This window comes from Nuphar pumila, chromosome 2, assembly GCF_984573655.1.
Source record: "Nuphar pumila chromosome 2, dmNupPumi1.hap1.1, whole genome shotgun sequence".
NCBI lineage: Eukaryota > Viridiplantae > Streptophyta > Magnoliopsida > Nymphaeales > Nymphaeaceae > Nuphar > Nuphar pumila.
In genome coordinates, this window is record NC_143250.1 from 73342878 (window position 1) to 73487056 (window position 144179).

At 36.0% G+C, this 144179-nt stretch overlaps 3 protein-coding genes across 4 annotated transcripts; all 3 read right to left on the bottom strand.

The window, feature by feature from the left end:
* Nucleotides 1-6035: 6035 nt before the first annotated feature.
* On the bottom strand, nucleotides 6036-7666 carry LOC149845760 (phosphoserine aminotransferase 1, chloroplastic-like). The gene has a single exon (XM_089997724.1). It carries the CDS (start codon nucleotides 7580-7582, stop codon nucleotides 6473-6475), a length of 1110 nt encoding a protein of 369 aa, XP_089853850.1. The 5' UTR covers nucleotides 7583-7666; the 3' UTR covers nucleotides 6036-6472.
* A 1651-nt stretch (nucleotides 7667-9317) lies between these two features.
* Nucleotides 9318-44979, bottom strand: LOC149845761 (putative sugar phosphate/phosphate translocator At3g11320). Of its 2 annotated transcripts, none has more exons than XM_089997727.1 (4): nucleotides 43800-44979; nucleotides 43132-43235; nucleotides 42508-42736; nucleotides 9318-9551 (listed from the first exon to the last, which is right to left on the bottom strand). In XM_089997727.1, the coding sequence occupies exons 1-4, from the start codon at nucleotides 44280-44282 to the stop codon at nucleotides 9534-9536; spliced, it is 834 nt and encodes a 277-aa protein (XP_089853853.1). In that variant the 5' UTR covers nucleotides 44283-44979; the 3' UTR covers nucleotides 9318-9533. The 2 variants fall into 2 exon arrangements, with proteins under 2 accessions (XP_089853853.1, XP_089853852.1); XM_089997726.1 differs by lacking the exon at nucleotides 9318-9551 and adding an exon at nucleotides 19650-20155.
* A 21639-nt stretch (nucleotides 44980-66618) lies between these two features.
* Nucleotides 66619-67879, bottom strand: LOC149845762 (trihelix transcription factor GT-3b-like). Its single transcript, XM_089997725.1, has 2 exons — nucleotides 67583-67879; nucleotides 66619-67343 (listed from the first exon to the last, which is right to left on the bottom strand). Exons 1-2 carry the CDS (start codon nucleotides 67844-67846, stop codon nucleotides 66810-66812), a joined length of 798 nt encoding a protein of 265 aa, XP_089853851.1. The 5' UTR covers nucleotides 67847-67879; the 3' UTR covers nucleotides 66619-66809.
* Between the last annotated feature and the right edge of the window lie 76300 nt (nucleotides 67880-144179).

The window sequence follows — 144179 nt, forward strand, 5'->3', positions numbered from 1 at the left end:
TATATGAATTGTATGAGAAATTTTTCTTGAGTTTTAAAATATTATAAAAAAATTAAAATTTTTATTAAAAATTAACGACGAACTAGTGACGGATATTATCTGTCGCTACTTTGTCGCCAATTTGAAGCAGTTGTCAATTTGCGATGGAATTTAAGTCGTCGATAATGTCCATCGCCAATTTGGCGACAAACATTAGCGACGAATTAAATTTTGTTGCATATTTGAATCAGTCTCTATTTAGCGATGCATTCACGACATACAAGATTCGTCGCTAAGTTGTCGCCACTTAGCGACGGTTTGGCGACAGATAAATATTGTCGCACTTTAGCGACTAGGGTTATGCGTCGAATGCAATCCGTCACTATTCCATCGCTAAATACGTCACTAACTTATTTAGCAATGGAATAGCGATGGATAACATTTGTCGCCAATACGCATTTTCCTTGTAGTGAATCGCTCCAATGACAGACACTTTTGGTGGTGGGCACCCTATGCGCTGGTCATTGATAACTGGGTACATGTTCATACCTTAAATTTGTTTTTGTGCAAACAAGAATGTTTTTCATTGTTTGTCAACAATGAAATAAATATCAACTGACTACACATGCATAATAAAAAATGTTCAGGAAGAACTGGTTTGCACTCTGATACCACCGCAAGATTTGAGGTGTGCGAAAGGTGCAGACCCAAGTTGAAGAGCTTGCATTGTTGTGAAAAAAATCACCACAGACAAATAATGTCTCATAGTGCATACTTTTTTATTTCTTTGATTTCAGTATTCCATGAATCTTGTAAATCCTTGCACTTGCATGTGTTGTAGAACCCATTATTGTAATCTTGAAAGGGGAAGTGCCCTTTCAACCCTAAGGGTTACAACCGTTGAACAAGATTATGTAACTATGTTTTACTATATATTAATATCTTGATTTATGTTTTAGATAATTTAATGTACATGTTAATTGTTACATATCTCTTGGCCAATCATTAAAGGGATGCAACTATTGGGGTGACCTTCCCAACAATTTTGTTATGGCCACCAATTCCCTATAATAATGACTACAAAAAATGAACATCATCATCGAGTCCCCGACTTGAATAAATTGTAAGGGAGGTAAGATTAATCCTTTCATAGAACTCCCATCAACTATCTCAACCCATAACGCTAAACTTCCCTGGTTTCTACCAGTTTTTATAGATTGGTCACAGTGTGACCAGGTGGTAAACCCTGGTCATGACAAACAATGATCTTTAATATGGCTGCAGTGTAAATTTGGGAACTTAAAATAACAGTATATACAAATTTGGGAACTTAAATAACACTAACACACAGGCAAACACATTTTTACGTGGTTCAGTATAGCATGACCTATGTCAACGACCAAATCTTCCTCCTCTCTACTTGATGCAGAGAGGAAGGGGTGTTCTTTATTTAAATAGGCAAGAGAGATGTTTGACCTTTCAAAAGTACAATCAAGACCAGGAAGGACTCTACAACCGCTGGCCTTCTTGGAGTCCTTACTGGGTTGCTCTCCATGATGAAAAGGAGTCTTGCTGGGCATCTCACATAGGAGAAGAGTCATCGTCTCACTGGGATTCTTCACTTGGGACTCTGAAACAACAATTGAATCTGGATCAACTAGACGCAGGGCCATGGTTCACTATCTTAACACACCCCCTCAAGCCAATCTCCTTGAGATTGAGCTTGTCTATGAATTGGTTGAACTTAGGACCTCACAACGGTTTGGTGAGGATGTTAGCCACCCGATCTTAAGAAGAAATAAATTTCACAATAATGTCACCTCTAGAGACCTTATTACAGACAAAGTGATAGTCAATCTTAATATGCTTGCTTTAAGTATGGAACAATGGATTAACGACAATGTATGTGACACCCAGATTATCACATCATAGGTTAGGGGCTTCTTTCAAAATTACGTTCAACTCTACCACCATTGTTTGAACCAAACAAGATTAGAGACGATACCTGCTATGGACTTGTACTTGGCTTCTGTACTGGACCTAGCAACAATATGTTGTTTAGTAGAACTCGAAGACAATAAATTTGGTTCCATAAACGTTAAATAGCCACTAGTGGATTTACGATCATCTAGCAACTTGCCCAGTCAACATCAAAGTATGGAGACATGCGAAGAGACTCAGACTTCTTGATCTGTAGACCCAAATTTAAGGTTCCCTTGAGATATCTTAAAATTTGCTTTACATGGGACCAATGGTCTTCAATAGGTTCGTGCGTAAACTGACAAGCCTTATTAACAGAGTAGGTTATATCTGGCTTGGTAAAGGTGACATATTATAAGTCCCTAACAATACTTTTGTGCTGAGTGACATCTTTCAACAATGTTCTTTATGCTTAGAGAGAACTACATTAAGCATGACTAGAGTAACCACGGGTTTACACTATGTCATGCTTGTTTTGAGCAAGAGATCTAAAACATATTTTCTTTGACACAATACTATTCTTGAGGACTCGTGAACCACTTACAAGACCAAAGTCCTTGATAGAGAATTCATTGCCACTATTGTAAATGACATGTCTAACATTATCATAAGATTTTTATGTAATAATGATATCATTAACATATTTGAGAATAAAAATATAAAAATTATTGTTATGACAAATAAATAGGGATAGATCAATCGTTGACTCAATAAACCCTATCTATTTAAAGTACACATGAAGTCTCTCGATCTGCGTTCTAGGAACCTGTTTCAACTATAGATGACATGATTCAACTTGCATACAAAATTAGGGTGACTCTTGCTTTCAAAACCAGTAGGTTGACTCATATAAATTTTTACTTTTAAAATGCTACAAAAAAAGACATTGTTAACATCTAACTGATGGATAGGCTAACCAAAACTAGCAACAATGGACAAGATCATCATGACAGAAGTAGGTTTGGTAATAGGGCAGAAGGTTTCAAAGTAGTCAATCCTCTTTTGCTGATTGTACCCCTTGGCCACTAAACATGCCTTATACCGAGCTATGGTCTCATCCAAATGCCTCTTAATCTTGTAGATTCACTTTCACCCAACAAGGTTAAAAGCTTTATCAGGAGGGACAAGGGTCCATGTCATATTTTGGTAAAGAGCTTTAATTTCTTCTTTCATAGCGTTACACCACTTGACAAAAGGAGGACAATTTTTGTTCTCTTGACTTATTTTACTTAAGATTGCAATGAGATATTTTGAGCCAAAGAATAGTCTAGGTTTTAACATACCATCTTGAGATCAAGTTACCATGTGATGGGTCCTGGGAGGCGTTAGGCTTGGGGATCAACACCAATTTTACATCCACTTGAATGACTAGGTTGGGAAGGTGATGGGATTTCAATATTATCTTTATACTCAAGACAAGGTTCATTTGATGTTTTAGGGAAGGACGCATAGGGCGATTTAATAGGTAACACGGTTTCAACAGGACTAGGTAAGAGTATTGGGGTCATGAAGTGTCTCTCTTGAGGAGTTGAGTTGAGGTAGGACTCCTAACAGGACTAGGTTTCTGACTTTGGATCCACTTGAACACTTTTTGCAATATAACAAGCTCTTTCTTTCCTGCATAAGGAAAATTTCCTCATCAAAGACGTCTTGAAATAAATATTTTATTGACAACATAATCATAACATATGTATCCTTTGTAATTAAAACCATATCCTATAAAAACGTAGGGGTTGGACTTTAGATCACGTTTGGACTTGGCATAAGGAATCAAATTAATATAGCAAGTGCATCCAAATATTTTTAGATGACTATACCCACACACGTTTTAAGAGAATTTTATATAATGATTTTTTACTTAGATTTGGTGTAAGAAGCTGATTAATGAGATATATAGCAATTCTGAAGACATCTACCCAAAACTTATCATCTAAGGAGGCATGATATAATAAAGTCAACCCTACTTCAATGCATCTCTTTTTATTCTCTACCACATCATTCTATTTAGGAGTGTGAGGACAAGACAATCAACGTTTGATGCCACAGTTATTTAAAAAACACGTAAAGCTCTCACTAACAAATTCTCTCCAACAACACTGTAGAATATCTTAACTTGACCATCAATTTGTTTTTTTATAATATTTTTAAAATTTATATAGTGGTAAAGAGAATCAAACTTCTTAACTAATGAAAATAACTATGAAAAATTAGAGAAGTCATCAACAAGCAACAAATAAAATTGATAACTTTTATATGATGACGTCGATGGGGCCACCAAGAGGTCTGTATGAACCAGATCCAAAGGAGCCTGAGCAGAAAAATTTGCACTAGCAAAAGGTAGCTTATGAATTTTACTAATCATGCAAGAGGAATACAACTCAAGGTCATTCTTGTTAAGAAAAAATAGATTTATTGTTCACTAAAGTGTCCAACACTTTAGACCCAGGGTCACTCAACTTGCACTACCACATTTCATCAAAATATCTAAATTTATTTAGGCCAACTTAGCAAAACTAACTTTAGGAGATTGATTTTCTTGTTCATGTTGTTCTCATGGTCATGGGTAAAGTCTGTCCTTACTCTATCATCTTAAGAGAGTAGTCTCGTTCCATATATCCTTAATAAAAAAATCATTAGCATCAAACTGAAATAAATAATGATTATCTCGAGAAAACTTAGCTACATACAATAGATTTTGCATGATAGAAGGCTCATGTTTGTCAAAAATGACTTTTTGTGAAAGAAATGTTATTTTTAGAGAGATATTGAAAATGGTTTTAACGGTTAAGTCTGGTTTTTGAAAACAAAAAGAAAAGACATGTTTGACTTATTTTTTTAAGAGACAGATCTCTTTCTCACGACGTCTTTTTGCTGGAACCTTTTATATATAGCCATTATTTTCTAAAAAATAGACAACTACTATTGCAAAAAAAGAAAGAAAAATCATGTGATTCAAAGAAAGGAAAATCATGTTTTTGAGAAGCACTATAGGTCATCTCATTCACGGTTTTGTTCAAAGAGGCTTATAGGATTCTTGTACAAGCATTTGCTATTTTTTCTAAACTGTTGTTTGGCAGAGGTTGTTCTGTCAAGGTTGCTATAAGAAGTGCTTTTCATACATTTTGATCTTGAGTTTTAAGATCAAGTATAGCAAAATATCAAGTCGGGTTGCTCTTGGGGATTGAATATAGGTCTAGATGACCAAACCAGGATAAATTCTTACTCTTATGGTCTGTTTACTATGTGTTTTTTAATTTTATATTTTTATTCTAAAACACTATTTACCTCTCTTTAGTGTTGCCATAGATCTATGTATTTATAGTTTTTGTGCTCATAAAACTCGCAAATTACCTGTCCATCTTTCTGGTCACGTTGGGATGCTCTTGGGGGGGCGTGATTATGTCTTTTTCTAATGTTTTAAAAATTTTGAAAGAAGGAATTAAAACGTTCAACCCCTCTTTCTCTGCCACCATGGTTTTGACCGAACTCCTTTTGAGAAAAGAAGGGGATCATTGATTATTCGGATGGCTAGGGAGACTTTAGATTCAACATTTAAAGTTCGGATGGCTGGGGAGACTTTAGATTCAACATCTAAAGTCTCTTTTTTTTATTTAACAAAAGGTAAAAAAATCTCAGAGAACTTAAGAAGTGGTAGTAACGGTTGTTATAAAACTTTCATAATATCGGGAGAGCCCATTCAAAGTGAATTGAACCAAGTCCCAATTAAAAATAGGTTGGTTAACTGTGTGAAGTGAATCCACAAGAAACTTAATATAATTTAAATATGTTTTAACTAAAGAATATGAATACTCTAATGAGAAGCATAGAATTGTTTTAACACAATCCAAGCTTTTCTTTTCTAACAGATGAGACACATATAATTTATCCCAACATGACATCTGTTGTCATAGTGACTTTGATCCAACTCAACACTAGTTGATCAACTCATTTTCATTAAATAAATTTTTGGATTAAGTTTTAACTTCTCACCTTCTCTGAAGAACAAAGAAGCAGGAAGGGAGTCATCGACGTAATCGATAAGGTTCCTACTATACATCACGTACTCAATTTGAGAGTACCACAACAAGTAATTGTTTTTGTCCAGATTATGGATACCAGAGAAAAATACATTTCATCGTATTGATAATTAGGGGGGACAAGCTTGACGGCATACCAACCGGCTAATTAAAGAACACACAACGAACATAAAAAAAACTCGCAAAACTTAACAAGGCTACGACCTATGTCAACTACCTCCTCTCTACTTGACTATGAGAGGGGGAAGGGTGCTCTTTATTTAAATAGACAAGAGAGAGGTTCTGACCTTTCAAGAGTTACGTTAAGACCAGAACTATGCAATGGTTGATTTTCTTGGAATCTTTATTGGTTGGTCTCTACGATGGAGAGGGGTCCTGCTTTGAGTCTCCCCTGAGAGAAGAGTCCTCGTCTCACTGGCTGGGATGGGATTCGTCACATGGGGACTCTGGAACAGCAGTAGGCCAGGTTCACTATCTTAACAAGAATGCTTGGCCTGAAAATCCTTCATAAACACGACTAATTTCTTGGCTCCTTCTAATGGCATTGCGTTATAGATCGAAGCACGCATACCACCAACTGATCTGTGCCCCTTCAGCTGCACCATGCATTGTGCAGCTGCCTCCTTGATGAATTCCGCCTCGAGCTCCGACTTCTCGAGCGTAAACGGAACATTCATCAGAGATCGCACCGATTTCTCGACCGGGCACCTATAGAACCCGCCGCTCTCATCGATCGCCTGGTAGAGGATCCTCGCCTTCTCCGAATTCTTCCTCTCGATCTCCTCCAAACCTCCCTGGTTCAACAGATCTTCGAAAACCAGCCCGCAAATGTAGATCGCGAAACAGGGAGGGGTGTTATACAGAGACTTGTTCTCTGCGTGGATCTTGTAATCGAGCATCACGGGGGTCACCGGCTGAGCGTTGCCGATGAGATCCTTCCGAACAATGACGATGGTCACCCCCGAAGGGCCTACATTCTTCTGCGCCCCGGCGTAGATCAAGCCGAATTTCGACACATCCACCGGCTTCGAGCAGAAATTCGACGACATATCGGCCACCAATACGCAATCTTTCCCGACGGGCGTCGGGTAATCCTTGAATTCGACTCCATGGATGGTCTCATTGGCGCAGATATGCAGGTATTTCGCATTTGGGTGCTGCTTGATCTCACCGAAATCGGGAATTCTCGTGAATTTCTCCGATTTCCCGGACCAGGCGAGGTTGGGTTTGCAGAACTTTTGAGCTTCCTTGAGGGCCTTGTCCCCCCACGAACCGGTGACCACGTAATCGACGGGATCGTCGGGCGTGCAGAGGTTGAGGGGGAGGGCGGCGAACTGGGTGGTGGCGCCGCCCTGGAGGAAGAGGACCTCGTAGTCGGTGGGGACTCCGAGGAGCTGCCGGAGGTCGGCCTCGGCCTTCTGGATGACGGAGAGGAACTCCTTGCTCCGGTGGCTCATCTCCATGATGCTCATGCCGGAGCCGCCCCAGTTGGCGAGCTCCGCCTGCGCCTTCTTGAGGACGCTGAGGGGGAGAGTGGCCGGACCGGCGGCGAAGTTGAAGACTCGGTCGTCTGATGAGGTTGCCATTGTTTTGTGAGGGGATGGGGCAGAAGGAGTTGGGGGTGCAGAGCAACAGGGAAAGCAAACCAAAGCAAAGTTTTCAGTACACCTTATGGTGTGAAGAGGGGGTTGCCTTTGCCTTTAAAAAGAGTGGGGAAGGTGGTTGTGTCATTGTGTTATGCACAGCAGCACATGACCAACTTGGAGGGGGGGTCAGTGGTCTGTTGTTTTCTTTTTCTGTCAGCACTCACCAAAAACTCTTTCTTTTCAGCAGGCAGTTGGCCACCAATTTGATTATTTTAAACGGGATAATGAGAGCAAATGTATCCCTGAGATGAAAGCGAGTGATAACAAAAGCTGCTGCGTGCGCCAAGGATCCCATCTGATTTTTTATTTAAATTAGTTGAGACCAATGTCAGATCAGGTGCAGTCACATTGCACACTTTACTGTGCCGCTGCACCGGCTGCCCTCCATTTACCGTTGAGCTCCACAGCTGACAGGCTTTTAACAACATTGGTAGGGACTCTTGTTTGTTCTGCCTGGTATCAAGAAATTATCTGGTGAAAGAATCCTTTTTCAGCAGGAGAATGTTTGGAAGTGAGAAAAATTTCATATGAAAATGGATATTTTCATACCAAAAATTTTATATATGAAAGAGAGAGATGCTTGCTATACGAAAACTTTTTTCTGCCTTGGTGGAAAATCTTCATAACGAAGAACTCAAGTTTTATTACAAAATTTTTCAAGTGAAAATTTTATTCACTTAAAACAATTGAAAAAAACTGCACCTTTTTTTCTTTTCTACTCATTGTTTCCATCTTTTTTACCACTTCCCAAACGTAAAAGATCCTAATCAGTGGGCTGTGTTGGAACAGCTTGAGAAAGAAGAGAAATACAAATTCGTTTGTCTTCCTTTTCGGAATTGTTTGAAGACGTAGTACTATCAGACAAAATAATTCATGTGAAAGACCTCGAGGGACCCCCCAGCTTGCCTATTTAAAATACAGAAAGAACCCTCTAAATGAGAAGCTGAAGATATTAAAAGGATCCCCAATTGGAGTATGGTGCTAGTTTTTGGAGGGGTATCTTACAGTGGGCCAATTTTAAACTCTTGAAACACAAAAAACAAAAAGAGAAATTAAATTTTTATCCCCTTTCTTAATGTTTGATGCTGAAGACAAATTATTTGATCACTCTCAAATAGAATCTCTTCCCTTTCGCCAGTGTATTGCACACACTTCTGCCATAGCCCCCTGCATTCTTCACCAGTCGGGTCCTTTGGAGACCCTGCTAGATCATTTACCTTATTGCCATAGGAGCCCGTTGGGTTCTTTCCGTGAAAGGAGTGGATTCAAGTAGGCAAGCGGTAAGCTCACAGAGTTTTACGCTGTCAAGACAGTGATTACAAATACGACAGGCAAAGCCAACCCAGCTAGGTCTTTGATCTTGGGGGCAGTGTAAATATATATATATATATATAAAAAATTAACATCATATGAGCTAATGTTGATGATTGAGTGAGTTGAGATGCCCAGGCTCAAGATGATACCCACGGCAAGATGTTACAAGTTCGAAACCCCCAGTGTTTGTCCTTTACAGCAAAGCCAAAGTTGTATAGTCCTGGTGGGTCACCATGTGTTCGGACGTTGCAAGTTCAAAACCCAGTTGTATGTTGTATAACTGGTGGCGGTCTGCCTAACCCCAGTTTGCCTTTCAATATATATAATCTAATTCAGATTGGAATTCATATTCAAATTTAGATCTATATTACACATTTAAGATTCATATTTGAATCCAACAAGATCCCATGTGTATCGATCCGTATGAATTCAGCCCATACAATATGAATTTACGAGAAATTTTCATCTGTTGAGTTGCTTCACCATAATCGATCTTGGTTTTCATTAGGGCGCACATTTGACAACCTGACTATCAATTTGCTCTCCACTCGACCAGCACATCATCTCATGAGTTTTGCTAGGGCTGGTAAATGAGCTGAATGAACCAAAAAAAAGGTGTCAAGTTTGACTCATTCTCATGGCGAGTCGGGCTTATTGCTAGCCTGAGTTAAACAAGCCAAGCTCAAGCACAAGCTGACTCATTAACAAAAATATACATTTTTATAAAAAATGAAAATAACAAAAAAATTCTACTCCAAACTTACTGAGTCATGATCAAACTGGCTAACTAGCTCACTTGCAAAATAAATACATTGTTTTAAAGTTGTAACAATAGGATTTGAACTCTAAACTTATCGCTAGAAAGACCAACACTTCAACTATCTACACTATAATATAAGTCAAGTTCACTTATTGTTCGTGTTCAGCTTGTCAAGCCTCTTCATGAGTTTAAACGAGCTTCTTAGAAGCTGTTCCCAGAACTACCCACAGATAACACAAATTTCATGTCTTCAAGAGTGATTAAATCGGCTATATATATATATATATATATATATATATATATATATATATATATATATATATATATATATATATATATATATATATATATATATATATATATATATATATATATATATATATAGATATATATATGTGTGTTGATTTTGAATATATCATAGAAAACATGCCTGATACATTTAAAACATCGTTACAGGTCACGATTTTATCATGATGCTTTAAGAAACACGATTATATCTCCATTCATAAAAAGAGTAATATTATCAAATAATTTGCATCATACTTTGTAAAATAATATTTATAACAATTTACAAAAATACACCTAACTTATCAGCTATTTAAAAATAAGCACGTCGTTCCATTTATTAAATTTAACTGCCTGCTGTTAAGAGATATTTAAAAAATATGCCTGCTTTAAAAATCAGCCAAAAAAAAAATCAAAATATCCTCATTTTTAAAATCATCTATGAGAGAGAGAGAGAGAGTTCTCTGGTTGACCCATCACCAGTACCATTGCCTTCATTTTTGAGAGAGAGAGAGAGAGGGAGAGGTTGCACCATCACTACTACCATTGCCCCTATTTTGAGAGAGAATTATTGGTTGCCCCATCACCACTATTGTTGCCCTCATTTTTTAGAAAGATTGTTTGGTTGCCCAATCATCACTACCAATGCCCTCATATGAGAGAGAAGGGGGTGTAACACCCTCGATTTTTGAGCCTTAATTTCTTGCATTTAATCAATTTATTTTGATTGTCAAAGCTGTGCTTGCCGTTTTGGGTTTTTTTAGATCTAGACCCGATCCAAAACTTACTCGTATTGGCCTTGTATAGGAGTTTGGGTCGTATTTAGTTTGTATTTGAATTGAGCATATTGGTGAGTAGGGGGGCTGCATGAGAGCATTTTAGGTATGGTTTAGGTACATAAGATATTAGTTTGAGCTGGAGAGGCATAGGGGTCTTACTGCATGGGTATGGTACTTGGAGGCTTGCCATGTGGCAACCCTCCCTCCCTCTCTCCTCATGCCACTTCTTTAACCCCCCATCATGACCCTTCTTTCTTCCTCTTTTCTTCCCTTATTTTCCTCTCGCACGACCCATCTCTCTCCCTCTAATCTCTATCTCACCCCCTTACCTCCACTCTCTCTATGTAACACCCAAAATTTTATGAAGATTTTTTTTTATAATTTTTTTAAATGATATTTTAAATAATATTAAAAAAGCAGAAGAAAACTAGTTTACGAAAACTGATTCAAGAAAAAGCATTATCAATATTGAACTGAACTTAAGATTCAAAACCAACTAATATTTTTCATTTTATTCAAAAAAAAAAATCATTTATATATAATTCAGTTACAAAACAACAAAATTCATAACACGTGAAAGTCTCAAAATACACAACAATCCCAAGGCTACAATGGATCCACCATTCAGCTCAAAAGATACTCGATCCACGCATCCATCGCTACCACAACACACCTACATGTGAGTACCTGAAAAAGAAAAAGTAAAGCAGGGATGAGACCAACTACTATCTCAGTAAGAAACTCAATCTCTCGTCTCTCGATAGCAAACACGACAAGGTCTACAAGTAAACCAAACCTACCAAAGGTCTAAAGTATAATTACAAGTTGTACACATGTCCCTCTATGGGACAAGACTCAACACATCCTCTAACTCTAGAGAAAACAACAATAGGTCACATAGACTATGACATGCATAATCCTAGTTGCATGCACATATTTTAATTACTTTCTCCATTTAGGTTTTTCTTTTGCTCTACATTATGCAAATACAATTATTGTTTTGATATTAATAATTGTTTCTATGAGGGCATCGCCGCCTTGGACCACTATAAGAAAATCGGTTTACATGAGGATGTATTTTTAAACACTTGTATTTTACATATTTTATTAACCTCAAGCGTACATGGTTACACCAGTACCAAGATCTAGAACCCTTTGTTAAGGCGTTCATTTTTTTGAACAAAGTCATAGTGCACTATCACTAGCGTACGTAGCATGGACCTCTTGCTTTCAGAAGTTTTTTTTTTCCAAGCCACTATGGTTGGGGACTGGTCCACCTTCAATGACCAAAAGACGGGACTTCACCTGCAATATGTCAACCATCAGTCCATGAGGTTGGTGCAAATTTACTAGACGCGAAAAAAGTCACTCAAGATAACAGGTTACCCTATCTTTCAGGGCATAACTACACATCTTGGTGTAACATGTTTCACTTTATTTTTAGTTCATATGCATTAATGCAATTCATCTAGGTACCTACACTAGTACCTTGAGCCTTTGCCAAACAAGCTATACATAAATTTATTTATGCAATATGCATTTCTTTGTGCAAATACCTTTATTGCACACATTTGGTCACTCTTGTACCCCAATTTGCATTATGTCATGCATACAACATGTAGTGACTACATCAGCACCACAACTTTGTATTGTCACATTTGCAAATATGAGTCAAACAAGACCATGCATGCTTAAACCACATAATGTCATGTTGTCATATATGTAACAATAACTCTTATCAACTATACTGAAAGAAAAAAAGCATGAACTTACACATGTGCGTCATTCTCATGCATGCATGCTAACATACTTATGCATTTCAACACAAATTGGGTCTCTCTTTGAACCATATATCAGTGCAAAAAGCTAAAAAATAAAACAAACACATGTACCAGCCTATTCTCGAGTGATTCACTAGAATCCTTGACTTAATAGCCTTTATCCAAGCTTAAAATAACATAATATCGCATTCAGGTGCATATAAGTTGACTCTCCTGAACACAAGAATTGACTTACATGCCAAACAGAATATAAAACATACATATGAGTCGACTCTCCTAGTTTTAGGAGTTAGCTCATAGGTTACAGGGGTCGACTCTCCATAGAGTGAGTTGACTCTCCCACTACAGAGGGTCGACTCTACAGTGTGTAAGGGCCGACTCTGCAGTGCAGGAGTTGACTCTTTTGAAAAGAGACCGCTCAAACCGAGAACAGGGTGAACTCTCCTTTTGAAAGGAGTCAAGTCTCCGAGAGCGAGTCGACTCTTCCAAAACAAATAGTCAACTTCTCTAAACAAGGGTCGACTCGTTTGAAATAAGTAGACTCTTCATAAATAAGAGTCGACCCTTTGTTTTAAAAACATGAGTTGATTATGTCCAAAGAGAAAAGAGTTGATACCCAGAAGCAAGGGTCGACCCTCGAGTCTACCCAACCTTCTGCAAATCAGCATGAGTTGACTCATTTTCAGTAGGGGTTGGCTCCTACCATTTGCAGAATCGGGTAGCCCCACCAAAACATGATTTTGAGCTACAAAAATTTCACCAAACAATGGTTTACCTTATCCAACTCCAATCCAAAATACTTGAAGTTAAAATAAACAAGCATAACATATATGATTTATAAAAATCCTAAGCTTAAAACAAATTTAAGCTATCATAATATGTATGTGAACTTGGGCTACTCAAGCTAGCACATATGCATATTTCAATCTAAGATTTATCTCTAACAAGTTTTCAACTATAATTTTTCTTTTCAAAATAGATACATATCATTTTTAGCATAGCTTTTACCCAAAAGACAAAACATCAACACATGTAGAAGCATGTAAAACCAAGAAACATGCTCAATCATCCACGAGTTTCTGAAAACAGTATCTTTAAAACAAGATCTTTCTTTAAAACTAACATTCCATATTTCAAAGAAATACACTTAAAAATAGCTAACATGTTAAAATAATATTTCAGTTCATGTACATAGTATAAAGATCAGTTTTTAAACCCTTTTGTAATAAAGGATAGCTACAAAAATTTAATTTTGTTTGACAAGTATAAAGGATCAGATTTGTAACACCTTTGAAATAGAAGATATTAAAAGGATTTTCAATTTGCTTAACAATTATAAAATTCAGAAGTATAAGCATTATTGCATCTGAAAACAATATAGATTTGCATATACATACTTTTCAATAGATACCAAAACATATTTGTGTCCTTAAAACATAATCTTGAGCAAAGATTTGAGAAAAACACATAGTTAAATTGAAAATCCATGAAAAACATGAGTGCAGATAAAAAAGTACAGCAGCACTAGTCCAACCCACCAATGCATAGTTGTTTCGGGTTGATTCTACCAAAACCTAAGCCAAACAGTCCAAACATCACACACATTCTGCCATATTTATCATAATATTCACTCAGGAGTCGATTCTCCCAAGCACAGAAGTCTACTCTGAGCTAAACAAAGCATAAAAAATGCCCAAGAGTCTACTCTTCTGACTCATGAGTCGACCCTTAGGCTAAACTATACTTAAAAAGTATGTTTGAGTCTACTCAACTAGTTTCATGAGTGGACTCATACACTAAAGAAGTCAACTCACAACCAAATGAGTTGACTATTCAAGGTGCATGAGTTGACTCATCCAAACCAATGGGTCAACTCTCCCACAACAACGAGTCAATTCACCCAAACCAATGAGTTGACTTACAACCTCTCTACAATATTGTACAAAGCACAAGCCAGATGAGTCAACCCTTGAACAACAAAAGTTGACCCCTAAGGCCTTTTAGTTTGGTTATACCCTTTTCAAACTTTGAAATCTCGAGGTTTGAAGCACCAAATTTGAATAAAACTCAACCCCAACACATCTAAGAGTGTTTCAAATTGATAAATCACAACAATGAACAAAAACATCACTAAACAACTCGATTCTACCAATACATCAATGATTCCAAGCATGTTTTTCACAAAATCACAACAAAAACTACTTAAAGTGCCAGCATGCTTACTACCTATGAAACAAGGAATCAAACATTTACCTCGAATCACTTATTCGACAAGCATAGGGCCACAACAAATGCAACATGAACACTCCCAACGCATCTATACATGACTCCCACACACACGAGCTCAAACTTCTAGCTACAACACACACTAGGGAGTCGACTACACCAAAGCAATGCCCAAGCATGGACTTGGCACCCCCACATGATTGCTGCAAATGCAACAAAGCTCTATAAAGGTGCATTTCAACTACGATAGGGGGTGAAGCAACAAGTGGGTCGTCCACCAAGGAAAAGAGAATGTGAGAATGTATAGGGAGAGAGAGAGAGAGAGAGCAAAAGAGAAAAAAAAGTTGGTTGAGCTGGGCAGTAGTTGCGGCTGCTACCCCAATCGCAAAGACCATAATGTCTTCAAAAAGAAAAAAGTATCCAAACGAGTTCAACCAACCCATTTTAACCATTTTTCTAAAATAAAACCACAAGAATGACATTCAATCAATTCAAATAATTTTGGATATGTTTCCCACACAGTTGACTGACCTGATCAACTCTAGGTTGGAGGACTATGTCTTTTAGGATGAAAATACCCTCAAAACAACCTAGAATTGACCAAAATGCTCTTAAAACTTATCAGGCATGCCCCCAACTCATTTTAACTCCATTTTTTTATGAAACAAAGACCGTTCTCAAAAAATCCATAAGAACGTAACTAGACATGTCAATTTCCCAAAAAAACCATCTATATTGCCATTTTTTAGAAATTACAAAATCAAGAAAATGTCAAATATTACATTTTTACCCTGCTAAAAGAATTTATCCTCGAAATTCAAGTAAACGACGAAGGGTAATGACTATGCATATTCACTTCTAGCTCCCAAGTGCATTATTCAATGTCATGGTGTTGTCATCTCACTTTGACCAATAGAATCATCTTATTCCTTAAGATCTTATCTTGATGATCCACAATCTCAACAGGGCTCTCTTCCACTGTCAAATCCTCTCGCACCTCAATATCCTTATATCGGACTACATAAGAGGGATCGTTGACATACTTTTGCAACATCAGAACGTGAAATATATCGTGAACTGACATGAAATATGGTGGTAAGCCACTCGATAAGCTGACACACCAATCCTCTCCAACACCTCGAGCAAAATTACCCGACCCATGACTTGGAGCTAGTTGTAGTGGTTTTTGGACTGAAGTTATGGATGCATTATTTGTATGGTGAGACTTGAGGTTTTCTTTGAACATAAAAGTCTCAAGTACATCTTTTCATAAAAAGAGCTGAATTTAATACAAAGACGGTTAGAGTTTATGAAAGATTATGATTTCTCTATATCATACCATACAAGAAAGGTCAATATTGTCGCAAATGCATTTAGCATAAAGGCTTTGATTTCTTGTTTGATCAGCCAAGATTGGGATCTTCTTTAAAGCTTTATAGATTGATAGTTGTTTGTAGAGAGTTTTGGCCACTTGGTGTGTGCGAATATGGTCGTCAGAGCAGAGATTTTGTATAGGATCGCTCTTGCTCAGAAAGCGAGTCATGATTATGAGAAATTCATGGCAGAGTCCAGTAAGGCAAAGTCTCGTTATTCATGCATCAATGAGGGTGTTGTTCGCTTTATCTAGAGATTATAGGTTCTTGATGATCTCACCTTGAGAGAAGAGATTTTGGCAGAGGTTCACAGATTAAGATACTCTATTCATCCTAAGAGTACCAACATGTTTAAGGATCTTCAAAGAAATTTTTGGTGGAATTATATGAGAAAAGAGTAGTCAATTTCATTGTGAGATGTCTCACCTATCAACAAGTGAAGATAGAACATCAGAGACCTGGAGGTCTTTCATAGTCGTTGGAGATTCCAGAGTGAAAGTGGAACGACATCACTATGAATTTTATCATTCGTCTACCGAGAACTCGCAAGAGTAATGATGCGATATGGGTGATTGTGGATAGGTTGACGAAGTCAGCTCATTTTTTGTCAATCAATAGAAATAAATCTTTGGAGAGTTTGGCAAATTTGTATATTAATGAGATCATTCATCTTCATAGTGTTTTGCGATCTATAGTATCGTATCAGGATCCTCGCTTCACTTTGTGATTTTGAAAGTAGTTGCAAAGTGTACTTGGTACGAAGCTAAAGTTCAATACAATGTTTCATCCTCAAACAAATGGCCAATCAGAGAGGATTATTCAAACCTTGGAGGATATGCTTCATGCTTATGTTTTGGAGTGATCAAGAGAGTGGGACAAGCATGTTACACTGGCAGAATTTACATATAATAACAGCTACCATGTGAGTATTCAAATGACTCCATATGAGGCTTTGTACGAGAGGCCTTGTCGATCTTCGAATTGCTAGAGTGAAGTTGGTGAATGAGCCCTGGAGTCGCTAGAGATTTTTCAGCATTACTCAAATCAGATGCAGATAATTCATCAAAAATTGCTGACAGTGTAGAATAGGCAGAAGAGTTATGCTGACAAGAGGCATAAGGATCTGATTTTCGAGGTAGGAGATCACGTCTTCGTGAGATTTCACCCACTCAAAGTATTTTTTTGCTTTAAAAAGAAAGGCAAGTTAAGCTCTAGGTATGTTGGACCTTTTGACATGTTTTAGGAGATTGGTGCTTTAGCTTATTGAGTGATATTACCGCCATAATTTTTGTCAGTTTACAACATATTTCACGTCTCTATACTAAGAAAATACGTTAGTGACCCATCCCACGTGATTTAGTTTGAGGATATTGAGGCATGAGAAGACTTGATAGTGAAAGAAAGCATGATTGAGATTGTTGATTTTCATCATAAGATCTCAAAGAACAAGTTTATTTCATTCATCAATGTGCAATGGCAGTACCATGAGATTGAAGAGTGCACTTGAGAGCCTGAAGCCGACATGCGTTCTTGTTATCCGTCGTTATTTGTGTAAATTTCAAGGATGATTTTTTTTAGTGAGGTAGATTGTAAAATCTGGCATTTTTGCCCATTTTGTATTATCTAGATAATAAAAAATTTTGATGCATTTTTTCATGAATTTTCTGTGTATGATGGCATTTTCATGCATTTTTTGGAGAACTAAAAGGACCTTAAAAATTGAACCAATTTTCTTTTTTAACATGAGTTACCAATAGTATATATCACGTTTCATTCAAGTAGCATTTTCACTTTTTTTTTTGAATAATTTTCTTTATTCTCAAGTGGGCATATAGAATCTCATATTAGCTTTGAATCTGAATTCTATATGTGCATGTACAAAGCCTACCTAAATAAATTCAAGGATTTAATTACAAACATTAAACATGGTTTCTTTAAAAAAAAAATCGGGTATATGATCTCCAAAACGGAATTACCCCAATTCGGTTTTTGGAGCCCATGCCCCCTCAAGACATAACCGATTGATATAAGGGACTGAGTGGGCTGACATTACACGTAGGATCCATAGGTCGGCTCACACGATACGGACCTATTAACAGCCTAAAAAAGCGCTTGTCTAATAGGGCTCGATATCCTTCGCTGGAGAGGTGAGGAAACTTCCATGATAACTAGAAAAAACATTGTGGGAAGCATTGAGTCAAACACGCTCATAATAGCTAGCGCAAGGTTATCTGGTCCAAATGGATCCAGACCTTGTTGGACACCCTACATTACGTGTGAGCAGAAACTTCTCACCTTGGATCACATTCAGAGACTCTAAATTCCACTAGCCAATAGCTGCCCTCTATGCCTCAAGGCTGCATAATCTAATGCTCACCTTCTGCTCTAATGCTATGTGGCTAAAGACATTTGGGAGTTCATCGTTCGGAAGTTTGGGCATTTCAACATCCCTACATGTAGTATCAGTGGCGCTCTCCAATGGTGGCATGGACTGAGAAGCTCATGCCTAAGTGGCTTCACACATGCTGATTTATAGGCTTCCCAACTGTGATCAATAAGATATGGGCGCTAAGGAATCGAATTGTGCATGAGTCGGGTGCAACCTCCATCCGGTATAGCAAGAGAGCCATCTGGTACGCCTGCCAAGGGCACTTCCACAAGCTGGAGTAGAACTCAACTGAAAGGATTTGTCTTAGGGCGTGGATGAAATTTTGTATAACTGAGAATTGGAGGGTGACTCATCAATCTGGGCTGGATATCCATATTCTAAAAGTGCAGGTGAAGTGTGGTCATAGAGTTGTTTTAACCATCCACAGGTCCACAGGTTTTGTGTGCTATGCAGGTGTCAGCCATCGCCAATATGAGCAACTGATGCCTGAAACAGCTATTTTGGAGGAAGCATTGGGCCATGTTGCACAGGTAGATGTGTCACATCTCCTCGCTCAACAAGTGATGGATTAACAGAATGAAAGTAATATCGAAAGGCAGGTCACCCTTGCTCATGAACTATCCCAACCTTGCTAACAGTGTGTACAGATGTATATTTTTGTGCAGGAAACCTGATATATTGTTAACCAAGTTATTATTTTGTACACCCCAGACTGGGAGGTGGACAGATACATCATGTAATGGAAAGGCAAGGAGGCGGGCCTCAATCCCCCAGTTAATAAAAAAAAAAGAAGGTACTCAGCCCCAGTGACTGGATGCGGCACTTCCCCACCTTAGGAGGGGGTGGGTTGGGACATGGCATCCAGTCATTGGACCGAGTACTGAATTCTGCATTCCCTTGAATTTGTTTGAAAGCACTAGTAATTCTTTTATGTATTCAGGCCAGAGATTCTACGTTCTCAAAAACAAAGATTTTGAAATTTGATATTTTGATAAACAGAGAGAGAAACGTAAAACAGAATTTAAGGAAAACTATATAACTTTAAAATTCAAGGTCTTTCAATACAGAAAATTTGCAAGGTTCATGCATGAGTAAAGAAATTAAAAGGAATCCCTCTCAAGAAGAATAAAATTCCATAGGAAGCATCTTCCATTAATTAATCAAAAGTTTAATGGATAAATAGGGCCATTGAAGGGCCAATTCTCAAAAGAATTGATGACACTCTTTGCAACCAAGCATAAATCAAGAATGACAAACATGAAAAAACAAAAAGGAAAAAAAAACTCAGTTGGATCTTTCTATGCAGCAACTACTCTACTGTTACAGATGGAAACCCTTTTTTCCAGTTTCCACTAAAAGAATATCGTAGTGCATTTTTGCAAGCTGAAGCGTGGAAGTCACTCACACAACAAGCTGCTGCAAAGCATGTTCCAATTTGATGCTTCTCATTGGGATTTTTTCACTTGCACCGCTTTTTAGCTTCACTATAAAGAAGAACACCAATAACTGTAAGAGTATAACCAAGCATGCCCATCACAGAGACAGGGTTCCGGAAGAGCATGATAGAAACCACTACAGCCACTGCACCTTTTGCATTGCCTAGCACCTGTGAAACAGACAAGCCCATTAAGGTCCCGTCTCAAACCAAAGCTTTAAAAATATAATGCCAGAGAGAGGAGAGTTTTTTAACCAAAATAAGAGAAAGAATTCTGTTTTTATTTTGTCCAATAATAGATAATATTGGCCCACAAGGGCTCTGCACATCTGGTAGGGGCAACTTGTAAATGTCACCACATTGACGGGATGTCACAAGTTAGAAACCCACAGGTGGCATCCATTGCCTCAAGGTCGAAGCTGGGTGTACTCCTTGATGGGCAGGAGGAACCTCAAAGGGTTTTACCAAACAAAGGCCAGCCAATGTGTGGTCGGTGATGGGAGGGGTTTACACTTGAATTATCCAAAAAAAAAACAGATAATATTATTTTGTGGTTAAATAGTTCAAGGGCAAATTTCTTTTACATGTCTACAACCTCTCGGTAGATTCAATGCAGTCTGGTATTGCACTAAAATCTTCACCTCATTCCTGACATCATTTAAGACAATTAGGGGGGAGAAATCAAGCAGGATTGTTTCAGGCCCATTATAGCCACGCAGGTTGGGGGAGGATTTGGCCCAGACCTTATCAGGCTTTGGCTGGGCATCGTCTTATTAGGCTAAGGGCTAAAATCTGGGCCCATGGGTATGTTTGACCAGGTCATGACAGTGTTGGTTCAGGCTGGGCCAAGTTCCATTAAAAAGGTATACTTAACATCTGACAAATAACATAAAAACAAGAAAAACAGATCAGATTTTACTGATCATGCACTATTCATCTATGGGCATCGACCACCTGTTCTTAAGACAAATATATGGTTCTATTGGTACTCATAGTCCAACCGTTTCAACATCTTACTGTCACAATGGAGAATGTATGTCAAAGAAGTACATGACACATCTTGCAAAATGGATAAACAAGTTTCCAAGTTGATAAGCAACATAAAATTACAAGAACAAAAACCTGCATAGGGTATTTCAAGATGCAAAACATGAACAACAAAATGAACTGAGTCACAATATTTCTGGAAGAGTAACCTGACAGAACAGAAATCTGTTTCTTGAACTACTGGATTTTGCAACATGGCAATGTTTTAATGCTATGCATTCTCATATACAAGTATCAAGCATCATTTTCCTCTTTTATCACAAATAATTAGTGCAACTCAGTGTCACCGATATCGCCGATATATTGAAAATATCGCGATATTTTCAATGAGGGAAGGAAAGGAAAGGAAAAGATGAAAGGGAAGGAAGGAAGGGAAGGAAAAGAAGAAAGGGAAGAAAGGAAGGAAGGAAAGGAAAGAAGAGAAGAAAGGGAGGGGAATAAGGAGAGGAAAGGAAAGGAAAAGAAAAGAAGAGAAGAAAGGAAGAAAGAAAGGAAGGAAAGGAAAGAAGAGAAGAAAGGAAGGGAGAAGAAGGAAATGAAGGAAGGAAAGGAAAAAAAGAAAGGGAAGAAGGGACTGTTTCTTTTATTTTTCTAATTTCTGTATTTTTAATTATTTTTTAGAATTTTTATTTTACTTTTTATATATTGCTGAGATATTCCAGAAATATTTTTGAGATTTATCAACTTTTGAAAATCTCTCCGAGAAATACCCTCACCGAGAAATTACCCTTAACAATACAGGTGACAATAAAAGACGCATGTGCACACTACTAGCATGAAGGAGGCATGCTTCAACCACAAACATCCTTGAGAAACTGATTTCACAAAAATCTCTGTTTGCTAGAAATTAATGGATTTTATTGTTCAGTTGAAGGAAATAAACGGTTTGTGTTTGGTGCACAAAACATATCATGGTTGAACACAGAGGGAGGGAACCAAAGCCACTCTCTTTAATGCCAGGTTCAGGAAATATCCAGAGGAACAATTAAGTTTTTTTTATTATAATGATAAGGGTATCTAAAGACATGAGAGTTGCCAACTGATGGATCAGATCTTCATTATGCACACAAAGGATTGACCTGTTGCACGAGTCTTTCCGAAATTTGGGCCTGTAATCTATCTTTGATTTAATACATGCCATAGATGTATGGGAGGAGACAGATGCTGGTGAAATGACGTGCATTTGAGTGTTAGGAATGTTAAGTTATGTATAATATATATATATATATATATATATATATATATATATATATATATATATATATATATATATATATATATATATATATATATATCAGTTATATGATAGATGTGTATATATGTAAAGATATATATTTTATTTTTCTGTTTCTGGTTGTAGACTGAAATACCCATCAAGGGTATTTCAGTCATTTCGCATATGTAATAGGTGTCAAGGGGCTGACTGGTCTTTTATATTTTTATGTTTCTGGTTGTAGACTGAAATACTCATCAGAGGTATTTCAATCATTTTGCATATGTAATAGGTGTCAGTCCTCTAGGGGCTGACTGATCTTTTATATTTTTTGTTTTTTTCCTTTTTGTATTTTCTTTTTATCCTTACGTAACACAGCTGTTGAACTGGTCCCAACTGCTATAATTCTAGCCGTTGGGCTGATCCAAGAGCAAGTTGACCAGCCCATGTTAGTCTATTTAAAGGGGTCTCCCCCCTCTTTGTTATACATGCTTTTCTAAGCATATTGCTGAAATATATTGAGATTATGTTATAACTATTAATTATTTCCTAGAAGATAAATATATAATTGATAGGGACCAAAATCTAGATAGAAAATATTTTGAATTAAGAATCATCAATTTTGATGTGCATTCCCTCTTTTTTTGGACAGAATAGACAAAACACCTTTATTTTCTTTTGATATCTCGAGAATGACGAACCTAATTTTTAGGAATTGGATGGAGGAGAAATACCGCCAAAGCCTAGGACGGGGGAGGAAATTAAGTAAAGTACTCCATATACAAAGTATGGAAAGGTGTCTACAACTTCCCCTGAGATACCACTCTGAAAGAGCTAAAATTCTAACCTTGTGCCAAGACCTACGGGCTAAGGGACAGTCTCATGCAGTTAGTTTCTATGGGTCGTAGGCCTCCCAAAAGGTAACGGAGGCATCTAAAGGTTTCCTCGTGATAGGGAACTATACTAACGCCCTACCTAACTTATTGCAGAAGTTTCTCGGATCAACGATGCCTCCGCGCAATATATCCACGTCTAACTCTTGTCATAGTTTAAATTATAGCTGTTGGGCTGATCCAACGGCTAGTTGGACCAGCCCATGTTAGTCTATTTAAAGGGGTCTCCCCCTCTTTGTTATACATGCTTTTCTAAGCATATTGCTAAAATATATTGAGATTATTTTTTAAGTGTTTTTGCTCTCTTGTAACAGTGAATGTATGTTTGGCTATTGAACCATAATTGGTCTTTTGTATATACACTCTTTGAGTGTTTGTAACAGCCCATAAGTGGCTTCTATCGTAAAAGATTTTGTATTTTGTGACATGGTATCAAAGCTGAAGGAGTTTTAGAAGATAAAGAGGCTTCCGTTCGTGTGTTTGTGAAAGAGAATAAGTGTTCATAAGTTCCACCAAAGCATGCACCGACCTCTTCTCATCTATGGGTACTCTTCACAGGCAAAAAGCGAAGTTCAAGGCAATCTCAATGTATGTTTTATTCTCACACACAATTTTTGTGAGAAATCACACCAGAATATGTGTGTTGAGGAAGAAGACGACACATTGTAAAGGGGCGTCAATTGGTGATGGTATTCAACACACCCCATTGTGCCCTATTAGCATTAATATATATGGAGAATACAATATGGGATGGGTCTGAAATGTAACGTCAGACCCATATACAAAATCAGACCCAAATACAATAGACGACCCATATAGAAAACATCTATAAGTATGGATCGGGTCTCAGACCCGTATCCGAATAATACATCAGTCTCAATACCCTCCCTCAAGTTGTGCATGGTGCTGCACCATGGACAACTTGTTCTTTAAGAACCAAAATTTTATACTTGTGATACCCTTAGTGAATAAATCAGCGACTTGATCTGCAGTTGGGATATAAGCTGGTTCAACCTCTTTGTCTTCAATTTTCTAATGAATGAAGTGTTAATCGATCTCAATATGCTTTGTGCGACTATGATAGATAGGATTGAAAGCTATTTGTATAGCACTCTGGTTGTCGCATAAAAGAGTAGTGGGCAAAATATTCTTGCCTAATTCAGTTAGAAGATATGCCTTAACCGCGTGGCCTCTAGAGTGGTTGCTGCCATAGACCGATATTCAGCCTCAGGGATGGATCGTGCAACGGCTCATAGTTTCTTGTTGCTCCAGGCTATTAGATTTTCATCAATAAAAACGCAATACCCTAATATTGAATGCCTGTCATCTGGGTCTCCAGCCCAATCTGCATCTGTATACACCTCTAGTCGGTGTCGTGCACTTTTAGCTTTAGTTTGATGATAAACTAGACCATCCCCAAGGGTTCCTTTCAAGTATCGAAGAATCCTCTTGACTGCATTCATATGCTCTATGCGTGGGGCATGCATAAACTGCGAGACTTGATTAACTGCATATACAATGTCTGGCCTGGTAAATGTGAGATATTAAAGCATACCTACAAGACTACGGTATTGTGTGGGATCTTTATATGTTTCTCCATCCTGAGAGCCAAGCTTATGATTAAGCACACTGAGAGTAGAAAGAGGTTTACAATCTTGCATTTTTGCCTTGTCCAACAGATCCAAAGTATACTTATGTTGCGTTAATGAGAGACGTTCACTTTATCGACTTCAATGCCCAAGAAATACCGCAAATTGCACAAATCTTTCATCTTAAACTTCTGACTCAGTAAGACTTTTGTAATTTCTATGTGATCAGTCGAGTTCCCAGTAATGATAATGTCCTCCACGTATATAAGAAGAAGAGTGGTTACCTAAGGATCTCAGAAGATAAATAAAGAATGGTCTAAGTGAGATCGAATGAATTCATGCCCTTGAATTTCAAGGGAGAAACTATCAAACCATGAGCGGGAGGCCTGCTTTAACCCATAAAGTGATCTTTGTAGTTTGCAAAAATGCGTGCTGGGACCGTTTGCTGCATAACCGGGGGGGGGGGGGGGGGGGCTGCTCCATATACACCTCTTCTTTCAGGTTCCTACGAAGAAAGGCATTTTTGACATCTAGTTGACTGAGGGGCCATCCATAATTGACTGACAAAGATAAAATTAATCAAATGGTGCCTATTTTGATCACAGGGCTAAAGGTTTCTTCGTAGTCTTGCCCGTATTCTTGTGTAAATCCCTTGGTTACTAGTCTCGCCTTGTGACGTTCGATGGATCCATCAGGTTTGTACTTTATCTTATAGACCCATTTAGACCCTACAACCTTCTTGTTTAAAGGTCTGGAAACAACCATCCAAGTCTCACACTCATGTAAAACTGCTATTTCCTCATTCATAGCTTTCACCCATTTGGCTGATTGAGATGCTTGCAAAAAGGTGACAGGTTCATCCTGTTTTTCAATTTGAGAAATAAACAATTGCAATTTTGTGGAGAAGTTATCATAGCTGACCCACCTTTCGATGGGATGACGAATTCTTGCAGACTGCCTGGGTAGCACATCAAGTCTCTGATCATGGTTCCTATTGCATCGTGTATAGATAGCCCCTTTAAACTTGGCAACATCCGGAACAGTCCCTGTAATGATCTGTCTATCGGGCGGCGCGTCCCGTTGTGCTTGTACATGTGGCTCATGATGTTCAACAGGTTGCATACGATCTGGCAAGATACTTTGTGCTCCTATATGATCAAATAGCTCAGCTGCAAGCCATGGCTGGTATCCTTCAACTTCTTTATTGCGGTCACCTGCACTCATTAGATCTCCAGTATTAGTCTCATTGAACATGTCTCGCGAGACCCGGATGCGGTGAGTGATGGGGTCATAGCAGCGATATCCTTTGTATCAAGAGTGCTATAAGCACTTGTAATGTCCTACAATGGACAACTAAAAGAGACAATAACCAAGTCCACTAAGGGACAACACATACACAAGCCTTGAGAAAGGCAAAAATATAAAAGCCTCTTTATTGAAAAAGAGAGAGAGAACTCTCAAGCATGCATCAATACAAAGGGGTTCACCCCTATTTATACAAGAAGAAAAGAGAGGAAGGGAGGCCACAAGGGACTCAAAAGGTGCGCCAAAAGGGGGCTCCTATAGAGTCGTTGGGAGCCCCCAACGGTCACAATTATGACCGTTGGGGGCCCCACGATTCTATGGTGGGGCCCCTTTATGTGGCTTGAAAAATAAAATAAAGAAAAACAAAAAATAAAATAAATAAATAAATAAATGAAAAAAACAAGTACCCCTATCGAGTACTATGTGAAATGACCATAATGGGGTATTTTGGTATAATACACACACACACACACATATTTTAACACCCCCCTCAATCTTTACGAAGAGATGACAGAAAGTTTGCCAAGGAGAAACAAGAAGCGAGGAGCAGGAAGTGCTTTAGTAAAAAAATCTATGAGCTGATATTCGGAGGTGACGTATGGCAGTGTAACTGTCCCACGAAGATACTCATCACGAACATAGTGGCAGTCCATTTCTATATGTTTGGTCCGCTCATGGAAGGTGTGATTGCTGGCAATATAGATAACACTTTTGTTATCACAGCAAAGCTTCGAGGCACCGAAAATTTCAACTCTCATATCTTTAAGAAGTCTTCGAAGTCACACAAGTTCCATCATAGTAGTTGTCATAGCCCGGTATTCAGCCTCGATAGATTATAAGGAGACTTTCTGTTGTTTCTTGCATCTCCAAGCAATTAGCGAATCTCCTAAAAAGACACAGAAACCAGTAGTTGAGATTCTATCATTTGGGTTTCCTCCCCAGTCAGCGTCAGTATAGGCAAGCAAATTTAATGAACAGAGTGAGTATAGAAATAGCCCTTTAGTTAGAGTGTTTTTGATATAGCGAATAATTCAAAGCACGACACTCATATACACAGTTGTAGGAGCATGCTGGAATTGGCTGGCAGAGTGAACAGCGTGAGCGATGTCTGGCCCGGTGATGGTCAGATAGGTGAGAGATCCAATGAATTGTTTGTAGGGTGTAGGATCATCCAGTAGAACCCCATCCTCCAACCGTAGTTTAGCGTTGATGACCTCTGGAGTCTCCACCTTTTTGTCATCTGAAATTCCAGATTTGGAACATAAATCTGCAACAAGCTTCATCTATGATAATATATACCCTCGGGAAGAGTATGCAACTTCAATTCCCAAAAAATATCTGAGAAAACCTAAATCAAACATATCAAAGTTATCTTTTAACATATTTTTAACATTAAGAATAACACTTTCATCATTGCCTGTGATAATCATATCATCAACATAAAGTAAAAGAATAATCATACTATTACTTGCACTTTTAACAAAGAGAGCAGTGTCAGTATAACAAGAACGAAATCTCATCTTAATCATGATAGCACTAAATCTATTATACCAAGCCTTAGGAGCTTGTTTAAGACCATATAAAGCTTTTAATAATTTAAGAGTTTGACCTTGTTCAAGAGTAATTCCCGGCGAAGGGTCCATATATACTTCTTCATTAAGTTGACCATTAAGAAAGACATTTTTAACATCTAGTTGAAATATAGGTCATTTCTTAGATGCCACAACAATTAGGGTTCGAACACTAGTCATTCGAGCAACAGGAGCAAAGGTCTCCTCATAATCAATACTGTATTCTTGTGAGTATCCCTTAGCTACTAATCTTGCTTTATATCGTTCTAAGGAACCTTCACTTTTTGTCTTTACTTTGTAAACCCAACAACATCCAATAGCTTTTTTATTTGGAGGTAGTTGAACTACTTCCCGAGTTTTAGCCTTCTTTAAGGCATTTAGTTCTACCCTCATTGCTTCAATCCAATGTGATATATTTTTTGCTTGATTATAATGAGAAGGCACGCTATTAAACACGCTCTATAATTTGGTGAGAGAGATTCATATGAAACAAACCTATTAGGTGGAATTGATTCTCTAGAGGAACGCCTAAGGGAAGTTTCTTCTAGAGGTTCATTAAGCCGCAAGAATTTTTTTAAAGCACTAATAGGTTTTTCTTGCTCACGCCGGGTGTAAACATGTAGATTGTCACCATCAGATGGTGATATTTCAATATTATGTGTGTCTTCACTATTATGTGTGTTTTCTAACATTTCCGAATGACTTAAAGATTCATCATTTGTATCTTCTAAAAGATCATTTAAAAACATATATTCAATTTCATTTTGTTTGTCTAATATTTCAAATCCATTCTTATCTTCTAAAAAAGTCACATCTTTTGAGACATATAACTTATTATTTTTATAATTAAAACATTTATAGCCCTTTTGATTTTCACCATATCCCAAGAATACACATTCAATTGCCTTTGATGATAATTTATCTCTTTTATGTAAAAGAACACAACATTTACATCCAAAAATACGAAGACGATTGAAATCGGGTAACATTTTAAAAAGTTTTTCATAAGGAGATATATTATTTAATTTTGAGGACGACATTCGATTGATTAAATAAGTTGAGGTTAACATGGCTTCGGCCCAGAAATTTTTAAGAATATTTTTAGAAATAAGTAATGATCTAGTTGTTTCTAAGATATGCCTATGTTTTCTTTCCGCTAGTCTATTTTGTTGTGGAGTTCTTGTACATGATCTTTGATAACAAATGCCATGTTGTTTTAAATATGTTTGAAATTCATTTGATAGGTATTCTCCTCCGGAGTCGAATCTAAGAATGAATATGTGACTTTGAAATTGATTTTGAATCTTTGCACAAAATTCTTTAAAAAAGGTAAAGACTTCCGATTTAAGGTTAAGAAAATAAATTCATACATATCTAGTATAATCATCAATAAAGGTCACATAATATGAATAACCACCTTTAGATAGAATCGGAGATGGTCCACGCACATCGGAATGCACCAATTCAAAAGGTCTAGTTGAAATAAAGGTTCTTGTAGGAAATGGAGTAGACTTCATTTTTCCAAAAATGCAATTTTTGCAATTGATATCTTTTTCTTTACAAAACTTGTTTCCAAAAGGAAAAAGATACATTTTAGAATAACTTGGATGTCCAAGTCTTTTATGCCAAGTTTCAATACTTTTGTCTTGGACATAAGTACAAAAAGAATTTGTAGGGAGTGTCAAGTGATCCATGTAGTAAAGATCTCCCTTTCTATGGCCTTGCCCAATCCGCTTTTCGGACTGGAGATCCTGCACAAAGAATCCTTGAGATGAAAAAGATATTTCACATCCATGGTCGGCAATTTGGGAAACGGAAAAAAGGTTGAGATTTAGTTTAGGAACTATTCTTACTTTTGGAACAAAAAAGTTTTGAAAATTTTTAGGATCTAGAGTTCCAATGCCATTTATTTTGAGAAAAGTTCCATCGACTGTAGAAACACAAGATATTTTTGAATTGGTACATATGTTGGTTAAAGCATTTTTCATGGAAAGTCATGTGAAAAGAAGCTCCGAAATCTAAAATCCAAGAATACGTACCGAGAGGCGACGAAGAGGCAATGGCGGCACCGGAGGTGGAGGAAGTAGCCTTTAAGATTTGTTAGAGAGCCATGGATATTTGACCAAGAGTGTCCTTGAGATCTCTGTTTTTGCCTTTATCTTCTTTAGTGGAGGATTTCTCAACGGAAGCCACCTTAGGCTTGAAAGTCCCATTTAATTTTGGGCATGCGGGTTTGATATGTCTCGGCTCATAACAATGATGACATATAATCATCTTCCTTCCACCATTCCCTTGTTTTCCAAAATGAGGTGGCTTGTATGTTTTAACATGATTTTCGGGTTTAGATACGGCAAGAACTTCATCCATGCTTTTACTCATGCCATGTCGAGTCTCTTCTTGAGTAATTTCGGCAATGGCATCCTCTAAAGGAGAAAGAGTGGATCTATGAAGGAGTAGGGATCTCACTTGTTCAAATTCAGGACGAAGCCCAAATAAAAATTGAAACAATCTATCTTGTTTCATTTGTTTTTGTCTAAGCTCAACATCCTCCATAGCCACTCATTTAGGCTCTAAAAGAGCCAATTCATCCCACAAAGGGTTTAAAGCACTATAGTAATCTTGGATGCTCATATCCCCTTGTTTTGTAGTTCTAAGTTTTTCTTGCAAGAAATAGGCTCTTGCAAGATCTTTTTGGGTATACATACCCTTCATGAAAAAACAAGCTTCATTGGCTCGACGAAATTTTGCAATATTAGCACATACCTTAAGTTCAACATTGTTCATAAACCATGCTAGGATTTTTGCATGGTTGTTTTCCCAATCTTCCACTTGACGTTGATGGTCTTCTATTGCTTTTAGGCGAGCATCTCCCTCAAGAGCTTTTTTTTGACCTCCTTCCATCTTTGTGAGCTTAAGTTGAGGTTCCGGAATGATCCCCATTACATAACCCCAAAGCTTTTTACCTTTGAGATTATTTTCCATTCTGGATGCCCACATCATGTAATTTTTTCCATTGAGCTTGAATGATAGGTCGATCTTGGTCTCCATTGCTTCAATAAGAGAATATGTAAAAGAAGTGAAGAGAGAGACAAGATTTCACCTTGGAAGAATTTGATGGCTTTGATACCATGTAATGAGATATGCGGAAATATAAAGAGTGCTATAAGCACTTGTAATGTCCTACAATGGACAACCAAAAGAGACAATAACCAAGTCCACTAAGGGACAACACATACACAAGCCTTGAAAAAGGCAAAAATATAAAAGCCTCTTTATTGAAAAAGAGAGAGAGAGCTATCAAGCATGCATCAATACAAAGGGGTTCACCCCTATTTATACAAGAAGAAAAGAGAGGAAGGGATTCCACAAGGGCCTCAAAAGGTGCGCCAAAAGGGGGCTCCCATAGAGTCATTGGGATTCCCCAACGGTTCTATGGCGGGGCCCCTTTATGTGGCTTAAAAAATAAAATAAAGAAAAACAAAAAATAAAGTAAATACAAAAATAAAAAAAGGAAAAAAACAAGTACCCCTATCGAGTACTGTGTGAAATGACCATAATACCCCTATCGGGTATTATGGTGTAATACACACACACATATATGTATTTATTGATATATTTTAACAAACATATCCCACAAATTTGCATTTGCACGCTTTATCCTGAAACTTGTTACGCTGAGAACTGTCAATATGAACATAACACACACAGCCAAACACCCGTAATTCATTGTAATCAGGGTAAACTCCAAATAACGTAAAATAGGGCGATTGATTTTCTAGGAGCTTCATTGGCAAGTGATTTATAATATACGCAGCAGAATGAAAGGCTTCCGTCCATAAATTAAGAGGAATATGCCTATCGTGTAGCATGTTGAGTGCACTTTCCACAATATGACGATGTTTTCTTTCCGCTACACTATTTTGTTAAGGTGTGTGTGGACAAGATATACGACGACTTATTTTGTTATCTTGGAGAAATTCAGTGAATTCTTTTGATAAGTACTCTCCCCCACCATCACATTGAAAATGGTGAATTGTAGACGAAAATTGATTACAAACTAGAGCATGGAATGAGCGGAACAACTTAAACACCTCAGACTTATGTTTCATAAAATGGATCCAGGTATATCTGGAATAGCTATCGATTAAGGTAACATAATAACGACTTCCAGATAAAGAAGATTGAGGAGCAGGTCCCCAAACATCAGAATAAATAATTTCAAAGGGACGGGAAGCTCTTTGATTTATTAAATTAAAAGGGATAACATGGCTCTTACATAATTGGCAACTAGAACAAAGTGACACATCGGATTCAAGACTCAAACTGGACGTCAGGACAAGTCCTTTTAAAACAAGTTTTTGATCAAAGAAACGATTACAATGAGCTAAACGATAATGCCAAATTTTTGACTTATTACACTGAGAAAGACAAAACATTTTTAGACAATAATGGCAAAGTTGGCTGAGTGTTTGATGTGTTGGAGGAATCATCACGAATAGAAGAGGCTTCCTTGAGGACATACATATTTCTCTGTCGTTCTCCTTCAACGAGCGTCCTCTTCGTGAGAAGATCCTTGACACATACAGAATGAGTAAATTCGACAGAAGAATTAGTATCATCCACAAGTTTAGAAATGAAAACAATATTTTTAACAATACTAAGAGAATGGTAAACATCAGATAAAATCAAGGAATGGGAGGAGAACATTTCCAGCATGAGAGATAGGATGGAGAGCACCATCGCCAGTTTTAATACTGTATTTCCCACGATAAGGAACATGTTTCAAAATCTTACTAAAAACACCTGTCACATGTGCGGCAGCTCCAGAATCAATATACCAAGTTCCTTGCTCATTTTGTTTAAAGCTCAGTCCTGAAAGTGCAGTTATTAGGAGATTCTTCACATTATCCTTTTCGTCATCCTTAGGTCCTTCTCCTGTCTTTCCTCGTGCAAAAGTCCCAGCACCATTAAATTTTCCTTTGTTCTGCGGATTGAACCAACAATTCGCCTTAATATGCCCTCTTTTCTTGGATTGAAAACAAGTGGGTATATTCCTAAAACTCTGGTTTCCTGAAAGGTAATGATGTTGTATATTAGGGGTGAGCAGTAGTCCACGGCCCCCTTGGCCATTTTGTCCATGTCCACGTCCTCCTTGGAAACCTCCACGCCCCCTACCTAGCATAAAATCTATGACCAAAACATCATGCTTGGTCGAATTGGAGGCCATCTCCTCGCCTCTGATGGAAACTTCGTAGTACAGCAAATTTGCTCGTAGATCTTCAAAATTAGGCAACGAAGGTAGACATAGAAGAGACGTGACTAGCATGTGATAATCAGAGCCAAGTCCATTCAGTGTCGGCTGAACTTTATCTTTGTCTGAAATGTCGCAACCCACCATGGCTAGCTGGTATGTAATAATCTTGACTTTATTCATATACTCTGTGACAGATAAAGAGTCCTTTCTCAGAAGTTGGAACTCCCTTTTCAAAAGTAAAATTCTGGCCTCTGAGATCTGAGAGTATGTCTATGCATAGCTCCATGGCCGAGCACTCATCTGGAATGGCTACTAATACCTCCTGGGACAGAGTAGAGGTAATGTAAGACACACCTGCCTGATCTTTTCTTCTCCACGCCACAAAATCTGAATTACGAATCAATTTGTTGAAAACCTCCCCTTTATCATCTCGTTCCTTTTGTAAAACAAATTCTGGTGGGGCATGAACTATCCATCAAGGTGTCCAAAGAGATCCAAACTCCTAATGAAAGACAGAATTTGCCTCTTCCAGGTTAGGTAATTGGAATTGTTGAGTTTTTCAGATATAAGTTGACCAAGAAAGCTCGATGGAAGAGAAGGAGAATCCATAAATGAATCAAGAATAAAAAAAGGAGCACTATTCTTCCCTTTTTTTTGTTTTGGTTAAAGAACTGCACATAAATAAATCTGATATGCACAAAATATGATCAGACTTGCGATCAATTCCAGAAGTATCAAGAAGGACAAATTTAAAAATGTCGTAACTGGGAAATAAATCTGATATGCACAAAATACGATCAGACTTGCGATCAATTCCAGAATTATCAACAAGGACAAATTTAAAAATGGTGTAACTGGGAAAACAATGAATCAAATTTATAGTAAGAAAGAGGCATAATATATATATATATATATATATATATATTCCCCCTTTTTTGACATGAAAATTAGGACTCCAGCTGAGAAGGGGATATAAATCTGATGAGGGGATCAGATTTCAAAAGGCCAACGATAAAACAAATCTCATGGGACAATCAGATTTGAGAGAAGAATAATGGTCGAAACCGAGAAAGAGAAGACGCTGATCTGAAATCAAAGACGTAGATCTGAAATTAAATTTAGATCTGTCAAGATCTAAAGAGAGAAAGGAATGATTAGAAAAGAGAAGAGATGATTAGAAAAAAAAGAGGATTTGGAATTAACAAGAAGGTCGAAAGAAAAAATAGAATCACCGTAACCTGGAGTTCGAAGGTCGATCTCTGCAAACACGACTTCCGGGATCAACTTCATGTCCTTGGATAGATATCAGATGAAGTCCTGCTCCGATACCATGTGAGAAATCACACCAGAATATGTGTGTGCTGAGGAAGAAGACGACACGTTGTAAAGGGGTACCAATTGGTGATGGTATTCAACACACCCCATCGTGCCCTATTAGCATTAATATATATGGAGAATACAATATGGGTCCGGTCTGGAATGTAACGTCAGACCTATATACAAATCAGACCCAAATACAATAAACGACCCATATAGAAAACATGTATAAGTATGGATCGGGTCCTAGACCCATATCCGAATAATACACCAGTCTCAATAATTGTATTTTATTAACCGGGTCTGTACCTGTCCCTCGAGGTGACACCGAGCATCATCACCCTAGGCGGCCACTTCTTGGTCATGATATTGCACATGCAATTCATACTACTAGTCAATTTCAACACTCACTATAGTAGGATAGTAAGATATGTTAAAACTACAATTAATCATGGATTATTTTTATCATCTTCCTCCACATTAGATGTCATTGCATATTTTGCATCTGATTGGGCAGATGTCAATAAATTTTGCTCAACCACTGGGTTTTGTGTTTTTGTAGGTGATTCTTTGATATCATGGAAATACAAAAGCAGTAGGTGTCTCTATCCTCTGCAGAAGCCGAATAACATGTCATGGCCACTACGATTTATGAATTAGTGTGGTTGAGACAATTACTTGAAATTTTGAAGTTTATATATTTGAACCCTCCAAATTATGCTATGACAACAAGAGTGTTGTCTATATTGCAGGCAACCATACATTTCATGAACGCACAAAGCATATTGAAACTTATTACCATTATGTTCGAGAAGAATTTCTAAAGAAGACCATCACCCTGCCGTATGTACCATCTGAGTATCAACTAGCGAACTTCTTCACTAAGACACTTCCGTCTCCAAGATTTCACTTGCTCCTATGCAAACTCTCGGTGGTCTCCCTGCGAATTTGAGGGAGGTGTTAGAATATGTGTATATACATATTTATATATACACATACTTGTGTATATGGGCCAAGGGCAGTTTTATCCTTGGCCTTCCAGCTGTTGGGAACTCCCCAACAGCTAGATTTCTAGCCGTTGGGAGCTCCCCAACAGCTATTTTATGTCCTCTCTCTCTCTCTCATGTTAACTCTATAAATAGGACCTCTTGTCCCTTGTATCTCTATGCATTTTTATGTGCATGTGTTTATTAATAAAGACTAGTTTTTATTTGTGTTAAGTGCTCTTATAAGCCCTTGAGTGGCTATTGCGTTTTCACCCCTTGTGGGTTCATATTTGCCTCTTGTTTGAGGTGTGGGAGACACCTTGAGTTCATTACAGGGTTCGGGTAGTGGCTTAATGGGTTGAGTGACTTGAGTCCAATTACCCAATTAGGGTAAATTAAGGAAAAATCGGAGGCTCTTCACCCTCAAAGTGAAGAATTTGATTCATCTTCTCCATCCATCTTTTTATCTTTTTTTCATCTCTTGTTACAATCTAAGATCGTAACAATACCAAAGCCACAAAATGATCACTTTGAGGGGCGTATTATGTCCCAAAACATGTGTGTGACAATGTTGTGAAAAGCATTGAGGTGTAGCAAGGCGAGTGAAGCATAAAGTGTAAGCCTCACAAACACATATTTAAAAAAAATTGAAAATTTAAAAAATATTTAAAAAACACAAATAAATAAAAGGAATGATTTATTAATGAATCAAAAACCAATAACAAATAGGAAACTTAAAATAAAAACCAAAAGCTATGAGAACAATATGTAACAATAACATTAATGCAACAGCTCGATCTACCTAAGTAATCTAACAAATAAAATATGAGCATTCAACTAAAAATCAAGTAACAAAATCATCTAACATCAACAAATAATGCATAATAGCATTAATAACCAAAGTTAAACATATTTGTCCAAAGCTCCCCAAATTGAGAGTTACAACATTCAAGACTAAATTAACCAATATGAAATTCAGAACATATATATATACCACCTTGACTCCTAATGCTTGTCGATCTAGTAAAGCAAAAAAAAAGGCCAAAAAAGACAAGAGTGATAGTGTGCCCAGTTGTATTACGTTGCCAATGAGCTATAAAGAGATATCAAGACTTGGGATTCTTCATTAAATTCAACTTTCAAGCTATGTCACACAGACTCGGCTCCAAGGTCGCCGCACCCGCGTCGACACGCACCGACACGGGTGCGGACACGGGTGCGGCTTGGACTCGGTCAACCCGACCCTGGGTGTGGTCAACGCACCCAGGGTCATTTTGGTCCATTTTTTGGAAAAAAAAATTTGAATTTTTTTTTTTAAATTTTCTGGGCTACAGCTGTAAGGAAAAAAACCCATCACAACTAAAAAACCTGTACACTTTCAAGTTTTAAGTACAGAATGGGCACAACTCAAGTTTTTGTGGTTTTTTCCTGTATGAAGAAAGTGAATTATTACAGTGTATGAAGAAAGTGCCCAAAAGTGAATTATTCCTGTATGAAGAAAGTGTCCAGAATGCCTTCACAACTCATCACCTGTCCCCTAATGGGCACAACTTTGACCGAGTCTTATTTATATATATATATATATATATATATATATATATATATATATATTTTTTTTTTTTTTAATATATATATAGCCCGGATAAAGGAGGAGGGTTGCGGTAGGCCTGTGACAGTCAGCATAAAAACTGTCATATCCTATGAAAATGAACCAATATGAGAATTTCGTTGGGGCGTTCCCTACTGAGCGACGCGCTGTACTCTCTAGGCCCGGAGGCAGTGATAAATGTGCAAGGGTTGCTAGGTCGTCGCCCAGAAGCGACGGGTCACACCGGCGCCCGGGTGTGGTGTCAAATAGGCAAGGGTTCCCTCACTTTGTTGGACGGGTGGGGGTAAAGAAGTTAGTCCAAGACCATAAAATTAGGTTAGCCACTTGGAACATAGGGTCTTTAACTGGTAAGTTGGTAGAGTTGGTAGATGTTATGTGTAGGAGAAAGATTGATATTTTATGTCTTCAAGAGACCAAATGGGTAGGTGAGAAAGCTAAAGTGATAGAACCTTGGGGATATAAGATTTGGTATACAGGAATAAATAGGAATAGGAATGGAGTAGGGATTGTTATGAGTCGTCAGTTTATAGATAATGTAGTTGAGGTCCGTAGGAAGGGTGATAGAATTTTACTTATTAAATTAGTATTAGGTACGGATATTATTAATATTATTAGTGTTTATGCACCTCAAGTAGGTTTAGATGATTCCATTAAGCATCAATTTTGGGAAGATTTAGATGGAGTAGTACAAGAGACATCTTATGGAGAAAAGCTTTTCATCGGCGGTGACCTTAATGGACATGTAGGCATTAGTAGGGATGGATTTGAGAATATCCATGGAGGCTATGGTATAGGAGAAAGAAATGAAAGTGGAGAAAGGATTTTAGATTTTTGTTTGTCCTATGATATGATCTTAGCAAACACTTGGTTTAGGAAGAGGGAGTCTCACCTAGTAACATTTAAAAGTGGGGTTAATACGAGTCAGATAGATTTTTTCCTACTTAGAAAGAGAGATAGGGGTTGTTGCATCGATTGTAAGGTTATACCAGGAGAAAGTGTAGCTACACAACATAGAGTCTTAATTTTAGATCTTAGAATTAGACAATGCCGCAAAAGGGATAGACATAGGATAGATCCTAGAATTAAGTGGTGGGCACTGAAAGGAGCTAAACAAGGAATGTTTGTAGAGCAGGTAGTTAAGGAAGTTGATTGGTGTCTCGAGGAGGATTCAGAATCAATGTGGAATAAGATAGCGGGTGGTATGAGAAAAGTAGCTAAGGAGGTATTGGGTGAGTCTAAAGGCGGTGCACCACTAGGTAAGGATACATCATGGTGGAACGAGGATGTCAAATTAGCTATTAAGGTTAAAAGAGAGTGTTATAGAAATCTAAGTAAGAGTCGTGATAATGAGAATTTGGAGAAGTATATGATAGCAAAGAAGGAAGCTAAAAAAGTTGTTCGAAACGCGAGGGCTAAGGTATATAAGGAGGTTTATGACAAGTTGGATACCAAAGAAGGCGAGAAGGATATTTATAGGCTTGCAAAGATGAGAGATAGGAAATCGAAGGATTTGGGTATGGTTAGATGTATCAAAGATGAAACGCAAAGGGTTTTAGTCAAAGATGAGGAGATTAAGGAGAGATGGAAAAATTATTTTGATAAGCTATTTAATGATAGTCATGCTCAAGATCTTGGAGACTTCTCCATTCCTTTTCATGAGATAAATCGTGACTTCATGCGCAAGATTCAAAAGAAAGAAATTGCAGAGGCTTTGAAGAAAATGAAATCAAGAAGGGCAGTTGGCCCAGATGGTATACCTATCGAGGCTTGGAAATGCTTGGGAGAGAAAGGTTTAGAATGGTTGACAAATCTTTTTAACTTGATTTGGCGAACAAATAAGATGCCTAATGAGTGGAGGAAGAGTACTTTGGTGCCTTTATATAAGAATAAGGGTGATATACAAGATTGCACAAACTATCGTGGTATAAAACTCATGAGTCATACTATGAAACTTTGGGAGAGGGTGATTGAGTCTAGGTTGAGGAAGGTTGTCATGATATCGGAGAATCAATTTGGTTTTATGCCTGGAAGATCAACTATGGAAGCTATACATCTTCTTAGACAACTTATTGAAAGATATAGAGAGAGGAACAAAGATTTGCATATGGTTTTTATTGATTTAGAGAAGGCATACGATAGAGTACCTAGGGACGTTCTCTGGTGGACAATGATGAAGAAAGGTGTTTCTCTCAAGTACATTAGTATAATTAAAGATATGTATGAAGGAGTAGTAACCAATGTCCGCACTTGTGGAGGGGTGACAACCAATTTTCCGATAACGGTTGGGTTACATCAAGGATCTGCTTTAAGCCCTTTCCTATTTGCGATAGTGATGGATGAGCTTACGAGATCAATTCAAGAAAATGTACCGTGGTGTATGTTGTTTGCTGATGATATTGTTTTGATTGATGAGTCTAGAGCTGGGGTTAATGCTAAGTTAGAATTATGGAGACAGACATTGGAAGCTAGAGGTTTTAAGTTGAGTAAGAGTAAGACTGAATATATGGAATGTCGGTTTAGTAAGCAACGAAGTAGTGATGGGAGTGTAGTGAAGCTTGGTGAGCAAGATATACCGGTGAATGATTATTTCAAATATTTGGGATCCATCATTCAAAAGTATGGAGAAATTGATGGAGATGTAAATCATAGGATAAAGGTTGGGTGGATGAAATGGAAAAGTGCTACTGGAGTGCTGTGCGATCGTAGAATGCCATTGCGGTTGAAGGGAAAGTTTTATAGGACGACTATTAGACCCGCTTTACTATATGGTACGGAATGTTGGGCTGCCAAGAGACATCATATTCAAAAAATGAGTGTAGCTGAGATGCGGATGCTTAGATGGATGTGTGGAAATACAATAAAAGATAAGATTCGGAACGAAGAGATACGTAAGAAGGTAGGTGTTGCACCCATTGAAAATAAGATGCGAGAGAATCGTTTACGGTGGTTTGGACATATTCGGCGAAGGCCTAATGATGCTCCAGTTAGAAGGTTGGAGAAATGGGAAAATATATTAGTTAAAAGAGGTCGGGGTAGGCCTAGGAAGACTTGGATGGAGATGATAGGAAAGGATATGAATGCTTTGAACCTCACCGAGGACATGGCGTTGGATAGAAATGATTGGAGGAAAAGGATTCATGTGGAAGACCCAAAATGAATTTCTTTTTTGGTTCATATCGCTGACCCCAATTGTTTTGGGATGAAGGCGTAGTTGTTGTTGTTTGTTGTTGTATATATAGCCGAGTCCCCGTGTCCAAAATTTTTGAAATTGCGCCGCACCCGTGTCGCACCCGCACCCGCACCCATGTGACATAGCTTTCAAGTGACAGGATTTTTGTTGCTGTCCTTCAGAAACCACAATAACCCTTTTCACTGACAGGCCACTACTCTGGTAAACTTACCAATCTTCATATAAAATTGAAACCCACATTCTTTGTTTGCTTTATGGATTAACAGATGGCCTATCAAGAATCTTCAAAGTGAGGCATGACTAGTACACATCTTAAAGATCACAAAAAATGTTTGTAAACATCTTATTTTCAATTCTGCATTATTGTATGAGATATCTATGTTGCTTTAATAGAGAAAAACATGGACCATTAAAGCCCAAGATTGGTAATCTATAGACGTACATGATTTTTTCCTCAGTAAATGGCCCCATATCACTAGGATCCTAGACAGAGATTCCAATATTCAATGGGAGTTGCTGTCAACATTTTCAAAGTTAATCATTTACTCAGGAAACAAATAATTCTTGCTTAAACACTCCATAAGGAACCTTTTTTCTCATGGCCAAATGTTTAACTAAGAGTCAGCAACCAAGATACCTTTGTGAAGAATGCATATGGCAACTCCCTCTTTGCACATTGACACCAAGAAGTGTCAGAATCTTCAATCAGAGATTTATCATCCATGGAGAACCAAAACTATTACAATGTTTGCCACTGCAACCAGTTTAGAGTTCCAAAGCTACCACCTTCCATTCCTTTCTACCCAAGCCAAAAGGAAATAATAAAAATAAAAGACATAGGGATGATCTCATTTTTCCAGTGTCTTTCCATATGCCAGGTTGAAACAGTACATAAGTGTGATACTCCTCCCTTCCAATACTTGTTGAGAATCTCGATTCTTCCACACTTCTATGATTCACACGTGCTTCCCTACATGCTTCCTATATGCTACTCTGGAGCTTCTTTGCATGTTGTCTATATGTTTCCTTTCCTTTCTCATTTCCCATGTGCTTTCTCTAAGGCCTTGTTTGATTCATTCTCATGTAAAGGAAAGGCTTTACATGAGAATGGGCATGGATTTCTGAAAAACCTGTCAGCTCAGCCCATGTGAAAGCTTTTTCATAGGAGAGGGTATGAATGGATTTACACATAAATAGCGGTAGGTGGTAGGAAAAACTGGGACCCACTTGTGCCAGCATGGCACTTTCCCACCATAATGATTTGATGTTTGTTTCATTCATGGTGGGAAAGGATTGCATCAGGATTGCCAGCACAACACTTTCAGATGTAAGTTGCATGAAACAAACGAGGCCTAAATTGCTACTATCATTTTTTAGATTTTGAGAAAAATTTAATTCTTATACTATAAAATCATGAATTTAAGAATAGTCATTGTTTTTTTTAGTATTTATTCGCTTCCTAATTGATTCTCATTTCACTTCCCATTTGAATCCCATATCGCATCATTTTTCTATTCCTATTTTGCTTTTAAACTGATTCCTCACTTCTCACTTCATGTAAAATTTAAAATGCTTCACTTCTTGCTTTGACTTTTGTATCTTTTCCCACTTCCAAACCCTAGTCAGGCAACCTTTCAAAAGTGACTGCACAGCAAATAGTAGTAAGAGTAGTAGTAGTAGTAACTTCAGGTTAGTTGCTAGCCTTACCCTTTTGATAGTACACTATTACACAATGCCACAAAAATCTTTGTTCACACTCCCTCTAGAAGAAAATCTAAAGGGATATTAATAAAGTTTTTATTTCTCTGAGAAAAATCTACGAAAACCTCAACTAACTTTAGGAGAGGTTAATAAAAACTCAAGATATCAGCTAGATCGCTGTATTCTTCACGTCCATCCATCCTTCAATAGTGGTTAACAATTAAAATTTTAAACAATTATGCTAACCAAAATTTTAAGAGGGAAATCAGTCAGAAAAAAAAATTACACGATACGTAAAGAAATAGACAAGACACAATTATTTTTCCGCGTAAAAGCATGCCTTACTTTAAGTTAATTTAGTAATTGTAAGTGATGCTTCATGTTGTAGTCCACTTCAATCAATGGGGCTATACAAAGTTACAAACACAGGTAGTAGTTAGTGTGAAGCCATAGAACACAAAATTATAAAGATGAACCAAAACCAGATTCGATTCAATGCCATATTTCAGCATTAAAAAGTAGCATTTCCTTGTTTAATTATCAGTAAGTTTATCTTCCCATAGCGGTTAGTTCTTTCATTTAGTTGATGTACCAATCTTCAGTTTGAGATGACATATGCTACAAAATGACTAAATAGAAGCACCGAACTTATGAAAATGTAATATTGAGGCTGAGCCTATTCATCCAAGAAATGAAACCATCTGAATTCACACTTATCTAAAATCATTAGCGAAATGAATTCTCAGTGTATAACAAATAATAAAATTTTAGTACATAAGTGTGCCTTTTTCTGTAGCATGTGCATTGAATAAGTAAAAACAGAAAAATGTGTTAAATAGACAACATACCTGCAGAGTCAAAGCACTAGTGTGTTTTGTGACCAAGAAATTCGTCAAGTTAACGAAATATGCCAATGATGAATTGAATAACAAGTACCAAACAATTCGGACATCATGCCTTGCAAGCGCAATGGTCATGCCCAACACGTTTGGCTCCATATATAATGTGGCAGGCAGCAAAAGCACAACAGCAATAGGAGCCATGTAGAGAAGAAGATTCATTGAATTGAGCTTTTCCCTATCAAGAAAAAGCAGATGAATTTCAGTTAGATTAGGTAAGAAGGCTTGGAAAGATGCATAGCTCTTAACTTAAATAAGACTATCCAAACCAATAATGAAAAAAAGCATCTGCACTAGCATTCACAGATTCAAAATGATAAACTAAAAGATGCAGCATACAGAAATATTCCAGAAAAAACTACAATTCAGAATAGTTGTTCACAGTCATGAATCATGATACTAGTTCCTTGTCCCAACCATTCACATAATTACAGACTAAATCAAATTAGATAGGCTAACAATCTAGAAATCCAACTCAGATTCACATTAACCTCATTTTTTTCTAGAACACTAGTTCACTAACAATAGAAAAAGGCATTGCCTATTAAAAAGGATAATAGAAAAAGGCTGTACCCATCAGAAGACAGCAGAATCCCTTGAAGCACCGACTTTAATGCCCTTGCAGCGGTTGCACCAATGCACATTATGAACCCAAACAAATGAAAACTTGGCTCACCCTATGCCAAATAACAATAAGGTTGGTCAGTTAATATCCTGAAAGCCAAAGCCACTGACAAGAAATACCATATCTTGTACAGACGACACTCGACCCAAACACATCAACCACTCTAACAATCAAAACATGATTTTATTTCTGTCCCAGCCACAAGTCAATGAAATTTTGGCGAACATGGAGGAGACACTGACACCAACATCTAATTTCAACAGTCAACTTTCCCCCACAATGTGACGAAGGAAATGATGTTAGGGACAAATCAGACAGAGTGGCAAATTCAATATGGCACAACAGATGAAAAAAAAAAGACAAGGAATAGTTGCTCTAGAGAAAACACCAGCCCCAAAAGCCAAAAAAGAAACTAAACACTGATCTCAACTTAGCAAGCGAGAGAAAAAAAGAAGGCACACCATTAACATTCAAATCATAACGGTGCCTATCATCCTATAGGCAGCTTACACACGCCATATGATGAATGGAGATCAATCAACCAATTCAAAATCAAAACGTATAAAATCAAAACAATGAAAGCCAAGAAAAGAACCAAGGACGGAGCTCAACTCACCCCACTCGCTATAATGACTCCTGTGACAACTGGAATCAACGTCGCGTACGTCAACCAAGCTTCTCGCTTCATCGTCATGACGTAGGCGAAAACCGCGGTGAAGAAGGGCGTGGTCGCCCCGACAGCCTGGTTGAAGGAGACGGGCAGGTACCTCAAGGAGATGTTCCCACTGACTACCGACGCGCAGAAGATGGCACTGAGGGCAGCGATCTTCATGAACTGCACCTGCGACCGTATGGTCTGCATCGGCACCAGCTTGAACCAGGCGATCGCGACGTAGCTCAGCAGCGAGCACGCCATCATGTGGCACATTGTCAGGAAGATGGGAAACCGGAACCCATAGTTGCTGAGCAGGTACTTGTTCAACAAAAGGACACCGATATTGGAAGCGTACCACGACGCAATGAGACCGAACGTAAACAACCGACCGCTACCGCCTCCACCAGCAAGTTTCCCGCTCTGAAGCGGAATCAAACCTTTCATTGCACCCCTACCCCGACCCCAAAAAAAAAAAACAACAACGACCCTCCACGAAATTTCACCCCTCGATCAACACTAAAAACCTAACAATTCAACTCGATCTGTTCAGCTGGACACATGGATTCAAAACAATTAGAGTTTCGACGCGTTATAGGCAGAAAATGCGGTCCTCTCCGTATCCGCAGAAACTAAGGTCCTTTCCCAGAGAACTCTATCGCCGCTGTTCTACAAGAACCACCGGATCAAAGTTGCAATTGACATGGATCTGGAGGGAGTAAGATTTCTGAGAGGATTCATGAGAAGAAAAGCGTTGATCTCACGACAACTCGATAGGCACGAAACAACTCCTTCCTACTGAAGCGGGACCGTTGTAGGCAAGATCAAGAGATTGTTCGGAGAATCTGCAGACCTATCTGAAGAAAGCATTCGAAGAATTTGGGGGTCGGATTCTTTTGTATTAGAGGGGTCGGAAAGGTTGGATTGAATTTGTTTCATTTATTATGACGCGTCGACGCGGTTGAAATCGGGAGGCGAGAGAAGCAGAAGAGGGGCCAGAGAGTTTGGCTTCTGTGAATTTTGGATTCATAACAAGCAAGAAGATGATTGCAAACGCGGCGATCGTAGGAAATCACCCCCTTGATATGTTAGAATTTATGGTGATGCCATTATACCCTTCGAGCTTTCCGTGGGTGCTGGCGCCCTCTGACTCGGTCTCACAAAAACATGTACGATTTTTTTTGTTCTTTGAAAGGAAAGTGATTGAGAGTAGCAACCTATTTTTACCAAAAAAAAAGGATGTTTTTATTTATTTATTATATGAGTCTCAAAATATATTTCTTTTGTTTCACTTTTTATAGGAAAAGACCTATTTCCTAGGAAAAAGAGCCTCTTTCATAGGAAAAGGCATGAAACAAATGTCTCTCCTCTCATCACAAATTGACTGGATCAGTGGATATTGGATGCTAAACAGTTTTTCTCGTTTTATCATGGAATTGACTCGTTTTCAGGGATCCTCGGAGATCCAACTTACTGAAGCCTTACCAGATCCAATTATTTAAAGGGGTCGGATCTGGTTATTTATTTCTTTTACAAACGAATGCAAAATAAATAAAAAGAATCCAAATCGGATTTATTTTTTCTTTTTTTACCATCTGAAAACCTTACTACATTCACAATTGCACCTGGTACATGGGTAAATAGTTGGTGTAGGGCTCTTTTACCATTTGTGCCTGTTATCCGACTTAGAAACCGATTAGTAGATTACATCTTACTATGTTGGATCAGGTAATGCCTGCATCTAACTCGTTTCCATTCGTACAACAAAACCAGAATGTATTTTCTGAGAAAATTGATATGGACTGCAGACATTGGGGCCTTTATTATTGTCATTATTATTTTTCTCATAGGCATGATGAGCTGGTTTTTCAAAGATTCTCAAGAAATTGAAATTTTTTCATAAATCTCACATTTTTTTGGCAAAATGTTGGCAATAAAAAATAAATTAAAAAATATAAAAAATAATTTTTATAAAAAAAAATATTAATAAAAATTATTAAAAAAATACACGGTTTTTTCATGATAAATAATCATTTAAAACACAAATATCGTGTTTAAATTGTGGTATTTTTTTCATAAATCTCACGATATTTTGAAAATCTCACAAGAAATTGTCATTTTAAACTTTCAGGCAATTTCTCACGATATTATCGCATTTCATAAATCTCGAGATATTTGTCACTATGCTCCCAATTCCCACCAGCAAAGCATAAGTAGGTTAACTCGTTGCCTCCTAAGTAGCTTTTTTGAAACCTTGGTAAAGCAACATAAACCTAGAAGGAAAAGAAGTGTCGTCGCTAAATGTCAATTCCAAGTAACTTAGGGATCAAAAGGTTTTATATGGTTCATTATATACATGTTTGGATGGGCGGTCGCTATTTAGACTTCTCAAGTGTAATTGACAGGTTTATTTGATAAATTTGGTAAAAAATCATTTAGGGGCCAACCTTTGATTTACCAAAGGGGTATTTTTTTTAAAATAGCTTTAGCCTTAAAGTACTGACCACAGAGTTTTTAAACATACAAGCCTCTTATCGGGTTTCCTTGTTAAACCGAATCCAAGAGAGAATCCGATGGATATCCTGAAACCGGACCCGATATATATTTGGGATGCAAAATGCTTTACCAAACCCGAGGAAATGGATTCAGGTCGGTTGGGTATCCGACCCAAACACCAACAAATTGTGCGCCAAAACATGTCGGACTTCTTGTTTGAGCGTGTCACTAATGGTTTCGGCGTGTCACTGTGACATAGGTTGAAAGTGGTAAATCCCTTGAGAGTTATACCAATGGCCCCAAACATGCACATGGATTTTTCCAAAACCATGAGAGTTGTAGCTGTGGATTCCATATTGGCATACTTAGCTGCCATGCCATTGACGTTCAGTTTACAGAAAGGATCATAGAGTTTACAAAGAGGACCATAGAGTTGGGGGGGGGGGGGGGGGGGCCTTTATACATACTTCTCATTAGGGGTGGCAAAACCTGACACCACCCGCCAACCCGCCTCTTAAGCGGGTTCGGGTTTGGCAAGAATGAACCTGTTTAATAAACGGATCGACCCGCCTAACCCGTTTATTAAATGGGTCGGGTTCGTGTTAGGGGTATGCCAACCCACTAACTCGGCTGACCCGTTTAATAAACGGGTTAGGCAGGCAGGTCAACCCGCCAACCTGCCAACCCGACCCGTCAACTTGACCCGCTAACTCGCCAACCCGTTTACCCGACCCAACCCCTTTATTAAACGGGTTGGCGGGTCATGTCGGGTTACCCGTTTAATAAATGGGTCGGGTTCATGTTTGCCACAGCCGACCCATTTAATAAATGGGTTGGGTTCGGGTTGAGGTATGCTGACCCGCCAACCCGACCCGATTGCCACCCCTACTTCTCATGCACAAAACGACAACTTTCCTCTTTCATGGGCTACATCTTTAACTATAAAATTTTAACTTAATTACTTACTAATGACTACTAATGATATGCACGACTCTATCCCTACTTGCTCATAACTGGTAATTTATATAACCACCCTCGTGACTTTTCAAATGTCATCTCAGTAGTTATACACTTACACATGTCCCGCTACGTGACTTGAGAGTTGCACATTAAGTGCATAGGTAACCCACATAATAACTTCATATTATAACTTTTTTATGCCCATGGAACTCATATTACATCATGAAAATGCTAACTTTGCTTATGAAATCTCCACACACCACACTTAATTGCATGACAAATTCAATACTTTGACTCACAACTCGAAATGGGTTTACACTTTTAAAAACCTTTTGCCCTTAATTTTAAATATAAGTTATACATTTTTAAAATTCTAAATATGAATAAAACTTTTTTTGAAAACTATCAAATAGAGACCTCATGTCAACATTCATCATATCGGAAAATATGGGTCCTTGTATTGTGACTTGAAAATTGAAAAACACTACTTCATTGTAATTTTATGGATTAACATGTACCAACTTTGAATTTTATATGGTATATTTCAATCCTTGTACTACATTTAGGTAGCGTTCGATTTGGAGCACGCACACTGCTACAGGGACAAAATGGCCCCTGCAGCATGCATCACGCGCTTGATATGTGTATCGTGCACAGTTCGAGATGGGACAAACAATGTCCTGCACAATATGTCATAATGCATCAGCATGGGGTGCACAAATGGCATCCAGGGGGGGTGACTAGTGAGTATTGACACATGTACATTGTGTAGCACGACGTTCATCCAGTGTATTAAACATGACTTTAAGGATTTACAAGGTTAGGATTCCATCAAAGTCAATAGATAAATTATTTTTCATCTTAAATTTTTTTTATTTTAATTTTATTGTATTCTCATGTGTGAACTATGTTTTGATGGTATATGATGTCATGTATTTTGAACGAGGGCAAGGCACTAAAGGATTACTGTGACAAGTTGTTTAATAATGTCTCATATGTCACTCCTTTGACCCTTATTTCTGTGTATCCACCAAAAGTATGATGTAAACTAGGGTGGCATAAACAAAATATAAGGATGTGGTACCATACAAATATAGGATATGTGATCAGGTTTGCTGGAACAAGAAAAAAGACTCATAAAAGTATGCACAATAACGTTAAAGATATAGTACAATAACATTACTTATTCAATAATGTGTTTATTTTTCTAATGTACTCATTAGGTTAAATATTGTATTGCAGGTTTATTTCTTTGTATAGTGGTTTGGCTACAATGTTTACACTGATTGGATGACCACTATTGTACATGATATACTTAAGCAAACAAACTCGTAATTACTTTGCACATGTTTCTTAACTCAATTCGTTATTCTTGACTTGGTATATAATTGTTATAGGTATGATTGTGAAATATTTGTCATAATGTACATGCAATACTTAGGTTGAGAGGGAGGAAGAGAGGGTTGGGGGTTGAGGGGGGGGGGGCAAAAAGATGGTTAAAATTGTATAAAGTGTATGATGAATGGTGTATCTTTTTTCAAAGTGATGTTTATAGAAGAATTTTAGTTGTAAATTTCAAAAGTCCTATTTGTATGTATTGTTAAATTGTTAAACAAGAAGATTTATTTTATAACAGTGAAATTTAAAGCAAAAATATCACATATTTGATAAAATTTTGCATGTAATAGGAAATTCATATATTTTGAAGAAAAATCGCATATATACATTCAAATTTGTATAGAAAAATTACATATTTAGTTAGAAATTCATAAATTTAGAGGAAATTCGCATATTTTGTACATGTGTGAATTTTTTATCCTTTTTCAAAATTCCACACATAAGAAGGAAATTCGCTTATTTTTAAAAAAACTCGCATTTATGGATGAGAATTTGCATAAAAAATTTGATTATTTAGTTGAAAATTCACAAATTTAGAGAAAATTCACAAGTTTTGTGTAACACCTCAAAATTATAACTCAAAATTTAGATTTTTTTTTAATGCACCATTTAACGCAAGGTTTTGTCTAAGACATTGCCTTATTCTAATCAAGCTCTAAAGAGTTAGCCTACGCAAGTACCAACATTTAATAGCCCCTTATAATAGAATTCAAGATAAGACCATCAAAGACAAATCCGAAAGGCATTGTTCTACTAAACTAAGTTCTAGGGAGTTAGCTTGCAAGCTATAATACCCGTAATTTTTTTGGCAATTATTTAAATAAATAAAAATAAATTTTATGTCTTAATTAGGGATTTAATTTATTTAAATATGCTTGTGAGCTAGAATTAATTGTTTATATTAATTCAAAATTAAATCATAATTGAATTAGAATTTTAACTAAAGTTAAAATGGAATTGGAATTTGAATTTAACTTATAGTTAATTTTGTGTAAATTGAAATTTAAATGGAATTTAGCATGAATCTGGGTTCAAATTTAATTTTGAGTAAATTTGTATTTTGTATGTGTGCTTGAAAAATTAGGTATAAAATCCAAAACCTAAAATGGATCAAAGATTCAAATTAGAAACTAATGAATTAATTAAAATTAATAAAGCATATTAATTTATTTACTATGGTTAGGCAACACAAGAGGGTGGGACATCCCCCTAGGTGGGCCCACACCTCTTGGCTGGAATTTGGTTTCATAAAATTAAATCTACTTGAAATTACAAATTAAAAAGTAAGGTAAGAAAAGTCAAAACATACCAATTTGGAATCAAGTCTTCTATAAGGAAGCCTTGAGTCCAAATTGGATTTGAATTAGTAATCAAGGCAAGAAGGGGACCCATATGGGATGTCCTACCTACCTGAAAATTAAAGAAAGAAAGAAAGAAAATATAAGAAACAAAAGAAAAAGAAAAGAAGAAAGAGAAAAAAAGGAAACTATGAAATTTTTATAACAAGTTTTGAAGTTTTTTAGAAAGAGAAAAGGTCCAGAAAGAGAGGGGATGGGGGAGAAGACCTAACCTCTTTCCTATAGTAAATGGGCTGCTAAGGCAAGCCCATGGTCTTGCCTTAGCTGGACCCAAGTTTCAATTAAAGGGGCGAATCTCTCTCTTTCCCTCAAATCTTCCCAAAATTCTCTTCTCTCTCTCTTCTTCCACATCTGGCCTAGTCCTTCTAGCAACCATTTAAGATTCTTGGAGGTGCTACAACAGAAGGATAAAGCCTATGTATAATCAAGAACGTTTATGAGATAGTTACCTCTATCGTATAGGCTTGAAAAGAGGTTTCGGGTGCATAGAGTATACATTTGTGGGTATTATAGCTATCCTTGATTGGATTAGTCATAGAACCAGCTTGAGGGAGGTTTTAAATGTCTTGATTTGACATACCTTATGCAAGGTGCTTTTAAAAATACAATTTCTTCAAAAACCATATTCGTTTTAGGTTTTAACAAAAAACAGTTTTAAAAAATTATGGTCTCAATTGGTTTAATGTAAAATGGTTTTGATGTGTGTTTATACTGTTTTGTTTGCTTGTTTGGATGTATGAATGATGCTAAAAATATTGTGTTTGAGGGTTTAATAGATCTAAAAAATTGGTTTTATTAAATCCCATGTTTGTGAATAAAAAATATTTTTTTTCAAAAATGTAGTTCTAAGATCTTAGCAAAAATGTGTATTGAACTATGATCTAAATGCATGCACTGATTTCTTTTCCAAGTTATAGCATCATGATTGATTATGTGTGTATCATGCTTAGAAATCTATGATAGATGTGTTTGTGCATGTCTTCATGTAGAGTATGAAATCTGGAAATTTGTCTACTTGTTTGCAATTTTTCTAACCGACTAAGGTAGATAAACAAATTGTAATGCCTAAACTATAAAGAGTCTAACAAGATCCTTTCTTGTGGGGTTTCTAAACACTTAGGAGGACCCTAAAAAAATAAAGTTGGGCTCAGTGGTGCCACAGATCTGAGGTATATGGCTATTGCAAAATGCATCATACATTATGGCTTGTGTGTAGAGCAAGATCCAGTAGACATTGCCACAAAAAATCCAGTAATTCAGTTGTATGGATTTTTTGGTTGAATTTTATATGTTGTGCTAAACATATGATAGAGTCCATGAAAAATATTTAAAAAATCATAAATCTTGCCTATGATTGTCAAATTTCATCAAAGTTGGTAAAATTTTGTTGACTACAGAAAAGCAAGACATATGTAGTCCCTTGATAAGGGCCCAATCCAACATAGTTTTAAAATTATGGTCATGGAGTTTTGCAGTAAGAGTAGATTCTTTTGAAAGCTAACATATAAGGTCATTTTTAGAAAAATAAAAAAATTGATAAGCTTTAGGGAATGGTGTTGAATCACTGCTTATTCTGGAAACCAAATTCTACACCTGTGTAGGTTGATATAAAAAATAGTTTTGGTCCGAGAATTACTGTAATACCTCAATTTTTATAAGCCAAAAAATGGTGGATTTTTTTTAAATACTTTAACAAATACAACGAAAAAACAAATCGGGTTAAAAATTTGGTGTGCTACTTCATATGAACACTTGTAAACATATAATTGTGGAATTCAGAATTTAACAACTAATTAACCATGCATAAAATAAAATTAAATGTTCATAATATCCAAAATTTATTAGAATTGTCCTTGAATTGAATTTAAAATAAAATCAAAGTCTAAAATTCTTGTGAAGGCAAAAAAAAGGTAGGCTCGGTCCTTGTCACAACCTTTCGCCTTTGCATGTGAACAACTATTCATCACCTGAAAAACATTAAAATCAAAGGGGTCAGACACAACTTGTCTCAGTATGATAGATTATATTAAACTTGTAAAACAACAATACAAAACATGAACTTTATCTAATTTTTTCATAGCAAATTAAATCTAAGTGACTAATCATGCATTTTAATTTAAGCAACAAATACAGGAACTAGCAAATCTAAACAAGTTTGATCCATTAGAGTCTGTCAAACTCTAGTTAGGGGGCACCCCCCTCTTTCATTTTCCTTTATTCCTTTCTCTTTCATAAGGTAATCCCCACTTGTTGACTTTGTAACTCCACTATTTTAGCCTTTTTCTTTTATCTTCTCATTCTCTCTTCATGTGCCAAGTATCCTCATAAATTAAGAAAGTTTATCTCCTTGTGTGTCATGTATCCTTATTGTGGAACCCATATCATCCCCTCTTGGTTGAATAGAAAGAAGACATGTGTCTTTTGACTTTTTCACACTACCTTCAACCACATAAGCTTTCATATCAGTATATTGGACCCTACGCAAGCTGAATTTTTCCCCTATAGGGCGTGAGGTGACATCTTGGATTTGGAGCATGGATCCTGGAGTATTTTTACAGTATGAGCTATATAAGAAGTTCTAAGGATGACTCCTAGATCTTGACCCGTATATGCCTGACTCACTACTCTATAAATCAATAGACCAAAAACTAATGTCGAAACCCAATATGTGGCTATACCCTCTCTATTGGAACAAAAAATCAAAACATCAAGTCCTAAAATAAAATAAAAAAACTTTAAAATAAATTGGGGCCGATTTTGGACCGTAACACTTTCCATGTAGACGACCTCTTTACCCAACACATGGCAGTAGGCTTTTGGACCTTCCTCCTTAGTCCTCTTCCACTCTTGTAATTTTTCCTCATATTTCCCCTCACATGCCTTGTTCCCAAATTTAAAATTTACAAAAATTATATTCACAGTTCGTCGGGGTAAGGCATGGGTCACACAGATTATGGAGTTCTCACATCAGAACTTGAAATAGTATGATGATAATTTGGCGACCAAATGTAACTGGAGTGAGGTTGAGGCACATCATTTCATGAGAGTTTGAAAGCTCACATAGTGCTTCTTACGAGAATTTGGTTTTATTTCCCTATCTGCCGACTTATAGACATTTAATTCATTCATGTTCAACGACGAGACTTTGGCATAGTTGGCGAGGTTTATGAAAGCCATGGAGTGGCCTTCTATAATTAAATAGTATTTTCTTCCAATGTCATACCAATCAGTTTCTGTAATGAACACCTTGGAGATTTTGGGCATGTTGAGCAAGGGAGTTATTGTAAACACCCCAAACTTTCCTCACCTATTCTTAGACACTCCCCCTCGTACAGTGTCAACCCTGGTAGGTCAGTACAAGAGTCCAACCTTGAGTCTGTCTTAGGAAATTACCATTTTACCCCTAGGTCATCCTAGACCCATGCCAGTCAGAGTCAACCAAGCTCATTTGTAAACTCAGAACAGTTAGAATGTCAGTCATTTCTATCTTATCTGAGCTCACAGTGAGCTGATCATGTTCATTTTTTACCATTCCTGCCAAAATGAGATCATTTTTTCAGAAATGAGTTCATTTCTCACTCAAATCCAAATCAATTGTCTCTGAGTCAGTCATTCTCAGTCAGTCATATTCTCCTAAGTCTAGCTTGAGCTCACTAGAAGTTCAAGTGCTCCAGTTTCAGTTCAAATCAATTTTCAAATGTCTAGGAGCCCATTTTAGCCTATTTTAGCTTATTCAGCTGAAATTGAGCTGAATCCAGTCAGTTGAGCTAGTGTTTGAGCTTCCGTTTTAGTTCATCTCAGTATTACTGACCTTTTGTTTTAGCTCAAACCCAGCTCGTGTTCGTAATTCACTTCACTTCAATGATCATTTTTTGCCATTTCTCTAAAAATGACAGCATTTCTCGACAATTCAGTCCAGGAGTTCAGTTGAGTCAGTGTCTTGTCAGAACTTGTGAGTTATGAAACCTTAGAATCCAGCTCAATCCTGTTTATTTCAGTTCAATCCAGCTCAAAACTCAATCTTCAGTATCACTCTGGCCCGACAAAGACAAAAATCATTTCTTAAACCATTTTGCCCATTTTTATCAATTTTACCACTTTCTGAACTGGTACAACTGTCAATTGGGGTCCAATACCCAAAATCCTTTTTTCAGGGTTTTTATCTCACATGACATTCCATGTCATTCCTCATCATTTCCCATCGTTTCATTTGCATTTCATCTCATTTTCGAGATCCAGTACTCTGATTTTTCTAAGCATCTATCTAGATATGAGTTTAAAACATTTATTTCAAAATCCATTTCAAAACCTAGGTTTTAAATCAACATTTGCTATTTGGCCAACCCCCAGGGCTTTGCATTTCTTATTTCAAAAGCATTTTCTTCAGAAAAACAATCTGGATTTGTTTTAGAATCAATTTTCAACTGATTTCAATCCTCAGATGAGACCCAGTTAGATGATGTCGCTTCTGGATTCATTCATTTGTCGAATTTCTCAAAAATTCTAGAGTTCTAGTTAGATCATGACTCTTTTTCCAGAGTTCTAGTCAGATCAGAACTCTACCTTTTACTACCCTTTTTACCTGTTTTTGAGAAAACCTTTTAAAATCTTTCATTTTGGCCAAAATCTCAGAGTCCTAGTTGGATTAGGACTCTTTTTCAAGAATCTCAGTCATATTAGGACTCTTCTTTAAAGTTTCAATCAGATTAGGACTTTATCTTTCACAACTATTTTAGTTATTTTCAATCAAATCTTTCAAAATCTTTCGAAATGAGTCAAAAACTTAGAGTTTTAGTTGAACCAGGACTCTATTCAAAGAGTTCTAGTTGGATCAGGACTCTGACCCTAGTTTCAATTTTGAGAGAATCTTTTCAAAATCCCCTTATTTATCTTTTCAAATTTCAAAATTGCTACACCTTTATAGAATTTCAAAATTCTAGAATTTTACCCCAGAGTCCTGATCGAATCAAAATTCTGTCCCAGAGTCCTGATCGAATCAGGACTCTATCCTGAGTTCACTTTCTCACTTCATTTTCACTGGTTTTCAAAAGTTCTGGTTAAATCTCATCATTTGCTTCTTAGAAAATAAAAAATTCTCGGAGTTCTAGTCGAATTAGGACTCTTCCTTAAAGTCCTAATCAGATCAGGACTCTGAACCAGACTTCAATTCTACCTTGTTTTCACCTATTTTTTAAGATCCCCTCATCTGTTTTCTCAAAAAATCTAAAATTCTGAGAGTCCTAGTCTAATTAGGACTTTGTCCCCAGAGTCCCAGTTGGATCGAAACTCTGTTTTGATTTCAATACTTGTTGCTATTTTCACAAGTTCTTTCACCTGTTTTTCAAAAAATACCAAAAAAATCTAGAGTTTCAATATGATTAGGACTCTGTCCCAGAGTCCTAATCCAGTTAGAAGTCTATTTTGGAGTTTGTTTTTATTTTTATTTTCATTCTTTTTCATTTGTTTTTCAGAAATTAGGTCATTTTGTAGAGTCCTGGTTGATTCAGGACCCTATTTCAGAGTTTCAGTTGAGTTAGGACTCTAACCCTGATTACATTTTTTTACTTATTTTACCAGTTCTGATGAAATCTTTCAAAAACTTCTTTATTTGGCTTTCAAAATTCTAAAATCTCAGAGTTCTAATTGGTTCAGGACTCTGGTCCAGAGTTTAGTTCGCTTAGAACTCTATTTTCAAACCTGTGAATTTTATCTGTTAATTTTAACCCCTTTTTAAAAAAAAGCCATTTTCAGTCTTTATTTCGAATATTTCAAAATCCTGATATGGGGCCCACTCAGTTGGCGCCATATCTAGAGGAGTTCTGTCCCAGTTAGTATTCTGTGTCATTTCAAAACCTTTAATTCCAAGTCTACTTTTGAATGTCTTTTGAAAAACCTCTCATTTTCAAGTTTTAAAATTCTTTCTGAAAATTCAAGTGGGGCTCACTCGAGGTAGCACCACATTTGCAAAAAGTCAGGGTTAGACTAGGGTTAGTTAGTGTCCTACTTAGGTTAGATGTCTAGGTGAGTCAAAGTTTATTTTTAAAACTTCCATTTTTACTTTTTGTTTTTAACTTTGATTTTAAAACTTTAAAAATTAGGGTTTTCAAAAACCCAAATGAGGCCCACAAGGGATGACGCCACATTTGGGGTATTTTAGGGTTTTGATAGGGCTTAGATAGGTTAGTAATTAGGGTTTGATTAGGTTAAATCCCCTCTAAAAAAATTGCCCCCCCCCCTCCCCTAAAGAGCCCAATTAAAAAGGAATTGGATTTTTTTATTACTCTTTTAGAAAACCTAATTTATTTCTATAAATAGAAGCCAAAGAGGGGTCAATCCCAAGACTCTTTTTCTCTCTCAATTTCGTGGCTTCTCTCTCCTCTCCAGCACCTCCTCATTCCTTCATTGTAGCTGCAGCCCCAAGATGAGTTACTCAATATTATTTCATTATTTTATTAGTTTTTTTTTCATGTTTTACCATGGATTTCACCATGGGCGTCTCTTATTTCATGAGTTTAAGCATGGTTCATCATCAAGAACCCTAAAATCGACACAAGAAGATGATCTAACTCAGGTCGAGGAGGATTTCCATGATTCTAATCCGTTAGAATCGTCTAGAGGTATATTTTTTATGTTCTTAACCAATGAAATATGAGATTTACCCGTTAAATGGGATAAATCCATATTTTCAAAAATAAAATCAATTTCAACCATGGATTCTCTGTATTTTTTATTTTCTTATCATATTAATGTTTATTTCATATATTTTTGTCATCCGAGATCCGATTTGTAATCCGTAAATTGCAGTAGCTTTGTATTAGAGTCTATTATTTACTGTAATTTTCTTATAATTTTCTATCACTATTTGCTATTTTTACTTTGTAAGAGAGTAAGATTCAACTTTTTAGAACTCGTTATGTTTTATTAAAACCCTAATTCAACTTGTGTTGATCATATCTTCCTAACCGGAGATCTAATCAATAATTCATAAAAAAAAAGTTCTTTATCTGCATGTCTGCTATTCACTGCTGAAATCTTAGAATTTTTCGATATGTTCTTTTATTTTTAGTTGTATTTTCAACTGGAAGCATCTGTTTTGATAAATTTTATATTCATTATAATTGATCAAATATTGCCGGAATGATATCTCTCGGACTAAAGATGATTTTTCCGATTTGTAAAAAGGAGAATCTTTGTTTTTCTGTCTGTTATGTCTTTGTAAAATTTTATGAATTTTCATGGTGAATTGACCCCTGATTCAGGTCTGACACGGAAATAGGTACGTGTCTGCGTGTAAAAATAGCATAATTTTAGGGTTTTATGCAATTTTCATATTAAAATTATGTCAAAATTTGATATTTCTATTTTTAATTTAATTTTAGAGTTATAAGGTGTGCATATATCATTTTTTATTAATTTTGAATCTCATTTGATGCTTGGATGAGTTAAATTGCAAAACAAGATGCGCGTAAGATCTCAAAACACTGATAAAATCATAATTTTTGTGATATTTTTTATTTTTTTTATAAAAGTTCATGTTTTTAGGGTTTGTACATGTTTCTAATCATATGAGAGTGCTTCATACTCGATTTTATATTTATTTGATATTATTTAAACCCCAAATCCAAAGTTTTTAACAAAATATTTTTTGAAAACCCTGATTTCAAGGCCATAGTCTTGTTTTCAAGGGTATTTTTATCTTTTTCCTTAAATTCTGAATTTCAAAGTTATTTATTTTCATTAATTCTTCAATTTTATTTCATATTTCATTATGTTTATATTAGAAAAAATATGGAAAAAGGCTTATATCTAGATAAATCTAGTAATTTCTAGATATTACTGAATAAATCTAGAAAAGCCAACATATCTTCACTAACAAGCTTTTCTAGTTTTGCAGGGACATTCAAGGCCGTATTTCTTTCTTTTATTTTTCTTTATTTAAATTCAATTAGTAATGTAAATTGCAATTAAATTTGGAATAAAAATTTCAATTTCTGCTTAGATTAGGATTTGCATTGCATATAGTCTGAACTTTGATATATAACTGTTATGTTTGCAATTCATGCATATTTTTTTTAATTCCACCATGGTCTACACGAATGGTACACGCACAAGCTCTTAGGGAGTTGACAAACTCGGTGGATTTCGTATTTATGGCCATAGCCAGAATACGAATGAGACCCATATTTGTGATCTTCGTATTAGCCACATTCAGCCTACACTCTTAGGCTAACTTCAAAATGCACTGCATTTCTCAAAAATACAAAAAGATTTTTTCAATTCTTCAAAACAATGTCTTTCAAATCCACATTCAATCATTTCATTCAATTTGCAAATTCCAATTCTAGTTTAGAGAAATCGATTTTCTCAAAATTTTCTAAGTCTTACTCAGAAATTAATTTTCTCAAAACTCTGAGCTTTCAAATGGTATTTCAAGTATTTCTCAACTTTAAATCATGATTTTTTAAGTCATAACATCTTCAATTTCAAAGTTTGGATTCAGGAAAATCAAGTTTTTCCCAAAGTTATTTGAAATTTCTCAGAAATCGATTTTCATAGAGCACTTGCATTTCTTCAGAAATATTCTCTCACCGTGATTCACGATTTTCAAAGTTTTATATTTTCCAAAAATTCTCTAAGTATTCCAGCTACTCTGAAGCATATATCATGTTTTCAAATCTGCATTTTCAGAAATTCATAGCACATGCCTGATTTTTTGTGCATTTAGGAAATAGAACATCGGTTTAGACAAATTAAGCAAAGAAAAACACTAGATTGATCCTTGGTTCAATTACCCTTGGTAAAGGTGCCAGGAACGGTTGAACCTCGTACCGACAGATGAGCCCCATTCTTCGGAATTATTCCACATTTTAAAACTGAGGTGAGTTATTTTCAAAATCGCTTTCAAAGGTCAGTTTGACTTGCAAAAGTAAAATTTTGCGATGATAACAGTCATGCATATGGCTTGCATGAGTGCCACAAGGGTGAGTCTGAATCCTTCTGATCAAATGATAGTGCCCCCTTCTAACTTTGCTTCCAAGGGGAAACAATGATTCCATTGTTCACTTCACCTCCTTGACCACCCACAAGGGGTCCAATGAACCTTCTCAAGGCCTTGGGAGGTGCAATCTTAGGCTAAATTAAGTCATGACCTCGATCTTCTTGAATTCTATACCTATGCCTTGTTTGTTCACATCATAGCCATGGTAGGTCATTATGGTGTGTCCAAAGTTGCAGGGGGTCCATTGGTCCATACACTCCTCTAAGGTGATTGGATGATTTTGGGAACCTTGGGAGTGTAGAGAGGCAAACATGTTCTCAAACATGATGAGACTCACCTCTCTTGGTTTGCGGACCTTCAGCCAATCAGAGGATCGACTAGAACTCTTTATGAAGGCAAAATGTTTTAGTTGTTCTTCTTCTTCCTCATTTTTTTCAAAACAACTTTTTAGGGTTTGGAAGTCCTGATCAATGAGTTCTTTCCATATTTCTTCCCTAGTTCCTCGCACTAGTGCTTTTACCGAGGTGGTTTTGGACCATTCCTTATTCACTATACATGGGTCTTTGTATATCAGGGGTCCAAACACTCCTATGTTTTTTTTTCAAGATTGACCTTAGTAGGTTTCTCATGACATCTCTTGTGCCACTGGTTCCCCTCTAACATTAACGACCTGACAAATTTCAATTCAAAACACAGGAGTAAATTTTTTTTTAAAGATAAAATGTTATTGATTTTCCCTTTTTCTAATATATAATAATGCAATGGTCTTACCAATAGATACATTCTAACTGTACCAAATACTAGAGTGCAAGCTCAAGTGTGTCTTAGCCTTCTAGTACCAGATCCAATACGGAACCACTATTAAGAAATTTGATTGAATCGTTACATAAAAGAATCATTAATTAAAGTATTTTATCATTGGCATTGCATTAACCGAATTCAACTCTAAAGAGTCAGCCTGTGCATGCACCGACATTTAATAGCTCCTTAGAACAAAGTTTAAGAAAAGACATCTAAATGACAAAAATCTAATTATCTTTATTTACATGAGTAAACACAACAAAAATTATTGATTTGAAATCAATTAAATATGCTAAATTTTTTCTTAAACCTCTTGGACACATTACATTTAAAAACACTTTCAATCATCCATCCATAAAAGAAATTAATTAAAATATTAAACAATTCAACTAATTAACAAACCATTTAAGCATCTGTCTAAAAATAAATAATTAAATAGCCAAATAAATATCAAATTAAAGTTTGAAAAATAGCCCATGAGATCTTGAAATCATCAATCTCTCACAGCACACTCACAACATCATGTACTCACACCAAATATCACATGTTACCTAAAAAATATTTTATTTTGAAAGCATGAGACTTTGAAGAGTCTCAGTAAGATTTACACAGATAAGGCAAATATATAACACACTAAGCTTATATAACATGTATCAATAACATTATACATAATTCAACATTTAATATGTTGATAAATGATTAAAGAGTAAAGTTTATGCATTCATAATTCTCAAAATATGCACAAGCATGATATTACAATTTTAGGCATGCATAACTGTAATATAACTCAAATCAAGACATTTAATCATATGTATGAATCCACATAATCATAGGAACATAAGTAAAGTACATAAAAGTAAAGTGAGCATGTAATTTCAGTTCTACTTGATTACCAAAAAGCCTATCGGATCTGTGCCCTCTACGAAACAGACTGTACTACTCGGGTGTTTATTATGCTATGTATTTTATTTTTCTTGAGTACCTTACTGAGTTGTCCACCTCAAGAACAGGGTCAGGCTGTGAGACGTAGCGATGTGCACTGAGAGAATCTCTCTGAGGGAATGGCTTCGCACCATATGGTGATCATGACCACTCACTTTTGCAGAAGACCCAAGGACGTCTCCACCTAGGACAAAAGAGGTAGTCATGGCCCCCCTAAATTCTCTGGGCTGAGGTGTTGTCGAGGCATTTCCCATCACATCATAACAAGAAAGAAAATGCCTAGAGAGTTTCATACCGCCTACTCTCTCTAAGGTAGACTAAGGATCATTCCGGTTCAGCATACCTCAGTAAAGGCATACTCAAAATCTTGTTCAGGGTTATCTTATTAATTAGGTCATGGGTAAATGCATCTACCATTTAAGCTAGTGCATTGTCATCTCACTGTGACCTCTTTGAAACCTTAATTCAACATTTTATTGAGCACCCAAATGCCCATGCAACCCTATAAGATTTCTATCACTCTACAAGCATTTCATAAATATTGTATCTCAAAGCATTACATGCATTCTCATAAACAATGAATCATGTAAATATCTTATTCAATAATTTATTCATGCAGTATCACATAATTTCAATAAATAGAAATCAACATGTATTATTATCATAAATATAAATCATTCTACGAACCACCATTCTAAATCACTATCAAGTTATTTAGGTCCCGTAGCTAGAGTAGCCTGAAACTACACAACTAAAACATGTTTTGCCAAATCACAATGCAATCAAATATGTCCATATTTAGATTTCACATTCTTTGCAAATAAGATCATGATCATGCTCAAATTATCATGAAAATAAATATAGTTATACTATCATGAATGGATTAGATCATGAATATCAAATACAATTTGTGTAAGAGCCTATTTCTCTGAAATAGGACATCCTTACACCAAAACCATAACTTATAGATCGTGATCTAACTCATCTCCATCACTATCATAAATATTTATATCAGATTTGATATAATTCAAAACTAAATTTATGAAAATTTTAAAGAAAAATATTAAAACATAATTAGAGTCACGAAACCCAACTTTCTCGATAAGAGCTCCCATAAACCCTTATCGAGTAAATCACCAAGACTCTGATTAATGTATTGATTTTTCAATACTTCAAATCATATTAGACTTGATTAAAATATCCATAATAACAGATTAAATCAATGAGTTTATTACAACTAACCAAAAACCAAAAACACACAAGTTGATTTTCCCAGTCCAGGCCCCCGTAAGCCCAAATCAAAAGGGTCATATGTTTTTAATTATGTTCAGTTGTAGCTATACTTATCCATGGTAAATACACATATTTTAATTCTGTTTATGCTGCAGATAACTTAAAAAAAATCAAATCCAATAGCATATATAATTATAAGAATCTAATTTCAAGAAAGCCCAAAACCCTAAATCAATTTATGAGAAATCGAGTTTTGATTCTCTTAAATGCGTACCATTAAATTTCTATTAAGTCAAGCATGATTTCAGTTATTTAACAAGCTAAACATGTTGAGAACAATCATATAAATGGAAATACTCTTCTTTGGAATCAATCAAAACAATTAATTTGTATCATAGTCAAGCTTTGACAATATCTTTCAACTACAACTTGCACAATTTCGAATTCAGTTCTTTCTCTATGTTTGGTTCTTTGTTCATGATTTAATAAGATGTCTTAATAGTGATAATATGCAGAATATGATAGAAAAATAAAAAAATAATAAGATCCAAACACTATACTATCTATTCACAAGTATAAGTTCTTAGGAAAATTCAAATCTCTAATAACCCATTTTTACAAAATCCACCAAACATTGCAGATCGCATATAAAACCATCATATTTTTATTGTGGTGGTCTTTCTTGTCAAGAATACAACCCAACAAACAGATCTTAAAAATAATGAGTAGAAAAATAATTAAAAATCTTTTACTAAACCCTATTCTGACAGAGTTTCAATCCTGAATCTGTAAATGGTAGAATTTTTATCAGATTGATGATTTTCTTGAAATTTATAGAAAATGTTTTTGATAGAACCCGTTTTACAGTCTTTTATCATATGTTGAACTTCATCTAAATTTCTTATAAAATATTCAGAGTGATTTTGCTTGTGTTTTCATACATTTCAAAAGGATAGGTTAAAACAATCTTGTAACTAAAGCCTGAAACTAGAGGATAGACATTTCTTCCCCAATACGAATCCAAACTAGGTAAAACAAGATTCTAAAATTAAGCTTAAGATGTGTAGATTAACCCAATATTTCTATTTAGATTTTTTGGACTGATATTCTAAGAGATACAAAATTATTTCCAAAATTGGTCAAGAATAATATATCAATCATCTTAAACTAAGGTTTCTCAGAAAATGTTTTTGCTAAAATTCTTCTTGAGACCATAAAACCTTTGAAATCTCAGTATTTTAGATTTAACTAGATCTAATAAGGGTTAACTTATAAATATCACAAAAAAAAATCACGTTATGGCTGAATCTAACCTGAATCAATGAAGAAACCCTATTTAGACATACCTTTAAAAAATGTTTTGATGAAAAACCCATGATTCGTGCTTTGCAAATCTAAATAGAAATTTCTTCATAAATAAAAATGTTTATAACTGATCTAATCATGTAAATACACATCTAAAATAATATATTATACATATATGCATGCTCGATGTATGTACAAAGTATCTACTATATAAATCTTACTTGAAAAATCGATAGATCCGCTAAACCGAAGGAAATTGGGTTCTCAAATGAAGAATGACCTTCGTCTCCCGCCTTAAAACCTTGAAGGATCATCAATGGCTACTGGAAAAGCTCCAAGAAGACGGAAGAGGGAATAATAAGATGGAAAAGAGAAAGAGACATCAGAGAATTTTAATGAGAATGGGAGAGGGAGAAAGAACTAATCTTGTTAATCCTCCTCATGAGGGCCTCTATTTATAGCTGAGCTTAGACAAGAGTTCAATCTTTAATATAAGAGGTTAATATCTATTAATTTTTTTATTAATAAAACAAGTAAACAAGTTATGGGTCTTAAATCATTATATTTCAAAATTAATTAAGCTAGAGAAGATAAGTAGGAGACTTTTTATCCTAGCTTGGGTTGCAGTGACACGGTAACCTTCTAAGAAGCCTAAAGACCCAAAGACTCAACATAATTTGATGTTTAAATAGTTGATTTGATAGCCTTGAAATGTAAATTATTGTGGTGGTCTTGGATTTAAATGTATGCAATCAAATCAACAAGAAAATTTAGTCGATGCTAAAAAATGTTGAATTTTGACCTATAATTAGGCATGAACCTCGATCGATAATAAAATGCTCAAATCAACATCAATTTGGAAGTGTAGATAATCAATTTTGATGCCCTCAAAATGAGGAACATCAAGGTCAACTTTGATCTGATAGGCGAGCCACTGATCGATCAAAATTTTTATTGAAATAATAATGACATTGTTTAGAGCATTCAACCGTATGGGTTCAATCCAGTGAGATTATATCCAAATATCTTAAGTTATATCCAATCTAATCCATCCCTAATTACATCCAAATGTCATGGATTTTATCAAACCTAATTGAGTTGGATCCAAATATCATTAGTTAAATCCACTACTTAATTTAAGGTCCAAATCCATATTGAAACCGAATGCTAGGATTTAAATCTAAATCCAATATCCATAATCTAAATATATTTAAATCATTTACTTTCTTGTTTAGCCCACATATTTTAAATTTTACAATTATTCTTATGATGTTCTTCATAACTTGAGACTTAATTTCACAATAATTTGAAATTAAGAAATTAAGAAAATCAAGAAATTCAAGAATTTCAAGAAAACTAAGAAATTTCACTCATATCATAGATGCAGATAAATTTCATCATTTATTCATTTTAATTGCCAAAGAAAAATCTTGGGTTTTATACTAGCTTTAGTCATTGGGGCATTTTAAGGCGCATTCTAAACTAATCCTAGGAGAATTCTTGTAGTTTATAGATCACCTTTTTACATCATATAACTCATCATGCAAGTTCGAGAGACAGACAAGAGTTTTTTCTACTTGTCAAAGTAGAACACCATTTTGTTGCTCTTGTGAGTCCGCTTGCATCTCCTTCAATAATCCTTTGGGAACTAGGTTGACCACGGGGATGATGGCAAGACCACTTGCTCTGGTTTGGTCGACACTTTGCACCAACATGGCTGATTCGCATGTCAAAAACTTCACACGTTCTTCGAGCATACCCTCACCCTTTGATAATGGGTCAGATTTGCAACCGCACAGACTGGACTTCCTTCTGGACTAATTGCAACAAGCTAACAAGGCTTTGGAGGTTGGTTTTGAAACCGACCATACGCTTCTCCACAACATCACACTTGGTTTACTTGGAAGAACAAATCCACTAGGGATCAACTCACCCACTTGGGAGGGATAAGCCTTTAGAGAGAGAGAGAAGTCTAGCGGGTAGGGACCCATAAGAGGAAGAGAAAGAATCGAGCTAAGAGAAAGAAAGAAAACTAGGGAGAGGGAGAGACACCCTTAGAGAGGCGTGAGCTAGAGAGAGGGATCAATATTCACGTTTTTCATATCATTTAACATGCTCTCAAATGAAGGATTGCAAGGCCTATATATATAAAAGCCAATGAGGGGTATTTAGAACCCTCACAAGTTACAAGATTCATATTAAATAAAATCTAAATAGAGGTAAGCCTTCACTAGAATTAGGTAACACCTACTTGGCCTAAGTCTATTCCAAGTAAACACTTCCTTGACTTGGCCATACTTAGCCAAACCTCCCTCTTCTACTTTTAGGGCCTTCATAAACTAGCCCAAACTTTTTTCCACTCTATAGAAATAGGGAAAGTTGTCTCCCATTTGGGCCCCACAGACTTCATTGCTTAGACCAAGAGGGGCGGCCCCACCTGTGAGTCCCACTTGAACCTTCAATGCCATGATGAGTTGGCACCCTTGGAATGAATCCTACTTGGTCTATTTGGTGCCTATGATGATGTGACAACCTGATGATGGGTCCCATAGCTGGATGGAGCTTTGTGCCTAGATTTGGAGCAACACTATATGGATCTTCTTCAAGTATTGGGTGTTATGGACTTGGATCTGAGTCACCTAGAGTAGGGTCAACATCATGTACTTAGGGCAATGGTTCCGGATCAATCTTTAAATTTTAGATCTGCATCAGTCGGGTCCCACAACCACTCTGCCTTATATGACCCGCCTCTGGGGTTTGTTCTAATGCCTTCATTTCAGCACTCACAACCACCCCACTGGCCATACGGACTACCCGCATTGGTAGGACTAAGTTGCTCATGTCAAAAGATGGGAGAGGGTGTTGCGTGTGCACTCCCGAACATGCGGTGTGTGTTTCGAGGTCCTGACTGAGCGCCGCGTGGCGCTCAATCGGGTGTACGGGCACATCGTACATCCCGCAGGCGGGTACACGGCGTACACCCGCCTGAGTGCCACGTGGTGCTCAGTCGGGACCTCGAAACACGCACCACGTGTTCCTGGGGTGCACATATAACTTGCACACCAAAAGATGGTTTGATTTGGCAGGGTCCCAAGGTTGTATTTTAAGCCATGTTTTTTCCAAGAAAAATATTTGTTTAGCTATCCGACCTAACAACTGTTTCTCCTGTTAGTCCTTATTGTGAATGTTGAGGGTAGTGTTGCATACAATCTAGCTATCTCAAACGATATCCTTGGCCACAATGGATGGTGGATGCTTGGGCCCATCATGAACACACTAATAACGAATTTAATGATACTAACTCAACTCAATGGCATATCATTACTTCTAGTAGCAGCAAGTGTTTGGTGAATGAAAATGAAAAAGCATATGATAAAAAAAATAGAAAAAAGCATGGCATAAATGAAGCTTAAATAATTCCTTCAAGCAACTTGTTGGTGCTTTTACAAAGTGAAAGGAACAAAGAGCAGTTGAGTGTTGGGGTCACATGTCATCACGTAGCAACTTAGTCAAGAGCGTGGTGAGAAGGGCATCTCGTTTTTCGGACCTCGCCTCCTCCCTCATCCTCGTCTGCTCTTGTCTCTCCCTCCAGCTCCTCTCCATCAAAATCCTCTCCTTCTCCAAGTTCTCCATCGTTTGCCTCCACTCTAGCTCTTTGCACCTCCTCTCTTTCTCCCGGGCCTCCATCATTTCCTTCCACTGCATATCCAATACGTTCTGCTGCCTAACGAACTCCTCTAACATCTCTTTTATCTTCGCAACACTGCCCACCTTCCTCTTCTTACATTGTTGCTGCTGCTGTTGCACCACCATCCTCTCTTCCTCGCAGTCATCGTCATCGTTGTCGTCCTCATCAGAGCACTCATCCAGCGACCTGGCCATCCTTTTGACAGTGCTACTGCTCCCTCTTTCCGAATCCAACCACATCAACCGTTGCATTCTGGCTGCAAATATCGACCTCATCTCTTCTTGAAAAGGAAACTGACTTGAAATTTCGGGATCTAATCCTTCCTTTCCCTTTCGGACTCCAACGCAACACAAAACCAAAATAAGATTTTTCTAGAAAAGGTAAAAAGAATGAGAGCAGATCTAGCACTCGGCCCACACAAAACACAGAAAATCACTCCGTGCAGCATGCACCCATCACACACAGCGGTTTTTCTGTGTTTTTGTCTGAGAAGAGTACTTTGTTAAGTACTCAGCACGAGTACTGGATCTGCTCTCGAAAAGAATCGGTGGGAGAAGAGATCGTGCACCTTGTATCGATTGACGAGGTTCTTCCATTTGCACTTGCATTGCTCGGCGCTCCGAGTGTAGCCTTTCTCCTTCATCTTGGACGCCGCCACTTCCCAAACTAACTTGTTCCGCTTGGTCTCGAGGGAATTCTGATCGAGCTGGGCACGGATGGAGATGAAGTCCTTAGTTTCGTGGTGGCTCCATTGCGGGAATCCATCGGCCGGGTCCGGGATGAGGTTGAAGGCCATTAACGATGGGCGGTGATGTTGGTGGCGGCCATCCATTGAGAGAGAGAGAGAGAGAGAGAGAGAGAGAGAGAGAGAGATTTGAGTTTTTGTTTTTTTTGGGTGTTTGCCTTTTTATTTTTATTTTTATTTTTGTTAATGTCCTCATCTTCTGGTTGCGACAAACCGGCTTATGTGAACGCCGCGTAGAGAGATTGTCAAAAGGGGCTCGGGAGTGCGTTTTGTCAACTGTGCGTCTCTCTGTCTACGCGGATTCATTACTTTATTATTAATATTGTTTCAGCGCCTTCCCACTTTGACAAGCAACCTCCTGCTAAAGGTTTGGAAACCTAAGCTGGGCGGCAACAGAGGCCCTTTTTGGCGCAGTTCTCATGGATCGTCATTTCCTCATGCTCTGATGACAATCGCACAACAGGTGAACTTTGTTTTTTCAAGTAATGCGGCAAACGTTTGTCATCCAGTCAAAAGTTAAGCAACTAATAAAATAAACACTAGCTCCGCTTATTTTGCTCTTGGTTTTCATGGTTTCGTTTTTTTATAGTCCAAAGTCAACCTTCGGGACATACTGTGTCAAGTCTTGTTGGCTTCCCTAATTTAGTGAACATATTGATAGCTTAGGATCATATTGTAACGCCCAAAGATTTAAAGCCCGAAAAACATGCCAAACTTTTTTTTATAACGAAAAACCTGTTTTAACTTGGTTGAAAACCTTAAGTGGGTTACAATTCAAACGACAACAATAAGACTGAATTCTTAAAGAAGATAACATTTCTAAAATGATTCAAATCTAAAAATCAAAGTATTTTTATTCCGAAATAAATCATAACATCTTTACAAAAAGAATCAATACTAACAAATACTCCAAAATTAAGTTTTTGAAAAAGAAAAATGATTGGCTAACGCTGCCATAACTTCCTGCAACTGTTCCGGTACCTAAAATTTTGTAGGGGTCCAATATCTTCAAGCCCTTAGTAGGAATATAATAACAAAACATATATGCATAAAAACATGTATACATAAAATGATATTCTTTTTGAGTAATTATTAGTGCACACAAATAATTGTAACATAACTATGCAATAATCTTACTCATACAAGATCATTCAATTCATGTATTACTTATCAATGCAAGCGAATACTTCACAATAAGTATGAATAACTTACAATTCTTTTACATATATATATATATATATATATATATATGTATTTTTTGATGATAAATCACATGCTTCATTATATATACAATACACTTTTGTTTCTTTTTGACAATCTCTGAATCAGAGACTCAGCCCAAGGACTGCATTCAGTCAATTTGTTGTTTATTATCCTGGCCTTGCTCATCTTTTTAAATTTTAGGTGAGGTACGATGGTATTGAGAGAGAGATTCCACCACCCTCAACCTGATATATTAGAATTTATTTTCAGCTGAAATAATCTCCTACCACCCTGCGGCATCAGTGACAACTATTACTTATTTCTATAGCTAGAAAAACAACCTTTCATGCTTAACAAAACCCCATAGAGCCAAAACTACTACTTACTCAATCATTGTAAGCCATAAGAGAATTATCATATACATCATTTAGTTAATTCTCTTGACATACATGCTTAAATGATAATTAATCAATTAGAGATTCAATAGCCTCCAAAGAGCACACGAACATATGATTTCATTTAACCCATCATATGATTCTCGATTATCTATTAGGGGCACTAACATATATCGATCCAATTGACCGTGCACAAGATTAGGAGCCACCCATTTGGGGCTCAAGCCTTTATAAAATAATAATTACATAACATGCTTTTCACCATGGATATTATGCAATAAATATATTCATCATTCAATATGCATTTTATTATTTGTCATGTCATAAGTATAAACATCATGATAACTCATACAATAAAAATATGTTTTTTATTGTTACATAGGCTTAAAATTACATAACAATTATGAAACATGCATATTCAAAATCCTAGGCCACATACATGCATTTATTTAAAAAAATTTGAAATACACTCGTATGTGCATGTTCAAAAAATCCAAAATACACATGTATGAATATGCTTGTAAAACTTGAACATATATGTATTTATTTTTGAAATATATTTGAAATACTCACATATGGATAATTTTGAAACTTTATGAACACATGCATACTTTAATTCAAAAAAATCCAAGGTTTGCGTAAACATACATTTTCCTGTAAAGCGTGCACCATAATAATTTCTTAATATATATATATAACTTCATAAATACAAAAATCTCAAGCATTACAAATAACCTAAATCTATATATGCAAATGGAGAAATCCCAAAAATGCCTTAAAATGCATGTAATCATACAAGAAATAGAGAAATCCCAAAAATGCCCTTGGGGATTCTCCTCGATAGGTGCAACATGAACCGTGCTTTGGTGATTTGTCAATAATCCGGATATGAGCAAGGGCGAGTGCGCTTGCCTTGGGGAAGGGTGTTGTGTGTTCTCTCCCGAAGACACACTGTTTGCTACAGTGCGTGTTCGGGGGTCTGGATGAGCGCCACATATATAAGCACATGAGGCTCGTATTCCCATGTGTGTCGGCATCACTTAGCATCAGAGTTCGGTGTGGTTGCAAAGACTTAAGTACTCTTTCCTGCTATTCTCGCCATGAAACGATGTTTCGAGAAAAGGACAAAAATGTCCTCCATTCAAAAAAAGGGAAACGATGGTTCGAGAAAAGGATAAAAATGTCCTGCATCCAAAAACTCGAGGATGATGTTAACTCTTCAAAGTCCAAATGTTCCGTTTTGCACCATCTGCTGTAACAGGAGCTCCCTTTGACGACACACCCTTTGTCATCGTCTACTATCACTGGAGCAGCCTTTGTCGTCGTCTTGAGTCTAGGTTCTCGCCTTGGTTTTTAGCTTGTGTTACAACACATTGCCTCCTTCTCATTCCTGCCTTATGTTACAAAATATTCTTGGGTTTGTGATCGACTAGTTCGATCATTGGTAGGCATCATAGAGGTATTTGTCGGCCATCTCTTTTTACAATCTTCTCTTCTTTTTCGTTGTCGTTAGGCCGTATGAAAGAAAGCAATGATGCACAAACATTCCAACAAGTGTCATTAAGGCGTCGTGAGTACCTTTCTATGTCATCATGCTATTGTAGAAGAACATATGTCATTGTGAGTGCCATTAAAGCGTTGTTTTGTTACTGCAGGCAGATCTTGTCCTTTTGATGATTGGAAACTTAACGATATTTGTAAGACACTGGGACCTGTTGACAAGAATGTTTGTTTACAGATGCGAGGAAGGGCCTTTACCCCATTCCATATCGTCCATTCACTCAGTATATGCAATGTATCACAAATCGCAATTGTAGTAACATACTACCGATTTGTGAGATATTATTTTGTTTGTTAATATCGATTTATAAGCTATATGTTGAATTTTTGTATCGATTTGTAATATATTTTGCGATATGTATATCGATTTGTAAGATATTATGTATTTTGTAGTGTCGATTTGTAAGCTATTATGCTGAATTGTCATATCAATTTGTAATATATTATGTGATATGTATATCAATTTGTAAGATAATATGTATTTTCTAGTATCTATTTGTAAGATATTTGTAGAAAAAATTTTAAAATGTGTGCATGCAGAAATACATTATTATGCACTTGTAGTGGCGATTTTTGTATTCAAATCGTTGCTCATTTAGCGATTTCTATTGAAATTGCTTCACAATGTCATAGATATAATTAAATCGCTGTCACGTGAATCGCTATCGTTAACACACATATACGACAAATCGTTTCTTTTATTGACATGGTAAATAACAATTTGATGCATAGTATAAGCAAATAACAAACCACTGTTGCTTTTATACTGTGATTCATTCAATCATTTTTTGACTTGCTTAACCTTATCAGTATCCGTTGTTATATTCATCTTGAATAAATTGCAGTAAACATATGTGTTGTCTAACGCAAATTAATATTTTGCTTATAACAGTGATGAGCTTATTATCTGATTGTAATGAAGATGATCTATCTTAATCATTGGAAAGTTATGGAGAAGTGACCATTTGTACTAATAATGCACCTAAAGAATTGAACATGTGCACTAATGATGCACATGATAAGAAGGGTGCAAACATTGGATTCACTCTTGACTTGAATGTTCCAGCAGAAGAAATGCAATTCGATAATAAGGTAGACGATCATGACACTACACTTGATAAAGGCGCAGGCACTGGGAATGTACATGATAGTACACCTGACTTTGTTCCCGTAGAAGAAATGCAGTTTAATAATAAAGAAGCTGCATATAAATTTTACAATGATTATGCCTTAAAATTTGGCTTCAGTGTTAGAAGGTATTCTTGGTCAAAAAATGCACAAGGTGTCGTGGTGAGAAAAACATGTTTGTTCTAAGGAAGGTTGGAAGAAGGCAAGTGAAAATCCAACAAGGAGCAAGCCAGATTCAAGATGTGGATGTCTAGGAAGAATGGTGTTAAGAAGACTTTCGAATGAGAAATATGTAGTTCATACTTTAATCAGTGATCATAACCTCTTTGCATGACCTAATTTCCACATTGTCGGTTTTGTTAAAACTTTAACAAAACAAGAGGTGAATATGCTTATACACTGGATGGTCTTATTAAGAGAGAGTTTTTGGATGAAGCCATTTTCATGAATCGTGAGCCACAAAAATTGAATTGTTAATAATTTTGTGGATCACCGTTCATGAAAATGGCTTCATCCAAAAAGTTATGAAACAAAGGAATCGCGTGTGAACTCTATTTAATAATATATCTTTTATATGTATAAATTGTTGTAATATGTATCATTCACATGTATAAATCATTGTCTCATCTAGCCTACACAACTATAATTTTGATACCGTAGGTAAATTGTTGTTGCTCAGTGCTTATACAATTAGTGAAAATTGTTGTCTCATCTAGCCTTCACATATACAAATCGTTATACATATACTGTCTCGTCCATATTGTATGGGAGGGCCTCTACACCATCCAATATTGTCCATTCACTCAGTCTATGCAATATATCGCAAATCGCTGTTGTAGTAACATAATACCGATTTATGAGATATTGTTTTGTTTGTTAATATCGTTTTTTAAGTTATTATGCTGCATTTTTGTATCGATTTTTGTAATATATTTTGCCATGTGTATAACGATTTGTACAACTAGATAGAAATCACAATGTGCATGAGTACAAATTGTGATAAAAGTGCACAGACAAATCATTGTCTCGTCTACAAATCGACGTGAAATTCAACAAAAAAATTTGAGGTAAATTTGAAGTGATTTACAACATGATACCGATTTATGTTTTATACAAAAATAATATTTTAGTAACAGTTGCAAATCGATGAGTAAATCACGATATTATATATCGATATTGTTCACAAAGACAAACAAAGATATATCGTTGTCGCAGTAGCTTCTTACATATTAGTATCTATTTACAATACATCATGACCAATGGACGAAATGACTGATTAATAAATGACCGAAAAGAAAAACAATAAACAAAGCCACACGATGTATAGACTTAGTAAAGAAAAATCAAGAATAATTCAATGATACAAATTGAGGTAACTTTATAAATACAAATCAATTTCGTTCACAAAGACTAACAAAGACATATCATTGTCGCGGTAACTTCATAAATACAAATCGGTTTCATTCACAAAGACTAACAAAGACATATAATTGTCATGGTAACTTTAAAACTACAAATTGATGTGATTTACAACCGCAATCATTTACGAAAAAACCTAGTCTTTTTTACCTGACCACAATGGTTTGACTTAGATAAAAATACATGACCATCATCATAAAAAAAATAGATATCATCACCAGTACATAATTATCAAGACGTCTAATCGTATTTATGAAGTAATTGTAACAACGATATGTCTTTGTTTGTCTATGTGAATAATATCGATATGTAATATAGCGATTTACTCATAACGTTTTGCAATTGTTACTTAATCGATTTGTACTTTACTAAGTCTAAACATCATGTTGATTTTTGTACATGTGCGTAAAACCCTACAAAATGTAAAACCCTAATATAGATTTATATATAAAACCCGACCCGACCCGTTGTTCAGGTATAAAACCCTAATCTATTCAACCTCTCTTCCTCTTTCTTTCCTGCAGTAGCACAACTTCTTCTTCTTTTTTCTCCTTCGCCTTCATCTTCTTCTTTTTCTTCTTCTTCTTCCTTCTTGTATTTTTCTTTCTTCTTTATTCTTTTGTATTTCTTCTATTTGTGCTTGATAGATGGGGTTTGATGCTGATAACGTAGTTGTTTCACGTCGTGAGGAAAAATTTGTATAATCTTTGATAATGATTATGGTAGTTATCTGCATGATAGACAGGGGGGTGATGCTGATGTCTATCTATTTGATCTATTCCTACTGTCGATCCCTCCATTGTTCGCAAACCATACTTCACAGTTGGAAAAATATCTGCCTAATCTTCGATATACTTCATGACAAATATGTAAAAGTGCTTTATCATGTAGCCCTTCGGCTCCTTCAAGGGGATGGTGCCTGAGCTTAAGTTGTGAAGCTTATTGTCAAGGGCGCACCAATGCTAGAGTCTCTAAGAATCGACCTCAGTCTGAGGAAAATAGTCCAGTGGGCTGCCATTACTAATGAGCTCATTTTCTTGGAGAGGATGTATCCTCAGCTGCACATAGAATTGCTTTGCAGCATAGAAGGACGCGATGATGAACAATACAAATGTTTTGGTGATCTCTTCTATAAAAATGAGAGTCTCTAAAAGATAAAAATGTGTTTGATAGAAATGTCCTCCCATAGATATTGTAACTAAATGCTAATATTTTTTGTATATGAATGTGATTATAAATCATGTAAATAATGTAAATCATGTAGATTTGTAGTTACAAAGTTACAACGAAAATGATGTCTTTATTTGTATTTGCGAGCGAAATCAATTTGTACTCAAGAATCTAGCTCGTTTTGTATCATTGAAGTAAAATCCAAAATCCTTAAACCCTCAACCCCAATCGCCCCGTAAAAGCGATTAGGAAATATCGTTGACATAGACATAGCCCGTAAAAGCAAATCGCGATAGCACGTAGCCTTCATACGTCATTGTGTAAATCGCGATGGTATGTATTGTTCACTTAGACAAAGCTCATTGTCGAAAAGACAAACGTCATTGTGTAAATCGCGATGGTATAACGATTTACACAATGATGTCTATGTCGACCACAACTGGATGAAAATTGCACTATGCATGAGTACAAATCGTGGTAAAAGTGCATGGTCAATGTTTGTGCAAATTGTGATCTCCGTTTATGAATGTTTGTGCAAATCATTTCAGCCTTATATAAATGCTTGTTCGATTTTAATTTATGAAGGTCGATCATTACAATGATTTGTTCAGTGACATTTGTGTGCTACACTGATTAAAATAGATTTATACCCTTATAGAATGTCACGTTAAAGAAAACAACTCGTTTCCACTGTACACAACGGTAATCGCTTTTACGATTTTCATTTACAAAGGGCGAATATAACAACAATTTGCCTTTACTATATATAACAGTTCAACTTATTGGCGTGTTTAGTAAAATTGATTTTTTATTTGTTTCAACCAAGAGAGATTTATATCATTTGTATACACAATCTTACAATTTTTTATACAAAATTTGGTTGTACAGTCTATAAAATCTGTTACAAGTTGATGTACATCATATTACTCCTAGGGGGGGCACATCGTTCATTGCCTTCTAGGTGCTCTTGCCGGTTGAGTTTTTTTCTCTTCCGCAATTAGAAACTTCATCAATTTTCTGCATAGTTCTGTGCGGAATCTAGGTATATCATCCCGCAACAAAAATATAATGTGACACCAATATATAAATTAAGTCCCCAATAATAGAGGATAATAAAGAGCATACAACGTCAAAATCAGGTTCTCGTCCATTGTATATCACCACAACAAAGCAGTGGATTAGAGATGACCACATTCCGTCGCTATTCTGTCGCTAATCCATCGCTAACCGGCTTAGCAACAGATTAGCGACGGCGAGGCGACGATATGCTTACGTCGCGAATTTTTCGACGCTAACTGGCGACAAAGTAAATTCATCACCAGGTCCGTCGCTAATTGCGACGGAATAACGAGCGATGTATTTCGTCGCCAATCCGCAGGTACTAAACAACGACCTCGGCTTGGCGACGGATTTACGTCCATCGCTAAGCCGTCGCTAGATTTATATGCATAGCGATGGATGTTTCCGTCCCTAATCCGTCGCAAACACGAAAAAAATAAAAAAAATATTTGAAAATTAAATACCGAGAATGGTACAATTTATATTTCTTGTACAATTTATATTTCTTGTAAATAAAAAACAAACTACACAAAAAATTCCATATAAAATGAATCTACAACAATTAATCGTTCCACCTTAAAATTAATAAGTTTAATTATTTACAATTCAACAATTACAATTAGGAAACAAAAACAATTAGAACTTCTTCAACACAGTTCTCTAATCATCGCCAAGATTTTGTGCGTCTTCTTGTTCATTGCCTTTATTTGTCCCTTCAGCTCCGCTACGCTGATTATCGCTAGCAGCCTACATAAGAAAAGAACAGTCGGTATTGATAAACAAAATATAATGAAATAAATTACACACTATATGTGATTCTATCATGTGCTCATATGTGTTCTAAGGTAATAAAAAAACTTTATATGTGATTCTATCATGCTCATATGTGCTTTAAGGCAGGCAAAAAACTCTATATGTGATTCTATCATGAATTATATGTGTTTTAAGGCATTAAAATTTTTTTATATGCGATTATATCATGCTCAGATGAGTTCTAAGGCAGCTAGAAAAACTCTATATGTGATTCTACCATGCTCATATGTGCTTTAAGGCAGGCAAAAAGCTATATATGTGATTCGATCATGCTCGTATGTGTGCTAAGGCAGTCAAAACATTGAATATGTGATTATAGCATACTCATATGTGTTCTAAGGCAGACAAAAACTCTATATGTGATTCTATCATGCTCATATGTGCTCTAAGGCAGGCAAAGCAAAAAAATTTATATGTGATTCTATCATGAATGATATATGTTCTAAGGCAGTAAAAAAACTCTATATGTGATTTTGGCATGCTCATATGTGTTTTAAGGTAGCAAAAAACTGAATATGTGATTATAACATGCTCATATGTGTTCTCAGGCAGTCAAAAAACTGAATATGTGATTATAGCATGCTCATATGTGTTCTAAGGCAGTCAAAAAAACTTTATATGTGATTCTATCATGCTCATATGTGCTCTAAGGCAGGCAAAAACTCTATATGTGATTCTATCATGCTCATATGTGCTCTAAGGCAGGCAAAAAACTCTATATGTGATTCTATCATGCTCATATGTGCTCTAAGGCAGGCAAAAAGTTATATATGTGATTCGATTATGCTCATATGTGTTCTAAGGCAGACAAAAAACTAAATATGTGATTATACCTGAGAAAGACCTGCAATCGAAGATCCCCTGTTCAACACAAGATTGTTGATCTCATCTCGGAGAAAGGGGGCGACGGTGTCATGGAAGTAGTCATTCAGTGTGTCCTTAATGATCTGGCGTACATCATCACCGAAAAGAATAGGCTGCTGCTTGGAGCTTATGTCGGCGGAAGAAGTCTGTGAGCCGTAACTGGAAGAAGCAATAACTGGTGAAGTGTTCATATTACTCCCAAACCCGAACACACGACCTTTTTTGGGTTCACCTGCTGCAGTCACCCATGCTGCAGGATCAAATGATGAATGCTGAGTAGTGTCATTGCCATATCGCTCTACCATTTGTTGCTCATATGCCTCCTACAAAATAATGTTTAAAGTATGCATTAATAATTAATGATAACATTATGATAACTTGCATATTGCAATGATTATTAATAGAATAAATACATACCGTTGTCGTTCTCGCCTTCTCTGATACGAAGACTCTCGTGGTCTTCTGTTTATGTGTTTCAACAAACACATCCTTATACGGTACAATGCCTCCTTTTTCTGCTTCCTGCGAAGTTAAAGGACAAAAGATTTAGTTCACAAGTTTGCAACAATACTTATAAAATTAATATTATATATTGATGAGTTACCATTTTCTTCAGGTGGCTCCCAAATGTCTTAGATCCACCTGTGTGTAGATGGGCTTCGGGCATTTTCGCTCGATTTTGTGCAGCCTTCGCAGAGCGATTTCGAAATGCATCTCCCGCCCACTTATCACACATTTCATCCCAATAATCTCTTCTGATAGTAATAGGGCCATGTCCCTTCCACTGTAATGGATCATCTATTACGCCAGATGCTTTTTTTGCTGCAGTTTTCATATTGTGCAGCATGTCTGCAAATCGATTGGCAGTCACCTTCTGCCACACCTTCCTTGCATCATTTTCTTCCGTCGTAGTTGCGAAATAATTCAAAGCCTACAAATATTTTCAGAAAGTTAGTAGACATTACTTAAAAAAATTAAATATGAAACACATTAACTATGAGGAACAAGTGTATACCGTGAATAAGGACCACAATCTGTCTAACACCTCCTTTGGGTACTCTTTTCATTGAGCAACAGGTCCTGGTAGATGTTGAAGAAGTGAATTCCTAATCTCCTGTACTACTTCTTGTGGCTCAAACCTCATGCTGCACATGAATTGGTACACAGTAAATATCAATATAAAATATTTATAAGATATGCAATAATTGAAAACGAAATACTTACGGTCGATTATCGATATACACTATTCGAATGAGTCTTCTTGTGCCAGACTAAGAAGACCTTGCTTCCTGTGTTGGCTCATGACTTGTGTGATCAACTGGTGTAGGTGGGTCGTGTACAGGCAAAACATCATCTGTAAAAAAATACGTTAGAAATTCTCAGAATGCACATTTGAACTAATCAAGTATCCAATTAGTTAAATGATATACCTATCATAGGAGCCCGTGAAGATGAAGGCTGGGTCTGGCTACTACTGGATGAGTGGCCACTGTAACTTCCATGAACCATATTCTAACAAATAACATATGTCATACAATACATTCAAATAATTCACATCAAGTATTATAATACATTCAAGTCATTCGCATCAAGTATTACAATAATTCAAATCATTCACATCAAGTATTGCAATACATTCAAATGATTCACAACAAGTATTACAATACATTCAAATCATTCATATCAGGTACTGCAATGCATTCAAGTCATTCATATCAAGCATTGCAATGCATTCAAATCATTCGCATCAAGTATTACAATGCATTCAAATAATTCAAATCATTCACATCAAGTATTGCAATAATTCAAATCATTCGTTGCATAAATTACAATATATTCAAATAATTCAAATCATTCACATCAAGTATTGCAATGCATTTGAATCATTCGTATCAAGTATTACAATACATTCAAATAATTCAAATCATTCACATCAAGTATTACAATGCATTCAAATAATTCGTATCAAGTATTACAATACATTCAAATAAAATTTTTAATCATTCACATCAAGTATTGCAATACAACTTATTCATTTACATCAAGTATTACAATACATTCAAATAATTTAAATCATTCACATCAAGTATTACAATGCATTCGAATCATTCGTATCAAGTATTACAATACATTCAAATAATTCAAATCATTTACATCAAGTATTGCAATACAACTCATTCATTCACATCAAGTATTACAATACATTCAAATAATTCAAATCATTCACATCAAGTATAACAATGCATTCAAATAATTTGTATCAAGTATTACAATATATTCAAATAAGATTTTTAATCATTCACATCAAGTATTGCAATACAACTCATTCATTCGCATCAAGTATTACAATACATTCAAATAATTCAAATCATTCATATCAAGTATTGCAATGCATTTAAATAGAGGTTTGTATTACAAGATTTTGCTCACTAGCTTGAGAATTCTTCCTCGTCACTTGTTTGACTTTCTTCTTCTTCTTCTTCTTCATTGTTTACCCATCCACTTGGTACATCATTTGGATCACATTCCTCTATGAATGTTTCATCGACCAATGGAGATATGACATGCATATCATACGCAACATCGTGACCATAAGCGAAGTCATAGACATCATCTGATTGATAGTAATCGCTGTCTTCAGCTAACTCAACTTTCTGTAACTGATCATACTCAGGGTATAGTTTGGACTTCACCTTGCAAACTGCCCATCATTCATTTCTATCTGACTTTTTTATACTCATATATGAAGTATAATAAACTTGTTGAGCTTGCGAGGCTAATATGAATGGTTCATATGTTCCAAACCTGGATTTATGATTCACCTCCACAATGCCTGAAGCTTTGTCGAGTCTTGTTGCAGTTGGATCAAACCAATGACACTTGAATAAAGTTACCCTGTTATTTATGCCTAAGTAAGTCAACTCAATTATTTCCTTTATAACACCGTAGTAATCATGTTCATTTTCACCGTAGCTGCTACCCTTGACACACACGCCACTATTCATTGTTGATTTGTTTATACCGTAATCTTTTGTATGGAATCGATAACCATTTACGATGTACCTGTTGTAGCATTGCACAACTTTGGTCAGACCATTTTCTAAATCACATATTCCTTGTTCTTTAACATCACCATGGCGGACCTACACACAGACATAAACAATGATTATGATCACGATCAATTAAGTAACTTAGTGTTGTTTATAAGTACAAAATTTATGTTAGCTTCTTTACCAACTGTTTCAACCACTCAACAAACTTAGTTTCACGTTCTTTTTGTACTTCTACATTAGTGAGATGTGAAACTTCTCTTTGCAACTCCAGATCAAATCACTGCAAACCACAAATACTTATATTACCGAGCCATGTATCCACATATAGAACATAAAAGGATTTATAATTGTGTTGCGTCTATATATACTTACTCGATGAGCAATTAAAAAGAATATAGATGTGTGCTGCGTCTTGCTCTCGATCTGTCAAGAGCCTTGATCGGCAACTACCAAATGCATGCCCAAGTGGTTGAAATATCGACAGCTTGTCAGCTACAATTACTTGTTCTCCATCATCGTTACGGAGCGAGCATGTGTAACATGTTGGAATATGAGGTTCGAAGTACATAGATGAGAAATTTGAAATCTCTTCTAAAGTGTACGCCTCACAAATAGAGTCTTCTACTCTTGCTTTATTATGAACCTTTTTTTTTGAGGTCGAACATGCATCTGGCAAAAATATACATTTCAAATTTTAAATATCTGTCATTAAATAGACAAATATAAAAAAAACATATACCTTTCAAATGGGTACGTTCATCAATATTGCACAGGGCCACCAACCCTTAGTTCATATAGCAAATGTATGATCAAATGTTCCATAACATCGAAAAATGCTGACGGAAATATCTTTTCTAGCAGACAAACAGTGGTAATGACAGAGTCCTCGAGATTATTTACATCTGATACTACGACCTCCGATGCGCACAATGTTCTGAAAAATCTGCTCAACTCAGACAATACCCCCCATATAGGTTTGTCTAACATATCATGGAATGCTAGGGGTATCAATCGTTGCATAAAGATATGACAATCATGGCTCTTCAACCCATATAACTGTCCATCGTCAATCTTTATAGCCCGAGCAATGTTAGAGACATATCCATCTGGAAATCTCAATTGTCTCAACCATTGACATACATGTTTTATTTGATCAGGTCCGAACACGTACTTTGCCTTTGGTTTCAGTACTTTTCCATTATACTCTTTGAGTTCCAATTCTGGCCTTTTACATATTAATTTTAAATCCATACGGGCCTTCAGATTATCCTTCATTTTTCCTTTAACATTCATTACTGTATTGAACACATTATCAAGCACATTTTTCTCCACATGCATCACATCCAAATTATGTCGTATCAATAGGGTCGGCCAATACGGTAGTTCCCAAAAAATAGATTTCTTCGTTCAATTGTGATCCTTCCCAAATCCACGGAAGGGTGTAGGACTGCGGGCATCTGTTAATACATCTGGAAAGTATCGCAATCTTCTTAGAATCTCTATGTCAGACAATCTTGAGGATGGACCTTCCGTTTCAGTTGTGCCTGCTTTAAACACATTCTTTTGTCGTCGGAACGGAGGGTCGCTGAGTAGAAATCGACGATGACACTCAAACCAGAAAGACTTCCTTCCATGCCTCAATCTAAAAGCTTTGAAATCCTCCATGCAGTACGAACATGCCAACCTCCCATGTGTGCTCCAACCAGATAGCATACCATATACAGGGAAGTCACTGATTGTCCATAGAACAACGGCCTTCATGTTGAAATTTTGTTTTTTGTGGGCATCATACGTGGTAACACCGTCATCCTATAGTACTTTTAGTTCATCAATCAATGACCTTAAATATACATCAAGATTTTGGCCAGGTGAGGTCGAACCAGGGATCAACAGAGACAAGAAAAGATTTGGACATTTCATACACAAGCTTGGTAGAAGGTTGTATAAAGTTACAAATACTGGCCAACATGAGTATGGAGTTGATCTACCCTCAAATGGATTAAATCCATCTGTACATAGACCGAGTCTAACATTTCGCACTTCCATTGCGAAGTTCTGATGAGTACGATTAAAGTGCTTCCAAGCTTCAGCGTCAACAGGATGCGTGATCTTGTTTTCATCGTGTCGAACTTTATTTGTATGTCATCTCATGTGTTTAGCTGTCCTTGAAGACATATACAATCGCTGCAATCTAGGAGTGATAGGAAAGTAGCAGAGCGACTTGTATGAAACTTCCTTTGATCTCGTGCTACCATTGCCTCTTGTCTTTGGCTTGAACCGAGGATGCCCACATGACGGGCATGATATATTGTTTTTATGCTCCTTGAAATACAACATGCAGTGATTTGTACAAGCATCAATCATTTTGTAACCCATACCTAGAGCGTTGACCATAACTTTTGCACGATAGAAATTTTGTAGCAATTCCTCATCTTTGGGCAACATACTCTTCACAATCATGCACAAACGGTCAAAACATGATTGACTCAAATTATACTCGGACTTCAAATTCATTAGTTGAAGAACTGCAGACAAGATAGTGTGATTCTCACAACCGTTCCAAAGTGGCTCATCAGCATCTCTAAGTAAATCATAAAATCTACTAGCTGCATCGTTTGGTGATTCTTCATCTACGGTAGTTCTTACATCACTAGAACTCATAGCAGAACCCAGTTCTGTTCCTGCGGCATCAAATATCAAATCCGTATATGGATTATCGTGCACCACATTCACCAGTGCATCAAAATCGTTTCTAAATTCTTCTCCATGAAACGTCCAGTTCTGATAATCACTCAAAAAACCCTTCCTATATAGGTGATGTCTAACGCTATAAGGTTCTACAAATCGATTATTCTTACAAATCTTGCAGGGACACCTAATATGACCTGTGGGATCCACTGTACTGACACTTGCCGTTGCAAATTCAATAAAACTTTTAACACCATCCATATATTCATGCGATAACTCATTGTCCACTATCCTACGGTACATCCATTCACGGTTTACAGTCATTTTCTTATGATGTTACAAATAATAGCCTAACAAATTAAAAGAGAACAATCAGAATGTTACGATGAAGAAAATATCAAATTTATCATGCAATATATGATGTCACACAATAACAAGAATTTTGATGCATGCATTAATAACTTAATATTTTCATGTGCAAACTATTAATGACACGATACAATAATTTGAAGCATGCTTTCATTATACAATTTCACATGGAAGTCATAATCAAATTGAAAGTAACTACATGCAAGTATAAATACAATTACATCAAACATTGCAATACATCGTAATCATTCATATTAAACAAATGGCAAACATGTACCTGCAGCAAACACACTTCAATATCTCACTAACTACTACCATGCCTAGCATGGACTCCGTACTCCAAAAATAAGAACACTTTCATATTCATACATTAAAATCATGCTCAGCATGATCTCCGAACTCCAACAAAGCAACCCTAAATATCAACAACTAAGTGAGTGTGTGAACAATAAAGTGTTACATCTAATAAATTAAATAACATGTGATACGCTTGCATCACTTACTCACCACGAGTATTTACCCGATTTGCATAGTTTTTGTCACTTACTTACCACAGGTGGCTGAGCACGAACTGGTTCCATTGAAAAATCTGCACAAAAAAATGCTGTTTTAAAATAAAGTCACCACAAAAAAAAAAGAAGTTGTTCCGGCAAGGGGTCGACTCCCCTGCTGTTCCGGCAGGGGGTCGACCCTCTTACGGAACATAGGGGGTTAACTGACCCCCTGTTTGGGCAGGGGGTCGACCCCCAGCCTTTCCGCCAGTGAGTCGACCTCCTGCCGGAACAGCATGGGGTCGCCTGCCTGCCTGAGCAGGCAAAGGGTCGACCCCTTGCCTGTTCTGGCAGGGGGTTAAACCCCTGCCGGGGTCGACCCCCTACGTTTTCGACAGGGGGTTGACCCCCTGCCGGAACAGCAGGGGGTTAACCCCCTGCTGGAACAACAGGGAGTCGACCCCCTGCCGGAAAACGCAGGGGGTCGACCCCCTGCCGGAAAACGCAGGGGGTCGACCCCCTGCCGGAAAACGCAGGGGGTCGACCCCCTGCCGGGCCATCGTTTACCTGTCTTCAGGCGGCGGGGCCTACAGACGGTGGGACCGACGGACGGTGGCACCGGCGGACGGTGGAACCGGCGAACAACGGGAGTGGGACCGGCGAACAGCGGGAGTGGGACCGGCGAACAGCGAACGACGGGAGTGGGCGAACAGCGAGAGCGGCGAACGATGAGAGTAGCAAAAGAAGAAAAGGAAAAGTTGTCTGGGATTAGGGTTATTCGAAAATTAGCGACGGATTAATTCCGTCGCTAAGCCAACGTAAATCAAATTTACGAAACGAGCTGCGAACTATATTCCGTCGCCAAGTCTGTCGCTAATTAAAGATGGAACAACTTTTATCGCAAACGTCGTCGCCAAATGGTGCGTCCATAACGACAAAACAATATGTCGCAAAAGCCGTCGCTAATTAGCGACGGACTTGGCGATAGACTATATTCCGTCGTTATTTTCGTAAGCTTCGTTCATTATAGCGACGGATGTTTTTCGCTCGTTAATCCGTCGCTAACTAGCGACGGAAATATTCCATCACTAAAGTCCGTCGCTAACAACATATTTTCTTGTAGTGTATTGCTTCAATATACTTCATTACAAATATGCCACAATCGATGCCATTATTTTGTAAAGGAGCATTGTGTGCTGAGCAAAACCTCCACTCGCCATTGTCGAAGCCCAAAACGTCTTTGACGAATTCCACCTATGGTTAATGCAGAAGAAAGTAAATTTCTGCCCACCTTACATGATACGATACCCTTATAGATGGAAACTTACAAAATACAAAATATCACAATGTACACCAGTGTGTAAGTCCAATGAGTTGTAGCACCATAGTTGTTTTTGTAAATCCATCACGTATAAGACCCAATGCTGAGCAGTTTGCCAAAGTGTAGGAATAAATATTTGCAAATCAATAGTACAAATCGTGTTAGGACTATTATGCCTAAACCTTGGACAAGCGGTTTCTTCACTTACCTTTTCACTTGACCAAAAGTCTTCGCAATGATCATTGTTACCCTAGTATGCTAGTCCATTTTGAAATCCAATGGAGTATGACAATCGACAGATGAAACTCTGTTCAACGAAACAGTGATAATAGTAAGGTTAAAACACGAAACAACAAGAGTAAATAAAAAAAGAAAATAAACATATAAGAAAACCTATATACTATGAAATAAGGGGTGACGATACGTCTAGTATTGGTTGTTGCGTTGCTTTGAATATACATGACGAAATCGGATATAGTCTGTTTGCAACAAATATGAACTTGTAAACATACATACCCATGGCATACGTAATATATAACTGATAGTGGTTTCATACATACAAAATTACTGATAGTGTTTCCTTCTGCAAATTCGTTTTGTAGTCGTTTGTGTTCTCTTAGAGCTCTTTGCTGAGTTTTCGATCACTGATTTTTTTGGACGTTCCACTAACATTAGCAGAATATTCAAGAAACGATATTGAATTTCTGTTCTACAGTACACAACACAAATAAAATATACGCCATAAAAAAAATTCAATAAAATCGACACGAGGTTTAGACAACATACGCCTGAAGCACCATCGTTGGTCATGTAGCTATCATCTTCTCCTTCCTCGTCTACTTCCTCGACATCGATACCCCCCTTTGTAATGAAGTAGGTTATATGTTCGATTCACGAACACATCATTTATAAAGGAACCATCGGTTTGTCTGTTCCTTGTTCATGAAGCAAAGCGAAGTGACACCGTCCCGAACTTATGCGACGTGTCATTCATATATAAAGGAAACATCATTTCACATACCGCCAGTTTTAAAAAAATACCGATAGTTCTATCAATCATTTCATATACCGCCAATTAAATTAAAAAATGTCATTTCATACCTCCTTTTACAAAACTAGTCAACACGATAGGACATATCGTGTCGATTTGTTTTTTATCCTCTTTTTCATCTTTTAGCAGTCATTGTGTAAATCACGATAGAAAAATTGTTAATTTATATAAATCTCATCAAAGAAAATTATGATAGGACAAATCGTTGCAGCAAAATCGATTTATAACTATGACTTAAATTGATATCAAGTTGTAAATCGATTTATCTATTCTAAATATTGTCTCGATTTTTTATTGTTTTAGTTTTCCGCTTTTTATTAATCAGTCATTGTGTAAATTGCGATAAGATATATCGTTCACATAGACAAAGCTCATCAACCTAAACCCTAAACCCCAATCCCAAAACCAAAAACCTAAATTACAAAGCTCGTCAATCGCGATATTATATATCGATATCGTTCACAAAGACAAACAAAGATATATCATTGTCGCGGTGGCTTCTTAAATACAAATTGACGTTATTTACAACCACATTCATTTGCCAAAAATATTGTTATAAAGCTCATCAACCTAAACCCTAAACCCCAATCCCAATCCCCAAAACCCACAAACCTAAATTACAAAGCTCGTCAATCACGATATTATATATCGATATCGTTCACAAAGACAAACAAAGATATATCATTGTCGCGGTAGCTTCTTAAATACAAATTGACGTTATTTACAACCACATTCATTTACCAAAAATATTATTATAAATACAAATCGATTGTTATCTAAACCCTAAACCCTAAAACGCTAAACCTAAATCCTAAAACCTAACCCTAAACCCTAAACCCTAAACCCTAAACCCTAAACCCTAAACCCTACAACCTAAACCCTAAAATGTTAAACCTCAATCCTAAAACCTAACCCTAAACCCTAAACCCTAAACCCTACAACCTAAACCCTAAAACGCTAAACCTAAATCCTAAAACCTAACCCTAAACCCTTAACCCTAAATCCTAAACCTAAAACCTAAATCATGTCGATTTGTAGTTATGAAGTTACCGCGACCTCCAACGTTGTGGCCTAATAACAGTGAAATCGATTTGCAATTGTTATTAAACCGGCATCAAGTTGTAAATCGATTTGTAGTTTACCAATAAACATCATGTCGATTAATTTTTCCTTCCTCTTTTTCGTCTTTTATCAGTTATTGTGTAAATCGTGATACAAATATTTTCTGCTTTATGTCCATAGCTGTACAAATCGTTACAGTGAAATCGATTTGCAACTATTATTAAACCGGTATCAAGTTGTAAAACAATTTATAGTTTACCAATAAACATCGTGTCGATTTGTTTTTCCTTCCGCTTTTTCATCTTTTATTAGTCATTGTGTAAATCACGATACAAATAATTTTCGCTTTATGTCGGTGGATGTATAAATCGTTACAGTGAAGACGATTTGCAACTGTTACTTAAACCAATATCAAGTTGTAAAACGATTTGTAGTTTACCAATAAACATCATGGCAATTCATTTTTCCTTTCTCTTTTTCGTCTTTTATCAGTCATTATATAAATCGCTATATAACATATCGTTGACATAGACAAATCCTGTAAAAGCAAATCACGGTAAGACAAAAGTTTTTCGGCCTTTTAACAATGTTTGTGCAAATCATTTCAGCCTTTTATTAGTCATTGTATAAATCACGATGGTATAAATCGTTTCACACATAAGAAAAAGAATAAAAAAAGTAGGATAAGAAAACAGAACGACTTAAGAAAAAGAAGAAGAAGAGGTACACATGCCTAATATAAGAAAAAATATATGACATAATGTTTGTGCAAATCGCGACGGGATGACCGTAAAAGCAATCACTTTGTTCACAACAGTAATCACTTTTATGATTTTCATTTACGAAGGGTGAACATTACAATGATTTATTAACAGTACACTACGCTAATCACTTTTACGATTTTCATTAACGAAGGGTGAACAATACACCAATTTGTTCATCGTACACATCACTAATCCTATTCGCTTTTAGGATTTTCATTTGCGAAGGGTGAACATTACAACAATTTGTTCACTATATACAATGCTAATCACTTTTAGGATTTTCATTTATGAAGGGCGAACATTACAACGCTTTGTTCACTGTACACAATGGTAATCACTTTTAGAATTTTCATTTGCAAAGGGTGAACATTACAACAATTTGTTCACTATACACAACGCTAATCACTTTTAGGATTTTCATTTACGAAGGGCGAACATTAAAACGCTTTGTTCACTGTACACAACGGTAATCACTTTTATGATTTTCATTTACGAAGGGTGAACATTATGATGATTTGTTAACAATACACAACGCTAATCGCTTTTACGATTTTCATTAACGAAGGATGAACAATACATCGATTTGTTCACATAGACAAAGTTCGCAAAAGCAAATCACGATAGGAAAAATACTATTTGCAAAATGATGTCCATGTCGGAGACAACAATTTGCCTTTGCTACAAATAAGAGTCCAACTTATTCGCGTGTTTAGTAAAATTAAAATTTTATTTCAACCCAGAGAGATTTACATAATTTGTATATAGTCTTACAAAATTTTGTATACAAAATTTGGTATACACAGTCTACAAAATTTGTTAGAAATCTCTGTACATCATATTACTTCTGGGGGGTCGCATCATTCATTGCCTTGTAAGTATTCTTATCGGATGAGTGTTTTTCTCTTCTGTAATTAGAAACTCTGTCAATTTTTGACATAGTTTTGTGCGGAATCCAGGTATATCATCCTGCAACAAAAAGGTAATGTCACACCAATATATAAATTGAGTCCCCAATAATAGAAGATAAAAAAACATGTTTAAGTGTAGAGCATACATCGTCGAAATCAAATTCTTGTCCATTGTATATTGTTTCAATATACTTTATTACAAATACGCCACAATTAACGCCATTCTTTTGTAAAGGCGCATGCTTTGCACAACACAAGCTCCAATTGCCAATGTCGACACACAAAACATCTTTGACGAATCCCTTCTGTGGTTAATGTAGAATCAAGTAAATTTTGAGCCACCGTACAAGATACGGTACACTTATAGATAAAAACTTACAAAATGCATAATGTCACATTATAACCAGTGTGAAAGTCCAATAAATTGTAGCACTATAGTTATTTTTCCCGTAAATTCATCACATATAAGACCCAATGCTCAGCAGTTTGCCAGAGTGTAGGAATCAATATCTGCAAATTGATACAATATCTTATAAATTGATAATACAAATCATGTTATGATTGTTAGGCCTAAACCTTGGACAAGATATTTCTTTACTTACCTTTTCACTTGACCAAAAGTCTTCGCAATGATCATTGTTACCCCAACATGATAGTGCATCTTAAAATCCAATGGAGTATGAATTTCGACGGACATAAGTCTGTTGAACGAAACAATGATAATAGTAAGGTTAAAACATGAAGCAACAAGAGTAAATCATAAAAGAAAATAAACAAATAAGAGAACTGATATACCATGAAATAAGGAGTGACGATGCGTCTAGTATTTCTTGTTGCGTTGCTTTTAATATACATGATGAAATCAGATAGTCTGTTTGCAACAAATATGAACTTGTAAACATACATACACATGGCATACGTAAATATATAACTAATAGTGGTTTCATACATACAAAATTACTGATAGTGTTCCCTTCTGCAAATTCATCTTGCAGCCGATTGTTGTTCTCTTGGAGCTCTTTGCAGAGTTTTCGAGCACCTTTTTTGTGGATGTTCCACTGACACAAGCAGAATATTGAATAAACGATATTGAAATTCCTTTCTATAGTATATAACACAAATCGAATATATGCCATAAAAGAGGCAAATATTGAAGAAACTCATCACGAGGTTTAGACAATATATGCCTGAATCGCCATTGTTGGTCATGTAGCTTTGGTCGTCTCCTTCATCATCATCGTTGGCCATGTAGTTGTCGTTGTCTTCTTTATCGCCATTGCTTGCCGTGTAGCTGTCATCATCTCCTTCCTCGACATCGATACTCCCCTTACAATGAAGCAGGTTATATGTTCGATTCATGAACACATCATTTATAAAGGAAATGCTGGTTCGTCTCTTCCTTAATCACAAAGCAAAGCGAAGCGACACCCTCCTGAACTTGTGTGACATGCCATTCATATATAAAGGAAACATCGTTTCACTTACCGACCATTTTTAAAAATCACACACAAATTAATTACATTGTACATTAATTAAATGAAAAAATATTGTTTCATCTGCCTTTTACATAACTAGTCAACACGATAAGACGTATCAAGCAAATCACCATAGCACTTATCATTATAGTGAAATCGATTTGCAACTAAGTCTCCATTTATAGTTTACTAAATCTAAACATCGTGTCGATTTGTTTATTGTTTTTCTTTCTTGCATTTTATAAATCTGTAATTATATAAATTACGATAGGATAAATCATTCACATAGACAAAGCTCGTCAAAGCAAATCACGATAGCATAGATCAATTCACAACTGTTACTTAAATCGGTATCAAGTTGTAAAACGATTTGTATTTATGAAGTTACCTCAATTTTACTTTATCTAGTCTGAACATCATTTGGATTTGTTTATTGTTTTTCTTTTCCGCCATATATGAATCAATCATTGTGTAAATCGTGATAGAACATATCGTTCACATTGACAAAGCTCGTAACAGAAAATTGCAATAGGATAAATATTGTTAAATTATTAAACTTAAAGTATTTAGTTGTAAGTCGATTTATATTTATTAAGTTACCTAGATTTGTAGTTTACCAATAAACATCATGGCGATTTGTATTTATGAAGTTACCTCAATTTTTACTTTATCTAGTCTGAATAACATCTCGATTTGTGTGATGGGTTTAGGTGGGGAAGTGACCCGACCCGACCCGTTGTCCAAGTCTAAAACCCTAATCTATTTAACCTATCTTCCTCTTTTCTGCGACAACACAACTTCTTCTTCTTCTTCTTCTTTTTTCTCCTCCGCCTTCGTCTTCTTCTTCTTCTTCCTTATATTTTTCTTTCTTAGTTGTTCTTCTGTATTCCTTCTATCTGTGCTTGATGGATGAGGTTTGATGCTGATACCGTAGTTGTTTCATGCCGTGAGGAAAGATCTGTATAATCTTTGATGATGATTATAACTTCATAAGTAAACATAGTTATAAGATCTAGAAAACTTAAGTACAAATTGAGGTAACTTTATAAATATACATCAATAGTGCTTTAAATGTATAAATTGTTGCTGCTTCAAACTTATAAATCATTGTATAAATCAGAACCTTCATAAGTATGTATCGTTGTAACGTTTGACTTCATCCGTAAACATTGTTGTACGATTTATCAAACTTAAGTACAAATCGTAGTAGTTTCATTAAATCATTATTGTTTCAAACGTATAAATCGTTGCTGCATCGAACGTATAAATCGCTATTGATTTAAATGTATAAATCGTTCATAATTTAAACATACAAATCATTGTAGAAATTTAGCCTTCATAAGTACATATCGTTGAAATATTTGGCCTTCATAAGAACAAATGATGCTAACTATTTTTCGATGACCAGAAGGTGGATAGGTACAAATCGTTTTGTTTCAGTATGAAAATAGGTGTTATTTAGCATGAAGACGACCACCTAGTTGTAATATTTAGCATTTAGATTTACAAATCGATTTGTTTGCATAACGATGCCTTGGTAATCCAACAGTGGAGAAGAAACATCCAGAAGGTAGACACAACCAATGGTGGCAACAATGCTGCCATTGCGCAAACGATGACAAAGGATGCTTTGACGATAGCAAACGATGACAAAGGGTGCTTCGATGATAACAGACGATGGCAAAGAGTGCTCTGATGACAGCAAATGACAACAAAGGGTGCTCCAGTGCAGACGACAGCAAAGGATGCTCCGACGACAACAGACAACGACAAAGGGTGTGTCGTCAAAGAGAGCTTCTGTTACAGTAGATGGTGCAAAAGTTTACTGCTTAGGGCAAAAACAGAATATTTGGACTTTGAAGAGTTAACATCATTCTCGAACCGGCGTTTTACTTTTCTAGATGGAGGATCTCAAACCGTCGTTTCCCTTTTTTGAATGGAGGACATTTTTGTCCTTTTTTCGAACCGTCGTTTCATGGCAAGAATGACTCGAATAGGCGTTTCACAAATCTAGATGGAGGATCTCGCACCGTCGTTTCACTTTTCTAGATGGAGGACATTTTTGTCCTTTTCTCGAACCGTCGTTTCATGGCAAGAATGGCGAGGAAGGATACTTAAGTCTTTGTAATCGCACCAGATTTCGATGCTAAGTGATGTCGACACACACGGGGATACAAGCCCACGAGCTTTTATACATGGCGCTCATTCGGACCCCCGAACATGCACTTGAGTCTTTGGGGGGGGGGCATATAACCGGCTTCTCTTGCCTTGGGTTTTGGTCGGTTGATGATGGTGGTGACGTAGAAGGTTGCAGCGATGGTGGAGCAAACTGCAGTGAAGGGCAGAGTCCGGTGAAGATAGCGGCTGCCAAAGTGGCGCGGTCAAGGGTCTGCACCCTATCACAAGCCGAGCTTGACTAGGTCGGGTAAAGCTCGACTGAGCTAGGCTTGGTTCACAAGTGAGAGGGACGGTTGCTAAGGCAGCGAAGGGCGGTGCTCGGCTGGCTTCATCGAGAGACAAAGGGGCAACTAGCCAGGTATATCAGGCGACAGAAAAAGAACAGAGTAGCAGCAGGAGCTGCTGCTATTGGCAGCGGTGAGTGGCTATCGGGCCACTGTGCTGGCACAGAAGGGAGGGAGAGGAGGCAGCCTGCATCTTCCGTTCAGCAGGTAGCCCGCCTGAAAACGTGGTGCAGCTCGGGCTGGCGCCGGCAAAGTCTGCAGCAAACAACAAAGGAGAAGGAGAGTGGCTTCTCCGACGGCTGTTCATGCAGCACAAGAAGAAGAAGGTGGTGAGGTGGTGGCTATTCAGGTGGCAGCAACAAGGTGGACAATGGTTGCTGGCTGGGAGGGCGTGACCACGGCGGTGGCGGCAGTGGTTGGGTTGGCTGGGGGAGGCAGACAGAAGCCAGAAGCCAGAAGAAGTAGAGGATGGACGCAGGTGGTGTCCATCCACCTGCTGAAGTGGTGGCTATGGCAGTCAGGCAGGCGGGAGGTCTGCCGGAAGGATAGAGGGGAGGGTGGTGATTAGGTGGTGGCAGTGGTGCGTGGTATGGGAGTTAATCGAGATAGAGGAGAAGAGATGGAGTGCGTGACAATGGGAGAGGGTGTCGATGAGTGGTGGTGGGTTAGTGAAGGAGACAGTCGAGTGAGGGGAGCGTGAACGAGTAAGAGAGATGAGGGGTGGCGATAATGCGTTAAAGGTTGAGAGAGTGGACTTTGAGAGATACGAGAGTGTGTGTGTGGGGGGGGGGGTGTCTATATAGGAATTTTTCAGGGGGGAGTCCATAAGGATTGGGGGGAAACTTAAGGGGGGGCTTTTGAATTGTTTTTTTGAAAATCAAAGGCCAAAAATAAAAAAGGAAAAATCGATTTTTTTGGTTAAATTTCCTTTAAATTTTAAGGGGGAAAAAAATGGGTGGGTTGGATTTGGATTTTGGTGAGACCTATATGGGCCTTATTAAATCCAAATACAATCTAATATATATATATATATATATATATATATATATATATATATATATATATATATATATAACTAAATTCATTTGGGTCCCAAGTGGGCCCAAATCTTATTTACTTTAATGGGATCCATTTGGGTCTCAAATGGATTCAAATATCTTATTTTCTTAGTGGAATCCATTTGTGTCTCCAAATGGATCTAAAATATTTTTTACTTAGTAAGATCCATTTGGGTCTCCAAATGAATCTAAATCATATTTTACTTAGTGAGATCTATTTGGGACTCTAAATGGATCTAAAATATTTTTTACTTTAAGAGATCCATTTGGGTCTCAAATAGATCAAAATCTCTTTTATATCCAGTTTAAACCAAACTATAGGTCTAAACCCTACTCAAACCTATTTGGATTAACCCGGATCATTTGGAGATCTAATCCTGAATAACTTAAGATTCAGTGGATCCCACACATTAATTCGGATAGTTCGAACTCATGTTTGTGCGAGTTGATCCTCTTGGATCTCCACTGAGGTCCAGATCCAAATACTTCATACAAAATCTCATAAATCGCTAATTAAATATTAAATAACTTAAATAAATGCCAAAATACTATCGATAATTAATTGCTAATAAATTGATCAATAATGGCTAATTAATTAGTCAGAAAATGATAATTTATGATAATTTAACTAATTACTCAAATAATTACCAAAAATCTCTTTTTATTTATTTAAAAATTCTGGAAATTTTGTAGACTTTACAGATATTGTCTCCAAAATTTTCTCAGCAAGTGAACATCGATGAGGAGATCGAGGAGGGAAAGACCTCTCCTTGGTCTATGTAAGAGCCTCATCACCCTTTTCTTTTAGCATCGAGAAGGCATGAGCACGTACTTCCACATGGGGCTGCCACATACCCACATTTTCTCAGCGTTTGTTACACTAAGATGCATCCCTAAGGGGGTATGAATTCATTTTAACGGGAAAGCTTATGTGGGTCCATATTCTATAAACATGTTTGTTTCACACTTTGTAAGAAACATACCCTAATTTTTATGAAAGGGAACCTCCTTCGTAGGAAAGGGCATGAAACAAAAGCTCCCAAGGTAGGCCTAGGCAACACAACTAAGTCTCTGAACTGGTTTTCCGGTCCTTTACGAAAAAAATGCCCCCAATGTAAAATATTTTTTTTAGCACTAAGAACACATAACATGCACTTCAAGAGAGCTTGCCATGTAGGCACGTTTTTATAAAATGTTTTTTAAGGGGTTAGAGTGATTTAAACGATGGCAAAGATACAAAACTACCCTTCTATAAATTTTTTATTTAATAATTATGGTAAGTTCATGATAATATCATCAGATATTTAAAAACACTTGGATATTTAAAAATCTTTTGATACTATCGAGATTAATATATTTTCTTATGTAATCTACCCTTTTCTGCCTGTTACCCTGTACAGCAAAAAGAAAGGAAATTTTTATGGTACTATTTTTTCATGGTACAATGCAATCTTGAGCTTATCTTGCTCTTGTGAACCTTCTTTGCCCATTAGCTCCTCCCCGTCATTGAAAACCCAAGGAAAAAAACCAATTCCAAGTAAAAGGTCGAAAAAAATGCAAGAAGAAAGAAACATTCTCGTGATGAAAGCAGCAACAACATTTGCTTGAATCAAATTTCTGGTTGTCATGTTAATTTGATCAATAGTGTTTATCCAACCTCATTTATTTTACAAAAGTATGGATTCCATGAGAGTAAAGTATATTAGAAATCGTTAACAAGCAAAACTTATAGTTATCCATTAAAGCAGGCAATGACTCAGGTATCTTGGTTTTGCATGGCTAGAATGCTCCCCCCCCAAACCCGTGGACTGTAATGTCCCATAATTTTCAACTCAAAATAAGTAAAAATTTGCAACAAATTTTTTTTAAATACAATCCAACTCAAATATACACAATGGAAATAATTTTGGTTTTTAAATTAGACAACCTTGTTCGGGTTACAAAACTAAAACTCTAAACTGGATTGGATCCAATTCTTGTTTGAATTTGGATCCAGGTCTGCACACTAAAGACTCCCTCAAGAATATGACTTCACATAAATTAAAATAAAAGTAGTATCGTACTAACTTAATCATAAGGTAACATAAATCATCATAATAATATGTTCATACATATGAGTCCAAAAATCATCTCAGCCTAACTGAGATACAAAAAGACAAAAGTATCTTAGGATCGTCAGATAGATATAAACATGGTCCACTAGCCTCACTTCTGCATCGCACTACCACACTGCAGATCATTCATCATCAGTAATCTCTATGAAACATGCTCAGACTTATGAAAGCTGGTAAGTTTGTACTATTATCATTAAGCTTGCGCATGCTTAGAACATTAATCATAAACATGATGTCATAGTTTAACAATTTAACATATCATGATATAATTAAAGCATAAATAAAAAACAAACATGTATATTAGCATTAATGTAAATAGCAACATGTATTTCAACATCCATGCAGATAACAAATATGTAAATCAATATTAAGGAATAAATAACATTCTCTATGTCAATACATATCTTATTTTTCTTAATTAATATCCCTAGGAACTCGGGTATAATCTTCATATCTAATGAGGTTACAATGGGTGTTTATTATGCTACATGAATATTTTCCCGAAGTACCTAATAGTCCAGATATCCAAAGCAGGCGACCCGTGGCCAAGAGAATTCTCGCAATGGCTATACGTTCAATAAGGATTGCAATCTAAGACTATCTGCAGTAGTTGATGTATGTCACCTAGGACACATAGACAACCGCGACCTCCTTAACTCTGAGTGACTAAAGACCAAAAGGGATGCCATCACTCCTATAAACGTTTAGTAAGATATGTAGGTGAATCTATACTAGTGTCACTCGAGGTTGTACTATCTATCCTCTCTAAGGTATACCATCAATGTAAATGGGTTATATGATTTTTTCTTGATTAAATAATTTATCATTTCATATACCTCGATCCATGAGGCAAATAGGGATCAGTAGCCCGAATACCCTCTTAGGACAACAGTCATGTCATGATGTTGTTATATATACCCAAACCCATTCAACATTATTCTAGTGCCTTTAGCCTGTATGAGTGATTCACAGATAAAGGCAAGTATAACAAGTCAGGGTGTGGATTTATGCATGTAATATACGAGGTATGACACTTCCTTGCGCATCTCGTGTGTTTTTATTTAACTCGAGCTCGTACACGAGTTATCAAATATATAACATAGTTCACATGCATAACAGAGTTAAATGAAATAACAGTAAAATCCACACAAGTGTGTCCAATGACACTACCAATGTAATTGGTTAGAACCCATACAAAAAGTGATGATTTTTTTTCTTTTGTAGTTTTCAAGTTTGATGATTTGATATTGAATTTCGAGGACAAAATTTCTTTTTGGGGAGAATAAGGTAATACCCAAAAATGTTTTATAGTTATTAAGCAAATGAATGATAGAAAAACAAAAGCAATATATATCAATAATTTATTCAGTGAGTAACCCTAGTTAAATTTCGTGGACAAATTTTTTTTAAGGAGGTAAGAATGTAAACCCCACAATTTTTTGATATTTTTATGAGGAATAAAGGCAAATTTAATGTTAAAATATTATTTAAACTTAAGATGATATTTAATTGTAATTTGAGCTTTAATTGGATTTGGAACGAATCTCGAACTGGGAATTTATTTTGAATTGAGTTTAATTGAAGGTAATTTTGAAGTTTGGATTTAATTTAGATTTAATTTCACACAAATTTGAATTTGGATTTAGTTCAACATAAATTTGAATTTTGGATTTAATGAGAGGTAGATTCGGTTCTTAATTGGATATGGATGCAATGGGGTTTTATTAAATTAGAATTGGACCCTGGTTGGATTTAAAATCCAAACTAGAAAATCATTTAGAATTTAAAAATTATTAACGAATGGAACTTAGGGATTAATTAGAATATATAGAATAGTAGGAGTCCAATGGGTTGGACATCCCCCTATGTGGGCCCAGCCTAATGGGTATCCTACATTGCCAAAAACAAAGATAAAATCTGATTTTTTTTATGAAAAACCTTCCTAAGCCCAAAGTAAAAAGAAATTTAGAAATTTCCCTAAAATAAACAAAGATATCTAAGCATAGAAACATACTTAGATAATTCTTTCTAAGGTTTGAAATTTTTTGGTAAGAGGCATCCCCTAGGGTGGGACGTCCACCCAGTGGGCCCTCTTTAATTTGCTGGAGCCCCTACAAGAAAACAAGATAAATAAAGTCAACAAGATACTAAAAGTTTAAATAAAACTTAAGAATAAATATCACAAAAAAATTTTAATAGTATTAAATAACCAAATAGGTATAGAATTTTTTTGGAAATGAAAATTTGGCAACTAAGGGCTGGAGAAGATTTAGTATAAAGGAAAGTTAGACTCTATAGCCCCCATTTTCCCTATTGTTGACTCTTGCTCTCTCTCTCTCTCTCTCTCTCCAATTCTCTCTCCCTTGTTCTTCTTCCTCTTCTTCTCCCTAAGGGAAGATCAAGCTCCATTGAAGGTGAAAGCAAGGTTGCAAGAGGAGGAACCTACCATGGTACCCGGCCGGCTCTTGCAAATCGCGTACGACTTCAATATCGTTTTTTGGCCTTTTCAAGGTAGGGGTTCTAACCCGATACCTGTAGGCTAAAGCTCGTATGCATGAGCATACTTTGGGTGTGTTTAGTTCTGAACTCATATATTGAACCCACTTTAGGTTGGGCTCGATATCAGTTCAGACCCATTAGGCACTAAACCGATTGCAAAGGTACCCAAATCTATGAAGTGATCCATACCTGGATCAACCATGCATACTAGTTTTGCTTTACCTATATCAATATTCCTTACCATGCTTTCACAAGTCTAACCTATAATACTCATAAAATTTTGATAATTATTTTAATAAATAAAGATAAAATTTTATGTTATTTGTGGATTCCTAGGTATTCAAATGTGCATTGAGATTAAAATTAATTATGTTTATTAACTCACAAGTTAATCTCAAGTGAATTGGAATTTTAACTAAAAGTAAAAATGGAATTCAAATTTAACTTAGGGTTAATTTTATGTAATTAGAATTTAAATGGAATTTAAATTTAAATTTATTTTTAAAATTAATTACAAATGAGTTTAGATTTAATTTGATATATATGTAATGTAATTTCATTAAATTGGAACTGAGTTTATATAGATTTGAAATCCACAATCTAAAATAATACAAATTATTAAATATAGATTTTATGGAATAAAAAACTTAAATTAATTAAGTTTAATAAAATGGTAGATGTCTATAGGGTGGGATGTCCCCCTATGCGGGCCCATTCTATGTGGCACCTTATGATGGAATTTAATTTAAAAGTGTAAGTTAAAAACCTTAGTTAAAATATCTTTCTAAAAGTTTCCTAAAAACAAAACAAGTAAAGAGGAAAATAAAGAAAAATAAGTTCAAAACTTACCAAATAAGTAGTGTAGTAATGTTAGGCTAAATGGTTTTAGAATTTAGAAAGTTTAGGCTAGAAATTTAGAAATTAGGAAATGTTTGGAAGAGAGGAGAACACTTATAAAAAGGGTCCAAGAGGGGCTCATGCCCCCTATTGGGATTTTCTAGAGTTTTGCCTATTTCCCTCTCTCTTTTCTTCTCTCTCATTCTCTCTCTTTTCTCTTTTTTTCCTTTCTTTCCTTCTTCCTCTATTGATGGTATATAGCCTGAACCACCATTGAAGGTAGACTGAGTGAAAAGTTGCAGCTACATAGATGAAGGATTTCATTGATTCAAAAAACCTGAACGAAGTAGGTACACCAATCACATAGGCATAGATTGATCCAAACACATGAGATATGCATAGGATCAATTTTCATATTTGAACCAATAGGGATCAGACCTGAAAACACCTTTTTAAAACTGATTTTAAATTTAGAAAACTAATTTTTGGTGGATCCTTGTCCCCACGGGATCATTAGCAAAAATGATTTTCAAAACTAGACTAGTTTTGGCTACTAAAATGAAAAATGGTTCGGGAAAGCTTATATTTAATTTCTTCACTAGAACTTATTTGATTCCAGCATGTTTATATGTGCTTATTAGTTTAGATTGATGCAATACAAGTTCTAAAAAAATTTGAAAATTTTATATGCCGAAATCCATGTTCATTTATTCAAAATCGTTTTGAAGAAGAATTTGGCAAAATCGATTTAGGGGTTTTGTGTTTTATAATTTAGATAGATTAATATGAGCATGTTGAGTTAGTTTAGTTCATGTTAGTATGGTTAATTAGCATGTTAGTGCATATATAAACCATGATTTGATGATTAATTAGGTTCCATGTGATTAATGAAAAGATGCAATTTTATTTTAGTAACTTCATGAATGCAATATGATTTTTGGATGATGTATGCTAATGTTTTCATATAGGTTAACACAAATGTGCTTAACTATGTGTTGTATGGTGTTGTAAATATGTTTAGAATAATTGTAATAATATTTGGTTAGATTTTAATGTCATAGGTCTTGCTTAATGACTGTCTTATGAGTTTGAAATCTCTGATATTCTGTTCCCATTTTTGTCCTTACCAGTTTGCAAAAAAAATCAATATATTTAAGAATACAAATCCAATAAATACAAATAAAAATACTATAATGTTCTACACATCCGGAGCTTGAATTTAGTATCCTAATTTGTTTCATTTGAGTCAGTTTCGGGGCCGAAACGTCCTTTGCAAAAGAGCATAAGCTTTCTACCTTGTTAGCAGGACTATTCCAACCAGAGATTTTGAAAGTTTTAAAAACCTAATCAAAACCAATTAAATTAAATGGTGCAAAATCTGAGTGAAATCTAACACATATAAGAAGATCCTGTAAAAAAGATTTTGTCAAAAGAATTCTTAATAAATCTCAAAAAATTCTCCAATTAGGGATAAATTTCTATAATTGAGAAGATCTATCTTATATTTTTCCTTAATAGGGGTCAGACTCAAAATTTTCATAGTTTTGTTACAACTGATTTTAAAATTCTGTTTTTTGTGTTGTGTTCTTGATATGTTAGGGCAACCCCATTTAAAATTTACAACTAAAACCAATTCTTGTGATTTTTTATGGCGTTTCCAAAGTCAGGTTAACAGGGACCTGAATTGCTCAATTAACATGTGTTAGCCTAGTCATTTTCTACATTATTCAACATGATGTATGATGCTTAAAACTTGATTAGTGATCTAATATGCATGCTAACTGAATGTTATTCATGCTGAATTATGAATAACAAGAATTTATATGTCATATACCATAATATGCATTATGCATCATGAAGCATGATCAGTGAGACACAAATGAATGCGCATGTTAATTTTGTGAATGAAGCAAGGACATGATTGAATTATGTATGCAACCTTTATGTAAATAGTTAAGATTCTCATCCATATGGACTCTAGGGCATGAAGTAGATCACACATGGTTCCAAATCCAATAAGATTGGATTTGAAACCATATACCATATTCAATCCCAGGGTTGGATCTAAAAAACATTTGTTAAAATCAAATCCAATACTTAAATTGAACATTCATATCCATTAATTAAATATAAATTCACATTGGATCTAAATACTAAGGTTTGAATCCAAATATGACCCATCCAAAACCCATAAAAACCCTTGGCCACTTACACACCCCTATGGGCCCCCACATTGACACATGGCACCCCACTGGGCTAGGCGTGACCCTCTAGGCCACGTAAGGACTATAGGTTGGATCCAAAATACAACTCGATCAATTTTGAAAAATCAAATTTTAGATCTAATCTAAGTTGAAAAACCTAAAATGGATGCTGGTCCATTTTGAAAAATGCATTTTCTGAATCAACCAATATTCAAAATTGCCAAATTGGATCTTTTATGAGAACTATGACTCATAATGAATCTAACTAGAGTCCTAGTTCAACTTAAACACTTAAATTTCACCTGAATTTAACCTAATTTTAACCCAAAATTAACTTAAATTTTACTTGAATTTAAAAGTTACTAAATTCGTAGGTGTCACAAAAGGGCCTCCAAGCAATGGAATCCTCTAGCAGATTCTATCCTCTATTAAAGCAACTGGATAGAACACCATTAGACTTCCTGTTAAAAGCATCAACTACAACATTAGCCTTATCCGGATGGTAGGATAAACAAAAGTCATAATCTTTAATGAACTCCAACCATCTATGTTGTCGCATATTCAACTCTTTCTAGGAAAATAAGTACTTCAAACTCTTGTGACCCGTGAACACTTTGAACTGCTCATCATATAGGTAATATCATCATATCTTCAATGCAAATACTATTGCGGCCAACTCAAGATCATGGGTCGAGTAGTTGCATTCATGGACTTTCAACTTATGCGGTGCGTAAGCTATAACCTTGTCATGTTGCATCAAAACAAACTCCAAACCCATGCTTGAAGCATCTGAATAGACCACAAAACCATCACTGTCGAATGATAAAGACAAAACTAAAGCTTATGTGAGCTTCTGCTTAAGCATCTGAAAACTTTCCTCACAGTTATCTAACCTCTCAAACTTTACTCCTTTCTTCAGAAGCTTTATCATAAGCAAAGTGATACGAGAGAAGTCTTAAAGAATTCATCGATAATACTTGGCCAAACCGAAAAAGCTCCTAATATCATGAATATTTTGTGGTTGTCTCCAATTTAAAACTAACTCAACCTTGGTAGGATACAAAACCATGTCATCTGCCAATATAACATGGCCAAGGAAAGCGACCTCATTCGGCCAAAACTCGCACTTGAAAAACTTAGCATAGAGTTTGTGACCCCTAAGAATCTCCAAAATAATATGCAAATGTTCTTGATGCTAACTCTCAATCGTTGAATAAATCAAGATCTCATCGATAAAGAAGATCACGAACGAGTCCAAGAATGACTGAAAATATGATTCATCATATTCATAAATGCAGCTAGGGCATTTGTAAGTCCAAATGGCATCACCACAAACTCATAATGCCCATAACGAGTATGAAAAAATAGTCTTGGATATATCTAGTGCTTTAATTTGAAACTGATGGTATCCATTGTTACAACAATGAAGTCGTACATGATACTTCAAGTAGAAGGTTTTAATGATGAACAAGTGAATCAACTGCATTTCAGCTAAGGCAATGAAGAAAGATGTCAAGAATTGAAGAATTCGATGAAGAATCTATGAAGACTAGTGTGCAAATGTAAAATTCATTAAAAGTCATAGATTCTTGTAAGAGCCTTACTTAGAGTGTATATTTTGATTGCATTTCACCTAAAAAGTCTTTAGAAAAACTTTTCTAAAAGAACCCTTCATGAAAATCATTTTAGAAAACTCTTTACTTAATTTTTCATGTTTATTAGTCGACCAATAGACTCACCAGTCAACCAACTCTTTCATGCTAATTTTTCAAAGCAAAACATCAAATTTCTGAATTAGTCGACCAAAGGTTTTATCAGTCGACCGGACAGAATGTCTGTTTTTTGGAAACTTTAGCAACAGTCGACTAACGATTTTATCAGTCGACCAGACAAAACATGTGTTTTTCAGAAAAATTTAGCAGTAGTTGACTGAAAGATTTTTTAGTCTATTGATGATATTACAGTCGACTAACTTTTTCTTTAGTCGACTAAGTTTCAAAACATCATATTTTCAAACGGCTATGATAAACACATTAGTCGACCGACGATAACTGTTAGTCTGCTAATATTTAATTTCAGTCGACTAACTACTATTCTAGTCGACTAATTTTTGCCATTTTTCTGTAACTTTTATAAGGCGTGTCTTTTCATTTTTCAAATATTTTGATCATTCAAAATGGACTGTTTTGACACCCTTTCATACCCTCAACGTATGAAATCTTTCAACTATAAATATGAGTACATTCCACATTCAAAAACATCGAATCATATCGAATTACATTGAATTATAAAGATCAAATTCTTTGCTTTTTACTCCTACTCATTCAAGTATTTGTTTCTCACTCACTTGATATTTTCACTCAAGTTTTTCACTCAAATTCTTTTGAGAGACAGTGAATTCATGAGTTGAGTATTTCAACAACCTCAAAAGCCAATTGCATTCCATTTGCATTCATAAGAAGGGCTCGTAGGTTGATTGTAAGTTGATTATTTTATTTTTTTGTAAAAGGAAAAGACTCCTTGGTTTAAAGGAGTTGTTTGCTTCCAGTAGGATTGTTACTGAAAGTGGGACCAAATTTGGTCTGTATGTTCTTGTGTTTACACAAGGTTGATAGTGGAAATCTCAAGCAGGTTTTGCTTGGGGACTGAATGTAAGTCTGGAAGACCGAACCAGGATAAATTCTTGTGTTCTTTGTGTAATTGCTTTGCGAATTTCAAAATTCGTTATAATTCCAAAGATGATATTTAAAAGCACTATTCACCCCCCCCTCTAGTGATTGTTGCATCGATCCTATAGCACTTTCATATGATATCATAGCAGGTTAGCTATATTTTGATTTGACCATCATCTAGTATGGCAACAACATCATCTCAACACAAAGAAGGATGCTCCTTTGTTCGTCCTCCTCTCTTCGACGGAACAGACTATGGCTATTGGAAAGTAAGAATGATAATATTCTTACAATCCATGGATCTCAAAATTTGGAGGGTTGTTTTAGAAAAGTACCAAATGTCATCAACTAATTTCAGCCAATGGACCGATGAAGAAAAGAAGACTGTTTCACTCAATGCCAAAGCTATGAATGCATTGTATTGTATCGTTGACAAGGTAGAGTTCAATCGCGTCTCTCAATGCTCTATAACAAATGATATCTGACATACTCTTCTCGTTACTCATGAAAGTATGTCAAAGGTAAATGAATCTAAGATTGCTTCTTTAGTTCATAAATTGGAATTGTTTAAAATGAAGCAAAATGAATCTATATCTGACATGGTAACAAGAATGACCGATATCACTAACACTCTAAAATCTCTTGGAAAAGAATATTCACAAGTGGATTTAGTCAGAAAAATCCTAAGGTGTTTAACTTCTGAATGGGAGAGAAAAACCATAGCTATAGAGGAAGCAAATGATTTAAACACTCTCTCTCTTGAAGATTTGGTTGGTAACTTAATGACATATGAAGTCCAACTTCATAATAGACAAGAAGAAGAACCCAAGAAGAATTCTCTTGCTTTCAAGGCTACTTCTGACTCTGAAGACTCAGATGAAGATGAAGATATTGCCCTCATTACAAGACAATTCAAAAGATTCATCAAAAAGGAAAGATTTCAAAAAAAGGTAAACAAAGCAGATTCTTTCAATCCTAATGAAGTCAAGTGCTTTAACTTCAAAAATGCAGGACACATCAAGAAACATTGTCTTCTTCTCAAAATCAAGCCCAAGGACCAATTCAAGAAGAAAAAGGCATTTCAAGCATGTTGGGATGATAGTGACTCATCTTCCGATGAAAAATCTAATGAAGAAGTCGCCAACATGTGCTTTGTAGCACAAGAAGACTCGGTAAGTCAATTTGAGTATGATGATTTATTAGAAGCATTTAATGATTTATATGCTAAATTTAAGAGTCTAAGTTCTAAAAACAAAGAATTAAAAACTAAAAATTTAACTCTTGACTCTAAAAATAAAGTATTACTTCAAGAGATAGAAGATCTCAAGAAGAAAAACTCTTGTCAAGCATCTGAGATAAAAGAAATTGGAATAAGAACCAATATCTTACAAGAAGAAATAACAAGTCTAAAAGAAAAATCAAATGATATTCTTTCTATAGTGACCAAATTCACTAATGGACAAGAGAATCTAGAAAGACTTTTTAGTTCTCAAAGATGTTCGGTTAACAAAACCAGATTGGGATATAGTTTCTTTGATACTCAAAATAGACCAAACTATGTGGTGAAGAATCAAAGACAAAATTCTCAACCATTTGTTCAAAGAACTAAATTTTCTAGTTATAATAGAAATGCATCTAATAATGGTATTTATAATGCTTATAAGCCTAGACATGATTACTCTAGAAATGCTAAATCTTTTTATAGAAAGAATATTTATTCTCAAAGGAAACTAAAATCCAAATGGATATGGGTTCCTAAGACTAACTCTCATGGACTCAAAAATAGAAAGGGGTCAAATGCTTTGTCTTCCAATTTTGTTGTAGGTACACAAAATAAGGAGCAAATGAATATTGGACAGTGGTTGTTCCAAACATATAACTGGAAGGCCAGAGTTATTTTCCACCCTCCAAAGTAAGGATGGAGGGACCGTCACCTTTGGTGACAATAACAAGGAAAAAGTAATCGGTATTGGTAACATTGGTAATTCAAAATTTCCCTTGATAGAAAATGTTATTTTAGTAGATGGTTTAATGTATAATTTATTATCCATTAGTCAATTATGTGATAAAGGTTTTCTCGTTTCTTTTGAACATGATTTATGCTTAATTTCTGATTTTCAATCTAAAAAGATCATTTTTAAAGGTAAAAGAAGGAACAATGTATATGAACTTTATCTAGATGAGTTACCCACTTTTAATGAAAAATGTCTTATTGCTTCAAATGAAATTCAATGGTTATGGCACAAGAGACTTGGACATGTTAACTTTAAAATAATTTCTAAGTTATCCAAGAATGATCTTATTAGAGGCCTACCTAGAATACCATATAAGAAGGATCACTTATGTGATGCTTGTCAAATGGGTAAACAAATCAAGAGTTCTTTTGAAGCAAAAAATATAGTTTTAACAAAACGTCCTTTTGAACTTTTACATTTAGATCTATTTGGACCATCTAGAATTCAAAGTTTGAATAGTAGCAAGTATGCTTTTGTTATAGTAGATGATTATTCTCGATTTACATGGGTGATTTTTCTAAAAAGCAAAAATGATGCTTTTTCTAAATTTTCTAAACTTTGTAGAAGAATTACAAATGAAAAATCTACATCTATTATTACAATTCGTAGTGATCATGGTGGTGAATTTGAAAATGAATCTTTTCTAAATTTTTGCGATTTACATGGTATATCTCACAACTTTGCTTTTCCTAGAGCGGCTCCACAAAATAGAGTTGTTGAAAGAAAGAATAGGACTTTGCAAGAATGTGCTAGAACCATGCTTTAAGATAAAAATTTACCAAAATACTTTTGGGCTGAAGCAGTGAATACAACATGTTATGTTTTAAACCATGTTATTATTCGACCAATCTTACATAAAACATGTTTTGAATTATATTATGATCGTATACCAAAGATCTCATATTTCAAAATTTTTGGTAGTAAATGCTTCTTGTTAAACACCAAAGATAATCTTGATTAGTTTGATTCAAAATCATATGAAGCAATATTTCTTGGATATTCTTCTAGAAGCAAAACTTATCGTGTTTTTAATAGAAGAACATCTTGCATTAAAGAATCTTTACATGCTGCATTTGATGAGAATTGTGAACATGTTATACCTCTAAGCGAATAAGAAGAAGTCATACTTCAAGGAGAACCTTTGGTAGAGAATACTTCTCAAGAAAATGTTTCTTTTCCACTTGTTTGGAAAGAAGTTCCCAATCATCCACATGAACAAATTATTGGAGAAATAAATAGTGGTGTCCAAACTAGAAGGCAATTGCAATATATTGCAAATATTGCTTTCAGATCTAAAATAGATCCAAAGAATATCAATGAGGCTTGTGATGATGAATTTTGGCTCTTGGCCATGTCTGAAGAACTTAACCAATTTACTATGAATGATGTGTGGGATCTAGTTGATAGACCAAAGGATCATCCGGTAATTGGAACAAGATGGGTCTTTCGAAATAAGCTAGACAAAAATGGCGAAGTCATTCGAAACAAAGCAAGACTAGTAGCACAAGGTTATAATAAAGAAGAAGGCATGGATTTTGATGAAACCTATGCACCAGTAGCTCAATTGGAGTCAATTCGAATGATGCGTGCTTTTGCTAGTTACATGAATTTTAGGTTATATCAAATTGATGTTCAGAGTGCATTATTAAATGGACACATCAATGAAGAAGTTTATGTAGAGCAACCTCCAGGCTTTGAAAATGAGGAATATTTAGAAGAAGTCTACAAATTAAAAAGAGCTTTGTACGGACTCAAACAAGCACCAAGAGCGTGGTATGAAAGACTATGAAATTTTTTAGAACAATCTGTTTTTTCCATTGGTCGGGTAGACTCCAATTTATTTATTAAAAATCTTAATTCAGATATTCTTATTATGCAAATTTATGTTGATGACATAATATTTGGTTCTACTAATGATTCTCTTTATAAAGAATTTGCTAAAGCTATGCAGGAAGAGTTTGAAATGAGCTTGATGGGCGAATTAAACTACTTCCTTGGCCTTCAAATAAAGCAAACTGAAGAAGAAATCTTCATCAACCAGGCTAAGTATACAAAAGAACTTCTTAAAAGATTTGGGATGGACTCATCGAAATCAAGAAGAAATCCTATGAGCACAACTACTTCTCTTGACAAAGATAAAAATGGTAAAAATGTAGATACTAAGCTCTACAGAGGTATGACCAGATCTCTATTATACTTAATTGCTAGTCAACCTGATATAATGTTTAGTGTTTGTATGTGTGCTAGATTTCAAGTTAATCTGAAGGAATCTCACTTAACTGTTGTAAAACAAATTCTTCGATACTTGAAAAATACTTCAGATTTTGGTTTGTTTTACCCGAAATCATCCTCCTTCGATTTAGTTTCATATAGTGATGCAGATTTTGCTGGAAGCAAATCTGATCACAAGAGTACTAGCAAAACTTGTCATTTCTTAGGACATTCCTTAGTCTCTTGGTTTAGTAAAAAGCAAAATTTAGTGTCACTCTCAACAACTGAAGCGAAATATATAGCGGCTAGTTTAGCGTGTTCACAAGTACTATGGATGAAACAAACCTTAAAAGATTTTGGTTTGAATTACTCCACAACAACTATTTATTGTGATAACACTAGTGCTATAAATCTTTCAAAAAATCCTATTCAGCAGTCAAGAACTAAGCATATTTAAGTTAGACATCATTTCTTACGAGATCATGTGTTAAAAGAAGATATTTCATTAAATTTTATACCCGCTAATGAACAACATGCCGATATCTTCACTAAACCACTTAAAAATGAAGATTTTATGAGAATTAGGTGAGAACTAGGCATTTGCTCATTTTTAGATTTATAAATTTGTTTTAAAAAAAATACTGTTTTTTTAAAATCTCAAACTCGCACCTTATTAGTCGACCAATAAAAATTCTAGTCGATTGATGTTTTTAAATTTTAACTGAAGGGACCCAATACCCCTTGGATTTTTTAAAAAGGGCAATCATTTTTAAGCCTGTTTCTTTTAAAGAGTTTTTTTTTGGGACCCGATACCCCTTCATTTTTTTTTATTTAAAAATCACACCGTTTTGTTTTTAACGCTCGTGTGTTTTTCCCTTTTCTTAAACAAAACCCTCTCTCTCTCTCTCCCGTCTCTTCCAAAAATCCTAGGAGTGTCGGACGAACTCCCTCTCGCCGGAATCCTCTTGCCGTGACAGAGTGCTTCTTCATCAGTTGATGCTTGCGACAACCTCTTCTCACCTGTCGTCATCCACTGCATCACCTTCTGTTTCTGTAGCAGTCGAACTCCTCCTCGCCGAAACCCTTCTGCCGTGACTAAGGAGTTTCTACAGCAACGCCTAACGACATCCATTGCAGTGTTGAAAAGCTGGACGACATCTAATGTGTCTCAGCCTGTTCTTCACTGAAGATCTTGTTGTTTTCCTAAAACCCTTGAATAATTGATATCCATCTTTCGGCATACTGCCCTCACTGCTTCTTTTGGCCACTACTAGAGACCTTGATCGTAGAAGGCACACTGTCCGCATTACACAAAGTGATTCTGCAGCTTTGCCTATCCTCTACAACGACGGACGACATTTTTCTCCCACCAGACGTCATTGGAAAGCAGCCATCAACAACGATTCTCTTTGACAGGTGAATTTGTTTCATTCTTAACAACCATAACTCGTCAAAAAACAACATCCGCACAAGGTTCTCCTCCATCTACACCACAAGCACGTCATGGATTTTCTCTTAGACTACTAAGAAATCCTCTTTTATATGACACTTTTGGATCAATTTCTGCACTTCCTATTTTACCAGGCTGAAATGTTCTGTTTCATCTATTTTCTCGCTACAAAATCAGAGAATTATTCACAGGCATTTCACACCTTTTTGACGCTGGTGCAAACCCTCTTCATTATCCTTTAGTGATACATTTGTTTTACATAAATTTACAAATTGATCATGAAACTAGATTTATTTCCTCTCTTGTTCGCGATGTTGAAATTGAGTTTGATTCTAAGCTTCTTGGACAAATCCTAGATATTCCACCTTCAGAAACTCTTTTTAATACTATTGAACTTAATGATGAAAGAATTTTTGAACAAATTCTTCTTCCCGGTGCACCTCATTGTCCTCCTTTCAAAAATACCAATCTTTAAACTCGCGCTCGCATTGCTGGACGAATTCTTGCCCACAATGTTCTACCTAAAACTGGATCTTTTGATTACTATTCCACAGATCTCTCTACGGCTCTTTACGTCTTATTTGGAAATATTTCTGTAAATTGGGCCAACGTATATTTTACTACTTTGTGGAAACAAAAACCCTTTCTTCCGTATGGATGTCTTCTTACCCGTATTTTCAGATATTTCAAAGTACCCCTAACAAATGAAAAATATATTGAACAAAAGGAGTTCTTTGATCAAACTATTTTTAAACAAATGAAAATCAAATATCTACCACCTTTAAATTTTGATCAAACTAAACCCTTTGAACCATCACCCTGTGAACCATCACCATCTTCTGTGACACCTTCATCTCAAGCAAAATGAAAGAAAGTCTCTACTAATCAAGACAATGATGAAATTTTGCAACGAATTGAAGCTTTGGAACTACATCAACACACTTTTCGTGAAGATGTGACTCAACAACTTTCTTCAATTCAGAAGGATATTGTTGAACTCAAGGAGATGATCAAGCAACACTTCTTTTGAACTTTGTTTACTATCATTATTAAACTTTGATACTTTTTGGGTTGCAATATTTTGAACTTGAATTTGCATTTTGCTTATGCTATGTCTGCACTTACACTTTTTTATTATGACAAAGGGGGAGAAAAAGACGGAAATTGCATGAGAAAAAGAACAAGATGAACAAGACACATGGAAATTGGAGAAAAAGAACAAGATGAACAAGACACATGGACATGGCAATTGCATCATGTGAAAGCATTGAAAATTGCATTCTTGAAAAAGTTTTAGAAATGCATGAAGTAATGATGGAAATGCAAAACAATCAATATGTGATATATGTGCTTTGATCGTGCTAACTTCTTATGTTTTGCAACATATTGATAGGGGGAGTAAAATCTCCATCTATGCATCTAAATGCTCCATCTTTGACTAGTTTGTCATCATAAAAAAAGGGAAGATTGTTACGACAATGAAGCCGTACATGATACTTCAAGTACAAGGTTTTGATGATGAACAAGTGAATCAACTGCATTTCAGCTAAGGCAATGAAGAAAGATGACAAGAATTAAAGAATTCGATGAAGAATCTATGAAGACTAGTGTGCAAATGTAAAATTCATTAAAAGTTTTAGATTCTTGTAAGAGCCTTACTTAGAGTGCATATTTTGATTGCATTTCACTTAAAAAGTCTTTAGAAAAACTTTTCTAAAAGAACCCTTCATGAAAATCATTTTAGAAAACTCTTTACTTAATTTTTCATGTTTATTAGTCGACCAATAGACTCACCAGTCGACCAACTCTTTTGCGCTAATTTTTCAAAGCAAAAACATCAAATTTCTGAATTAGTCGACCGAAGGTTTTATCAGTCGACCGGACAGAATGTCTGTTTTTTGGAAACTTTAGCAACAGTCGACTAACGATTTTATCAGTCGACCAGACAAAACATGTGTTTTTCAGAAAAATTTAGCAGTAGTTGACTGAAAGATTTTTTAGTCTATTGATGATATTACAGTCGACTAACTTTTTCTTTAGTCGACTAAGTTTCAAAACATCATATTTTCAAACGGCTATGATAAACACATTAGTCGACCGACGATAACTGTTAGTCTGCTAATATTTAATTTCAGTCGACTAACTACTGTTCTAGTCGACTAATTTTTGCCATTTTTCTGTAACTTTTATAAGGTGTGTCTTTTCATTTTTCAAATATTTTGATCATTCAAAATGGACTGTTTTGACACCCTTTCATACCCTCAACGTATGGAATCTTTCAACTATAAATATGAGTACATTCCACATTCAAAAACATCGAATCATATCGAATTACATTGAATTATAAAGATCAAATTCTTTGCTTTTTACTCCTACTCATTCAAGTATTTGTTTCTCACTCACTTGATATTTTCACTCAAGTTTTTCACTCAAATTCTTTTGAGAGACAGTGAATTCATGAGTTGAGTATTTCAACAACCTCAAAAGCCAATTGCATTCCATTTGCATTCATAAGAAGGGCTCGTAGGTTGATTGTAAGTTGATTATTTTATTTTTTTGTAAAAGGAAAAGACTCCTTGGTTTAAAGGAGTTGTTTGCTTCCAGTAGGATTGTTACTGAAAGTGGGACCAAATTTGGTCTGTATGTTCTTGTGTTTACACAAGGTTGATAGTGGAAATCTCAAGCAGGTTTTGCTTGGGGACTGAATGTAAGTCTGGAAGACCGAACCAGGATAAATTCTTGTGTTCTTTGTGTAATTGCTTTGCGAATTTCAAAATTCGTTATAATTCCAAAGATGATATTTAAAAGCACTATTTACCCCTCTAGTACTTGTTGCCTCGATCCTATAGCACTTTCACCCATATCTCAGATCAATCTTCAAAAAGCCCTTAAAAAATCACTAATAAAATGAGTATCGCAACAAAAGTAATAAAAGAATACATATCTTGTAAAATATATAAGAACAAAGGTCTAAAGTAAAGCTTTACGTTAGCCTTCTGCAACTGATCAAATAGGTCTTCGTGCTCCACTGCTCTGAGCCTTTTCTCATCAAGTAAATCAAGTTGTACCAGTCACTGTTCCTGATACTGATCAAGAGGTAATTCTAGAAGTGATGCAAATTTCAGAGTGGGTTTTTGAACATGTAGAGGTAGTACTACTTCAGTTATGTAGACAAGTTCTGACGGAGTAGCATTAGTCGGAGTTCAAATGGTGGTTCTGTATGCCCACAATGCATCATGGATCTTCTCATGCCAATCACGGTCTATCTCCAAAGTTCACTTTAGGATTCGAATCAGAATTTTATTGGTGGCCTCTGCCTGACCATTCTCTTGCGGATAATAGGGACCGGAGAAATGATGATGGATTCTGAACTTTGAGCAGAATGTCTTCATTCTCTCATTCTTGAAATGACTGTCATTGTCTGACACAATGTCATGCGGTATGCCGAAATGACAAAGGATATTATTGTGGATGAATGAGACCATATGTCTGTTATCATCGCAAAATTTTTACTTTTGCGAGTCAAACTGACCTTTTAAAAAAGATTTTGAAAATAACTCGCCTCAGTTTTTAAAATACGGGATAATTCTGAGGAATGGGACTCGCCTGTCGGTACGAGGTTCAACCGTTCCTGGCGCCTTTACCAGGGGTAATTGAACCAAGGATCAATTGTGTGCTTAGCTTTGCTCAACTTGTCTAAATCATATTCTATTTCCTAAATGCACAAAGAATCAGGTATGTGCTATGAATTTCTGAAAATGCAGATTTGAAAACATGATGTTTGATGTGAATATTGGAAAATATTTGGAGATTTTTGGAAAAGATAACGCTTGAAAAATCATGAGCTTAGTGAGAGAATATTTCTAAGGAAAGTGAAAATCGATTTATGAAGAATTCATGTGTTTTAGGAAAATCGATTTCTGAGAAATTTCTAAATTTAGAAAAACTTGATTTCTTTGAATTCAAACTTTGACATTAAAGCTATAACTTGGAAAATCGAATTCTGAACTTTGAAAATGCTTGAAATATCATTTGAAAACTTAGAATTTTGAGAAAATCGATTTTAGAATAAGACTTGGAAATTTTATGAAAATTGATTTCTCTGAATTGAAATCGGAATTTGCAAATGAATGAATTGAATGAATATGGATATGAAAGACTTGATTTTGAGAAATTGAGGAAATCCTTTTTGTATTTTTGAGAAATGCAGTGAATTTTTGAAGTTAGCCTAAGAGTGTAGGCTGAATGTGGCTAATACGAAGATTACAAATCTAGGTATCATTCGTATTCTGACTATGGCCATAAATACAAATTTCACCAAGTTTGTCAACTCCATAAGAGCTTGTGCATGTGCCATTCGTGTAGACCATAGTGAATTTGAAATATGCGCATGAATAATGCATTCATCAGATATTAAAATTTTGCAAAATTAAACTATATGCAATGCAAATCCTAATCTATGCAGGAATTGAAATTCTTATTCCAAAATTAATTACAATTTACATCACTAATTGAATTTAAATACAGAAAATTAAAAGAAAGTAAAGTCTTCAATATCCCTGCAAAACTAGAAAACTTTGTTAGTGAAAATATGTTGGATTTTCTAGATTTATCCAGTAATATCTAGAAATTACTAAATTTTGCTAGATATAAGCCATTTTCCATATGATTCCCTTATATAAAGTTAATAAAATATAAAATAGGATGGAATAAATATGAAAATGGAATTTGAAATTTCAAAATTGGGGTCAAAATGACCAAAATTCCCCTGATAGCAAGACTATGGCCTTGAAATCAGGGTTTTTAGAAAGATATTTTGTAAAATACAACTTTTAAAATCCAAATAAGGATGAATCGAACAAAATATGACATGACATGATTAAAAACATGAAATTTAGGGTTTAGAATTCCGAAATTTAGGTCAAATGACCAAATTACCCTTGATAGCAAGACTATGGCCTTGAAATCATGGTTTTCTGAAATAGATTTTGATAAAAACTTGAGATTTATGATTGAAATAAACACAAAATCAAACATAAAACATTCTAACATGATTATAAACATGAAAAAACCATAAAATCATGAAATTATACACGAAAATTAAGAAATATCACAAATATCATGATTTTGGCAGTGTTTTTGGATCTTGTAGGGACCCTGTTTTGCAATTTGATCAATTCAGGCATCAAACGGATTCCAAAACTCATCAAAATTGGTACCTACACTTGTTATGACCCTCAAATAAGATTGAAATAATAAAAATAATTTTTTGATATTATTTTAATCCGAAAATTGCCTTAAATCCCTAAAATATGTTATTTTTAACCTAGATCACAAACCAGTTGCAGAGTTAGACCCGAATCAGGGGCCAATCCTCCATGAAATTTTTTGAATTTTTACAGAGTCAAACAAGACATAAAAACAAAGGTTTTCCTTTTTACATATTGGAAAAATCATCTCTGGTTAGGGAGAAACTCTTTCGACAATCTGGACTTACATATTGTGAATCAAACATGAGTTAAAACAGACACTTCCGATTTAAAATTCATGAATAAATAGCAGTCACATCCAAAATATCTGAGATTTTAGAAGTGAACAGTGATCATAAAAATAACAAGACTCTCTTTTTACAGATCATGAATCAAATCTGTGGTTTGGGATCTATGAGCAACACAAGTATGATTAGGGTTTTTGTAAACCCTAACGAGTTTTAAATTTAAAATCTGATTCTCTGACAGACAAAAAATATCAAACAGAGATAAAAAATTGTAAAAATTTCATAGTAAATATATCATATCAATGAGAATCCACTGCATTTTACGGATCTTGAATCAGATATCAGATGAGAGAAATATCATAACAGCAAGTTACCTCTTGAATTTAAATATCGATTTTAAAGAGTGAAAATCATGATTTGATGTCTGATTTTTCTGACAGGGTTCCCGAATCCCAAAACATCCTAATTTTTTACAGTAGTTCACTGACATATCCATGTATCACATAATAAAAAATCAGAAATTTACAGTGAAGTCTTTAATACAAAATAACATATTCTTTTCTGATCCATGCTTAAAAACACACAGAAATCTAATGAAACCTAATAAACCATGCATTAATTAATGAAAATAATAAGAAAAATACCAAAACAATAAAATAAAATTGATTTCTATGTTGGAAAACGTGTAATAAACATAAATAAGCAAAAAAAATAAATAAACATAGGGAATCATTGGCTGGAATTCGATTTTACCTTTAAAACCATGGATTTAACCCATTAAAAGGGTAAATCTCATGATTTATTGGTTAATAACATGAAAATCGACACAATACTCGATTCTAACGGATTAGAATCCCTGTAAACAAAATGAAACAGAGTTAGATCACTTTCTTGGACCGTCCTTGAGGTTCTTGAACTTGAATCCATGGTTTAATCCATGCAAGGGTAGGTGCCAATGGCTAAATTGATGTTTAAATCAATAAAAGCATTAAATAAACTAAAGAAATTAAAAGAAATAATTACCTTGGAGTTGCAGCAATGGAGGAAGGGCAGGAGAGGATAGAGAAGCTCCAAGAATCCTCAAGAGAAGAGCTGGAAAAATCAACCCCCCTTATGCTCCTTTTTATAATAAAAAATTAGGTTAAAAATTAAAAGTTTTAAAAAATTTGGACTTATAAAAAGGGGGGGGGGCAATTTTGGGGTGGAGTTACCTTTCTACCCCTAGCCTAAATTATCCTAATTAATCCCTAATTAACCCCTAACTAAACCTAAGAATCCCCCAAATGTGGCGCCACTTGGCGTTTTTCCACATTTGGGTTTTTAAAGTTTTGAAAACCTCTAAAAACACTAGTTTAAAAACCAAACTTAAAAATGAGTTTTCAAAATAGATTTTGACTCTTCTAAACTTCTAAAGCTAACCAAGACACTGACTAAGCCTAGACTAACCTTGACTTTCCCAAATGTGGCGCCACCCCGAGTGGGCCCTACTTTGAGTTTTTCAAAAAAAATGATTTTAAAACTTGAAATTGAAAGAATTTTCAAAAGATTTCTAAAAGTAAGCTTGAAATTAAAAGTTTTGAAATTGAATAGGGTTCCAACTGGGTTAGAACTCCTCTGGATGTGCCGCCAACTGAGTGGGCCCATACTAGGTTTTAAGAAATTTGAGATAAATATTGAAAATGGCTTTGAAAATGGGTTAAAATCAATAATTGAAATTTGAAATCTTTGAAAATAGAGTCTCAATCGAACTGGGACTCCGGGTTAGAGTCCTGGATTTTTAGGATTATGAGATTTTGGGTTTTGAAGGCCAAATGAAGGAGTTTTTGAAAAGATTTTATAAAAAATGTTGAAATAAATCAGAAAATACAGTCAGGGTTAGACTCCTAACTCAATCAGAACTCTGAAATAGAGTCCTGGATTAACTGGACTCTACAAAATGACCTAATTTTTGAAAACGAACGACAAAAAATGAAAATGAAAGTGAAAACAGACTTCAGAACAAACTTCTGACTGGACTAGGACTCTGGGACAGAGTCTTGATCGGACTGAAACTCTAGATTTTTTTGGTATTTTCTGAAGAACAGTTGAAAGAACTTATGAAAATAGTGAAAACAATAACAAATATTGAAATAAAGTAGAGTTCTACTTCAACTGAGACTCTGAGGACAGAGTTCTAAAAGAACTAGGATTATCAGATTTTTGGATTTTCTGAGAAAACAAATGAGAGAATTTTGAAGAACAGTTAAAAGCAGGATGATACTGAAGTTTTGGTTCAGAGTCCTGATCTGATTAGGACTCTGAGAAAGAGTCCTGATTCGATCAGAACTCTAAGAAATTTTAGTTTTCTGATAAGCAAATGATAAAATTTGGGCAAAGCTTTTAAAAACCAGTGAAAATGAAGTATAAAAACAAATTTTAGATAGAGTCCTGATTCAATCAAGACTCTGGGGTAGAGTCCTGATTTGATCAGGACTCAGAGATAAAACCTTAGAATTTTGAAATTCTTTGATAAAAGTGTAACAGTTTTGATAGATGGAAAGATTTTTGAAAGATTCTTTTAAAATTGAAATCAGGATCAGAGTCCTGATCCAACTAGGACTCTCTGAACAGAGTCCTGTTTTGACTGAAACTCTGAGTTTTTGACTCATTTTGAAAGATTTGATTGAAATAGATAAAATAGCTGTAAAAGATTAGAGTCCTAATCCGATTAAAACTCTAAAGAAGAGTCCTGATCCGACTGGACTCTAGAAAAAGTGTCCTGATCCAACTAGGACTCTGAAATTTTGGCGAAAACAGAAGATTTTGAAAGATTTTCTCCGAAAACAGGTAAAAAGGTAGTGAAAAGTAGAGTTCTGATCCGACTGGACTCTAGAAAAAGAGTCCTGATCCAACTAGGACTCTAAATTTTTTTGAGATTTTGATAAATAAAGGAATCCAGAAGTGACACCACCTAAATGGGCCTCATCTCAGAATTGAAATCAATTGAAATTGAGTTTGAAATGAATCCAGATTGTTTTCTGAGAAAATATTTCGAAATATCAGGTCCTGGGGGTTGGAAAATGACATAATGTTGATTAAAAACCCAGGTTTTAAAATTAATTTTGAAAGATAAGTTTTAAAAACCAAAATCTGGATTAAATATTTTGAAAGCAAGAGTGTTGGATCTCGAAAATGAGATGTAATGACATGCAATGCAATGAAATAGTATGCCAAGTGCATGCAATGATATGTAGTGACACATGAAATGTATAAATACTGGATGAGGGTGAAAATTTGGGGTGTTTACAGATGCCCCTCTTTGCTACTAAGCCGGTTATAAGCCGAGCTTAGTGGCAAAGAAAAACACACCAAATTTGGACTATAAAATGCCTCAGTTAGAAAAATCTGGCTGGGTGTGAAAGAATTAACTCTGACGGTATTCATAATAGGTATGAAATGGAGAGTAAAGACGAAAGATTTATTTTGTGAGATTGAAATTCAGGCTTTGTTGTTATCCTAGATGGGACGGGAAATACCTCGTGTAGAAACGAAGCTCAGGTTTGACCCTTAACCTGACCGGGAAATGAAGTATCTCATCAAAATGAGGCTCAGGTTTAACCCCTTATCCTGACCGGGAAATGAAATACCTCATCAAAATGAGGCTCATGTTTAACCCCTTATCCTGACCAGGAAATGAAATACCTCCTCAGAGGAAGTTCAGGTTTGTACCCTTATCCTGATTGGGCGGAAAATGAAATACCTCATCAAGTGAGGCTCAGGTTTATACCCTTAACCTGATTGGGCAGAAAATGAAATACCTCATCAAATGAGGCTCAGGTTTGTATCCTTAACCTGATTGGGCAGAAAATGAAACGAAACCCTCAAAAAAAGAGACCGTGATGGAAACTTCAGATTTTGCACAATAAATCCGATAGGGGTTTTGCAAAAGGATGAAATTGGGGTCCCTAAAGCTTGAAAAGGGGTTTGATTTTTGGCGCCTCATTGCTGAGACTAAATAACTTTTTGAAATTGGTGGTCTTTTGTAAGAAAATGATTGGTGGCTTAACCTCAAGCCGAAATTGGACTGTCTATGAAGGGACAGTGGGGACACAGGGAAGTGTGCGAATCTGAGAGCTCAGGTGATCAGATTATACCAGAGAAGGGAAGGAATCTTGAAAACTCCCGTTATCAAGTCCTAAAAGGGATAACAACTGATGTCAGGATGTGACAAAGATGAACCTTAAGCTCTTGCTTTACGTCGAAATAGCTAGAAAATATTGTCAAAATGTTGAAAATTATTGTTGATTCGAAATAATTGAAAATGATGCACATTGTTTTGAAAATATTTCCTCTTTTCTACCTGAAGTATTACTTCCAACTGGACTTAACTCCGTAGAATCAAGATTCGAATTCAAATTGCTTGCGATTGGCTTTCTTTCAAGGAGGCTATCAATTTCTTTGATATGAGCAGAAAAGAGAGTATTCTTGATATTATGAAAGCAATTGATGAAAGGATATTGATAAAAGAGTTTCACAAAATTAAAGAAGATTCTTTGGCAAATTCGGCAGTCTGACATCCTGGGATTCTTTTCTCAGAATGGTTTTTTTGCCTGTACTCTTTTTTTTTTCGACAGAATTGGATCTTTTGGCTTTTTGGGGAATTCATTACATCATCCTTCATTTTGGAGATGTCCTAGCTTTTTCTCTCTTTTTAGAAGGGTACATCACAAACTCCTTCATCTTGGAGATGTTTTGATTCTTTTTTGCCTCAGGGATTATATTGGTGGTTATTGGCTCATGAGTTGGAAATCTCTTGGTGATAGCAAAAATTAAATATCTTTTAGGGTTTGTCGAGAGGCTCATCGCAATCGCCTTCATCTTGACGGTGCTCTGAACTTTCCCTGGAAGGATCCGTCACAAACTCCGTCATCTTGGAGATGAATTAAATCTTCTTTGGCCCCGGGGGTCTACTCGCCTAATTCGCCTTCATCTTGACGACAATTGAGAGATCCCTTTTGCAGATATTTAATTGCAGCTTAGGTGATTGAGGAGATATGGAGATTGTATGGATTTTTCTGTATCACCCAGGATATTTCGACTGCTTTTATTTTTCAAGAATGATCTTTAAAAATGTGCCATTGACTGTGATCAACATCAATCACTTATGGCTTTGCAACAACATTGAATTTCCTTTGCTGGCCATATCGAGGATTTATTCTTCATCCTTTTGGTTGGCCAATAGAAAGATTCTGAATTTTGAATCCTTTTTCGCGAAACCTTTGTCCTTTCGGAAGTAATACTGAAGGTATTCTGAGGTAATGTTTTTGTGCAATAAAGATTTTGAAATCAACAAATATTTAATGACAAATTGGCAAAATTTTCTTGAAATCCTTTGTGAAAGCGAGCATTTGAAGCACAACGCGACTCATCCATGACAAAATTTTTTTTCTCCTTTCCTCAAAGGAGAAGATTCAAAAATTGGAAATAGGAATTACTCCTCTCTTCCCTGAAGAGGAGGTGTTTGCAAAACGAACTTTCGAAGAGAAATTAAGCTTTCGTCAAAACTTCCTAACAATCAGGCTTCTCTTATGGAAAGGGGGTCAGTAATGGTGAGGTCGGTGAATTGGTCTTGAAGGAGCGAGTCCATCACACTCTCCCTGAAAGGAGGGTCCATGATGAAATGGTCTAGTATGAAATTGTGATCACAAGGAAAGCGAACTTCCATCGAAGCTCTCCCTGAACTAAGGGTTCCTTGTATGAAATTGGAATTTTGTTTTGCAAACGGTTCACAAAGACACGAGTCCCTTCAAACTCTCCCTAAAACGGGGCTAAGTGAACAAAGGATAGCATGCGAAAAGAACGAGCTCCCTCAAACTCTCCCTGTAAAAAGGGTCTCTCGCAAGAGAAATGTTTTGAAATTGGTATTGAGTGACCAAAAGGTCGAAATTGGAATTTGAAGTTTTGAATTTTGAAATTTGAAATTTGATATTAGAAATTTGGAAATTTGGAAATTTGGAATCTGGAAATTGATATTTGGAAATTGGATGACCTGAAAGTCGAAATTGAAATTTGATTGACCCGAGGTCAAGATTGGAAATCGAAAATTGGAAATTTGGGACTTGATTGACCCGAAGGTCGAAATTGGAAATTTGGAAATTTGAAATTTGAAATTTGAATTTTGAATTTGGAAATTAGAAAATTGGAAATTTGGAAATCTAAAATTTGGAATTGGAAATTGAAAAATTGAAATTTGAAATTTGAAATCTGAGTTTTGAAATTTGATGAAGATCAGTACGAAAATTGAACCCAAGAGGTCGGCTGACACGGCCAACCAGTGAGACATTAACACAAGTGCTCAATTTTGAAGGAATACCCGTATAAATACTGGGTTTTTTTTAAAATGTGTAAACATTGGATTTTGAAAATATACTGGTTCAAGCACTGGGTTTTGAAAGATATACCAGCTCGAGCTCTAGATTTTGAAAACATACCTTGTTTTTAGATTGAGACTTGAAATTTTAAAAGAGACCTATGCTCTTAAAGTATTTGGGAATTGTAATGAGAATGCTGGTCGGGGCCTCAGGATTATCCCTTATCTTGAATGGGTAATGAATTTGATGCAGAAGTCTGCCGATGAATCCCGACGTCGATGAATGCAGATGTATACATATATGAAAATGATATAATATGAGTGCATATGCGCGCAAAATAGGAGATTTGTTTATCCTGCCTGCATACAGGGTATTTATAAATAAAAACAAAATTTTAGAATGCCCCAGTATGACTGGGAAAAGAGAATTTGATCATTATTCAAAGAAAATTTTGGAGGAATTACAAAGGATAAGACATGATTTAAGCATAGAATTTTTTCAAATGTCGAGCATTGATGGGATCTGGTAATTCCACTCCGTCGGCATTAATGAGCCGATATGAGTTACGAGGTAATGCCTCTTTGACAATATAGGGACCTTCCCAATTAGGTGACCACTTGCCACCCGGGCGGTGTTTGAGATAAGCCATTGATCTGAGCACTAGATCATTGTCTCAAAACTTTCTTTTAATGACAGATTTTGCATATTGTCTGGCTATCCTTTGACGATATGATTGAGCATGCTCTGCTGCTCTGAGCCTTCTTTTATCTAGCAAATCAAGTTGTACTAGCCGCTGTTGCTGATATTGGTCAAGAGGTAATTCTAAAAGTGATGCAAATTTCAGAGCAGGTTTCTGAACATGTAGAGGCAGTACTACTTCAGTTCCGTAGACAAGTTCTGACGGAGTAGCATTAGTTGGAGTTCGAATGGTGGTTCTATACGCCCACAACGCATCATGAATCTTTTCATGCCAGTCACAGTCTGTTTCCAAGGTTCGCTCTAGGACTCAAATCAGAATCTTATTGGTGGCCTCTGCTTGACCATTCCCTTGAGGATAATAAGGAGCGGAAAATTATGATGGATTCTGAACTTTGAGCAGAATGTCCTCATTCTCTCATTCTTGAAATGACTGCCATTATCTGACACAATATCATGCGGTATGCCGAAACGACATAAGATATTCTTGTGGATGAATAAGACTACGTGTCGACCTTCTAATGTGCGTAGAGTGACTGTTTCTACCCATTTAGTAAAATATTTTGTTGCGGCAAGAAAATACTTGTGGCCATTTGAAGCAAAAGGAGTAATGGGGCCTATGACATCAAAAGCCCACATGGAAAATGGCCATGGTGAGACGACAAATTGCAAGTATGTCGCTGGCGCATGAATAGAAGGTGCATGCATCTGACATTGAACACACTTCTTCACAAAACGATAGCAATCTTGTTGCATAGTTCTCCAGTAATATCCTGCTTGGATAATTTGTTTGACAAGAGTTTGGTAGCCAACATGACCACTGCAAATGCCTTCATGTGCTTCCTGCACAACTTCTTTGGCTTCTTCTTCGTCCAAACATCTGGAATATTCAGAACTGAACCCACGACGATAGAGGATGTCAGCAAGAATAAAATATCAAGAAGACATGCGCTGAATTGATCGCTGCTCTTTCTTTGAGAGTTCTGGAGGAAATTCGCCAGTTTTAATGAAATTCTTGATGTCATGATACCAGGACTTCTTCTTTTCCTCAGCCTGGTTTATCTGCTCTACTGGGACGAAATCAGGTTGATCAAGTCTACCAATTTCAAAGGAGCGACAAGATTTTCCGCTCTTGAAAGACATGATGGATCCTAGATTAGCTAAACTGTCAGCAACTTGATTGAAGTTTCTCTTGATATGGAAAAGTTGGAATTCTTCGAATTTTTTAGCAAGAGCTGAAACGATCTTCTGATAAGGAAGTAATTTCTGATCCTTCACTTGCCATTAGGCTAGGACTTGATTTACGACAAGCAAAGAATCACCATAAGCATGCACTCTTTTGACATTGAAGTCCTGTAGAATTTTCAGGCCCTGTATCAAAGCTTCATACTCGGCCATATTGTGAGTGCACTGAAAATCTAGTTTGAGAGAAAAAGGGATTATTTCCTTCTCTGGTGTGATTAGCAGAATCCCAATTTCTACGCCTGCCATATTAGAACCGTCGAAGAATAAATTCCAAATTGGATATTGTTGAATATTGCAGATCCGCTCATCGGGGAAATCATCCTCGACTTTAATATCCTCTGCTAGAGGAAAATCTGCCAATTGATCTGCAATTGCTTGGCCTTTGATAGATTGCTGGGAGACATACTCCAGATCATATTGCATTAACAGAACTTGTCATTTGGCAATCCGTCCACTAAGGAATGATTGCTCTAGAATGTACTTGAGAGAATTAAGTTTTGAGAGAATCTTGACTTCTGATGCTAGCAGGTAGTGTCTCAATTTCTGACACATCCAAACCAGAGCTAGACATGTCTTCTCTATTTGAGAGTATTTCTTCTCATAATCAATGAAGGTTTTGCTCACATAGTAAATGGCATGCTCTATCAGATTGCCTTCTTCGTATTGCGCCAAGAATCCACCACAAGCAACTTGATTGACTGAAATGTATAGCAGTAGGGGTTTCCCCAATTCTGGCAGTTTTAAAACAGGAGGGTTGAGCAAATATTTCTTTATGCGTTCGAACGATTGCTGACACTCTGGTCCCCATTCGAACTTCACTCCTTTTCTGAGCAAATGATTGAATGACTCACATCTCATGGCCAAATTGGATATGAATCACCGAATTGATTGCATGCGTCCTTGAAGGCTACGCAATTCTTTGAGATTGGTCGGGGGCGGCATGCCAATGATAGCCTTGGCCTTAGCGGGATCCACTTCTATCCCCTTTTTGCTGACTAGAAAGCCTAACAACTTGCCAGATTCGACTCCAAAAATACATTTTTGTGGATTGAGTCTTACCTTGTAAAGAATGAGTCGCTTGAAAACTTGATTGAGAGCTTCGATGTGATCTTCCTCTTCTTTGGACTTTACCAGAATATCATCAACATATGCATCCATGATTTTGTGCATCTGATCATGGAAAATAACAGCCATAGCACGCTGATAGGTGGCTCCAGCATTTTTAAGCCTAAATGGCATGACTGTATAACAAAAAGTGCCCCAAGGAGTAGTGAAAGATGTCTTGGACTGATCACGAGCGGCCAACTTAATCTGATTATATCCGGAATATCTGTCCATAAAAGAGAACACGGTGTGGCCCGCCGTGCTGTCAATCAAAAGATCAATATTAGGAAGTGGATAATCATCCTTAGGAGTTGCTTTATTGAGATCTCTGAAGTCGATGCAAATTCAAACTTTGCCATTCTTCTTGGGAACAACGACAATATTCGCTAGCCAATCTGGATAGTCAATGGTTCGAATGAACCCTGCTTTGAGTAGGTCTTCCAGACCTTTCTTGACTTGTTGCTCCACTCGGGGATCCATCTATCTCAGCTTCTGCTTAACTGGCTTGACATCTGGTTTTAGAATAAGGCGATGCTCAACCAATTTGGTATCCAGACCTGGCATATCTTCATACGTCCATGCAAACACTTCTTTATGTTGCTTGAGGAAATTGATGAGTCTTTCTTTCTCTTTCGGACTCAAGTTGCTGCCAATCTTGAGATTTTTAGGATCATCTTCTGATTTGATATTGATATCCTCAGTCGGATCTTGAACTAAGGATGATGACTCATCTTGTTTCTGAATTGCTGCAAATTCTAGTAGTTCTTGAAGAGCTGAATCGAACTCTACGGGTTCTTCTGACTGCTTTGTATTCTGACTGCTTTTGACTCTTATTTTAATCTGATGAATCACTGCTGACTTCGAAAAGGCATTTGGATTAAGAACGAGCTTCTTGATAGATCGGGAATACATTCTGAAAATTGGAGAATAAATTGATTCAGGGAAATCACCCATTATAAAAAAATTGTTTTTATTGAGAAAATAATTGGAAAGATAAAAGAGCAAAATAAAGGTAGTTTTGCAAAGATTTGATAATAAGAAGTATAGAGACAAAAGGCATCCAGACAGATAAAGGAAATTTGCAACTTTATTGAAAGATTGAATTGATCAAATGACAATGATGAAAATGAAATGGGATATCATCCCAACAAAAGGAATAGAAATGAAAAGACAAGCAAATTCTTTTAATGTGTCCCCTTGATGAAAACAATGCCCTTCTGAGATCTTCTGCCATTAAAACCCAATCTGGCTCCTTTAGGGTGGTACTGAGGAATCACAGGTTCGAGACGACCATCTCCATTTTTGCCTAGGCCTTGAAAGGGCTGATAGCCATGCTTCATTAATAGCTTAAATCCCCTTTTGGCCTTCATAAATTGGGAGAATAGAGGATGATCCTTGAGTGTGCTGTAGTCAATTTGTCCCCCAATTTTGAAGAACTGTGGGCCTCCCCATCGAGTCGTAGCCACTATATGCTCGGGTTGTTCTGTCATCTGTAGTATTCCTGAATCTTCTTTAAAACTAGCCTCTTCAATCCCTCTAATGCTAGGGATATCAGTAGTGAAAGTGGGCCTAGGAACCATGGGCTGCGCCAGCCTCTGCTTCGAATCTTCGCCCAAGACTGTTGTGATTATACCACCTTTTGACCATTTAATACACTGATGCAGAGTAGATGGCACCACGTTCGTGTTATGGATCCACGGTCTCCCGAGGAGCAGATTATAGGTAGGTGGCACATTGACCACATGGAAGAGAACTGAACGAACTGAGTAATCAATGAAAATCTCTAGGAAAAATTTTTCTTTCGCTGTTTGGCCATGATTATTGAACCTGTAGATGGTGATCGGGTCTGGGATGTACTTCTCTTCTTTGATGCCCAAAGCTTTGGCCGTCATTTCCGGGCATATATTGAGGATGCTGCCTCCATCAATCAGCACATGAGGAACATTCATTCCTCTGGTCCGCAACGTACAGGGCATTGTTGTGAAATACATGAGGCTTAGGGAGATCCTCATCTGAAAAGGTAACTGGAGCATTCATCATGGCCTGATTGACTATGTGGGCCATATCCTCAGGAGTTATGCTTGGTTTTACCTTGATTTTTCGCAACAGATTATCCAACACTTGCTTATGTCTGGTGGAAGCTTGGGCTAAATCCAAAATTGAGACATTGGATAATGCTGTAATTGGTTTTGCAGTCGATGTCTCGTTTTTCTCTGAGGCGGGCTTAATAAAATGTTTGGGGAACTACGACATTCTTTTAGCTACCTCGGGAGATACCCCAGCGGGCTTGTCAGATACCTTCATTTTCCAAAGGCTGAGATACGATCCATCTTCTGAGCTTTGGACTGAGCCTGCTGCAGTACAAGGACCTGATGCTGAGCTTGCATATCCTTTTTAGAGCATGGCCTGATATGCTCCTGTGGTTGAAAAGGTTGTTCAGAAATAACTGCTGCAGAATGATGGGGAAATGGTTTCTTCAAAATATCAATATTTTCATCTTCGGCACCCTCTACCAGAAGATTCTTGTCAATGAGATCCTGAACAATATTTTTGAGAATGAAGCAGTTCTCAGTATTATGCCCCACTGTTCTGTGAAATTTGCAAAATTGATCCTTGAATTTTCCCATGGGCACAGGGGGATCGACCAATCTAGGCAATTTGACCATTTCTTTGGTCAACATGTACTCGAGCACAGTCTCGAGTGATTGGTCTAGTGGAGTGAACTTCCTATCATAGCTCCATCCTTCATGTTTTACTTTCTCCCAGGGTTTCGGTCCCTGTTCTAACTGAAGTGGCTTGTTGAATTACGGGATCGACTTCCCTTTCTGATCATTCTTGTTTGAATTTCTGGCCCCATAACAGAAATCTCCGTTCTGCCCCTTGCGATGATTCCATTTATCATTTTTGGCAGAGTGGGTGAAATGAGTCTTCTTCTTTGACTCATTTTGACTGTTGTTCTTAGCAAAAGTGAAGCCTTCGTAGAAACCGTTTTCCATACTTAACTCGAGCCATTCGGCTCGCTCTGTTAACTCAATAAATGTTCTGGATGGTGCGGTGGAGATGAGGCCTTTCAAAGGCTGTGAGAAATTACTTAGAATCAAGGACAAAGCATGCCCTTCTGATATGGGGTCTCTCATCTTATTGCAAGCTGACCTCCAATGATGAATGAAATCCCTAGCCTTTTCATTTTCTCTCTGCTTGAGGCCGCAGAGATGACTGAGGGTGGGAAGCGCCTCAACATTAAAGAGAAAACGCTCAATGAACATGTTTACCACCTTATCAAATTCTTTCAGTTCAATTGGGTTAACATGCTCCAAGTACCATTTAGTTGTTGTTCCCTCCAGACTGCAAGGGAAACAAAGAAAAAGTGCCCGATTGTCTCGCTTGAATCTCGAGCATTCAGCGAAGAACATGGCGAGATGTGCCTTGGGATCACCAGAACCATCGAATTTGATGAACTTCTTAGGGAGGTTATCCAGATTGTCGTCTCCCTTCAAACCATTATAGAAGTCTTCGCTGGTGAAGACCTTCTTTCCTTTGTCGCGGGCCTGCAAATCTCAAACTATTCTGACCACATCTTTGAATTGTGGCTGGTCAGAGTCACTGATAGACTGATCTTTGAATCTATGGGCTGACCCCTGCCGCTGAGTTGACTTCTGAAATGCCTGATGAGTCTCGAACTCTTCATCTGAATCTTTCGCTGATTCTTCTTCATCGGTCGAATCAACATATTGAATGGACTTCTTGGCTGCCTTCGAGACCTTCTTCATTGTCCGGCCTTTTGCTTTTTGCTTAAATTGGATCTGCTCTGTACTGGCTTCAGCTTGCTCTGTCAGCATTTTAGTCATCATTTTCTTAAACATGGCATACATTTTAGGATCAATGTCGTTCTCAACCTGCTGCCCTTGATTTATGCCGAAATGTGGGGAGCTCATCTCTTCTTCTGAAGCTGTTGAGTGTGCCATGCCTTCAACTGGTGCGGTTTTCTTTCCGGACCTTGTCTGAACCATTTGGTGTCACGAAAGCTTTCTTGAATGTCACTAACGCTCTCTGCAGAGCAGAATTGATAGTTAGGCTTTCGAAAGAAATTTTGATTGAAGGAAAATATTTACTGAGAATTTTGGTAGACAATTGAAAGAGTATCTCATTACTAGAGATTGAGTCGTCGCTGGGATTACGACAATTGCGTTGTCATTCCTTTGCAAAAAATAAACAACTAAAAATATGCCTTGTTACCTAGGCGAGGTCGTCAAACCAAGATAGGATGAAAATTAAAGGAATTTTATTGAAGAAAAAACATGATTTCATTAATAATACACTTGACAAAGGGGAGGGGGGCAAACAATTTTCCACCACTCCTGATAGTCAGAGGACACTCGAGGACCAGGAAAAATAGTGAGAGTAACAAAAGAATCCCAGCCATGTCTGGCAGAATGGTATGCTCCAGACCACTGATCTGATGTGAGATCGAACTCTGGTAAGATCCCTGATAGTAGACAAATTTCTATGCGCTTCTGTCTCTGAGAGAACTGTCTGACACACCGCTCTAGATGGTAGTATGCGCAGAAGAATGGGCCAAGTAGCCTGAATTGCTTGCCATATGCATAAGTATATCTGGGAGGTGATTCCTGACGATTAAAGTAGTCCCAAACGACCTCTTCCTCCTGAAAGTTATCGATCAAGAATCGGTATCGAGCAACTGGAAGAAGCTTTTCACCATTGCATCTGAATGAACTGGCTCGGGCTGGCACATGCCGGAGGAACCAAGATTGTAATGCATAGGTGCACCCTTCGACTAGAATTGATTCTCCGAGTGTGAAACGGGTCAACCCTCGGTATAGAAAAGCAAGTGCAGCCATGGCTATGGAGAGGCGGCTGGTCTGTCGACTTCCCCATCTTCGCAGAAGCTGAACTATCCCGATATCCATGTAATTCCGTCCATCGGGAAAGAGAGCTAATCCCAGAGTGCATAAGACCATCGCATGTTGGATTCTCTCTCGAGCTGTTCGAGATAAGGAGCTGACTTCCACAAATGTCCCATACTGTCTGTAGATTTCGAGCAGGTCCACATATTCGTTTCCATTCTCCTCAATCAAGGGCCAAGACTTGCGTCCTGTCATGCGGACTAGAGCGTCTCGGGGATCCAGACCCTTGACATTGATTAAAAACTGTTTCTCTAATGGATCTCCAGGCTGACCAACTGGTTCAGGTAATCCCATAATCTCTGAGAATTCGTCCATCAATAAAGTCATTTCCCCCCATGGGAACCAGAATGTACTAGTGCTCGAATTTCACCGCTCTGCCAGTGCGTGGATCAAATTGCCGTTAACTGTCTGCTTTCCTACTGCGAATGCCAGTTCCAATCCACACTCATCCAAATGGTCCAGAAATATACGAGAGAAGTTTTTGAACCATGAATAGTACCACTAGGGAATGAAGGATCTGGTGCTGAGAGTTCGATGTTCTGGAAGACCTTGTCGCACCTCGTAGGAGATGTGACCCTTGGGAAAGACCGAATCAAGTTGACTGGATGCCATCAGACTGGAAAACATGGAAAATTTAGGAAAATACATGAATTTTGAAAAGAATATAGGCAGGATAAAAATGAAGCAGAAAATTCGAGATTCAGAAGAATGAAAGGATGGAAAATCACCTGGAGTTTTGAAGGAAATAGCGGAGAATTTGGAAAATCATCCAGGGTTTGAATAAAACAGGATTTTTAGATAGTATATGGAAACAGATGGAAAAATTGGAGATTTTTGAAAATCGTCCAGTACTTTAGAAAACTTATGGAAAAATATAAGAAACTGACATTCAATCACATCCTATACAAACAAGTATGCACATACAGCATTCCCTAAAACCTTACTCTAGATGTACAAGTTTTGAAATAGTTGTAGGACCTTAATTCTAACTCTAAGGTTCAGATCATCTGTGTCCAACTATGCTATGCCGATATACTTAGGCCGAGGCCCGATGTACGTGGCATAAAATCAATTTCTCTGGTTCTAGGTTCAAGTTTTCCAACATCCTTGAGCACCTGCCGATATACGTTGGACTATGGCCCTTGGTACGTGGCAGGGGGGTTTTCACCCAAATAGGTGACCCAGTTGTGAGGCTTTGTCCCGAACTATGGTTCTGGAAGAAAGCCCAGCAACGTGACGATCGAGTAAAAGTAGGTGGGGTGGTTTTTGAAAACATGAGCACATGCAAGCAAACAGAGGGCTCTAAGTCCTAAAGAGATAGAATTTTGAAATATTTGAAGAAGCAAGCATTGTTTTCAATCAAACCTAGATTGAGGAGGGTTATATTAGACCTAAGTCTATGTGAGCATGAAAATTTCCACCTCAATATGGTCCTACCAAACCATACTTAGTCCATATGCAATCCATGTCAGCTGGGTTCAAGTCTAGGCTCCTAGGTTCACATGATATCATGAAATAAAAGCTGATATTCCATGGAACACAATTTTGACAATTTGAACTAAGTTAAAGCACATAAATGATCAGACGAAGACATGTCCCATCTGTTACGACAATGAAGCCATACATGATACTTCAAGTACAAGGTTTTGATGATGAGCAAGTGGAATCAACTGCATTTCAGCTAAGGCTATGAAGAAATTGAAGAAATCGATGAAGAATCTTTGAAGACTACTATGCAAATTTTTAATTTATTAAAAGTCTTAGATTCTTGTAAGAGCCTTACTTAGAGTGCATATTTAGGTTGCATTTCACCTTAAAAGTCTTTAGAAAAACTTTTCTAAAAGAACCCCTCATGAAAATCTTTTTCGAAAACTCTTTTCTTAAATTTTCATGTTTATTAGTCGACCAATCGACTTACCAGTCGACTAATCCTTTCGCACCATATTTTCTAAAAAGTCATTTTTGTCAAATTAGTCGACCGAAGGTTTTATCAGTCGACTGGACAGAATGTCTGTTTTCTGGAAAATTAGCAGCAGTCGACTAATGGTTTTATCAGTCGACTGAACAGAACATGTGTTTTTTGAAAATTTAGCAGCAATCGACTAATGCTTTTATCAGTCAACCGAACAGAATGTTTGTTTTTCAGAAGATTTTAGCAGCAGTCGACTGATGATATTATCAGTCGACTAATTTTTCTCGAGTCGACTAAGTTTCAAAAGTTCAGATTTTCAAACGGCTTGATTAATAGATCAGTCGACCGACTATAATTGTCAGTCTACTAATAACTAACTATTAGTCGACTAACTGATGTTTCAGTCGACTAATTTTGCTGTTTTTCTGAAACTACTGCGAATGCCAGTTCCAATCCACACTCATCCAAATGGTTCGGAAATATACGAGAGAAGTTTTTGAACCATGAATAGTACCACTGGGGAATGAAGGATCTGGTGCTGAGAGTTTGATGTTCTGGAAGAGCTTGTCGCACCTCGTAGGAGATGTGACCCTTGGGAAAGACCGAATCAAGTTGACTGGATGCCATCAGACTGAAAAACATGGAAAATTTAGGAAAATACATGAATTTTGAAAAGAATACAGGCAGGATAAAAATGAAGCAGAAAATTCGAGATTCAGAAGAATGAAAGGATGGAAAATCACCTGGAGTTTTGAAGGAAATAGCGGAAAATTTGGAAAATCGTCCAGGGTTTGAATAAAACAGGATTTTTAGATAGTATATGGAAACAGATGAAAAAATTGGAGATTTTTGAAAATCGTCCAGTACTTTAGAAAACTTATGGAAAAATGTAAGAAACTGACATTCAATCACATCCTATACAAACAAGTATGCACATACATCATTCCCTAAAACCTTACTCTAGATGCACAAGTTTTGAAATAGCTGTAGGACCTTAATTCTAACTCTAAGGTTCAGATCATCTGTGTCCAACTATGCTATGCCGATATACTTAGGCCGAGGCCCGATGTACGTGGCATAAAATCAATTTCTCTGGTTCTAGGTTCAAGTTTTCTAACATCCTTGAGCACCTGCCGATATACGTTGGACTATGGCCCTTGGTACGTGGCAGGGGTTTTTCACCCAAATAGGTGACCCAGTTGTGAGGCTTTGTCCCGAACTATGGTTCTGGAAGAAAGCCCAGCAACGTGATGATCGGGTAAAAGTAGGTGGGGTGGTTTTTGAAAACATGAGCACATGCAAGCAAATAGAGGGCTCTAAGTCCTAAAGAGATAGAATTTTGAAATATTTGAAGAAGCAAGCATTGTTTTCAATCAAACCTAGATTGAGGAGGGTTATATTAGACCTAAGTCTATGTGAGCATGAAAATTTCCACCTCAATATGGTCCTACCAAACCATACTTAGTCCATATGCAATCCATGTCAGCTGGGTTCAAGTCTAGGCTCCTAGGTTCACATGATATCATGAAATAAAAGCTGATATTCCTTGGAACACAATTTTGACAATTTGAACTAAGTTAAAGCACATAATTGATCAGACGAAGACATGTCCCATCTGTTACGACAATGAAGCCATACATGATACTTCAAGTACAAGGTTTTGATGATGAGCAAGTGGAATCAACTGCATTTCAGCTAAGGCTATGAAGAAATTGAAGAAATCGATGAAGATTCACCCCCCCTCTAGTGCCTGTTGCCTCGATCCTAGTGCACCTTCATTTGGTATCAGAGCAGGTTTGCTATTATTTTGATTTGATCATCATCTAGCATGACAACTATAACATCTCAGCACAAAGAAGGATGCTCCTCTGTTCGTCCTCCTCTCTTTGACGGAAAAAACTATGGTTACTGGAAAGTAAGAATGACAATATTCTTGCAATTCATGGATCTAGATATTTGGAGAGTTATTTCAGAAAAGTACCAAACTCCATCAACTGATTTCAGCCGATGGATCGATGAAGAAAAGAAGACTGCTTCACTTAATGCCAAGGCAATGAATGCATTATATTGTGGCATTGACAAGGTAGAGTTCAATCGCATCTCTCAATGCTCTACAACAAATGAAATCTGACATACTCTTCTCGTGACACACGAAGGTACGTCAAAGGTAAAGGAATCTAAAATTGCTTCTTTAGTTCATAAATTTGAATTGTTCAAAATGAAGCAAAATGAATCTATATCGGACATGGTAACTAGAATGACCGATATAACTAACACTTTGAAATCCCTTGGAAAAGAATATTCACAAGTGGATTTAGTCAGAAAGATCCTAAGGTGTTTAACTCCTGAATGAGAGAGAAAAACCACTGCTATTAAAGAAGCAAATGATCTTAACACTCTCACTCTTAAAGATTTGGTTGGTAACCTTATGGCATATGAAGTCCAACTTCAAGACAGACAAGAAGAAGAGCCCAAGAAGAAATCTCTTGCTTTTAAGGCCACTTTTGACTCAGAAAATTCAGAAGAAGATGAAGATATTGCCCTCATCACAAGGCAATTCAGAAGATTCATCAAAAAGGGAAGATTTCAAAGAAAGGTAAAGAAAGCAGATTCTTTCAATCCCAATGAAGTCAAGTGCTTTAACTGCAAAAAAGGCAGGACATATCAAGAAAGATTGTCCTCTTCTCAAAATCAAGCCCAAGGACCAATTCAAGAAGAAAAAGGCATTTCAAGCATGTTGGGATGATAGTGACTCCTCTTCCGATGAAGAATCAAATGAAGAAGTCGCCAACATGTGTTTTGTAGCACAAGAAGATTCGGTAAGTCAATTTGACTATGATGAATTATTTGAAGCATTTAATGATTTATATGCTAAATATAAGAGTCTAAGTTCTAAACATAAAGAGTTAAAAACTGAAAATTTAACTCTTGACTCTTAAAATAAAGTGTTACTTCAAGAGATAGAAGATCTCAAGAGGGAAAACTCTTGCCAAGCATTTGAGATAAAAGAAATTGGAGTTAGAACCAATCTCTTACAAAAAGAAATATCTAGTCTAAAAGAAAAATCAAATGATCTTCTTTGCATAGTGACCAAATTCACAAATGGTCAAGAGAATCTAGAAAAACTTCTTGGTTCTCAAAGATGCTCGGTTAATAAAACCGGATTGGGATATAGCTTCTTTGATACTCAAAATAGACCAAACTATGTGGTGAAAAATCAAAGACATTATTATCAACCTTTTAGAATTAAACTTTCTAGTTCTAATAGAAATGCATCAAATCATGAAAACTATAATGCTTATAAGCCTAGACATGATAAATCCTTTTATAGAAAGAATATCTATTATCAAAGGAAACCAAAATCCAAATGGATATGGGTTTCTAAGACTAACTCTCATGGACCCGAAAATAGAAAGGGGTCAAATGCTCTGTTTTCTAATTTTGTTGTAGGTACACAACATAAGGAGCAAATGGATATTGGACAGCGGTTGTTCCAAACATATGACTGGAAGGCCAGAGTTATTTTCCACCCTCCAAAATAAGGATGGAGGAATCATCACCTTTGGTGACAATAACAAGGGAAAAGTAATAGGTATTGGTAATATTGGTAATCCAAAATTTTCCTTGATAGAAAATGTTCTTTTAGTAGATGGTTTAATGCATAATTTATTATCTATTAGTCAATTATATGATAAAGGTTTTTATGTTTCTTTTGAAAATGATTTATGCTTAATTTCTGATTTTCAATCTAAAAAGATCATTTTTAAAGGTAAAAGAAGGAACAATGTGTATGAACTATATCTAGATGAATTACCCACTTTTAATGAAAAATGTCTTATTGTTTCAAATGAAATTCAATGGTTATAGCACAAGAGACTTGGACATGTTAATTTTAAAATTATTTCCAAGTTATCCAAGAATGATCTTGTAAGAGGCCTACCTAGAATACCATATAAGAAAGATCACTTATGTGATGCTTGCCAAAGAGGTAAACAAATCAAGAGTTTTTTTAAAGCAAAAGACATAATTTCAACAAAACGTCCTCTTGAACTTTTACATTTAGATCTATTTGGACCATCTAGAATTCAAAGTTTGAATGGTAGCAAGTATGCTTTTGTTATTGTAGATGATTATTCTCGGTTTACATGGGTGATTTTTTTAAAAAGCAAAAATGATGCTTTTTCGGAATTTTCTAAACTTTGTAGAAGAATTACAAATGAAAAATCTACATCTATTATTAAAATTCGTAGTGATCATGGTGGTGAATTTGAAAATGAATCTTTTCTAAAGTTTTGTGATTTACATGGTATATCTCACAACTTTGCTTTTTCTAGAGCGGCTCCACAAAATGGAGTTGTTGAAAGAAAGAATAGAACTTTGCAAGAATGTGCTAGAACCATGCTTCAAGATAAAAATTTACCAAAATACTTTTGGGCTGAAGCAATAAATACATATGTTATGTTTTAAACTGTGTTCTTATTCGACCAATTTTACATAAAACATGTTTTGAATTGTATTATGATCGTATACCAAAGATCTCATATTTCAAAATTTTTGGTAGTAAATGTTTCTTGTTAAATACCAAAGATAATCTTGATAAGTTTGATTCAAAATCAGATGAATCAATATTTCTTGGATATTCTTCTAGAAGTAAAGCTTATCGTATTTTCAATTAAAGAACATCTTGTATTTAAGAATCTTTACATGTTGCATTTGATGAGAATTGTGAGCAGATTATTCCTCTAAGCGAAGGAGAAGAAGTAATACTTCAAGAAGAACCCTTGATAGAGAGTACTTCTCAAGAAAATATTCCTCTTCAACCGGTTTGGAAAGAAGTTCCTAATCATCCACATGAACACGTTATTGGTGAAATAAAGAGTGGTGTCCAAACTAGAAGACAATTAGAAAAATACATTGCAAATGTTGCTTTCATATCTAAATTAGAACCAAAGAATATCAATGAGGCTTGTGATGATGAATTTTGGCTTTTGGCCATGTCTGAAGAACTTAACCAATTTACTAGGAATGATGTTTGAGATATAGTTGATAGACCAAAGGATCATCCAGTAATTGGAACAAGATGGGTCTTCAGAAATAAGCTGGACGAAAATGGTGAAGTCATTCGTAACAAAGCAAGGCTAGTAGCACAAGGCTATAATCAAGAAGAAGGCATAGATTTTGATGAAACCTATGCACCAGTAGCTCAATTGGAGTCAATTCGAATGATGTGTGCTTTTGCTAGTTACATGAATTTTAGGTTATATCAAATTGATGTTCAGAGTGCATTATTAAATGGACACATCAATGAAGAAGTTTATGTAGAGCAACCTCCAGGCTTTGAAAATGAGGAATATCTAGAAGAAGTCTACAAATTAAAAAGAGCTTTGTACGGACTCAAACAAGCACCAAGAGCGTGGTATGAAAGACTATGAAATTTTTTAGAACAATCTGTTTTTTCCATTGGTCGGGTAGACTCCAATTTATTTATTAAAAATCTTAATTCAGATATTCTTATTATGCAAATTTATGTTGATGACATAATATTTGGTTCTACTAATGATTCTCTTTATAAAGAATTTGCTAAAGCTATGCAGGAAGAGTTTGAAATGAGCTTGATGGGCGAATTAAACTACTTCCTTGGCCTTCAAATAAAGCAAACTGAAGAAGAAATCTTCATCAACCAGGCTAAGTATACAAAAGAACTTCTTAAAAGATTTGGGATGGACTCATCGAAATCAAGAAGAAATCCTATGAGCACAACTACTTCTCTTGACAAAGATAAAAATGGTAAAAATGTAGATACTAAGCTCTACAGAGGTATGACCAGATCTCTATTATACTTAATTGCTAGTCAACCTGATATAATGTTTAGTGTTTGTATGTGTGCTAGATTTCAAGTTAATCTGAAGGAATCTCACTTAACTGTTGTAAAACAAATTCTTCGATACTTGAAAAATAATTCAGATTTTGGTTTGTTTTACCCAAAATCATCTTCCTTTGATTTAGTTTCATATAGTGATGCAGATTTTGCAGGAAGTAAATCTGATCGCAAGAGTACTAGTGGAACTTGTCATTTCTTAGGAAATTCCTTAGTCTCTTGGTTTAGTAAAAAGCAAAATTCAGTGTCACTCTCAACAACTGAAGCATAATATATAGCGGCTAGTTTAGCATGTTCACAAGTACTATGGATGAATCAGACCTTAAAAGATTTTGGTTTGAATTACTCCACAACAACTATTTATTGTGATAACACTAGTGCTATAAATCTTTCGAAAAATCCTGTTCAGCACTTAAGAACTAAGCATATTAAAGTTAGACATCATTTTTTATGAGATCATTTTTTAAAAGGAGATATTTCGTTAAAATTTATTTCCACTAAAGAACAACATGCCGATATCTTCACTAAACCTCTTAAAAATGAAGATTTTATAAAAATTAGGAGAGAACTAGGTATTTTCTCATTTTTGGATTTGTAAAAATGTTGATTTTTGAACAAAAATCTCAAAATCGCACTTTATTAGTCGACCGATAAAATTCTAGTCGACTGATGTTTTAGAATTTTAGAATAAATCGCACCATATTAGTCGACCGATATATTTCTAGTCGACTGATGTTTTTAGAATGAGTCGCACATTCTTAGTCGACCGATAAAGTTTTAGTCGACTAAAATTTGTTTAAAATTTTTTTAAAATGAAGGGACCCGGTACCCCTTGGATTTTTTAAAAAAAAACCCGTTTTTTAAAATAGGCATCGTTTCATTTCGTTTTCGTATCTTTTCATTTTTCTTAAAAACGAAACCCTTAAAATGAAAACCCTCTTTCTCTTTTGCCTCTCTCTCTTCCGAAAAACCCTGAGAGTGTCGTTCGATCTCATCTTCACCGGGATTTTCTTGCCATGACAGGGAGACGCCAGAGTCTTCTGGACGTGATCTTAAAACGACGGACTCCTCTTGCAGTAACTGGTGCATCTTCAAAACACGCTGGAACCCTCTTACAGTGATAGTGTATTTTCCGCCATTGCCGGAATCCCCTTGTGGCAGCCTTCACACTCGCCGTCAGCCATCGTACTTTCCTTCGTTTCTGAACGCCGGACAACATTTTCCTTTTGCCGAAAATCGTTTGGAAGCCGACATTTTTTTGGTAACTCTTTTTTTTACCATGCCTCATACGAAGTCTGCATCTGCAAAAGGTTTAGGTTCTCCTCCTCCTACACCTTCTTCAAGACATGGATTTTCTCTCAGATTACTCTGAAATCCTCTCTTATATGATACTTTTGGATCAATTTCTGCACTACCTATTTTACTAGGACAAAATGTTCTATTTCACCTATTTTCTCGTTACAACATAAGAGAATTATTTCTTGGAATTTCACATCTTTTTGATGCCTGTGCAGATACCCTTCACTATCCTTTTCTTATTCACTTGTTTTACACGAATTTACAAATGGATCATGAAACTAGAGTTTTGTCCTCTCTTGTTCATGATGTTGAAATCGAGTTTGATTTGAAACTACTTGGAGAAATTCTTGAAATTCCACCTTCAGACACTCTTTTCAACACTATTGAATTAAATGATGAAAGAGTTTTTGAACAAATTCTTCTTCCAGGTGCACCTCACTGCCCTCCTTTCAAAAATACTAATCTTCAAACTCGTGCACGCATTGCTGGACGAATCCTTGCCCACAATGTTCTTCCTAAAACTGGTTCTTTTGATTATTATTCCACAGATCTATCTACGGCTCTTTATGTTTTATTTAGAAATATTTCTGTAAATTGGGCCAATGTGTATTTTACAAATTTGTGGAAACAAAAACCATTTCTTCCTTATGGATGTCTTCTAACTCGTATTTTCAGACATTTCAAAGTTCCTTTAACAAATGAAAAATATATTGAGCAGAAGGAGTTCTTTGATCAAACAATTTTTAAAAGAATAAAAATTAAATATCTGCCTTCTTTAAATGTTGATCAAACTGAACCATCTGATCCTACTGAACCATCAATTTCTGAACCTTCACCTTCCGCGACACCTTCATCTCATGAAAAAAGAAAGAAATTTTTGACAAATCAAGACAATGATGAAGTTATGCAGAGACTGAAAGCTTTGGAGCTGCATCAACACACTTTTCGTGAAGATGTGACTCAACAACTATCTTCGATTCAGAAAGAGATTACTTCAATCAAGGATTTGCTCAACTCACTTTTCTGAACTTTGTTGTCTAAACTTTCATACTTTATGGGTTGTAATATTTTAAACTTGTATCGCTATTTCGCTTATGTTATTTCTGCCCTTACTCTTTTTTATTCTGACAAAGGGGGAGAAAAAGATAAAAGATAGCATTAAATTGAAATTGCAGGAGATCTTGCAAGAGAAATGCAAAATTAAGAGAAAAAGTAAGCTTTGAATGAATGGATTTATAAATGCATGAAGTAATGATGAATGGAAATGCAAACCAATCAATATGTGATATATGTGCTTTGAAAGTACTAACTTTTAATGTTTTGCAGCATATTGATAGGGGGAGTAAAATCTCCATCTATGCATCTACATGCTTCATCTTTGATTAAGTTTGTCATCATCAAAAAGAGGGAGATTGTTACGACAATGAAGCCATACATGATACTTCAAGTACAAGGTTTTGATGATGAGCAAGTGGAATCAACTGCATTTCAACTAAGGCTATGAAGAAATTGAAGAAATCGATGAAGAATCTTTGAAGACTAGTGTGCAAATGTTTAATTCATTAAAAGTCTTAGATTCTTGTAAGAGCCTTACTTAGAGTGCATATTTAGGTTGCATTTTACCTTAAAAGTCTTTAGAAAAACTTTTCTAAAAGAACCCCTCATGAAAATCTTTTTCGAAAACTCTTTTCTTAAATTTTTATGTTTATTAGTCGACCAATCGACTTACCAGTCGACTAATCCTTTCGCGCCATATTTTCTAAAAAGTCATTTTTGTCAAATTAGTCGACCGAAGGTTTTATCAGTCGACTGGACAGAATGTCTGTTTTCTGAAAAATTAGCAGCAGTCGACTAATGGTTTTATCAGTCGACTGAACAGAACATGTGTTTTCTGAAAATTTAGCAGCAGTCGACTAATGCTTTTATCAGTCGACCGAACAGAATGTTTGTTTTTCAGAAGATTTTAGCAGCAGTCGACTGAAAGGTTTTTCAGTCTACTGATGATATTATCAGTCGACTAATTTTTCTCTAGTCGACTAAGTTTCAAAAGTTCAGATTTTCAAACGGCTCGATTAACAGATCAGTCGACCGACTATAATTGTCAGTCTACTAATAACTAACTATTAGTCGACTAACTGATGTTTCAGTCGACTAATTTTGCCGTTTTCCTGAAACTTCAAAAAGGCGTGTCTTTTCATTTTTCAAGCATTTTGATCGTTCGAAATGGACAGTTTTGACACCCTTTCATACTCTCAACGTATGGAATCTTTCAACTATAAATATGAGTGCATTTTACACTCAAAACAACAAGAATTCAATTGATTTGAATCATTTACTTATTGTTTTTCACTCATATTCAGTCAAGTATTTGTTTTCTCACTCACTTGATATTTTCACTTCAGTTTTTCACTCAAATCACTTTGAGAGATAGTGAATTCGTGAGTAGAGTATTTCAACAACTTCAAAAGCCAATTGCATCTTATTCGCATTCAAAAGAAAGGGTCATAGGTTGTATTGTAAGTTGTTACTTATTTTCTGTAAAAAGAAGGACTCCTTGGTTTAAAGGAGTTGTTTGCTTTCAGTAGGGTTGTTACTGAAAGTGGGACCAGTTTTGGTCTATGTGATATTGTAGTTAACAAGGTTGATAGTGGAAATCTCAAGCGGGTTTTGCTTGGGAACTGGATGTAGTTCGGGATAGACCGAACCAGGATAAAATCTTGTGTTCTTTGTGTGATTGCTTTTCAAATTGCAAAATCCTTCAATATTCCGCATATTATTTTTTAAAAGAACTATTCACCCCCCTTCTAGTGTCCGTTGCCTCGATCCTAGTGCACTTTCACCATCTCAGTCGCCAAACCTGTTATCATCGCAAAATTTTTACTTTTGCGAGTCAAACTGACCTTTTGAAAAAGTTTTTGAAAATAACTCGCCTCCATTTTTAAAATATGGGATAATTCCGAACAATGGAACTCGCCTGTCGGTACAAGGTTCAACCGTTTCTGGCACCTTTACCAGGGGTAATTGAACCAAGGATCAATTGTGTGCTTAGCTTTGCTCAACTTGTCTAAATCATATTCTATTTCCTAAATGCACAAAGAATCACGCATGTGTTATGAATTTCTGAAAATGCAGATTTGAAAACACGATGTTTGATTTGAATATTGGAAAATATTTGGAGATTCTTGGAAAAGATAACGCTTGGAAAATCATGAGCTTAGTGAGAGAATATTTCTGAGGAAAGTGAAAATCGATTTCTGAAGAATTCAAGTGTTTTAGGAAAATCGATTTCTAAGAAATTTCTAAATTTGGAAAAACTTGATTTCTTTAAATTCAAACTTTGACATTAAAGCTATAACTTGGAAAATCGAATTTTGAACTTTGAAAATGCTTGAAATATCATTTGAAAACTTAGAGTTTTGAGAAAATCGATTTTAGAATAAGACTTGGAAATTTTGTGAAAATTGATTTCTCTGAATTGAAAGTGGAATTTGCAAATGAATGAATTGAATGAATATGGATTTGAAAGACTTGATTTTGAGGAATTGAGGAAATCCTTTTTGTATTTTTGAGAAATGCAGTGCATTTTTGAAGTTAGCCTAAGAGTGTAGGCTGAATGTGGCTAATACGAAGATTACAAATCTAGGTATCATTCGTATTCTGACTATGGCCATAAATACAAATTTCACAAAGTTTGTCAACTCTATAAGAGCTTGTGCATGTGCCATTCGTGTAGACCATAGTGAATTTGAAATATGTGCATGAATAATGCATTCATCAGATATTAAAATTTTGCAAAATTAAACTATATACAATGCAAATCCTAATCTATGCAGGAATTGAAATTCTTATTCCCAAATTAATTACAATTTACATCACTAATTGAATTTAAATACAGAAAATTAAAAGAAAGTAAAGTCTTCAATATCCCTGCAAAACTAAAAAACTTTGTGAGTGAAAATATGTTGGCTTTTCTAGATTTATCCAGTAATATCTCGAAATTACTGGATTTTGCTAGATATAAGCCATTTTCCATATGATTCCCTTATATAAACTTAATAAAATATGAAATAAGATGAAATAAATATGAAAATGGAATTTGAAATTTTGAAATTGGGGTCAAAATGACCAAAATACCTCTAATAGCAAGACTATGGCCTTGAAATCAGGGTTTTTATAAAGATATTTTGTAAAATACAACTTTTAAAATCCAAATAAGGATGAATTGAACCAAATATGACATGAAATGACATGATTAAAACTATGAAATTTAGGGTTTAGAATTTTGAAATTTAGGTCAAATGACCAAATTACCCCTGATAGCAAGATTATGGCCTTGAAATCAGGGTTTTCTGAAATAGATTTTGATAAAAACTTTAGATTTATGATTGAAATAAACACAAAATCAAACATGAAACATTCTAACATGATTCTAAACATGAACAAACCCTAAAATCATGAAATTATACACGAAAATTAAGAAATATCACAAATATCATGATTTTGGCAGTGTTTTTGGATCTTGCAGGGACCCTGTTTTGCAATTTGATCAATTCAGGTATCAAACGGATTCCAAAACTCATAAAAATTGGTACCTGCACTTGTTATGACCCTCAAATCAGATTGAAATAAAAAAAATTATTTTTTGACATTATTTTAATCCAAAAATTGCCTTAAAGCCCTAAAATATGCTATTTTTAACCTAGATCACAAACCAGTTGCAGAGTTAGACCCAAATCAGGGGCCAATCCTCCATGAAAATTTCTGAATTTTTACAGAGGCAAACTAGACATAAAAACAGAGGTCTTCCTTTTTACAGATTGAAAATTTTACAGATCGGAAAAACCATCTCTGGTTAGGGAGAAACCCTTCCGACAATCTGGACTTATATATTGCGAATCAAACATGAGTTAAAACAGACACTTCCGGTTGAAAATTCATGAATAAATAGCAATACTCATCCAAAATATCTGAGATTTTAGCAGTGAATAATGATCAGAAAATAAAGAAGACTCCCTTTTTACAGATCATGAATCGGATCTGTGGTTTGGGATCTATGAGCAACACAAGTCTGATTAGGGTTTTGGTAAACCCTAACGAGTTTTAAATTTAAAATCTGATTCTCTGACAGACAAAAAATATCAAACAGACATAAAAAATTATAAAAATTTCACAGTAAATATATCATATCAATAAAAATCC

What these genes read in the sequence shown, in the direction of transcription:
- LOC149845761 (XM_089997726.1), bottom strand. Translation starts at nt 44,282, where the DNA reads ATGAAAGGTTTGATTCCGCTTCAGAGCGGGAAACTTGCTGGTGGAGGC. An exon ending in GAGTCATTATAGCGAGTGGG is followed by an intron (nt 43,236 to 43,799) that starts GTGAGTTGAGCT and finishes TATTTGGCATAG; the next exon opens with GGTGAGCCAAGTTTTCATTT. An exon ending in ATTCTGCTGTCTTCTGATGG is followed by an intron (nt 42,737 to 43,131) that starts GTACAGCCTTTT and finishes TTTTCTTGATAG; the next exon opens with GGAAAAGCTCAATTCAATGA.
- LOC149845762 (XM_089997725.1), bottom strand. Translation starts at nt 67,846, where the DNA reads ATGGATGGCCGCCACCAACATCACCGCCCATCGTTAATGGCCTTCAAC. An exon ending in ACCTCGTCAATCGATACAAG is followed by an intron (nt 67,344 to 67,582) that starts GTGCACGATCTC and finishes GGAGTCCGAAAG; the next exon opens with GGAAAGGAAGGATTAGATCC.
- LOC149845760 (XM_089997724.1), bottom strand. Translation starts at nt 7,582, where the DNA reads ATGGCAACCTCATCAGACGACCGAGTCTTCAACTTCGCCGCCGGTCCG.